This window comes from Pagrus major, chromosome 13 (assembly GCF_040436345.1).
Source record: "Pagrus major chromosome 13, Pma_NU_1.0".
NCBI lineage: Eukaryota > Metazoa > Chordata > Actinopteri > Spariformes > Sparidae > Pagrus > Pagrus major.
In genome coordinates, this window is record NC_133227.1 from 3103034 (window position 1) to 3233810 (window position 130777).

A 130777-nucleotide genomic window follows, 5' to 3' on the forward strand; every position below is an offset into this window, starting at 1 on the left:
GGGCATTCTCACGTGAGGGCCCTGCGTACTCAGTCCCCCCTTTCTCCTCCAGTCCTACACCCTGGTTATGTTAAACTTTGCAGTAATATGATTGTTTATTTCATAACATGTCAATTCCTTGTCTGAAATAACCACATCCCCCGTCACATCGCAGGTGCCACCAGCCCCTTTGCGAGTACCAGGTGTCAAGCAACCAGCTGAGACTCCAGGAAGTCACTGCTCCAGACCAGGAAATAGTCCAGCACATAAGTCCCCTGTAAATCAACATGCTTTTGGAGGCTTTTCCAGGTGCTTCCCCAGCCTTGAAACATGCCGGTCAGTGCTCTTTGAGTTTCACTTAGTCGTACATTGTATGATTGTATGTGATAATTAAAAAAATTCTTCTTAAAGATCCTTTAAGAGACAGGAGAGTGGCACTGATCATCACATCTAACTCGCAGCAAGAAAGCAAATAAGCGTGCTTCCCAAAATGTTGAATTTTCATTTTAAACAACTCTAAGTGCACATGTACTGTACAAAATCACAGGGTGCATCTCATGTTGTTGACTTTCTCCTTAATTAACAGTGAGAGCTCTTCATTTAAAGAGTCCTCCGCTTTCATGGTCACTCCTCTCGGATATGGCACAATTACAACAATTACACAAGCAAAGTGGCACTCCGTCATGAGAAAAAGTGTGTCGTGACCCTCTAGGTGATTACCGTCTCCACTTCACACTGTAGCCATAATGAGAGTGGAGTGCATGACTCGCTGAGGTTATGAACTCCTGCTGGACTTCTGATACACTGGTATTCATTACTCTGTTGATGTTCTCTGATGCGATAATGATCCACTCGTGTCTGCCACAGAAACCCCACTTCTTAATCATCACACAAAATGGGTGTAAATATTGAGGAACGATTTCAAAGCATTGCTCCTTCTGCTTTCCCTGAAATATACACTGGAATTCTAGTGGTAATATCGGAACTCTCATAAGCCTTTGATGCAAAATATCAACATTTGCAGTATCACATGTTAGTTAGTTATTATCTGTGAGGCTAAATTGCAGCTTGCCACTTCAAGTATCCAAGCCAATCACCAAAATAAATGTTGCCGCAGTACGTTCCTGCAGAACACTGATATGTTAAAACGTTACATTTATTTTGGTTTAATTTTATGTTGTGATAACACTTTGCTTTTGGGCAGGTTTGGTTTAGGCACAACAATTCTGGTCTGTTTTGCCCCCCCCTGAGATTTCTTTTGCTGCCCCGTTTCATTCTCGTTGAGGGAAGTTGTGTTTATTCTTCAGCCAAGTTGACTAGTGACCACAAAAGTCACTAGTCAACTTGACTACCTGCATCAGAGTGGCTGAGGCAGAGACACCATTCACCCTATTACAAGACACTGTACCATCATAATGATTATGGAGTTGTTATTTTTAGGTGAAATAGTTACAAAATGTTGCTTTAAATGAGGGTAAAACAAAAATATTACAAATGAGTAACGTATCCTTACTTTTTGTCCTTGTACTGGACACGCTGAGTTTCCAAATACAGCCTTTTGTTTCTTTCCTTGCCTTAGTGATAATCACACCATATACCCTCAGCTTTGGTTAACCATAAATCTTTTCAAAATGTGTTTCACTATCTGGCAACCTCGTGCAAAGAAACTTTTTAGAAAGTGAGACGACAGAACTGATTGAATTTCTCGTTGACCATTTTCAATGCTTGGTGACTTCCAGTCATTATCATTTAAATATGAGAAACAGAGCAGCTTGTGCACTTAAGCAGCGTTCTTCAGAGCAGTTCAGCAGCTTAGTGAGAGAGAGTGTGACAGCTGGCATTGAAACATGGGTCTAAAGGACGTGTGTTTATTTTGAACTGATTATTATAATGTTAAATAACACTTTCAGCCATACTCGTACTCACTTGTATAAAAACACAATTCAAAAGCTTCAGTTTTATCTTGGTAAGTAGAAGAATTAAGATGCTTTTGTCCTTATCTTCCACTGGTTGATTAACGTTCATATGTGCTACTTTGCTCTGTGTGACGGCTGGTCATTAGAGGATAGGTTGCCATTATTGGAGAAGCAAACATCCTCAGGCTTCAGAAATAAGATTGTTTGCTTGTTTAAAAAAAGTGTCCCATCAAGTGTCCTTTCTCTGTCATGTTCCTGCTACAGCTGCAGTCGTCATGATGGATTCCCTGTAACACTGGTGCACTCCCACAAAAGGGATCTGGTTGCCTGAAGGATCCACTGACCCGGTATGAAAGGATATCTAATAACTCTAACACTAATTATCAAGCAAAAGAGAGTCCTCTTCTCCTAATTAGGCTATCTTGGAAAGAGCTGTGACAGCTACTGGAGAGTGGATATCTGGGCTGTAAAACCAAAGGCCAAAAAAGCACTTTGAGTGAGCGATCTTAGAGATGCTTATGTTTTATCATTAGGGAAATACAGTCCATTATCAAAAGCGTAGAACACTGCAATTAACCCTCCAATCATTTATTTAGGCTCTATCTATGTGGGCCTCATACAGTACTTAATCCACATATATGTAGTTAAACCAGGGCATCATTAACTAGACTTGTCAGGAATCTAATCTGGCTCATCTTCTCCTAGCCAGCTATGGTTTATCACCACAAGTTTAATGAATCAACTTTGATTCAAATAGTTATACCAGTGTGATCATGAACCAGCAATCTATCCAAGTCTCCACGAAACCATCCATCTGTTGTCTACACCATCTTCTCCAGTGCTGTACAGTGGGGGGCTGGAGACTAGTCTAGCTCATTGGACAAGAGACATTCATCCAACAACTGTAGAAGTGGAAGATTAAAGAAACAGTTAAACCAACAATGGCACAGAAGTATCATTTTCATGGAATTTGTTGACAATCAGAAACATTTTGAATACCACCAGCCTTTATAGCCAAATATACTCAGTCTTCTGTGCTCTCTCCACTGTGGATGTCAGGCCACCTCCTCTTGCTCCACCAGGGATCACATGGTCCTGTCCTGATGTTGCAGTTGGACATATTTGTGAGCTGTTTTAGCCCCGGACCCTCAAAGTGCCGAAACCTGCTGTTGAACCTCCTGTCACCACTCCAGTCCAGGATGACTTCAACTTGGCTATAACTGATGAGCAGGTAGCACCCAGTGCCGAGGAAAACTCTCCTGTGGTGTTACCTCCACCAATACCCCCTGCTCAAGACCTGTCAGACCAGGGTGGATATCATTGAAGAGCCTGGCCTGGAGGAGTTCCCAGAACTGACCTGAGAATCAGACCCTGGTGCAATTCCAGCTCCACCAACACCCCCTGCTTAACCTCCATCTATTGGGGTTCAGGTCAGGGTTGATGTCATTGAAGAGCCCAGCCTGAAGGAGATCCCAGAATTGACCAGAGAACCAGACTATGGTGTGGTTCGAGCGCTACCGGCGCTCCATTGGGATTCAGGTCAGGTTGGATATAATTGAAAAGCCAACCATGAAATGTCCAGCCTCGAGGTGATCCCATAATCCACCAGAGCACCAGACTCTGGTGCAATTCCAGCTCCACCGACGCCCCCTGCTGTACCGCCATGTATTGGGGTTCAGGCCAGGGTGGATAAAAAGAAAATGCACCGCCTGGATGAAATGCCAAGCCTGGAGGAGGTCCCAGAATCCACCGGAGCACCTGATTCTGGTGCAATTCCAGCTCCATGAACACCCCCTGCTGAACCTCCATCTATTGGGGCTCAGGCCAGGGTTGATCTAAATGATGCACCACTGGATGAAAAGATGACCCTTTTAAAGAAAATGGCTTCAGTAGCTACCATTAAAAACAGTCATTGAAGGTACAATATGTAACAACAATCATTTTAAACAATGACCATTAGCAGCATGTGAAGAGATAACAGTTTTGAGGTTATGTTAAGATGTCTATGTATTTATTTTATTGATTAAAAAATAGCATGCTAACCAGTTAGCCCCGGCCCACCCTGTCTTGTAATACCACTCCAAGCTCCTGGTCTGGACTGCTAGCTGCTCGGCTAACTGCGATAACTAGCTAACAGTAGCAGCAGTTAGTGGTTACAGTGGTGATATGCCGCACCCCTATTTTTTTTTAAGTTACCTTCGACAGGGGGCCAATACTTACATATTGCACTTTTTTTTTTTTTTAAAGGAAGTGAAAGAGAATCAGTAGACAGAAATGGAAGCTGTCAGGCTTCCTGTCTAATAGATACTTACATTAGATCGCTGAATTACAAATGACTTTGGAATTGCATGTGCACAATGTGAAAGCTGGTGTAAAGGATGAATGAGTACAGATCAGGCCGCTATTCAGGCATTATGAAAGTGCCATTAACATGAAAACATTTTGAAGCATGAAGAAGCATCCAGCAGTTGGCAGATGTGACTGAGTAGAGATGAAGAGTTCTGTCATCCTTATTTTCAAAAAAACAGTACAGGAAACACGGTAGATTTGTGAGATATTTATGTATTTTTAATTAAACATTTTTGTTCGATAAAGATTCACATTCCTTACATGGAGTCTTTCTTCAGCTTTTTGCTCATACCTTCAGTTGAAACAGAGTGACTAATTATAGTATAATTTGAAAATGCATTTGCTGGTAAGTGATTAATCAAGACACTTATAAAATAGAGTCCTGTAGTGCCTCCTGGTTAACATATTAAAGAACATATTAAATTTTAATGTTTAATTATAAAAAGATCTCACATTAAATATGTATGACTTTTAATGATTCAGGTAGTGATTTTGATTTTCTTATTTGTAGTGTGTATGCTGCTCCTACAGCATGCTTTGGAAAACAAATATTAGTTGACAATAACAGCTTTATAATGTGAAACTATAACTCTTATCTCTTTTTAATTATTAAGGTCTATCCTACAAATATATTTTTTCCTTTGTTACTGTTACATGAACCTTGCCTCAGATTAACCGCGGATCAGGTGAACAGCAGTGTGTACTGCATGCTAATGAAAAGCACTTGACAAATGAACTTGAACTTCGAACCAACAATGGAGTTATTAATGTTTTAATACCTGCTCAGCTCAGTCAGGGTTAAAGTGATCTGTCCTCTTTGTTCGTTTTTGTTCCTCGTAGCCTGCTGTATCTTGAGGTTTATGCAATAGCATTGTCACAATTAAAGCTTTTATTGGATTAGAAAAAAAATGTTATGACTTTATTTAAATTAGCCACATTTATTCTGGCTATTTGAACCTGAAAGTGGGTTTAAGCACGTTTCTTTGTTTTTGGAGGCTGACAAAAGTGCTTGCTAAAGATAATCACCTTTAGAATCTCGCAGTGGCTCCAAGAATGGCTCCGATGATGAGGAAAATGTCAGTGCAAGAGCTCTGCAAACGCAGTATTGTTTACCCCTCTTTGTATCTCATGCATCCAAATTAAGCCGTGTAAAAACAAACTTTACCTGGCATCCCACAAATTCCATTTCAGTAATGTCTGATAATGATTATGCATCACTGTGCTGAGCTGAAATGCGGGAGGGAGGAGCGAGGGGAGACTGAAATCGATATGAACAGCACATTCCTCCCCTCCATTGCGGAAAGGGGATCTATTATGGAGAAATCATGATTTATGTCAATGGTGGGAGGGATGTCAGCTTGAGCAAGGGATGAAGGTACGAGCCAATAATGATAAATGCCCTCCATTCACGTGCCCACCCAGCCCCCCAGTGCACTCCTCTGTGGCCAGAGGTGAAGCTCTTCAGCACTTCTCTCCATCCCTCCACTGCGTTGTTCCTCTTCAGCGTTTTCACCACCAAACCCTCATCCTGTCTTGTGCTTCCACGCTCTCTCTTTCTATCCACGTCTTCTTTTTTTTTCATAGCAGATATAGTCCCCTCTTCTTCTCTGGTGTCGCTGCCCATCTGTTGTTGTCTATTCCATGTGATCTGTGCTGCTGCTCATGATGGATTCCAATGATCCAGCGCTTTAGGGAACAAGGAGCGAGGCAGTCACCTTTAAGCTGTGGCTGAGCAATCTGTCTCTGTCAGACTTCCCCCATACATGCAACATGGGGCAGACAGTGAACAAGAGGAAGAGGAGGGGACGAGGAAGAGAAATGGGGAAGAGAGCGCACAGGAGAGGATCAAATATATTAGAATGCAATAAAAACACAAAAAATAACAAAAACAAAGAGCGAGGAGGAGAAGCACAAATCCATTCATACCATTATGAAGAAGAAATATATTTTCAATGTATGTGGATCAAATATATGAATTTTGTAGGTGTTTTCATTATTTGTGCCAACAGTTGCAGTCATTACATTTTACACTGACATGAAGAGTTGGCAGGCTTATGTTTTGAAATTAGTATCATCTTCTTCATTTTTGACATTTTTCATATTGTAAAAAATGACAACATTTCTGATAAAATATAATATGTATATATACATGCATATTATATATTGTGCTATCCTGCAAACATAAAGCTTTATTTAAATGTATGCAGTGAATACATGATGATTTTCCATTTTGAGTTTGGTCCTTAGATGAGGACCTATGGATATTTGGAGGCTTTTTTAAATCGGAAACAGACAACAATTCAACTTTCCGCCGCCTTAGCGCTTCCCTGTGGTATAACTGATGGCACTGCCGTCGCCAAGACAGTGTTAGCAGGCTGGTTTTGAACCATCTCGAATAGTTCCCCTGGTAGGGTAAGGGAAAACTCATATCAGAGAGATAACAGACCTCAACACAACACTGGCACTGTCCATTGAGTGAATGCTTGTCTGTTCTTGTTTTACCTCAGTTTCTATCACTATTCACCTTCTTCACCTCCTCCATCAGTGGGGTTCTTCTATTGCAGTGTAGAGTTTCCACAGTTATTCCAGTTATTCAACAGTTACCTGGGGATAGTGACCAAGGAAAACAATGCCACTTCCTGTTTGGGTTGCGCAATGGCAGACTGGCTATCTTTATGCTGTAATGGGACCTTTTATTTTTTTGGGAAAAAATCAAGCCGGGTGGGCAGACTGAATAACATAGTGAAAGCGAGATTTACAGGGAACCACTCAATACACTGATGGTGTCATATTTCGACAGCCATTACACTGTACAATCAGTACTTTAGAATGATAAGTTGAAGCTAAATAGCCAGTTTAAGTAATAGATTTTCAAATACATGTTAGTATATATTACAAATGTGTTATCAAAATGTACATTCATTATATTTTGTAATATATTCTTGAAGCAAAATGACAATATGTTGACATGTACTGTCAAATATATGTGGACTCCTATGTATTAAAATGTATTTTTAAAATACTACACTTTTTTTTTTCAGTATATGTCAACATATGCTTGTTCCATAAGGGTCAGGTTCCAACCTGTTCATTCAATGTCATTGTTTCATCTGAAATACAATCTTTTATTTATCTAAATGGATGCTAGACGGCTGCATATTCAGTATTAATATACTTTAAGCCATCAGGGCATTCTAAGCAGCAGCAATTGAAAACATGACAGTGAGTGGATGGCAGCATTTGGATTGTATAAATCAACTGGCTTGACATTTCAAGAGTTGGTAATGATTTCATTTTAGTTTAATTAGTATTGAGTTCTGCATCAATAAAATCTGATACAAATGACAGCTTCACTCATGACTGAAGTACACTGAATCAATGAGAATTAGCATTAAACTAAGCATGGTGTTACCATTTATTAACACAGAGCATCAATAGTGATGTTACACTGGATGACTGTCTTTTATGAGAGCTGTTGAAAATGATGCTCAGTAGTCACCATGGCCTCTCTGACCTGTGTTTGCATGTTCTTTCAAATTGCATTTCCTCAGTGTGTGTTTCCAACTAAAGTCCAAAGCAGGTCAGGGAGGCCAACAACTGTAGGCCTGACTGTAAGTGTGAGTGAGTGATTGTCTGCCTGTGTTAGCTCCGTGATCGACCACCCACTACCTACTGAGATAGACCCACCTCCCCACCCCTCCACTCCCAGCCCGCTTACCAATAGACATCAATAAGAATAAGCAGGTAAAGTCAATGAGTGAATGAATGGATGCATGAATGAAAGCATTGTTGTATCTCAAAGTCAACTTGTGCTTCACCAGAATTACCCCTCCGTGCACATTCAGCAGGTGTCTGTCTGCTGTGGATGTGTGGGGTAGCTATAGGATCTTTTTCACTGTGTGGTAGCAGGAGGGCAAGAGGCACATAGTGTGTAATTGACAGTGACAGATAGCAGTCAGATGTGATTAGTTCCGGCTAGGTAAGCAGTCCATCGGTGGCCTGGCTGACAGAAGAAAACAGAAGTGCCAAGGCAGCAGTGGAAGAAAACGAGCAGTTTGTACGTGGGGCAAACAGTCAAAACAAATCACATTCAGCGTAGTTCCCTCTTTCCCAGAATTACTCAGACGCTCATATGTTCTTAATTTCTTATCCTATTAAATGAATTACAACATTTCTCCTACAGTAGGTCACCTTTCAAAAGGCTTTAATCCGCACCCAGAAAGAGCTTATTTTGACCTGACATTAACTATGCTTTACTTAACATCTACCTTCCACATATTCTGTGTAAGTAAATACTAACCATAAATGCTTTACATTGACTTTAGGTAGTTTGACCTCCTATATAACACATTCTCAAATATGCAAATAATCAAATTTCTATATTTAGATATGCACGTTTTTACTTTCACACCTATGAATTTAAATATAAAAATGCCCCAGTTGATTGGCAAATAACTGGAACTAAATCTGCTTAACATGCTGAGGCGCATGAGTAAATAAGACAGCCACCGGCCATCCACACCCCCCACCCCCCTTCATATTTGCTATGTGGTAGACAGATACTTCCCTGCTTTTAAGCTGCTAGCAAACAGGATTGTCCACTGCATATTTACATATAGGATGGATAATCTATGATATCCCAATGCACCTGCGTATTGTGTATAAGAGGTTAGTCCATGGGTGAATTCGCTATTGCCTTTCAAACAATAATAAAAAAAACTTCCTTAAAACATCGACTTTATGTATGTCAGTCACACATACAACTGACATCTGATTACGTACGTTCTAAATAATGCATATCATTTAAAGGTGCACTATGTAGTTTTGGGGAAGACATTTAAATCAGAAGAGAGAGATCATTCCTAGATTATTCTCCTCTGAGAACTGCTTGTTTACTCAGTTATGGGAAAAAAATATATATTTCTGAGTTTGTATTATTATCTCATTTATATTGTAATTATAAAAATTCAGAGTTTGAATTTCGTCTCCAAAACTACATAGTGCCCCTTTTTTAATAAGTGCTTAACAACATTTCATACAGAATCAAACTATTTAAATGTATTGGTAGTGCAAGTTGTATACCAGTAGTTCAGTTACTGCTGTTAATGTCCAGCTACAGCTTTTAAAATAAAGCTTAAGAATTCATCTTCTTGGATTGCAGGCGGTAATTCGAGTTAACACGCTGTAAAGATTACAGCTGTAAGTTTCATGCTGTAGGCCGAACAATAGCAGAGGTACTGGTGCACAAATAGCTGACAAATTGTCTCTGCCGAGCGGGAACATGATCTAAATACTAATCAAACATCATTTACAGCTGGCTTTATTCGAGGCTCCTGAGAGACTGTCCCATCCCGCTTCTTCGCCATGGTAACCAGGGATCCATTTCAGAGGTGTCATGCTGCATTATCATCTCACCGGCTCATCCACTCCCCTCCGCCCTCTGGCTCGCTCGCTTTTGTCCCTTCTCTGTTCAGACCCTTCAATCTCAAACCTGCCCAGCATCCTGGAAGGAAAACATCTCCTATCTTGCTCGAGCTCAGATAATACACCAGTGGGATCTCTCTGCCTCACGCACACACAGACACACAGATACTTGCAGGTGCACATGCACACACATACTGCATACAGAGTATACAGTCATTCATTGTGTACAGCTATTTTCACGAGCAGTTAACATAACAAGGTCCATGTCTGGCAGAAAGCTACATTGGAAAGTGAAAATCACAATGTGCAATAGGAGATAGAATTTAAAATCAGGATATAGTGTTCTTGTTTCTTTGTGGGTTCACACTCAGAGGACAATAGTAACATCAACCCAATTGCCAGAATAAATATTGGTTAGGTTTAGGAACAAAGACTTGGTTAAGGCTTAGAGGACATCAAGTTCTGGCCAAAAATACATGTTTTGGTTGCGACAAACATGGCTGGAGATGTCCTGAGGTCTCATCAAAAATATATATTTTTTTTTTCAACAAACACAGCTGGAAATTGTAGCGAGGTCTATAATATCCAGTGGTTTCACGCTTGCGATCACTGGCTTGGCGGCCTTCTAGCCTTTAACTGCACCACCATCTCCTCCATCCACAGATATGAAAGTCAGGTCATAAACGTCATAAAATGTAATGTGAAGATAATTTAACGCAAAGTGTAGAAATGTCAATCTTGTACTGAAGGTATCAGAGTGGCCTTCTGATCACCTCTTTAGTCCTGTTTGTAGAAGAGCATATCGCGCTGCTCTTTTCCATTTTGCATTTTTATATATAATCACTAATTATCAGTAATTAATTATTTGTCTAACAACTTTGAATTATTTTTTTATTCAATTTTGCTCATCTTTATATTGTAAAACTTTTACCAAAACTATGAATTATTTAATTTCTAAACTAGGTTGTGCATCTATAAATAAAGTTCAGGAGAGGAAGCATCATGTGATACTATACCCCTAAGTATCTGTCACATGGACTGCATTTATACTATAGTGCCATCATCCAAAGCACTTTACAATTAGCCTCTCAGTTACCCATTTACAGTGACGCACATCGATGGCAGAAAAACGGCAATTCAGAATGGTAGCCTACCCACAGGCTCAGTGTCTTGCCCAAGAGCACTTTGACATGTGAACAAAAGGAGCCAGGGATCAAACCACTTATAAGATGCCAACCCGCTCTTTTCTCTGAGTCACAGCAGCCTGTGTCAAGCCTACTTATACCTGGCTAACCCGTGCTATGTTGTTTGTCGCAGCTACTCACCCCACCTCCCTTCCACCTCCATCATCATCATTCATCCCTTTACCCAGCCTTCTACGCATCCATTCATCCTCTCAATCCGTCCTATCCTCAGTTTTCAACATACCTCCCCCATATCTCCTCCATGCTTCAGGTATACCATCTGGGGTTACAAAAGGTTGACGCCTGAGAGACAGATTCCCAACATTGAGTCATTTTCTTTCTCAGGTTCCACATGACCAACCTTGTCCAACACCCTCCTGCTTTCCTCATCCTCATGGCCATTCATCCTCCCTCTACATCCATTCATCCTCAACACCTGAATGCTACCTATACATGGTTTGAACTGGAATCATCAAGTGGCAGATGTCTTTGCCAGTAAACAAATCTCAACTTTATATATTGCAAGAAGTGCTTTGCTGCGTCCCACTGGTCAAACAGTCTCTGGATGCATCTGACTGGACGTGTTCAGCATGAGTTCGAGATGAACCAGGATAGGACATGTCAAGCAAGATCTACTCTAAAATGGAAGATCCGTGTGTATATTTCCCGCCCTCAATAACCTGTGGAGAAAGCCTCAAAGAATGATCTTCAACATCCTTTCCCCATGAGTAGAAGTGAGTGAAATGCTCTTAAAGAATTGATAATATGCACACAAAGGTTATTAAAGGCAGTGATAATCTTCTTGACCTATGGCAAGAATTATAAAAATACATTGTACAATTTCACTCTCCATATAAACATATTCTGTGAATCAAAATACCCCCACCAATGTTTTTCTTGCACATTTTTTTTTGTGTCCAGTGGGTTAACTTGGGTTTATTTCAGATAAAATGTAATTCGATGTGCCATTCAAATAAATGCAAGAGATGGAAAATGTATTTCCCTCTCTGTTTGAGATCAACTATGCCTGCAGGGGTCTATAGAGGTTGGAGAAGGAAGCTTATTCAAGCACTTCTTTGTTTACACAAGTCTCTGTGATCTGAGGGCATTAAGGAAGCCCTGACCCCCTACATATGCTGGAGAAGAGTGAGATTTGGCATCTTGCCACATCAAGCAAGACCAGAGGCGTGCAGAGGGTTTACCCTTTGTTTCGTGCAAAATGGCTTCCTGAGGCTGCACTTTGTAATAACAAAGACAGTGAGCCCTGTCTGTGCGATATGACATGGCTGCCTGCCTCATCAGCCATTGGTCCTCGGGGACTGTAACAAATACAGTACGGCAGCAAAGTAGAGTTTGCTTACATAAAAAAAATGTAGCAACTAAGGGATAAAAAGGAAGAAAAAAATGATATGTTATATTGAAAGATTGAAAAGAGAAATCACTTTCCTTCTTGGACACAATATTACTTTAAATGTTGAAACTGTGAAATGTATGGAAGCCCTGAGGGGAAAGTGAAGACATTTTTTTTTTCTTTTTTTGGTGATCCATTTTCCTTTCCATGTTCCTTTTTGTTCTTTTTCATCTGTGAAAACACATGATAGTTTTTATTTTTATTTTTTTGTCTCTCAGTTTCACACCTGGTAAAAAATTCTCCTGAAAAGCCTGGTCTTGTTTCCTCTAAGTTTTGCCAGGATAATCTTTCTAAGTTCTTTCTTTTTTTCCATCTGGGAAAACACATGAAAGAATATTATTTTACTCCTGAAATTTTTTTTTTCACCTGGTTTCACACAGGAAAAAAAATCAGTTGGTCTCACACATGTAAAAAAAAAATTCTCCTGATTTTTTTTTCACTCTTTCACACAGGGAAACAAATTAAGGAAGTTAGAAAGATTATCCCGGCAAAACTTTTTTTTCCCCACTAGTTCTCAAGTCATAAACACAGCAGAGGGAACGCTTTAGATGCCTCTTTGAGCTTCCATATGCGACCCAGTGAAATTGCAACAAAATGAGCAAACACTTTCAAATTGCAAACGATTATTCAGGTTTTGTTATGTTGTAGTTCTACACCTCTACATTAGTCCTCAGTTAGTGTTATTCTATAATAAGACATTGGTGATTATATACATCTTAACTGACTTTTCAAATGTCCGTGATTCCTATAACCATCTGTATTTATGGCTATATTAATTACAAATTTGTAGTGAAAATCATATAAGCTAGTACTAGCTGGCTAATACTTGCAATGAAAATTGTCCAATAAACTCATGTAAAAGCTACTCAAGGTTTGTAGATAAATATATAGCACAGGTACTTTGTTCTTTATTCAGCTCAAGCACTTTATTCTTTATTTCTTCTAACAGTTATGGTGCACGGACAAAAAGACATGTGATGGCCCTAGTCCATATTCAGCACTGCAGGTCTATGTGAACAAAGGCCAGGCTTGTGGGGGTCACAACCTCAGTGGAATAACTAACCCTGGGCTGTGACCTTCATTACTCCCGCACCTGGTGCTACCTTGAAGGAGAGGCAGCTTTAACCTGTCCAGGTTCCATTGCTGCCTCCTGCTACACTGTCTTAAAGGCATATTAATCAGATTAATAGATTCATGCTTTAGGGAGGGAGAGCTCTCTGTCAATCTTGGCTAAAAACACAGAAGTAAAAAAAACAAAATAAGCCCCAGGGTGAGCCATCAAAGCCCTGATAAATCTGATTAAACTTCAAATGTAAGGCAGAAACAGAATATATTATTATATATTTACTGTTTCCTCTAAAACTAAAATGGATAAAAGACGGTCACTTTGACTAATCTGATATATGGCGAGCTTGTAAATCAAACACTTTCATCTGCCAAAAATGTCCAAATAGCAAGTCAAAAGTACCAACACATAACTTGTATTTAATTTTGAAATCTGTTAATTTGAGAATTATTGCTAATATGTATCCTCTTTCTTTAAATATGTTCACCCAGATGTTTTACTGGGCATAAATTCTACTGATTTCTCCTCACCACTACAACTCAGTGCGTACTGTACAATAGAACTCTTTGAATGGGTCATTACATTAAACTATCTCTCATAATATGCATCCCGCAGCCACATGGAAAGCGTACTGTATGCCCTGGGGCTGCCGACACAGAGAGGGAGGTCTAATGGTCTGCTGTATTAGTGGGTTAATTGCCATGTCCTGGTCTCCATTGGATTGTGAGCAGGGCATTTTATTTTAATTGTGAACCATCCTGTCCTGTAACCCCACACACCAAGCAGTTACAGTAGTGCGTAGTGGGAGTATTAAGTGTTTGAGATGGTCTTCATGATGCGGCTTTAGGCAGCTGAGCCCCTTCTGGTAGTAGACTGCCACCTGCTGGTGCCATAACCAAACTAACCCCTCGTTGGATGACAACAAAGCCCACACAAAACAGTCATTCTGGTGACTGATATACAGATTTTAGTAGTAGTATATTGCCTTACATCACCTTTCACCTTGGTTTTGCTGCCACTTATCTTCATCGTCATCCTTCTGGACTTCTGGACAGTGTTACACAGTGAAACTATAGAACTTAACTTAGTTGCATTGGTGTCATGCAAAATGCATAAGGTATGTAGGCAATATGACAACACAGAAAAGGTTATTGGTACCACTTTACAACAAGATACACAAAAACGTGTGTAGTTACGAAGGTGCAAGTTAGGAATTAATCACAACTTGATAGTTAATTAATTCTCAATGAGTTATTCCTGAATAACTGTAATCTGTGGACTATGAGTTACAAGAGAACGGACTGGGATATACTATATTAATGATTCTCTAGTTAACGATTAGTTCATGACTATCTGACTGTCTTCATGAGTTGGCCCTGATTAACTATGAACCAGTCGCTGAGAGGCACAAACTAGTGATGACTAATAAATTACTTATTACTTAATCATTACTTACTCTTTTTGAGCACCTTCAAGTAAAGTGAAACATCATACTCAGTTACAACCAATTGACTCATTAAATACTAATTATTTAATCATTACTTACTCTCTTTATGTACCTTCAAGTAAAGTGAAACATAATACTGAGTAGTTACCAAGTAGACTCATTAATTACCGATTACTTAATCATTAGTTACTTTTTAGTTAATGTTGAACCCATTTAGAATAAAGCAAGTCTTGTGATGTTAATTCAAAAAGCATATATATAGTTTATAATTTGATCACTTTTTGAATCTCAAGCAAAACACATTTAATTGGTTTAAACAACAGCAACTGCAATTTTTCTATACATGCTTTATTATATATATTTTGTGTAACAGCAGACATTGACTCAGTCTGTCTGGGATTAACATTTGAACAAAGAGAGATCGAGCTGACACATGAGTAGACCCTCAGTTGTGGCCCTTTTTCCGTCAACCTAGACTGACTGCACAGGAAATTTACATTTTAATGGCTCAAACTGCTTTTTGCTGGTCTGCATCGGAGTGAAAGCTCAGCTGAAACCTCGGGTGACTGCCCCCAAACGACCAACTGAGACAAACCAGCTCCCATATAAACACAGGCACAAAAACAGAAACCTTATCATGGTCATAAAACCTAAGGCTGCACTTCATGTAATCAATAGTTTTATTAGCTTTAATTAACAATAATGCAAATTAAACCCCAGAGTCTGGTAAAAAATTATATCGAATAATTATCACGGATCAAGTCCCTCCGTGTTATATCCATTGTAACCTGTACCTACTTCTACCATTTATGTAAACAGAAATTAGGTCAAATGTGTATCATAACATTCATGTAACATAACCTAACAATCATATAACTATAATGTCATACATCATTGACATCACAATGTCATTGCTTCCCTTTTAATTTAAATGACACTTAATTTGTTTATTTATGATATAAAAAGAAATCAGACAACCGGAAACCGTATGTACAACAAACCATGTGACATTCGGATGTCTGAAACTGCACTTCCTCTCTAATCAAACTAGTGAACATGCCAAAAGCAATCCGCCCCCATCAGCTATGTGAATCTCAATGGGATAGCTGAAGTCTTAGTTTGTTTAAAGCCCAAAGAGACTTTCCATACGGTTTGTTTCTTTAATAATGAAGGCATGTCTGGCAGTTTAGTTTGATGTATATTGCCAAGACAGTGTAAAGAAGTCTTCATAACCTGTGGAAAATCATTCTTTATTTCATAGCTTACTGTACATTTTAATTGTTTTGTTATTTCTATTAATTTTCTATAATATTCATATCCTCATAGTGCAGAGTTGGTTTCTCTTTGCATGTTTAGGGCAGGTTCTTGCTGCCTGCTCTTGATTGCTCCTGTACTTAACATTCAATAAACCCTGTCAAATTTCAGAATTGACTTGGAAATATGAATTGAATGAGAACTACAGTATGAGCATAGCACAACAAATGCTCAAGAAGAAACACTTTACCTCACGTACACGTCTTACTTGTTACCATGCTGCCATCTAGAGGTAACCAGCTGTATGACTTAATGAAGCGTTCTCTCCCATATTGTTCAAACAATACTTGCTATGTTTATCATTTGAATATGAATATGTATGCTGCAGTGACACAGGGATAATTGGTTCAAGGCAACTCATGGCTATGATTATGCTGCTGCTTCTAGTTCTTGACCAGGTTTAAGTGATTTATATTAAGTACTTTAAAGGTGCAGTATGTAAGAATTAGCCACTTGTTTAATTTATACTCATGACCCAGAAACCAAAGCAGCTACATGCAATTCATTGATCAATAATTGTATCATTTGACCCTGTAATTTCCCATGTAAACGTGTCCTCTATTTAAATGCCTGTCTCTTTAAAGCATCATAAATCCCCTACATCTTAACTGAATGGAAATATCAGATGATTATTTATCAAACACTTAACTGTGGAGGTAATTAATGCGATCTAAGCCATTTGCATTCAGGTATACCTTATTGTCTTGCTTTAATAAGTGTTTAACCATGAACAGCACTCAACACTCATTAATGAGTCCAAGAAAATACTTTAAACAACAATTCATTTTATTATTAACCAGAGTATTATAGATATTTGAAGGTGATTTGGTTTCCTGTGTGTGGTTTCACCAGCTGTGATGCTGAAAGAAAGACTCGTTAGAATATAAAGGAATATGCACAGAGGGCATGAGGTCTATCTACAAATTTAACACAAGCAGATGCACCACGACAATGTGACCGAAGTAAAAACCCATCTGTTACATAAGGATGTATCTGCAGACTGTACAGTTTTAACTGTTGATTCTATGCAGGAATCAATCTGACGTTTGAATGCTGTGGTTACTGTATGTTATCACTGGGTTTTATCTGAGGGTGTGCTAATGCTGCGGTGCAACCATATTTTGGAAGATACACAAATGAACAAATTGCTACTTGACCTTCAAGGCAGACTTTACAGTGTGGCAGAGGAACAGAGCAATGCATAGCTGATGGGAAAACATGTATCTGAGAACCCCTCTGAGGCAATATGCAGTATGAACCACTTATCAGCTGAAAGGAAAATATCCAGCATCAGTTGTTTATGCGTCTTAAAGAAAAACTGTCAGATGGAAAAATACTGAACACAGTGCTAAGAATGTCAGGCCTATAAATACAAAATCATAGTTAAACCGTAAATGTGCAGTTTTACAAACATCTTCACATGTGATTTCTCAGGTTATAGTCAGTCGTGAGGCACTCATATTGGACAGGCAGTTTATTTACAAATAGCAGACCCGTACACACAAAGAAACGAAAGTAATGATGGCAAATTTTCCAAAGAGTGTTGGGTGATGGGGAATTTGTATCCAACAGATCTCAACAATCCAAGCACCATTTCCCTCAATCTCTAATTGCTACTGGGGCATCAAAAAGTACTCAAAAACATACAATCACCAACGGCCATCAGCAGTTTACTTTATAAAAATATCACCATGGTGATCCACAGATTCACAGGTTTAACCGTGGAAAGAAAGACATATTTACAGTAATCCACACAAAGAGAAAAATGGAGAGAAATCATTTAGGAAACAAAAAGGTCGGAGGAAAAGATGAGCAGTGCAGAGAGGGTCCCAAAAGGCAAAGCTTGAGCAATTCTTGCTTTAAGGTCTCTAAATGGACACCTCTTAATCTTTTTCATTTGTCCTGTAAAGACCAGACAAATACATATATCAGTTAACAAAGAGTCATAATGATAGAGGTAATAAAATTTATGATGCACAGTCAAATTAACTTTGAAATATTAAAACAAATGATTTATACATGCAACACAAGCTGTGTGAGAAAAATGTATCTACTCTATCATGGTGGCATAATATAATATAATATAATGAAATGAGAAAACAATACTAACAATTTGGTATAAACATGACAAAAACAGAAATAATTACATAATGAGAATAGATTGGATATGTTATTTTAGGGTGGACAACTATTAATTTCCATTACCATTTATTATTAAAAGTGTCGTCTTTATTCATTCTTTATTTAATTCATGAACAAATATAATGATATGAACTGATATACATGAACAAATGAGTACCGCTGGACAAAAACAGTTTTTTCAGTAAGTATTATCTGTAATGACTAGTATTTTGAAATGGGACCTTATTGATCCGGGTTTATCTCATCCATTAATCTGACATTTCATTTTCCAAATCATTCTCTGTTGGCACCTTCAGTTATTTCGTCAATCTTTTCTCAATCTTTTCTTCTCAAAAAGCAAGCAAATAACAAAATACAGAGTTATAAACCTTAAAGTGCTGCTAATAACAAATAAAGTAGTAGTCTAAAGCTTTTTAGACTAAAAACAAAAACATTAGATACTTAATAATGTAGAGAGTTTAATTCATTTTTAAATATGGTTGAGCACATTCAACTGTTTTATCCATAGTTTAAGATGTCAACAAATATGATTTGTTTTTTCACAAGAGGTCACATGTCTCATGTTGTGTTACATATTCTCACCAACCAGTGGCTCTGTACTGGTCTGAAATGTGGTTTAAGACATCAGAAAGAAAAGGATGATCGGGCCATTTGTAGAAAACAGAAAATGTCTACAAAGCATCTATAGACCATATTCATAGGCAGCCATTTTCCTCTGACATTGAAGTCAGGGTGGGAAGCTCAAATGTCGTAAAGATGTGTTCCAGGTTTCGTATAAATGTAGAAAATCTGGCAAAAAGTTATCATTTCACCGCTCACTGATTGATCAGTGACAGAAATGATGATGGATTTGAAAATCTGGAGTGACAGTGGGCAAAATTTCAACATAAAACAACATATTTACATTACATGTTAGCTTCTGTCAGACAACAGCTAACATTAGCATTCAACCACTTCCTAGCTAACATTACTTTTTCATGGTAAAGGTGTAAATTAATTCTAAAATATCAACACACAGCTTTGTCACATATTTAAGCCTGGAAGTGAAATGCATTGGATGTAATCAAACAGGGATGTTAGGTAGGAAGTGTTTGAATGCTAACGTTTATTACTCACTTTTTTATTTTTTCCTGTTGGGTTTTTAAGTAGCTGGGTGTGGCTGTGTATGTGTGTGTGTGTGTGTGCGTGCGTGTGTGTGTGTGTGTGTGTGTGTGTGGGGGGGGGGGGCTGTTGTTTTAATTGTTGCTGCTGCTGTTTTTAATTTCTGTAAAGCACTTTGAGCTACATTACCATGTATGAAAAGCGCTCTACAAATAAAGTTTGATTGATTGATTGATTGATTGATTGATAGATAACATTAGGTCATGGGTTTACAAATATGTTATTTTACCTTTTTAAATATGGCCCGTTAGCAATTGGCAACCAGTGAATCGGTAACAATTTGTCAGATTCCCTATGTTTATATAACTTGCAACCAGCACAACATAATCCCAGCATTTCGGGCTTCCCATCCTGAGCATGACGTCATGGGGAAAATGGCCTACGTGTTAATATGGTCTATTGAACCTCTGCAGTGAAACCACATCAGAATATGTGGCAGGTTGGAAGAGGCAGTCAAAACTATATTGCAGAATGGTCAGGTGACAGTGAGTGAGATGTGCCCTCATCATCGGAAGAGATCTCACCTCATAGTTCTTCAGCAGTACAGCCGAGCTGGACAGACTGACAGGGTTTAATATCTAGAATGAGACTGCCAGTGCTGAAGGAGCAGGGGGAAAAGATAAGAGGATGCTCCAGTCACAATTTAGACCAGTAAATTAAATAATAACAAACAACAGATGACATAGATCCATAATAATTAATACTGTGTTTCAGCATACAACATGATACACTTATATGACACAGGTAAAGAGATGACATACCACAATGTGAATGATGTACCGCAAGTCTAACATATCACTCCAACTCCTCCAGGTGGATAATGTAGTGAAATGACCTCTGACTACACAATGAGGTGAGAAAAGGCGTCCTTTCTTTACATTCTTATGAGCAACATCATCATCTAAGACCATTCTTACTGATGACTGATGCAGTGATGAAAGATGAGGTGGAGGGTGCCCTCTGCTGGTGAACCATGAGATGATGACAGGCTGACAGCCAGATGGGAAGGGATCAAGACAGCACACTGGTGTTCTGTGAATCCACGTCCTGCATGCTCATGACATCTGTACTTACTCCGCTCTCATACACAGGGTTGTCGAAAGCTGACTCTTCCGTCATGTTGTCATACGGTGGCGAGGATGAAGGCATTCTGATGGACTTCCCCTGGAGTCTGAGCAGAGAGCGGGGACATCATGTAACGGCTCATTTGATTCAGAATAAAACGAATAAAGTTTTCAGTTATTACTTACTTTGCAAAGTAGACATAAATCCCGAGGACAACCACCAAGATGATTGCAGTGGGGATAAAAACCGCAAGGGCGATATTGGTTCCCTCCATGCCGTAATCCATATTTTGGATAACTACAAGGGGAAAAAAACACATAAAACAGTTATTGTGTTTGTGAAAATGCACAAAAAAAAAAGAAATGTCAATATATTGATGCTGCAATGTTCCAAAACATGACTCACCGTCCAGCCTGCGCTCATTCACAAATTGGGTTGAGGATGCTACAAAAGCACAGAGCATATATTACACGTTTTATTATACTACAAATACAAAATAAGTACAAAGTCTTCATTCAAAGTCTGCATTCACCAACAGCAAACAAATCAATACCACATAGAAATAAGGTCTAGGTATTTCCAAAGGTTTTGAGAGTTGTAAAAGCTGAAAATTTCTCAGTGTGCAGTGTGTGAGCATGGTTTACCTCTGCAGGCAGGGGGAGTGCTATTCCACTGTGACGGGTGTCCAGGGATACAGTAGATGGTGGCCGCGCCCTGCAGCTCGTAGCCTGAGTGGCAGGAGAAGCTCAGCGTCTCTCCTGCTTGGTAAAAGGCCTTTTCAGAGCTCTGCACGCTGGTTGAGGCAGCACCAGGGTTCCTGCATGGCTCGTACTTTTCAGCTGAGCAGCAGGACACATACATTTTTTATATCCTTTTTATACAGTAGAAAAACTGACACTCTTTATCACGTAGAATGGCAAGATAGACCTTTTATTTTATACTTTATTGAAGTAAGGTTTAGGTGAAAATCAGAATTGACACCTTCAAAATATGCTTTAGTTGTGCGTTTGCGTCCATGATGTGCGTGTTTCTGACTTACGGACACACTTGGGCAGCCTCTCGCTCCACTTGGGTGCGGCTGAATCTCGGTTGTAGCAGGTGAGGAGGCTGTTGCCAGACAGGACGTAGCCCTTATTACAGACGAACTGCACTGTCGTTCCGACAGTGTAGCGGGTGCCCGTGAGCACCTTATGACTGTGCTCCACATTTCCAGGGTCGGGACATGTCATCACTGGTGCGTCACAGAAAGAAATGAGGATGATTATTTGTTATCATTGCCACTGGTGATGGTAGCAGTAGAGTGAGTAAAGCTGCTTTTTAACATAGGAAAATAATTATTTATATTACTCTTGTTATATTACTTTTCCAGATTTAATAACAGATAATGCACAAATAAATCCATTATACTGTAGGTACTTCAAGGACCTGTATTAATGCCAAACAAGATGATTAAAAAGGTCCAGTGTGCAACCAACTGAATACACCTGGCCTCACCCTCCCCATGGGGGCCACTAAAAATGTGACAGGCCCTTTCCAGCGTTGTGCTTGGTTTGTCTGTAGAAACATTGTGGTGCAATATGGCAGACTCCAAAGAAGGGGAGGGAAGACCTGCTCCCTCTGTAGATATAAAAGGTTGCCCATATAACTCCCTAAATCCTACACACTGGACCTTTTTTTTATGTTTTGTCTTTATGTAAAGCACATTGAGTTGCCTTGGTATGAAATGCGCTATATAAATAAAGATGCCTTGCCTTGCCTTGCCTTTAAGCACTATTTACAGTGTGGAAAAGAGTACCGATTTAGATTTGCACGCCTGTAACACTGTTGACAGTTTTATTAAAAAACGATATAAATCGATGCAGAGGAACCTAAGATATAGTCTTTCTTTCTGCAGACATTCTTCTTCCTTGTCTAAACAAGCACTGGTACCACTGGCACTGGTTTATCTATGAAGGTCTGATTGGAAAATTACTGTCATACATCACATCTATGTTGCATTGGAACTCCAGTGACTGGCTGCCTCTTCAAGCTCCTCGAGCCAGAACTGATCTCAGAAAGACTGCTTTTAGTTTTAGTGTAGCGGTCTCATGGAAGCACTTGCAGAAAGAGTTAAAACTAAAAACTCTTCTACCTCATGGACATTCAGGAACGTTCTTAATAACAGTCCATCACCTGCTTGTAACTGTTTCAACTGATTTTGTTTATCTGTATGATTTCATATGACTATTTTAGCTGAACTGGTTTGCTAATTTGCTCATTTGCTCATTGTTGTATGTAACCATGGCGTAATCTAATTGTAAATAAGGGTCGCATACATGACCCACAACACAAGATGACTATCAACAGTTTGGTTTGAGATTAACATGTGTTGTGCTAGTCACAGCTGCTAGGGTGAGGGCTACAGAGCTCCACAGACAGATTCATTTGATTTACAAATGTGTCATATTCAGACTCAAACAATGCTGACTTCAGTGACATCACTTTAGGCAAATGATCTGATTTTGTATGGCTCCCTCTGGAGCCACAAACAGTTTTTATACAACTCTAATGCATTACAAGTGCTCCACAAGACTTGTAAACACACTTTGGTGTTTAAAATACTGTAGGTCCCACTTTAAGTGTGTAAATCATAGTTGCAACCACTGCTACTAGGCGGGGTCATGAGAAAAATGCCAGTTAGTTGCGTTAGGAAGCGTTAAACATTTGTTCTCTTTTTAATTCTGTTGGTACTGCATACATTCTGCTTTCTGTTGGACTGATCAGGCGTTTCATTATTTCCTCTTGGTAAAAATCAGCCTCATGATAATTTGTTACTATGATTACCATCTATTCTATTAAAAAACCTGTGATTGTGGGCTGTGTTTCCCTTCCTCTAGACGATTTTGCTTGGACTTATTTTACGAATACGAGTGAGGGCTGTGATGACGACTAAGCTATTCTAAAAGCTAGCTACCATCAAAGTCTAGAAGTCTGCATAACATGTGCGGATTAGACTAAAGCAGAATGAGTTTTATTACGTAACCTAATCTGCTCACGACGATACCCAAGGCCAAAGGATTCTGGTGAGGTCACTCTGGCTCGCTCTCTCCTGTGTGGATTAAAAGCAATTGTTTGTTTGTTTGTTTTCTGTGCTTCTTCTCACCTTCCTCACATCTCGGCACGTCACCACTCCAAGTGAGATCCCACTGGCACATGAGGATCTCAGAGCCCACCAGCTCGTATCCAGGGTAGCACTGGTAGGTGATGACTGTGCCGTGGATGAGGTCAGGGTGCGACGTGCTCTTCCAGCCGTTGGTGATCTCGGGCAGCTCGGAACAGGTGTCGTTCCTCGGCACCTCTGTTGCCGTCGGAGCAGTCGGTGGTGCAGAGGAGAGGAGTGACAGAACGGGAAATGGAAAATTTAGAATTACAGATATCCTACCTATTCATATCAACACAATGAGGAAAGACAATGGTACTGGGATGCAGAAATATTTTAACAATGCTACATTCACTTGAGTAATGAGCAGTAAATTTCCATTCTTTATAAGGGATCAAGACCATATGATGAGGTTCCTCGAGAAAAATCCCAGCATTTTTATGCAACAACCCTCTCTGCAGGGAATGAAAACAACTGCGAGGCTGTCTGTTCTGTGTGCACTAAACAGCAGCAGTTTGGGAGAAGAATGTAAATAGAGCCTTGTGATGTTTGCTGGGAGGAACACAGCATGTGGTTTGGCACCAGTCAATCTGCACTTCCCTAACTGCACCATACATGGCCAAGAACACAAAGCATGGGGCCAAACCAGCTGATGTTTAAGTGCACCCTATTATTGTGTTTCTGTGTTTGTTGTTATCAAATCCTGTGCACCTGGGATCAGCCCCAAGACAGACAGAGGCACAGCAAGAGAAAGAGAAATAAATAGACTCTTTTTTTCTAATTGGGAACCTGCTGGGCTCTAGGTAAGAGTAACATTGTGTACTCTTCTTGTCAGGCAATGGGCATTTTACAAAACCCAGCATAGAGGAAGAGAAGGTTTGGATTGTGGTTAACCAGATTAAAGGTTATACTGATATCATTTTTATGTAGACAAATATTTTTTTAATAATAATAACACATCTACAGAGATTGTAAAAGGTATCTCTTTACTTAAAAACATTATTATGATTGTGCTAAGCTACCTAGCTAGAGTTACTGTGTAACTATATGGTGACCTGGTGCACTTTCAAGAAGAATTTTTCCCATAGGCTTACATTGTAAAAGAAGCGGCTGTAAAATGGTAGATACATTTTTTTGAGCGCCACAACCCCCGCAAAATGATCCGGAATCAGAATTTGATCCGTTAAAATTTGGAAAGTCTACAAGAGGCGCAAGATTACATAATTTTATCTCTATTCAAGTTAGCCGGCTCGGTTGGCAGAAAGTCTCTACTGTGCACCCTCTATGGGCCCCACAATTGGGAAGATCCGGGTAATTTTATAGCCGGAAATTTGAGCTTTTTTGGCTTCATGCACCACTGAGCAGCTTTCATAGGAATGAATAGGGCTCTGCCTACAAAGCTGTATTCAGGTTTTAATGTAACATCCTTGGTTAATGATGTTAAGCTTGCACTCACAACATTAACATTTGCAATGTCGACATTTGTGAGCAAGCGATAGCAATGTTAATGTTAGCTAGCTTTAGCAATGTTAATATTAGCTAGCTAGCATTAGCAAAGTTAGGTGGTGCAGCAAACTGGCAACCACTTGAGGGGGCAGATGATTCAAACAACAGCGGTGTTGAGACGTGAATGCAATGGTATAAATCCCCATTTAATCAAAGCTTAACAAAAGTCTTACCAAAGAAGTGGACCACAAAGCCGTTGTTGTAGCCATAGATGTTGGTGGCAGGATCAGACTGAAACTGAATAGTGACATCGGCCATGGAGGTATAGAGCTTGAAGTGTGGCCGTGTGCCGCTGTATTGGCCCAGGATGTTCGCTGTCAGGTCGTCGCCATCATAGAAGGTCAGCAGGTCATTCTTGCCAACATGGAGGCTAGAACACACATACAAAAATGGTTACACTTCTTCTTCATGGTACGAATGAAGGGTTTCCTGTCTGAAGTTATGTGCTATGTTTGTTTGTGTATTGTGCTCAGGGCTCCAACAGTTAAGTGACTGGCATCTTCCTTGGCTGATGAAAGCAGAAGCTGATGACATAAAGCGATGTCAGCAGTACTTGGGAAATATTAATTCTGTTTATATTGGATAGATCTGATGTGAAGTAAACACTAAATAATTCATGATGTATGCCTCTTGGCCCCCCCACATTGCTCTCATGAATATGTACCGAAGTGTATATTTGCAAATATATAGGCATAACATAATATTATCCTTTATGTCACTACATCTACGCAAAAAAGGCTGCTATACATGGCAACCAGGATTATAGAAAATAATTAAGACTGAAGTCAGTTGAGTAAGTAAATAAATATCCAATAACTGATGTGAAAATCTAAATGTTACCCTGAACTGTTCATACACAATTGAATACGAGGCAGCCGAGGCGCTGTTTTACAGAATCTCTGCTGTCATTGACTTACTTAAGAATGCATTAACCTTTTCCATTTGGAGATTCATATGTCCTTGCCCCCTTTATGGAGCATCAGTAAAGCTTGACATTTATTCACACACAGGGGATGGAGGAAAGAAATGAAAAGAAAAGCCACAGAAGTTGTAGTTCCCTGCTGATATAATAAGCAGGGAAAATAGCTGCAGTATGATTATTTTATGTTAATATTTACAACGTCCGCTGAACAGAACTTGACAGTGCTATTCTTCATGCATGTCATAGGTAGAAGCAATGATTTCATACCAGTGACACATCTGTCCCTATCATTAGCTCTCCACTCCCGTTAAAGTGCATGATCAAGAAATCAATCAAGTGCACAAACAATTTTCAGAAAACCAGTGCTTTCCAAAACTTCTCTCAGCTTTTCTTGATACCCTTTGCACAGTTAACATTAATGCAAACTGCATGTTGCAGTGCCTGAAAATCAAGCAGCCCAGCTCCTCTCTCAGCTGTAGTTGTGATCACACCTTGTTCAAATCATCTGTCACTGTCATACCACCTGTGTTTATCCCCCCTTGTCATTGATTTACTCTGACTCTGCAAAAATATCAACGCTGTCATGTCATCTTGTATTGAGCGGTGGTCCACTTGAAGACAAATGTTTGCATGTGCTAGTACTTGCAGATGGCTGCATGATTAGCTGAGGTCAAATTTAATATAGTCAAAAATATATAACAAATAGAACAAATGTGGTGTCTGAGTGGTGTGAGACCGTTTGCTATAGAGCTGCACACTCGCAATGCTGATGCAATCTTTGTATTTCTATTATGTGAATCTAAATCTTTGTGCATGCTCCCTCGTTTGGGAATTTTTTAAACAGTCACACAGAACCTTTCAAATTAGATTCAAGTAAGCGAGGTCACAGGGCTGTCGACATGCATATAGAAACAGACTACATCAAGAGCTCAAACTATGTTAAACTGGCAATAGACAACATTTTTGCTTTAACCTAAAAACTGATTGCACTGTACAATGGCTGTAGAGGCATATTCCCTATATGCCTTGCTTTGTGAGAAAAGGCATTGTTTTCCCCGGTCACTATCCCCAGGTAACGGTAGAATAACTGTGGAAACTTTACATTGCAAAAGAAAAAGAAACCCGCCAATGGAGGAGACAACAAAGGTGAAAAGGGAGAGTGATAGAGGTAAAACAAGAGTGATAAGCAAGTTACTCAGCAAGTAATAAAACCTGCCCGTATATTAATACAACCAGGTGTTTAACTGCTTTTTCATAGCACTGAGATCTGGCTTTCTAGTTCAATATGGGATTTCGATTGGAAGCATCCATGTTGCTAACGCTGTCTTTGCGACAGGTGCCAACAGTAATACCACAGGGAAATGCTAGGGAGAGGGAGAGTTGAAAAGCTGTCTATTTCTGCTTGAAGAAAGTCTCCAAATATCCGGATGTCCTCATTTTAGGGACTGACAAACTCAAAATAGAAAATCATCATGTAGAAAAACATGCTTTCATTTTAAATCAAGCAATACATTTGCGGAAGAACACAAAAATACATCCCAGTAGCACTCAACTGCAACATTTAAAATTTAAGAAAGAAAGAGCTACAAGTTGTTCTAAATCTCCTTGTGTAAGAAATATAAATATTCAGTTCAAAGCAAAAAGAATACATACATATAACACTTGTAACATATGTTTCTTTATATATATATACGTATATACATATATATTTATAACATATGTGTTTTTACCCTGTATTACCCTGTGTTTTCTTGCTGTGAATTGAATAGTTAATGTTAATGAGAATTCTTCTTCTACAACAAAATAAAATGATGCATCCACATAAATCTCACATGCAAATTATTTTAAAGATAAGCTGAAAAAACACAGCAATGTTTGTTACTATAGTGGCACGTGGGTGTGAACCCACGAGGAAACAAATGTCTAATTCTACCTCCTCTACATTTTTATTGTGTGATTTTTATTCGCAGATGTATCTATTTTGTGTTTGCCGGTTCCTAAGATTTGGACAGATGGATGTTGGTGGGCTTTCGTGCCTCATGACTGACCTCTCCAAGAACTCTATTTCTGCGGTCATGATTCACGACTCACTGATTTGAATCACCTGTCCACACACTGTATATACAATTGAGATGTTGCTTTTTTCCTTTTTATTTCCAGAAGACACTTTTTGTTGATGCACTGATGCACAGTTTTGGTAATGCTCACATCGTAGTTGTGATTGAGGCTCTTTTCTCCCTCTTCTTCTGGGATTCTCAGGTTGAACATCAGAGCCTGTAAGTCTATAGACCACTGAACACGAGGTTTAACTCTGCACAAAGACTTTGTAGCTTCGCTGGAACGAACACAGCAGTACAAGTCTCTGAAGGGGCCGTGAGTCTGTGATTGACGGAGTTTTATGGTGATAGAAGGAAGCAAATGACCCGAGTCTGTTTACCTCTCCTCACTCTCTTATTCACAACCTCCCCCACAGAAATTCACTTCGGAGTAGAAACATGCTGCAGTTACAATCAATGAAAAACACCCATTTCGGCTTTATTCATCCAGACTCAGTACAAATCCTACCTGTTCATGTCGACTATTAGCATGAACCAATAATTTACATAATTAGACACACAACATGCATATTCATGGACCACTAGTTGATGCCGCTGAGGGTACAATTTTAAGACAAAAACATGAGTGGATTTCACTGTTTGCTTGTGCAGTGTGCTGGTGCTGAAATTTGGACAAAAAAATTATAAATTGCAGCTTCCCCTGATGGGCACAAATAATAGATGCCAGCTGCATGAATGGGAGTGAAATGAGGTGCTGTGTGGCACCGGGCTCCCTCTGGTTAGTTGGACAGCTATAGGGACAATTTACACCTCCATGTTCTCTAACAATCAGCTGCTGTGCATCGAAGTGACAGGAATGACAATGCCTGTTTCAAAATTGCCATAAGAACACTTCATGCACATACGGAGAATGCCTCTTAAAATGACATTTGTTGAGTGCAAAAAAAAATAAGTGACAGATGCATGATTTGTTATATATTTTAGTAACATCTTATTTAATTTATTCTCATGGATAATATACACCCTGCTCAGACTTAGTGACACACGATTGGGATTTTTAATAGCAGTAGGCGTTTGTAGTGTCACAACAGTTGTCACAATAACACGGGGGTGTCCGTCAGTCTAGTCCACAGAGGAGCGCAGCAGCCGGTGGTGTTTGCATCTTTTTCTATCTCCACATCTCACACTTGACTTCACTTCTATTCGAGCTCCATCCTCCACTTGCTGCTCATGTCAACAAGGCGATGCACCTTATCACTGCACTGTATTTCGCCTTATCTCCTCCCAAAGGTCTCCCTGCATTCAGACTACCCCAGACGGAGGGATGGGGGTACTGTCAGTTGGCAATCTTAATGTGTGATTACCCCCAGTCACTCCGTTTCATCGGACTCAACACAGATATACAGAACCTGCTGCTACCTTTGCTATATACTGTACAGGTGTAGCCATTTCTTACTTTGACTTCTTTTTACTGTAATGCATTCTACAATTGTGTGATCACTGTGACACCCGTATTGCTTGTCTGACTAATCTGGTGGAGCTCAGAAGCTGCAGATCTTCATCCTTTCCTGATAACCAAATATCACAACCATGTGTTTGCACTTGGCTGGTGAAATCTGCTTTGTCTTTCAGAAGTTCAAGCAGCTCAAGATTGAGCCGGTGCTTCTGCTTCTCATCTTCATCACGCAGAGATCATTAGCAGAGCTAAATTATGTCTACCAACTCTCTGCTGAGGACTTGTCCTTGGGCTCCTTTGTCTTTAATACAAAATATTTTGGCTGTGCCATCCCACAAACCTCTGGGACATCGACACTTAATTCTGCTTTTTCTTTCTGATTTGCTGAGAAACATAATGACCTTAAAGTGGAAACAGACAACCTCACTCCACCACCCTAGCATTTCCAAGTGGTATTATTTTTGGCGCCACCGTCGCAAAGACAACAATAATGCTATCTGTTTTTTTTCTTACAGCGGCAACTACCCACAACACAGGACAAAATGTGAGTTTATTTATTCATTTAGTCTATAATGAAGACTTGAAAGCAGATAGAAATGATGCCAGGCTGCCAGTCTGGCTGCATTGCCAGTCAGGGAGATTTTATGCCCTGTAGCAAACAAAATAACATAATAAAGCAAGGTTTATAAGGAACCAATCTAAATGTCAATGGTGTGATTAACATTTACTTCATATAGTGAAGAAAAAAAAACGTTCTGTCTATTTCCAGTTTAAAATCAACGTTACAAGAGTGAACTTCTGTACAAAATTGTACATCTGTAGTGGTTAATTAACAACTAAAAACACTCACTTTGGTCTGATGTCAGACAAAATGCAAGGCAGACATCACAGCTGTATCTGAAAATGTCAAATTTATAGTCAACAGCTTTAGCAAATCGCACGCTTTCACACTTGACATACCCTAACCTTTCCTCCTGCCTGGGCTGCCTAAACAGTCGCCCCTGTCAGTCTTACTCAGCAAGAATGTTGCTGTCAACCTTGATTTTGACTTTCTTTCACTGACCTCATCCACTCCACACTCAGCTTTAAGTTTTTTTGAAATCCCAGCGACAACAGAGAAGAATGCCAAACGCACAGTGCCTCGCGTCCAGACTTACACAGTACTCACTGCAGGACACCAAGCTGCCTTCTCTGTAGTAACCTGGCAGTCGCTTCACCCAAATGTCATCCCACCTGGCTCCTTTAATGGTTTCCTGGCCAGACAGGAAAGCAGCGCCTTTGTTGCAACTGATAAACTAATCCTCTATAAGACATATGTCCATTCTGTCTTCTGTGAGTTTCTTACTTCATCTTTCCTTTCTATTTTGGAGTAACATTAATGTTTATCAGACTAGTGTCAGTGTTTGACTGTTTTATTCGCTGCAATATATTTTTGTACTTACTTGTTTCATTCTAGAAGACATGGAAATTGAAAAACATGGTGTAAGAGTGTGAAATTTGCTGACAATAGACTCTTAAATTTAACGGCTAAACTACTTTGAGTCTGGTCCTGGCCTGTGATTGGACAGAGCCCGGATGACTAACTAAGACTAACGTGGGCGTCAAACTACTAACAGCCTAAGCGATGTCAAAATACGGATGTGTGAGGGTGTGAGACTGGCTTTGACATGATTAATGCTCCCAGGAGGGAAAGCAAAAGCACAAAACCTATTTCAAAAAAACTTTAAAGGCAAAAGTTGTTTCGACTTGTCCTATTTGATTAAATATCTCCTCCTACTGATGTGGCTTGGGTGTTTTGCAAAGGTCTGTTTGAAAAAGGACTTGAAGAATTCCTGTAACTCCTCTGCATACCAATGGCACCCGCTCGATTCTGCAGATGAGGGGGATGACAGCTGTGTTTTTGTATAAGCCTTGAGGCGTTTTGTCACCTTCACTGACCTGTCAAGGAAAGTCTGAGGAAGCCCACAAATCTCCTGTAACTCGAACAGAATGGAAATTGCTTTCAGCGTCGTGCTTTCAAAGGACAACCTTCTACATCTTCTCAGACATACTTATTTGACACCTGAATTGTAGTGTCCAGTGAAAGATGGTGCTCTTTTCAAGCCAAAATAACAATTTAGCTTTCAGGTGTCTGTATAAGCAGCACAAATGCACGTTCACATGACATGTAATGCTCCGAGTCTCCACAAGAGGACTCTATAAACCCAGTATGCCATATCTTTAAGGTCTGATTCTGCTGGGTGAAATGACATAAAATATTATTCAACTGTAAAACAGACTTCTTCACTGTGTAGACATGTGAAATACACTTCTAGAGACAGTACACTCTGAATGCTAAAATCCGCATGAACCATTTACCTTGTTGTGTTCCACAGGTGCGGATATCAGCTGTAACCTCTTGTCTCCTGCTCTTGCTCGAGCCATGCTCCATGCTAATTAGCAACGAGCCAGCCCTCCTGTTTGGCCTAAATTAATTAATCAGTCCTCATTATGCACACTGCTCCTCTGTAATTGCCAGCAGAGGCGCAGTGATGAATGATAATACAGAAAACATTCTCATTAATGTGGAAAAGTGTGTGCCCACCCTTATAATGAGACAGCTCTCATCAACAAGGGCCTTTTGTCACTTCGACATGCACAACGCGCGCACACAAACACACACTTTTGCACAAATTACATGTTGACCGAGCCTTTAGGAATGCCATTCTCATGATGAGCAGGCCAGACATGAGGGTAATGGTAGGGTCTGCGGGGATCAGACAGGCTGTGGGTTTCTGCTGCCATCGAGGCCATGCATGACCAACCTTGAGATAAACTACACGCGGCCACAGCACCATTAATTTACAGCGAGCAGCCTCATGTGGCTCGGATTAAAACAAACTTAAGTCCGGGGCAATTTATTTCAAAGAGATCTCTGAATGAAAATCGGTATACCTCAAATCAAACTTGTTTACTTATTCCTGGGGAGAAAAATCCTCTCTGATCTTTCTTTTTACCCTAGGTGCACTGGGTGACTTACATCAGACATTAATCACTGAGACTTAATCTCCAACTAAAGAACAGGGAGGTGGGCAGGGTCACTCAAACCCTGCGTGCTATTCAGACTTTGTGTATCATTGGTATCCTTTCTGATGCTATTATTCCCTTTTGATCTGTAGATCATATTTGAGTGATGGCTCATATCTAAGTTGCTGTAAGCCTGAGAGATAAAGTTTGGGGCATTATGTGTATTGTAACCATGCAGCTGCATACAAAACTGAGCCAGTACAGAAAGCAGCCAGGCTTACACTGAACCCTCTGTCGACTGTAGACCACAGCTGTGAGGGAATCCCTCAAGCTATTTTAATCAGTATTTCAGATGGAATTCAGCCTCATCTAAAAGATGACTGTTATTTTAATCTGTCCGCTTGTCCTCACAGGAAAAACAGCCGTACATGTCCTCTGAGCAGACGATTTATTTACATCTTATTTTTGTTAAATGTTAGGCCTTGACCCCCAGTGGCTGTAGTAATTATGACAGGAGCAGAGAAGGAAGTGAGGTGTCTCCCTGGTTAGGTTTAGGCAAAAAAATACTTGGTTAGGTTGGGTTACGGTTTGGGTTTGAATCATTACATCACCTCTGTAACCCCCATTACAAATGTACCAACATTACCTAAGTAACTTAGGTAACGTTGTATTTCACTGTGTTACGTAAAGTAAAACAAAAAACTCACCTTTGACTTCTGGTTTCACACTAGACATGAACAGCAGTCTCCTTGACTCCCTCCCTATAAAGAGTCGTTGCTCTTTATATTACATCTCCTCACTTTGTTCTCTACAGCTGTAATAACTACTACAGCCACTAGAGGTCAGCGCCTAACAACAAACGTCAATGCGGGTCGTAATGCACCGCTTATATTTTTTTTTAACCAAACTGTGACCGTTTTACAACGATAACCTTGTTACCAAGAGGGCTGGATGTGATGAAGTTCCAGCACACCTGTCCGACTACTGTCTAACCATCATACATGATAGGCTAGGTCGCTTTGGGAACGGTATTGTTTTGGGAATCCCTGGCAATCGATGTATTTAGTCTTTGAGGTATGAGGATGTGTTGTGCCAGTACAATAAAATGTTACTCCAATGTTGAAATGATCATTTCTATGATTTTCAGTATGATAAATCCTAGTAAATGTACCTGCTTTTTTCTAGGCCACTGACTGCTTGAACCATTTACAACGTTTTTCACATTCATCCATACACACACACATTCATACACTGATGGCAGAGGCTGCCATGCGAGGTGCCAAACAGCTCATCAGGAGTGACACAGCTCTTTCTAACCAAAGCGCCTCACAATATTTCTGTCCACTAATCAGACCTTCTGATGGACTAGTGGACGACCCGCTCTACCTCCTGAGCCAATACGGATCTCAGCCATGTTTTAAGTGAAAAATACTGTCACGTATTTATGATATTCCAGGCTGATACTAATAATACTGCTAATGAGTCAAGAAACACATTTTACCTTGATTGCTAGGGGCAGTGTGCCTTCTTCCCAAATTGTGTCTGGATTCAGGTAAACAAATTTTTAAAACTTTTATGAGTTTTTGTTATTTGCCCATTAGTTTTCATGTATTCATCTTTTTGAAGTGTCTCGTGTAATGCTTTACACACTGCTCTGACTAAGAAATGCACAAAAACAAACTTAACAACTGGCATAAAATGATAATGATGATGAAAATGATTTTTGCTCTTTCTAGGTGGTCTTCTACTGTGGATTGAAATCTGTCTCCATCAGCAAAGCATCCAGAACCATATGTCATAATTACAACTGCTTAGAAATATATATTGATTCTTACAGCAAGAGTGAATGAATTATGAATGTGAACCTTTTTGTGAACATAAAAAGTGAAGGATGCAAATGCCTGCATACATAAATGAGCACCATAACCAATAGCTAATATTAGCCTCTGTTTGAGATTTGTCAGTGACTCTGTTTTTCTCCAACCCCAGGCAGTATTCCCACTGGTTTAATTTGAACCTCTCTGCCCCCTCTTGTGTGCAAGTGCTTCAGGCAATAACGCAAATCACTTATGCTGTAGTTTTTGAGCTATTCACAGGATTCCATGGAAATATTGTGGTAGTCACTCAAACAAGGCAGCAGATAGATCTGCATAAGATAAGCAGACAAAGATGCAGAGTCTCAGGCATACATCGAACTGTTTTGTTTAAAAAAAAAGACATTTAGCGTTAAACAAAGAAAACAAAGCGATGTGATCATTTACACTTCATTTAGGAGCAATAACTTGGATGAGAAAGCAGGGGTGTGTGAGTACCCACTGAGCAGGCAACGTCTGTGGACGTCCAAAACAGGTTGATATCATGTCCGTTGGGCCAGGCCATGATCTGGACGTCCATTGACAGCCAGAATTAGTTGATAAATGATGTTGAGAAAAGACGTCCAGTCAGGCCATAATCTAGACATCCACTGACATCCAGAATTAGTTAAGAATAGACGTTCATACTGGCTATGATCTGGACGTCCACGGACAGCCAGAATTAGTCGACAAACGACATATCAACGTCTATACAACGTCCAGAAAAGACGTATAAAAAACTTTCATTCTGGCTCCCCAGAGGCTGTCTTTTAGACGTCTTGGATGTCCATAAATGACGTCTAAAAGACGTGATCTAGACCACTTTTTGCTCACTGGGTAGTGTTGACAAGTCATGTACAGTAAGAGTGATGGGTGAAGTGTGCCTATATTTGTGTGTGCATCTGTCTATTGTGACATCTGTGTGCATGTGTGTTGAATTACAGTTGGGACGGCTGGATAAGTGGCTCAGAGTAGTTTACTGCCAGAGCATATTCATTTCAAAGCCAACTCTGAGACACACACCAGGGAAGTGGGAGCAGGGAGGCTTACTGGCTAATCTGGTCAGAGAGCGAGCTGGAAGCTACACAGAATTCTTAATGTAGCGGATGAGAAAAAAAAAAACTAATTAGTGACTGCAACCACAGAAACACTTCCCCATGTGCACGTCACAGCGTGTTTATGTGAAAGAGAAAAAGATGAGAAAGAAAGTGAGCGTGTGTGTTCCAGTGTCTCAAGATGGAGTGTTTACCATCTTGAGGTCAATCTGACCTCCTCTGTGTGATTTCTCACTCTTGCACCTGAGTGCAGTCTCTTACACTTGGATGTCAAGCATGATCCTCTTGTCCTCTTCCACATGGATACCCCAGATGCAGTCCTGCCCCTTGTCGTAGGCCTCGGGCCAATTGGGAGACAACACCACACCGGCAGAGTCTGTGATCTCCCCGCTGCACACAGCTGCAAAGCACAAACACCTCAGGTTGAAACTAAGAAACAAATCTATGCATTGCATCAAATTTTAAGACCCAATCCCAATACATCCCTTGCCCCTATCACTTAGTCCTACTGAGTTCAAGCCTAGGAGTAGGGTGTTGTAAGGGAAAACCGCCTTGTTGAAGTTTGAGAGTTGCTAATTCTCTGAAGAATTACAGATTCAGTATGATGAATCAGATCTCTTTAATACATGGTATGGAGAGAGGACCCGATAGTGTTCTCTTCAGAATCTCAGATTGTCTTATTTACTGTCAGGTAACAGTGCAGACGTCATGACAAGGCTGACTCAATCGGTCACACACTCAAATATCGATCATGTCTTTCTCAGAAAATTGTCCTTTAAGGTGACTCTCATCTGACTTCCTCACAATTTCCTGACAGAGAATCATACAGACAACCAAATCTATAAAGTGATTTTTCGTTGCTGTTGTTATTGCTGATTTGTGCATGACAGACCCACATTTTGACATGTTCCAATGTTGCATTCCCCTATTTGATGGCATACGATGCCTGAAATCTAGCTAAAGTCCTGTCCTCTAATATCAGTGTAGACTGGCAGGGTAGGAGCTCGGGTTGCTAATGTGAGCCTATAAAGCACTGCTAATGGCCAGGTAATGAAGCAGTGTTCTTTTTTAATTTAATGACTTAACTGATGGCTTGAGATAGTGAACAAATCGTGAGCATCCATGCTTTTCTCAGATAAATGGTAAATTTGCTTTCTGATAATACCAGGACTGCCACAGTAACGCAGGACAAATCACCACAGCTGGGACTGGGCCCAAGACACAGGAAATATAGATAACAATCACTTTAACAAGCAAAATAAATATCAAATCATGCTAATTGTCATGTGCAAGTAACGAGTAAAAGGAGCTTAAAAATGCACATGAAGTAATATGTGACTTCATATGATGGTACCAATGCTTAATAAAATGCAGCTGAAATCGAGCGTGCAGGCTCCTTGACATGAACCTTGTAAAACTGCATACTAGCACTGAGCCGCTTGGTGACCATGACCCACAGGAGCAGAAATTAAATTTTCTCATATCCAGCTTTACTAGAGAGCTTTTCAATTTCACTGTGTGGCAGAATGACCAAGCGGCCAACAAAGAAGGAGGGGGTGAGGTCAGTGTGTTGTGCATGTGCGTGTGTGTGTATGTGTGTGTGAAGGAAGAGGAGAAGGGAAGAGCTCAGGGGGAGCTATTTAGTATGGTATGAAGTCTGTGCAGTTTGGCAGTGTTCATCTTAGGCCAACTATTGTATGCCTTTTAATCTTTAGCACTTCCAAAAATCTGCCCTGCGAGCGCACATGTCAGAGTAAATCACTGTTACAATTTTAAGGGGAAATTTATCGTTGATCAAAGGAAAGCAGCTTACTGTAGGAAGATATAGTTAACTGCAAGTGCTCCTTTTAATATTTAACTATAAAGACTTCACTAAGTCCTGCAGTGATCAAGAAGACAATGAAGGCCTTGGGTCATTATAGGTCAGTCATTTCTGCTCCAGTGGAAGCAGGAGACCTATTATGCTTTTTCATTTTTTTTTTTCTCTTTTCCTTCAGTGAGTTGTATAGGTTCTTGCACATAAAAAGGTCTTTAAAGTTAAAAAAGCCCAAAGTTTGTGCCAATGGGAGCTCCTCTCCCCCACAGAAAGCACTGCTCCTGAAGTGCACGAAGTGCCTGAAATGCCTCGTCAGTAGTCCCGCCTTTAATTCGGTGACTTCTTGACATTATACTATATTACCATATCACATATTTGCATAATTTACGCCTAGTGCCTGGTTTGACACGTAAGAATTAAGTGCTGGACTGTTAGCACGAGCATTATGTTGAACGTAAGAGCTAAGCACACCTGTTATGTGTACTTTTAATTAGCACCCAGCAGTTAGCTTGCTAACACCATACAAAGACTGTTAATAGGGCTGTCATGATATCAGATTGCCAAAAGAATTCACGATAACGATACTGTTGCATTTCTATATAGAAAATTTGAAGGAAAAAAAATGCTCTTAAATCGATCTTAACTTTGTTTATTGTGTGTTTTGTCATATGAAAAGCATTTGTTATACAAGTGTAGGGAGGAGGAGGGAGAGTCGATATCTCCCGTTTGTTTTTTGATTATCATATGTCTATAATTAACATGATGTTAACATTTTATTGTTCGAATATCACGGTTGTTGGTACAAGTCTGTGAGGCTGAGGCTAATACGGATCATATAATAATCATATAATGTGCGGTGGTGAAGTTTTTGGTTTAGCAATGGTTCTTGTGATGATATTCACTGTAGTTATGCCGCTAAGAGGGGAAGCTAAATTAGGCGTGTGTGAGCTGACCAATCAGAGCAGACTGGTCATTCAGAAGGGGGGCCTTAAAGGGACGGGAGCTAAAAACAGAGCGTCTCAGACAGAGGGGGAATACAGCACTGCAGCACTGGACAGTATGAGAAAACGGATGTGTTTTCTGAGTATTAAATCATGTAAAGTCATTTTTGTAGTATTACTAAACAAAAGTTTGAACCAGAAAATGAGCAGAATATATCTCTAATGTCTCACAATTACCCAAGTGGGTGAACTTAGTTGACTTACCCCTACAAGCCGGCTCGGTCTCATTCCACTGTGGGTTTTGTGCATCCACACACTCAATCACTACAGAGCCTTGCTCCAGTGTGTAGCCAGGGTTGCATGAGAATTCAACCACTGCCCCCATACTGTAGGTGGAGTCACTGCTGCTGAAGTTGCCGTATTTCACGAAGGGCTCATAGCACATACCTTTGGCAAAAGCTGTGGACAGAAGAAATACGTGGCATCAAACATATGTGACAAGGTAAGCAAGGGTACGTGACAAGAAGTGCACGATCAACCTGCCTTCATATCTGATGGCTGCACCAGTGGAGGTCATCGTCCCGTCTGTGGTGAACTCTACAAAAAGGTGACGGCCAGTACTGAGCACACCCTCGTTGGGCAAGTATTCAACCTCATAGGAGTCGTACACAGGGGGAGAGTCTATGTTGTTGCCATTTTTAATCAGCAGCCTAAACACACAGAGAAGGAATAGATTCAAATAGATGTAAGTGGGCCTTGAAAGGTAAGAGAAGCATTGAAAAAGAAGTTACAGGCTATCCGAGAGCTGTTCACTGTTCCAGTTGTGGCTGTAATAACTTTGCGATAACACTTTCCACCACTCTGTAATGAGGTGAATGGCCGTGTGTGACAATAGCCATGTGGATCAGTAGTTACTGAAAAATGTGATGCAATTTGCTGTCTCCTGCCTCTCACTACCCTCTGTAGTCCTCTCAATTCATTCGCTTGATGGAACACTGTTAAAGGATTATAATGATAAAAGGTCCTTTCAAATTCATCTGTCACTCCCTGAAGATTTTGGTTATTTATAGCCTTTGAGGGCTTTAATGATCTGTCCACAGTCAGAGTGCTATTCAGAAAATGAGTTCGAAGCTCTGCCTGCCTGCCTATTAGCCCGGGACACAAATTCTCATTGTCAGCATGTGTTTTCGATATTTAGCAGTGTGCATACACTACCTGTCATCGTCTTCTGCCAGAGCCACCTTCTCAAAGTGAATGTGAAGGCGTTGGCCTTCAGGGGCCTCCAGGACCCAGTGGCATGTCAGATTGTTGCTGTAGTTGCCTGGGAAACCAGGAGAGATGATGCGACCATAGGTGGCATTTTTTATCATTCCCCCACAGGACGCTATGTGAGACAAAAGTCAGTGAGAGAAGAGAGGAAGAAGACAAAGAGTAAGACTGCATGAGAAAAGTAATGATACCAACTGTGGTAGAGGGGGTTTGAAGAAAAGTCCCTGCCTGGGCAAAGATTGCATCAGTAGCTAGTGGAGTGTGGCTGGACTACACCGGGTGGCTCACCTGGGTCTTAGAGTGTGTGACTGTGTGTGATGGACTTGTAAAGAGAACAGCAAAAATGGCAGCAGTAACACTATCAGTTCAGAGCAGCTGCAGGCAGGCACAGAGGAAGGCAAGAACTGGCAGATGAGCCTTTACCAGCAGGAGAAGGATAGTCACGCGGCCCAGTTCTAATTAAGGAAGCCAGGTCCAATGGCCTTGTTTTGCCCCGTCTCCGAAGAATAGCTCGCTGTGCTTCTAATCACATGCAAACACACTCATTTGGCCTGGAGTGTAACCAATCAACTCGGTAGGAGACAACGCAGTGAAAGCTCGCGTTAATCAAAATCACCTGTGTTCTAGGGAAGAGAAAAGTGCCCACAATAATCTCCAATTTTCAGTTTTCACTTTAAATTATTAACTCATTATTTTAATTGTAAAAAATGCCTCCCTCGGTTTCTAATTTAATAAAGGTCCTTGGAAACATTTGGACAAATTTAAATACAAGTACAAGTTTGCTTCGGAAACCAGCCCCAAGTCATTGTTAACTACTAGATGGTAATTGAGTACAAAAAATAAATTGAATCCAAAAAAAATAAAGCTAGCCAATATCCAAATTAACCTGGAGGTATATATACAGTATACAGTGTGTACAGATATAGTTTGTGTAATTACATTTTGAGCTGTTCAGTAAGGTGCTTTCATGTTATTGCCCTGGTTTTAATGAGCTGACATGTATCTGGCAAAGAACCGGCTTGTCTTCTCACCCACACAACGGGGCTCCTTCCCGCTCCAGTAAGGCGTGGTTGCATTGCGACAGGTGAGCATTTTGGGGCCTTGCAACTTGTAGCCGGTGAAACAGCGGAAGAAGGCTTCTCCGCCAGCGTGGAGGTGCGTCACCGAAACTTCTCCACCGGCGGGCTCTTTGGGGAATGAACAGCTCAGGATGAAGGCTGGAGAGGAAAGAAAAGGTAAAGTTAATAATAGAATGAATTACAGTATAAACAAATGCTGAAATTGAAATGCATTATTTTTTGATAAGCAATACATTATTGAATATTCAGTGAATTCCTTTGAAGGAGGACAAGTGTTGCTAATTTAGCTCCGCTAGTTTAACGTCAGTATTAAAATGTGTGATTGTTGCTGTGGTCTGTCCAGTGTGTGACCTGTTACGCCCGAGATGTCACAGAGTAATGATAAAAACACGCTAATGCTCTACTGCAATTCAGTATAACATAGATAATTTATTTGCTTATTACTGGCTTTGTAATGAGATTGCAAATAACTATGTAAGTCCTGATAATGAAACACTTTACCAAGAGACACGTCTTGAAACTTCATTTTTATCCCAATTTGAAATATTCTTTCAGCAAACTGACGCTGACGGGACATAAAAATGACAAAAATGACTAAATCTGTTTTTAGATATGTAATTGCCAAAGACTTGATTTTTCATTCTGAACAAAAGTCCAATTCTTGCCAAAACAAACAGCCAACAATGTTAACTGGCACCACAACATAATCCTCTGTGTTCTCCATTGTGTATATCCCGTGCTGTTGTGTTGCATTGTTGACCATGTTGTCTCTCCTCCAAACCATCACTGAGCGCCCATGGACATTTGGAAAAAAAAAAGAGGGCAAAGAACAAATTGTTTTTTTCCATTGTTTGTGTAAATAAATCAGGTACAATGTTTTAAATCTCTGTCTCTGCCTTCCTGTCTCTCTCCTCTCTCTCTCTCTCTCTCTCTGTCTCTCTCTCTCTCTCTCTCTCACACACACACACACACACACACACAATTAGAGGGGCTTTAACCAACCTTCAACTTTGTTTATAAACACTCATTTCTTAATTAATTGCATTTTACCAGCTCACGCAGTATGCAAATGTTCAGAGACATGTTTGCAGCACTACAGTAATTAACATCACTGTGTGGTGCGGTGTAGAGCCACTGCAAATACTTTGACAAATGGAAATGTTGCTGATCAGTTGAACATCATAGGGGCCTGTAATGTGATAGCTGGAAGAGGAATTGCCTCTGTAGTGGTTGTCAAAGAGTCGTGATTCCAGCAGGGTAAGATCAATGTTCCTGGACTTGCTTTGCGTTGTTGTTCTGTCCCTGCTTTTAAATGAATGGTGTAGGATGGGATGGAGTTCACATGGATAATGGAGTGAGCTAACCAAGTCTGTAATGGAAGCTATTAAACAACCTTCTTTTCCTGTCTAATAACCACACTGTTCTACCTCATTAGTGTAGGCACTTTAATGACCAGACTCAAACTTTTAAACTTCTGGAAATGTGTTAACAACAAAACATGCTACATAATTGGACCCACTATGGCTTGCGCTACAATAACAGTGTGCTTGTGCACGGGAAAAATTGCAGAAACCTTTTAAAGCCGACTTTACCCAAAGTTTGCATGTTTTAGCTTAATGGGGTGTGTGCAAAGCCTAAGTAAGAGCTAATAGAAGGAGAAAACAACACGGGAAAGGGTATACTGGAAGACCTGTCTGGGTTGAAATTGTATTTGCAGTCTTAAAAGCAATTATGATGATAATCAGGCAAGGGCTATGTAGTGTAAACACCTTAATCTACTTATGTTAATATGATTCAGGTTATTTGGTGTTTACAGAATCAAGAAGAGGACTGCAGTGTTTCTCAGCTGCACAGTTAAAGGGCTGTTTGGTGGGGGCATGATTATAGAAATCGACTTAGATGATGGGTAACACTTCATTTTACAGGTCTGGAAATGTAATGGTAAGTAGGTGGTAATTACCAGGGATGTTGCCTCTTCTACCTCTTCCATGTCAATAGAGGTTCATACTGCTGTCACAGAAGATATTGTTTAAGGATAATACTCTAATGGTACTTCCTTACCAAGTAAGATTGGATCATAGTAAATTACCCCAATATTATTTAATATTTCCAACAATCAATTAATAGATAGCTGTTAATTTCTTAAATACATTTCCCGGAAACCTCCAACCAGTTTGTTTCCATTAACATCTCCTTATCATGCCATTTTAAATTCCAGCTAGTTTCTATCTAATTTCCCCTTTTTTCAATTTACTGACCAGCAAAAGTTTGACAGAAACTAGCTGAAAATTAAGCTGCAACAACTCACTTCAATTTAGTGGCCTGCTGAGGGGAGGTTGGACAGAAGTTAGTTCAAAGTTAAGCTGCAATAACTCACTTTAATTGTGTGGCCTGCTGAGGGGAAGTTGGACAGAATTTATTTTGTTGTTAAGCTGCAACAACTCACTTTAATTTAGTGGCCTGCTGAGGGGAAGTTGGACAGAAACTAGTTGATAGTTATGCTGGCATGAACAACAGGTGTTAATCAGAAACTAGTTGGGAATAGAGCTGCAACAACTAACACCAATTTAATGGCCTGCTGAGGGGAGGTTAAGACAGAAACCAGTAAAGACCTGTAAAATGAAGTATTACCTGTTTCTATGTTTTTCTTCGATACAGCTTTTGTGCTTGATTCTGATCAAATGAAACCGAACCTTCTATCACTGCAGTATGAACTTCTATTGCCATGAAAAAGACAGAATTGGCAACATCCTATCAGTATTAAAATGCAATGTTTACTGAGGAAATAGAAAGTCACAACCTGAGGTTTATTTTTGGCGTGGTTTAAAACATGCCTGGCCCAATCTAAACTGTCCTGACAAAGTAAACACCAGCTGTTAAAAAGATTGGGACACAGGTCCAATGATAAATAGCCAAAGGGCCTCTTAACATTGTACGTTTAGAGCTCGAGCAGCGGGCATGACGAAAGCAAAAGCTGACACTTGACAGACAACATGTTGGTCCACACACATGAATAATAAATCTATTTGGATTCTGAGGTCTTTCCGTGCACAGATGCTGAGCAAGTAGAGGTTAAACAGCACAAAAAAGATGGGACACTCTGCAGCAGGTTGGATTTGGAGTGCTTTCAATGCAGCCAGTCATTTGTAGGTGAAAAACAACACTTTACTGGTATTTCTAGCATCACCTTGAAGCTAAATGGGATATTCAAAAAAATGTTGTTCTATCAATCTTTGATCTGAACTCGAGGGAAAACAGCCCTAAATGCATAATGGCCATAAAGGCTTGTGAAACTGCCCCCATCTACGATGGTTTAATAAAGTGGCTGGTTTTTCTTTTACACAAGCCACTGGTTTCCACCATAATGAAACAGGCCTTTCTTTTGCAGTAAATCAGTGAGCCACAGGGACGAGGTACGCTGCCCCTGGGTCATCCATTCCATTCATAGTTTATCACTAGCTCCAATGAACCTAGTTATTGCCATTATCATAGCAGCATTTACATCCCCATTGAGCATGCAGTGGGAGAGCCAGAGGCAGAAATTGTAGAGCCAATTCCTGAAGTATTAAATTACGTGCTGCCTCCATTCCAGTAGATGTGGTGCTGGGCCATAAAGTCTGATTGTTTTGCCATTACAAATAATAGATCCACGGTGCAGACAGCCAGGAAGATTAGCTGATGGTACTGTAGGGCCACAGGAAACAGATGCGGAGCTTATGTCTTTACTTAGTGTTTCCTTGTTGAGCAGAGGAAATGGTCACAATGGAAGTAGACAGGTAAACCTTCAGTTTTACAACATGACTAGTAAGGAATTTAGCATTTCAGATTAATTTTCAGCTTTTGTAGAGAGACAAAATTTGAAAATATGTACAATACACAAATGAAATTGCTTTGCTTGTGTCTGTGTTTATTGCCTTTCTGATGGATCCCTGTGTAAATAAGTGATATGTAGATAGCAATATTTACATTTCAATTTTTTTTTACAGTCAAATAGATAATAAAGCCCATCCTCATCAGACAAATGACTAATAGGTCGACTGTGCAAGCAGCTTATTATGGCATGTATTTACATTTTTTGTCAGGCAGCGACCTCTAGTGGCCATAGTAAATATAATGGCAGCAAAGGAGGCGCTTACTGCTGCTAACTGTAGCTGCCTTTAGCCAGTAAGCTAACTTAACTATCTAGCTAGCAATTGCATTAGCTGACTCTGCCTGGACTGGGAGCTCAGAGCACCGGGGGAGTGTTGGTGTTGTTTGCTACCTCTGAAGGTACAATAAGTCTTGGGGCTATCTGGTTAGCACGCTAACTTCAATGGATATGAGATAAGACTTCTAAGATATCTCATCAACACAATACATAAACAACATAGATGTCAATGTTAGATGAACTAACATGATATAACTATCATGTTAGTTCATCTCTGAATGTCTGAAAATTCTTACACATGGAACTTTTAAGTAACATAAGTAGCATTTACTAAAACTGCAAGCATACGACAAAGGTTCGCCTGACGCTGCTACTCTGCAAAGGTCATTTTGTTTTGGGAAGGCTGATATATGTCGTTTTGAGAGGCACTGGCAGTCAACCTATTCAGTCGCTTAGGTATGAGGATGTGTCGGATAATCGGGTGTCCTAGTTGCGGAACCAAGTGTGGAAATGATGCACACCTCACTTTATTCCCATATGTCATTCAAAATGACACTGTTTAGATGAGAAGGGGCATCACAGGTCAAAACAAGGAGACATTACTGACATTAATGCCATAATGTCAATGTTGAACATAATTTATGTGTGACATGTATTGGTACTTTGTTTGTAAATTGTTTTAAAATAGGTGTCCATGAAAAAGGTGAGGAAAAAATAGATGAAAACCTTTGGGAGAGTTTAAAGTTAAGAAGTAGTTTTTTTTATCTGTAGCTTGCCATTACCAGTACATCATCATAAGGCATCTGAACATGCACTAAATGCTTCTTTCAATTTATTTTTATCATTTCACAGTGGAGCATTTTGAAGAGTTCAAGGCGAACACATCCTGTCTTGCTTTGTTTCTTTTTCTATCTCGTATCGGTGCAGCAGCAATGGATTTGTCCTGCCTTTTTTGAATATAAAGTATTTCTGTTTATCTTACTTCATGCCCTCTCTCACGTATCTGAAATTCAAGTATTTTGCGTCAACAAATATGGAACCATGAATTTGCATATTGGATCCGAGAATGAGTTACGGTTTCTTCAGCCCTGTGTCAAAAGTTGCCAGGGATCAACTTTCGGAGATAATTTAAAGGAGGAAAACATTTCCAGAAAGAGCAATTGCTGCGACTCCTGCATTCACACACACACACACACACACACACACACACACACACACACACACACACACACACACACATGCACACATGCACACACGCACACACACACACACACACACCCATTAATGAGCCTTATTCTGCTGTATGCACATTTTTCATTTGCCGGAGTACTTCAAATTCTGAATGCTGCTCTTCAACCAATAATGGACAAATATTGCAGGCAAAACAGACGAGGTGAAGCAGCCGGTAATACTAAGTTATCCGCCGTATTTGGACAAACAAATAAAATGCATTTCAATTTGGACCTAATAAACTGTTTCTCTGTTGTATCTCAAGTGTTGCCTGAATCCCTTCAGGTGGAGAGCTGGAATGAGATCAAACCTGGAAAAGTGAGGGCAGGAGATAATGGAATAGAGTGACAGAAAACAGAATAGGAATAATGAATGTTGTGTCGTTTGCTATTGTTGTATTTAATGAAAGTATATTTGGAGAATATAATCCACCATGTACCACATCAACATTTAGAGAATAAAATGAGTTTCCGAGGAAAGAAAACCCTGTGTTAATGACTTTTCATTTCTAGTCAGTTGTTGTTTTAGTCCACTAAGATGACAGCAGTCTTACAGTTTGCAGTGTGACAGTGTTACTATCCCTGTATCCAAGCCTTGTGTTCTGGCTGTGCACCAAAGCATTCCCTTTTACAGAAAGATCAATAGCGTTGTCTCTTGGAAAGTGATTAAGTTGTAGAGAGCCAGACCATAGTTCTGCCATGATATGGCCTATTGATATTTATGTGGTTGGGTTAAAAACTCGATTTTAATGGTCATTTACTCAATAAAGGCTATTAAAGAGAAATAACTTTGGACTAGAGGCGGCATCTCATCAATGCTACTGAGAAGTTGTGGCAAATGGTGGATCACTGCCAGTGGCAGAGGTCCTCTGGCTACCTCACTTGTCAACTTGGCTTATTAGTTACAGCCAATCGATATTTCCTGTAAAACATCACTGCCATTGGTGGTGCCATTGATTATGCTGTATATACTTCATAAAATCCTGAAATGACAAGTCAAGTTCACCTAAGAGGTCAGAAATAACAGCAATCATTTAACAGCTAAATAATGAGGAGGGTGCAGTTGAATTCCATCATTAATAAAGTTTAATTTAAAATGAAGAAACTTCCTAACTGGGTAAAATTGACCTTGGGTTGCTCACATTTGTATGTGCAGTGTTACACTAAATTATTGGTATCCACAATTCTCATGCATACAAATGAATTTCCTTTTTAAATAAATAACAGCTCTTATTGATCCCTGTGTTTAAAAAAGTCAAAATATATCTTTAACTAGTTGAATTTTGCATAAGCCATCACTTTGCTTTCAGAAGGTTGGTGGAGATTTGATTTCCTTTTTTTGTATTTAGATTTCTCATCTGGTTGCCAATACTTGGAGTATTGGAGTGTCCTAACCCTGACCCAAGCTTGCATGCATTGTAGCACACTATTAAATGGAAAGTTTGTAGTTAATTAAACTTTGGTTAATAGTTATTTTACTTTTAACAAACAATTAAATGCTTTATAAGCCATTAATGAAGCAATTGTAAAGGCTTCTACACATCCAACCATAGGTGTCATAGGTTTACACTAGGGATGCTGGGGACCACTGTATTTTAAAATGGCCAATGGAAAGGTGCTATATAAAACCAAGATATTATTATTATTATTACTATTTCTAAAGAATGCTGTGAAAAATAGCTAGCACCAAGAAATGTTAACTAATGAAAATGCTTTGCTCTCCATCAGCACCGTCATTTGTAACTGGCTTGTGCTGATTCTGGTGTGAAGTTCTGACAAAATGACAATACAATACAATAAATGAATACAACATACGATGTTCATTAGACATAGCCTACACAGTGGGTTGCTTCTGCCTTTTCTCTTTTGGACATCGCATTGCCTAAAATTGCATATATTGAATACATACTTTAAAAAAAACAACATTTTTCATTTTCAACACAAAATAAACCCTTGCATCAGTTGCAACTTTATAATGGCCATCCAAATAATGTTTATAGATGAACTACTTTGTATGTTTTTATTGTGTGTATTGACAGTGAAAAAACAATTTACTAAAGTTTAATTAGTTTAATTACATTTCAGCCAATCCTTATTATTGAACAATAAGCACATGTTTTTACATACATTGTATGTTAATATCTGGATCAAACCGGGAATATTTGTGTTATTTCATTTTGTTATGCAGCCCTGTGTTGTATATATGATATAACCTTGAACCTTGTCAGTGATGGATATGCTGTTATTATGGTGCAGATTGATTGTGTGCATATTCAGTAGGGATGTTTACACTTAAGATGCATTCATTAGTGTTTTATGTTCATGCTTCGTTAGTTGCATGTAAGCACTATTTTCATATAGCTACAGTGGCTGTCTCTGGACATAACTGTCGAATGAACAATGGATGTTCTATGTAGATGAGGATGTGTGCACTCTATACAGTAAAACACACATATAATCATGTTCAAAGTGTCAGGCTCGCTGCCGATATTATAGAGGCATCCATCAGTCTGCCATCGCAGTCAGAGCCAGCGCCGTAGAAGATATTAATTACCCTGAGCTGAGATCCATCTCTCCACAGTTCTGTCTCCTTCTCCACGCTTGTCCAATCACATTTCTCACAGCCCATTATAAAGGACAAGGTGATACTCTGCTTACCAAGGAGAGGAACACAAATTGAAATATCTTCTGTGTATCCAATATGTCTAGTCTCCGAGAAATCTGCTCTTTGCATTTTTTCTCATTAGTGTAACTAAATTTGTCCCATCATCCTCTAAACCAAAGAGGTTGTTTGGTGGACAAGTAACTCCATACATCTGAGTGTGGGGGTTTTATGTGGGTTTGTATATGCCACTATTGCTGGCAACGTGTACAATACAGAATGTCGTCTATGTGACAGTGTTTCATAAGGGTTTTATACGGTCATAACAATTGATATCATAAAATGGCTGAGAATACTCAGACACAAAAGGATGTAGCAGGAAAATTATTGAGTTGAGCCAAGATGAAACCCTCTTTGTATTAAATAAAGACAGTGAGCAACCCAGGGCCGTTTCTGGCCATTTTGGTGCCCTCGGCCAAACCTCTACCAGAGGATTGATGTTTTCATAGCAGAATAATTCAATGATATTGGAGTTTGAATTCTCTTTTTCCAGCTTACCTCAGTTTCTGCTCTGTGCTGAGCCAATCATCATCATTATCATTATGCACTAAATGACAGTTTCTGTCATTTCTGTACCGAGGTGCAAGTATGACCGGTGTCTGACTTTCACTTACGGATGTCCGGAGCACATTTTACCATTCAAGATTTATTTAAAGTGTGTAGGATTAAAAGACTTTAGGGGCTAAAATGATTATGTTTTCATTAGTGTTAAGAATCGTTGTGTTGTCGTTACCTCAGAATGAACCTTTGATATCTACAGAGTCAGGTCCTATTCTAGTGTCCACCGTGTTGAATCACCATGTTTCTACAGTAGCCAAGAACGGACTTTCATGGTTTTTTTTTGCATTTTTTGCAGCTACCATAAGGCAGAATAAGATGGTGTTCAATGTGGGAGATGCCATTAAATCCTACACACTGGACCTTTCTATTCTACGACAATAGCACTTGTTAGTTTTGACTTTTTCCTTGTTCACAAAAATGTTTTCAGCGTCACTTTGTGTTGAAAAGTAATGGGCACATAAGGGCTCAGAAGAAGAGACCTGATTTGCCCCTTCCTGACAACTGAAGGACAAATATGGGCGGAGGGCTTGATGTCAAGATTATCTGGAAATGTGAGGGGTGTACAAATCCAGTCTTAAGTCTCCCGAACTGCTCCAGACTCATAAGGCGCCGCCCCGATTAATGTCAAACATTTTTGATGTCTAGGATTCAAAATCTGGACGATTGCGGTTGTCATTATGTCAATACTTTCACAACAGCCAATGAGAGAGATATCCTGGAGCAGTGGAAGGTGCAACGGTAAACAACCCTAGCCCTTCAGTCTAACATTAGCTAGCATTCTACTTTTGACTGATAATGAAACTGACAGCTAAAATCTCACCTCCTGTTCTCACTGAAGTATAGACAGCCCGACCATTTTATCATCCAGACTCGATTCTTCTGCTTAAAATAAGGCTACTAGAGATTTGTCTTACATTTCGCACGTGAGGTGCTGCACGGCTCCCTCTGGCACGATAATCTTCATAATACCCTGTAGTGTGTGTGCAGGTTTGAGGTTAGTGAGAAGAACATCGTTGAAGAGTCTCCTTATGTGTGTGATGCAACCGGATTTCACAGTTGGTTATGTTTTCAAAAGTCCTTTAGTGTGAGCCCAGCCTAAGCTACTGTACTACATGAAAATACTCAGCATAACACACTAACCCCTAACCCAACACAATAACGTTGACCAACGAGTGACAGTCATCTATATGGATCACATCCACAACTTCGACACTGTGTCAAACAAACAATGCCAGTACTACATGTACTGTAGAAAACACCAGTACATGTCAGTCAGCTGTTTTCATTCGTCGGTTAACATTTCTTGCTATTTCTAAGAACATTTTTACAAAATCATGCTTTTAAAGGGTAATTGGAGACCAAATACGCCATTTAAAATAAGTGGTTGAGATATATCCCCGGTGTTCCTAGCGTAAATTTCACATATGTCCATTGCCGAGGGTATATTAATCATAACTGCCTGGATTAGTCTCTCTATCATTACAGCTTTTACCCTATAATTTTATCATTACATAGTTTCTTCAACTGATTAACAAGTGTGCAGCTGATGCAGAGGGTGCACCTGCACACATACGCACATGATAATCTGGTTATGAGGCTTGTCCAGGACTTCAGGATATGATGTTTGCATTGAACATGAGGAACTACTTGTTTATTCATGATCTTTACAAAGCAGCGTCAGCGAATGTCATGTGGGTCACAAAAAAAAGCAGCAGCCAGCAGTTTCAATTAATAATCTGATGGGCATCAGCAGCTAGTATAGTGTCGCCACCGAGTCTGCTGTCCCCTCTCTGCATCAGGGGCATAGTGCAGTGGGACCGTTGGGTTTATCTAACAGGGAATGTGCAATGATGGATAGATGGATAGGTCTTGTTTAATGATACAAATTAGTAGAAATAGCACAGAGTGTCCATTTATCAATAAACATTTCACACAAAATTATGCTGATGAGCTGAAATGCACAGAGGAGACGTGAAGGAGAAAAGTACACCCACTGACACGGTAATATATTTCAACCATTTGCCACCATCTGTCCCCATCTATGCATCACCCTGTAAAATCTGCACTGACCCCTCGCTGTCATCATTCAGCCTGACCACACACCGATATTCACACATCCAGCAGCGATGGGCTGATTTATCCCACGTCAGCAGCGCCGTTTTGATGGCTGCTTTCATTTTCGAGCTGATGAAAGTGCTACAGTAATGTGGGGGAATGAATGTTTTGTCCACCGGCTTCCACCATCAACTCAAATCGATGGGGCATGTAATTGGTGGCCACTTTGTGTGATTGCTAAGATAAACAGACATTGTTGCGGACACGGAAGATCAATGTCACGCACAAAACAAGCGAGAGAGAGAGAGAGAGAGAGAGGGAGGGATGAATTTATGGGCCATCATATTCAGCGTCAACATATAGTAACTATCTCTGCTGTCACACGCTCTTGTAGGTGCTATTTGACCAAATTTAACAGTTTATCCTGTGTGGTTTTAACCTCTGCAAAGGCAAATGGAATTCAGCACTCACAAAACTAGTAAATGTGTTCAAATGAATGGGTGGCTTTCTTCCTTTCTGCCACAGACTTGTGACTGACAAGCATGGAAAAAGCTTGTACACATCATGGGGCATGTGATTTGGTTTTCTTGTAACTGTAAATTGCAGACAGCTTAACAGTCAGTTTTTTTAAATGGAGCATTTTATAGAGAACAGACCCTGCTGCTGCATTTTTTGATGTAAATTGAGCACAAGAGTACAAAACTCTCACTCTGTGTTACAAATCTTTTATGTCTTACTGTATTATATGATGAGCATGATACATCCCATCAGTGGAGGTCCTGCCACTCCCTTCTGGTTGTGGGCATAGATACCCCAAGATCGGAAGCAACTGAGCATAAAACTTGTGTATTCCCATGGCAATAACACCAATTAAACAACATGCGGTAGTCATGGAATCTGGGGAAATATGTGGATACGAGGGGGGATGTGCAGTAGACTCACTATCTATTTTTGTTGGTATACAGTTATTGACATGCACTGGACTGTGGTGACATTTATGATGGTTGCTAGAGATGATTTTAGACTATTTGTTTTTCTCTGTATGTGACATAAATTAGCATGGCTGAGTCCTGCAGTGGCAGTTCTTCCCGCCATGTCTTATTTGGTCATTACTGCAACACGATAAGAAGCAAAGAAGAAGAACCTCTTACATGTCTGTAAATTATTGTTGTCTCAACACCCGATGATGCTGCATTTTGTTCCAGAATTCAGTAAGGGCTGATAACAAATACAATGATCAAGGAGAGATGACAGCATAAAGTCTGGTTCTAGTTACTTTTTTCCAAATGAACATACTATTTGAGTCTCACCTTGGTAATGCAGCAGGACGAATCCAGAGTTGTGCTGTTGGTCACTGCGGAATCGGATGGAGATCTGGTTGCTCCAGCTGCGTAGCACGAGGCCCCTCATCAGGACTGACTCGTTGGCGAGGATGAAGGGTTCTCGGCCGCCCGTGTCCTCCACTGTCACCTGCTCTCCCTCCAACACACTCACATTGAGCACCTAAAACAGAAGAGACCATGTCATGTGATTACACACAGGACTTTATTGCTGCATATCTGCGCAGTATTAGAATGAACACATTTATTTGTATCCACTCTTTGAAAATTCATACCTTGAAGATTTTTCACACAAACACTGAACATGATGAATGAACCGTTGACTTATGGGGTCCCAGTTCACAACAGATGGGATCTTAAATAGCACCACTTCTGTGTTTCCATTTAAAGCTAAGTTTAGTCTCATAATGTAGCTGCGAAAAAATGGGTCACCTACTGTGTTACTTTGCTTAGTTTTCTCCCAGCACAGTTGCACAGGGATATGTTTGCTTTAGTCAATTCTTTGTTAACCTGCTCTCGGATTGTAGACATGTTTTTCGAGCAAATGTAGAATCTGCCCGGGTCATTCTGCTCAAGGTGTGTTGCACGATTGACTCATCCTCTTTCTGTGTAGTCCATGTGCCTATAAGCCACTCTGACAGCAGTGCTTTATGTCTTCAACAGGTCTGAACAGCATCTGCAGCTAAATCTGGTGAGGGGAACCTCGGGAGGATTGCATGTAGTTAAACTGTCTGGATAATGGAGTACTGACACATTTTGGAGCAACATCTGATTAATTCCCCACTGAACCATAAAGGAGGGGTGTTAATCCAGCAGCAGGTCATGATTTTATTCTGTATGCTGAAAACAAGAAGCTTTTGACTTTACTTGTGTGTGCAAAGCAGTCTTTGGGGTTTGACAGACTTTTAATAAATGCACTGTATGTTATTTCTGCCACTAGCTGCTGCTCAATCAAGACAAAACAAAAGATGGAAGTAGAGTGGGATCATGGGAATTGTTGTCTTTATTGTTAAACAATCACCATTGTCAATGAGATCTATCTACGTGACTCATTCGTTAGTCTCATTCACTGACTTCGTTCCTCACTCTCAGAAGTATCACCTGATGTTTCCCCGGAAGGTATGGCAATAGGCGACCAAATGAAATGCACCACTACTTTCAAGATCCAAAATGTACGGATTTTAGGTGAAAACGTTAAAGAATTAACAAAAAATTATCAACAGAATGTAAAATAATACAAAAATTGGTGTTATAACATCTGTGTGCTGTGTCACAGAGATATCTAATGAAGTTAGCATGCTAACCAGCTAGCCCTGTTCCAGTGGAACAGCTCCCATGCAAGCTGTATAAACACCAACACTGCGCCGGTACTCCGAGCTCCAGATCTTGAGCGCTAACTGCGCGGCTAACTGAGCTTACTAGCTATAGCAGCTATAGTTAGCAGCAGTTAGCAGTTGCTCTGGTGATATGCTGCCCGCTATTTGTTTAGACTTGACAGGTGGAAAATTCTTACATATTGCACCTTTGATAAAATTACAGGTTTTCTTTGGTCAGAACATTGTTGGAAACGTTTAGGATAATTTCAGCACACAACTCATCAGAAAACTCTAATCGTTATGAGACATTTTAATGCAGAAGTGGCACATATTACACAACGAGTGCAAAAACAGTCAATCAAAGTTTTTTTTTAACTAACTCTGAGTAACATGTAACATGTTAACTCAAAAAACTACATTCAAATAACTTAGATGTAAGGTTAGCAGCTGTAAATGTCTTGTGCATTGACCGGTGCTTATGAAAAAGAGAGAGGAGATAAAAATCTAAATATAACATACCATTGCTCAGAGCTCAATGAATCTAATTATAATAAGCCAACTTGTGGACAGATCCAAAATGGACCCAGCTCCTGTCTTGAAAGCTAAGTGCACCATCAACGCTAATTCGACCACATCTATTTTAAGCTCTCAGTGAAATTCATAATATCTCTTCTGAAAACTAATGCTGTCACAGGTGGCTGGCTCTGGTCTCAGGTATGCCATGAGGCAGAAAAAGGGTCGCCCTCCATAGGCCATCGTCCCTGAGGTAATATGTGTGCAGGAGTGTTAGCGCAACAGCCTGGAAAAGCTGAGACAGTGGACAGGATGAGCACATTGCACAACAGTGGCAGGAAAATGAATTTGGTGAGGCTGACTAACTGTCACTCAGTCGAAGGGGAGCTGACAATGAGCACAGGGAGGCTAATGGACACTCTGAGACTGAGCTTAGAGGTGACTTCCTCCTGAATGATCTGTGAGGTCAGCCAGTTTGATTGATTTGATTTTTATCACAAGCTGAATTTAACCTAACGCCACGCTGGAGGTTTTTCAGACAAACTGAGAACAAAGAGAGCAAACAGGAGCTTAAAATAATCAAAAACAGATATTCCTATGTTTTGTATGTGTCCTACAAAATCACCTTTAATACAAAAACATGCATCTTATTGTAGCTGAGGTAGTGCAGTAGTTGCAAGAGCCTTAAAAAGCAGTGTCACAGTGAGTAATAAAGGGAACGTCACATGATTTTAGAATCCCTCTTTCTCTGTTTCTCAAGGGCAACGGCAATGACAAAGCCTTAGGCACAGTTCTTTTTTTTTCCCGCTTGTGCCTTTTTTCTCTGAGTTAATATGGAGAGCTTGGATGCTTTGCAAATCAGGTTATTTCGCCTACTTTCTCATCTTATAACTTCATAATTCAACCCACAGTGCAGCACAGCAATCCTCCCACAATTTAACATTCATGCTCGTATATTCAAGAAATAAAAACTGAAATGCAGACAACGGGGAATTGCATATTCACTCAACTCTAAATTACATTAATAACTGATTGTATTGTTATTGATTCTAGATTGTCTGCAGTGCAGTGTTGTGTTGTGCCTTTTGAAATTCCAACATTTTCACAAACAGGAAATTTAGAAAGTTTGTGCTTTGTTATTGTACTCGAACACAAAAGGCCAGAGCCTATAACATCCTTCATCTCTCAATTTTATTCTCAAATGATTCTTCCTTTATTGTGTTTCTGTTTCCGCCACCGTTATGAAAAGCTGTTGACTCGATGCAAAGTGGCTGATATTCCACCATGGTTCACACTCAGTATTGTCAACCATCTCTCAAAAACATTTTTACAAAATTAGGCATGAAATTAAAAATTTGATTGTTGCTGAAGGTGGATCTGGTGAAAAGCATCTTATCCTAGCTCCATTCACCCTCCCCCATAGCCAGTGCCACCAAGATGGCCGACAGTTTAAATTCAAAATGTAGAGATACGATTTAGACATTTTTTAATGTGATCCATAATGAGTGACTTGTAGGAAGAACTCCAGCAAAAAAAGAATAAAAACATAACAACACAGCAGATCTGACTTTTACTGTAAATTAGATTTTTCTACTATAACTAAGCATTTATTCTTGATGTAAACTAACTAGTAAAAAATAGCAAATTTCTTCCGTTTTCATTCATCTAAAATGTATTTATGTAACTCATGTTTCATTCATGTTGTTTTTCACTTCAAACAAAAGTAATTTTTCATGTTGTGTCCTGCTGACATAAAGAAGTAAATGTTTTTATTTTCTCCCGCCTGGACTACCGTAATGCAATTTTTGCTGCTTACAGTCAGAGGTTCCTCTACTGGCTCCAATTGGATGCAGAACATTGCTGCTTAAATTACTGGCACCGAAAGATATGAACATTTTACACCTGTACAAGCCAACTTATGTTGGCTCCCTGTTCAGCATCGATTTTAACATTTTACTGCTGACTTCCAAAGCATTAAATGGCTTTACTCCATATATAAATCACTACTTTGCTGACTACTTACATGCCTCGGTGTCAGCTTAGATTGATAGATGGGGCTCCCTGGGTTTCTGCTAGGTCTCTGCTAGTAACCAAGGGTAACCAGACAAAGTCCCCAGACATCAGAACACCACACTACATAATCACCTCTAAAGACATTCTTTCATATATAAGAGACTGAATATTTCATGTTTCTTCTGATGGCGCTTGAGTCCTCTTAATAATGAATATGATTGCTTTTATGATGTCTGTTTCAATTATTTACTTATGTATTTTCATTTTAATTATCTGATTGTGTTTAAAAAATCTCTGTAAAGCTTTGGTCTTTTCTTCAGACTGTTCGTTAGGTAGCGCTTTTTAACTTTATTAAATTAAGTATATATATTTTTTTTTTCTTGACTTTCACTGCAGCATGTTGTGACAAAATTGCATTATTACTGTCAGTGATGGACATTTTCAATCTTATTGTTGTTATTGTTTCATGGTTGTTGTTGTTAATATTCATACTATATATATATAAATATATATAACACAACATATATTCGCTGATGACCCACCTTGACAGTACTATATATATACTATTGTACAGTAGTAAACAACCAATTGTGCAGGTGTTTATAGTATTGTGTTTATTTACACTCTGACATTCAGTGAGGTCAAACAGATTGTGGGTCTGTGACTACTTTGTTAACATATACCAGGGAGACTCATGAAGGACAGGTGAGCAGATAGCGGACAGTGAACATTTGAAAATAGTTCTCCCAGTGTTAGAGATAGTTTGGCCCCACAGGGCCCTATCATCTGTCATCAACCCTGGGACCTGTCAGTGCAGCCAGCAACAGCTGTCCTACCTCAATTATGAATCATTGGCCATGTCAGGAGACATCAGACTACCTTATCTTCACCAGTGCTGCAGCCAATGCCCAGAGGGACTTCTTCCTCACTGTCACACACACACATACATGTACGTGCGTGTGCATGCGTGCACGTATGTACACACACACATGCATGTTCCTCTGGACTGTAATGAGAGCAGGCTTATTGTAACTCCTGGCTGGAATCTCTGCCTCAGCAGACACATTTGTGGGACTGGGGATTTGGCTGACCTAGCACACTCCTGCACAAAGCACAACATTATCAGAGGATGCCATCTAAACATTGTGCTGTTCCATTTAGAGAAATGTGTTAGAAGAAAGAAGAAAGAATGTCTGTTTAGTGTTGTTTTTAGTCGAGCTTCTGAAAAAAGAGCTCTAAAAAATGCAAGAAATGTAAGACTGTCCTTCGGGTAGGTGCTTTTTGACTTAAAGCGTTTCTTTTTCCCGGTGACTGTTCCAATAAAATATTTCCCGAGCTCAATCAAAATGAAGAGACTAGAGGAGAGAGGGTCATCCCTCTCCTCTAGCTACTCTTTTCAATCAAACCACTATAATGAACCAACCATCCTGCAAGGCCATGGTACAATCGACAGGCCCAGAACTGCACTCAGAATACAAAAGATGTGGAGAAATCTCTTGAATAAACCTTTCAAAGGATAACAATATTTGCAGGATTGAGTACCTTGATCTTTGTGTGTTTACTGTGACCTTTGTAGAACTGGGAGCTTCCAGTGTGCTGCAGTGTTAAACTATCTGAGTGAACAGCAAGCAGAGGTGAAGATCCATCTTATCACATCCAAACAGAAAGCAGCCTTGCATGGCTTTTAATCTGTAACTATACAGTCACTGCTGGTATCTAACAGTCAGTCCCACATAAGAGATAAACCTAATAATCTGTATCATGCAATTAGGGAGTTACAATCTACTTTAAAAAAAAAAAAAAGAAGAAGAAATTGGACTTGTGGCATGTAATCTTTATTCACTCATTTATTAATTTGTCCATAAGTACACAGTGTGAGTTAACTGTCCGCAGAGGCTGGCTCTCACTGATAATTTACTGTTGAAAACATCTGGTGGTGCTCCGCAATGAACATTTACACTGACTCACAGGAGCCATTGCTGATGCAGAAATGAGCAGTATGTAATCAAAATGATCCCACTATACATGGAAATTAAATGACCCTGCTGCTGGGGGCAATAAATCAACGGCCATTGGACTCACCAGCTGCAGTGTCATCATTACTATGATAAAACACACAGGCTTATGCAGTGGAGCACACTGGTAGAGCACCCACCTCTTCGGCCTCGTATCAGAAGCTCACATTTGAATAATCTTGGCGCACCACATCCAGTTGGTGTTTTCGTGCATCTCCTGATAAATATGTACAAAGAGACACAGTTCCTCGAGCAGTCATTATATGAAAAACGTTATCTTAATTGAACATTCACCTCTATATAAAACAGCCAAGGCCATTTGCTATTTGCCCTGCTGTCTAAAACAATGGATCCTTATGCCAATCAGCAAAAGCTGAATGTTAATGAGGATGTGCTGGAGCCAGTGGCTGAATACAATACTAACTTGCTCATTGTCACTTGTGTCACATTTAAGATTCATTTTATGCTGCAGAGATCACCAAATGCCTCCACTAGATAGTGGCCATCTTCTCAAATATTAACTTTAATTTCTTTCCAGAAGCTTAAAGCACACATTAAAGGAAACCTATTACTTTTTTTCTTGTTTCCCTTTCCTTCAGATTGTTCTACAGAATCTTGTGCATGTAAAAGGTCAGTTAAAAAGTCCAAAGTATGTGCCAACGGGAGCTCCTCTCTCTAAAAGAAAACGCTTCTCCTGAAACGCCCTCAGTAGTCCCATCTTTAATTCTGTGACTTCTTGACATCACACTACATCACTATGTCATACTTAATAATAATTTATGCCTATATAGAAGGTAGAGGTGAAGCTAACTAGCAGCACAACAGTGCCGACGAGAGACAGGGAGAGCGGTAATGGCTCAGTCATGTGTGAGCTGACCAATCAGAGCAGTCCGTGGGGCCTTAAAGAGACAGGAGCTAAAACAGTCTCAGACAGGGGGGGAATACAGTGCTGCAGCACTGGGCAGTATGAGATAACTGATCTGTTTTATGAGCATTAAAGCATGTAAACCTATTCTAGTAGTCACCCAAAATAAAATGATGAACCTGAAAATGAGCATAATATGTCTCCTTTGAGACCTGCAGTATTTGAAACACGTCCATGAGACGAGATTCTTGCTCTTCTGATAAATCAGCCTTGCTCTCTGAGGTGCCTCTTGGGCCTTGACATCTCCGTTTATTTGCTGCAGCGTGCATCTTTGCATAGATTTAAATTCATGCATTGCTGATTACTCTTCATATTTTCTCGAACGCCTCTTTACTCCCCCATCCTCATCATGACGCTGAAAGAGCTGGAGAGAGCGCAGCCTTCTGCCAGACAGAGTCTTCTCCCTTTATGACAGCTAGCTGGGTGGAGGAGCAATTAGTGTCACCTGAAAGCATTCCTCTCGGGGTGGCTGGGCCCCATGAAAACTCATCTCAGAGAAGCCCTGACACCCTAAAAAGCTAATCAAGATCAAACTGGCCTTCTTTATGTCCTGTCTTTCTCCCCCAAGGCACAACATGATGAAGGCTTCCTTCTGCCTCATCTCAAGTTGATTAAAGGCAGCAAGCCTGCCGTGGCCTCCATTATTCAGTCAGGATCAGTTTCTCTGGGACATAGCTGCTACGTGTTGTGTCATTTATGCTGCTTGGGACCAGAATGGCCAAAACATGTGCATTACTTTGTTAAAACACCCCTTTAAGTATGTCAGAGGTGAGGAGGAAGGATCACAGCAATCATTTTGTAAATATAGGAGTTTTGCTTCTGGTGGCAGTTTCATAATACTTTCTTGTGGCCCTCTTTATTTGATGAGAGCGCTAGCGGTCACTGAACACCAACAAAACAAATTTAATTCCCTCGCTCATCAACTACCCACAGCCATGGTCAATGCCATGTGCAGTTTGCTTCTTTTGTAAGAAATACTGGAATTAAAATGAGAGTGCAAGGATCAATACAGCAATTCACCCAGCACTGAGAGGAGACTGTGTATCAAGTGTTGGTGCTGCTTATTAACATGACTATTGATTGGAGTCAGAGGAGCGCGGTCGCGGAGGCAGCATCAAATACCGATCGTTAACCCTCGCGTCGGGGTTAGCTATAAACATTTGGCATGCTCTGTAACATCTCAATCCTTTAAGGAGCTCTTCGCTGACGATCCACCTTGGCGGAACTTTATCCCCACCTGAAGTGTGAGTTATTAGCACATGCAGCCTTGAGCTCATTAGACGTTTGGTTTTATTTTTGCTTTGTTTGGAATGAAACAATATTTGCTCATTTGAGGATGAGAAACTTGGAAGCTGTAATTTTCTCCACCGAGACTTGCGGCCTTTGTTTCATATTTATGAGGTTTAATTAAGGAAATAAACAAAGAAGAAGTTTTGTGCTCTCTTTCACTTGCTTGACAATTTGAGATTTACAGCTCATCATAATGGCATGAAAAATTAAAGGAAATTTTTACCCAAAAATGAAAATTCTGTCATCATCTTCTCACCCTCATGCCAATAAGTCGGGTGAAGTTTTGTAGTCCACAAAACATTTCTGGAGCTACGCAGCAAAAAACGGTGTTGCAGCATTCTCTTAAACAACTGAAGTAGATGGTGACTTGACTTTAAAAGTCGTTGCTTGTTTTAGGCTTCATACAGCTTGTGTAGCGCAATCCATGTTGCCAGAATCTCTGACATCCCAAATTGACTTAAAAAGGTGTTATCTACACCCTTGACACACGGCCAAGCGCCTGCACCCACTTAAGACGGGGTGCGCGGTAACGCTTTTGGCTTCGTAGCTACAGTTACGATTTTGTTTTTTAAAAAAAGGTCTAAAAAACATTCTTTCAAATCAATTTGGGATCTTGGGCTTCCGCAGACTTGTTATGCTGGACAAGGTGTATGGAGCCATTTTATTTATTCATTTTATTTAGTTTTTGGCTTTTTTTTTATGTTTTAAAACAAGTCTCTGTCTACTTCAATTATTTAAGATAATGCTGCAACGCTGTTTGGCTCTGAAGCTCCAGAAATGTTTCATTGACTACAAAACTTTACCCGACTTTCCATCGGCATGAGGGTGAAAAGATAGTGAATGAACTTTAATTTTTGGGCAAACTGTTCCTTTAACTCAACGGACCACTTTGTCATGATTTAAATTCTACATTGAAAATTGATCAGCTTCCATTATACAAAATTAAAGCTTGTTATGTGCATCTAGAATGCATCCGAGGCACAAAAAGACATTGATGAGAAAATGAGCAAGTCAAGTTGTGTTAATTCACTCCTGTGCTCTGCTGATTTATCCCCTGGGTCACCCAAGGAACTGAAACAGATTGAGCTGAAGGTAGATGAGCTAAACACAAAAACAAAAGAAAAATGAGACTCGAATGGAAATAGAAGTAAAAGGAAAAAGAGGATGAAAAACTTGTGAGAGGGATTGAGAAAAGAAAGAAATGACTTATACAGTATTGACCTCAAATCCTCCCTCGCCATCCTCTTGAATGATGCTGCTTTAAACCTGTCAGAAAAATGGAAGCACTCCCCCAATCAGCCTTTGAGGCAGCGCGAGAAATTGGCCACGTCTGGGCTCCTAACCCCTGAAATGTATCAACCGCTCTCAGTCCTCTCCCTACACAATACATTCTCTTTTCAGCAAGAGTGCATCGATGTGGCCACCATGACACAGAGCTGGGACGACCTGTGCAGAGACTCGGATGGTAACTCCTCGAGACCGAGGCAGGTAGATCCTAAGACGAGGAGACGGGAGAAATCAGAGCGGGACAGATGGCCTGGAAGGAGCTGATAGCTAGCTAACCCAGAGGATTTATTTGATCAAATAAAAAAAAGCTCCAAAACAGATTTTAAGCACTTTAATGCCACAGCCCAGTTCTGGAAAACCTCCATCTGTCCTCTGCTAAAACCTTATTGCTGGAGTGACTGCGGAGAAGAGCAGGAGACGGATAGAGAGGACAGAAATAAGATGTGCTTAAGATATCGGCGATTCACTGGTGAAAAACTTTCATTTCCGTGCGTGTGTATAAATACAGTGGACTTCAACTTCAAGATCTACATCACAGCAATGCTCATTCATGGGTGAATATCTTTGAAGTTATCCAAAATTTAGTGACAAAGTCAAGGTTTTCACATGGTCATGAAATTGCCATTTACTTATAGCTGAATAGATCCATCTTTATTAGTAATAATTCATCACAATGGATCAACTTAAGTGGGTGGTAAGATTGAGATTTAAACCTGCCAACAGGTTTTCAAGGACACGAAAACTGAATGAAATGATCCCTCCATACTAGTCTGGCTTTCAAATCATTAATCATTGCCAAACTTCATATAATAGCATGGTATGTAATGACAAAAACACACAACTCATAACTCATAGTTCGTCCTCTATCTGTAAAACCATGATATTCCACATATTTCCTCAATACACTTAAGTGCAACACTTCCAGCCTTTATTACAGTATTGGTTTATCTCTGTGCTTGAAAGTTGGTGTTACATCAGCCTCCTAATATTTGTGCCATTATCCTGCAAATAAATTGTAACGGGGCCAGAATTGCCAGATGGGGCAATGCGTTATATGCCGTTAGCTGTGGCAGAGAGGTTGAACAGTCAGGCTGAGGGCAGTAAATTCTCCTGATACATTTTTTATCCTCCCTCTCTTGCAAGCTGCCAAACCGCTGAAAGGAGTATTGACTAAACACAGAAAATGTCTGATCTTGCTTATTTATTCCCCACCAATCTCTCTATTTATGAACGCTGCCTGAAATCAGATGGGGTCTGAGTGTTGGAAATGACAGATGCTGTGCCTGTATGGTGTAAATATATTATGTTTTACTAAACCATAGGTACACATCAACATAAACATTTATCATACAGTAACCTCATTTGTCCTTCAGAGTTTCTCTTTCACCTAGCATCCTTCCTTTGCCCTTGCCAGCTGCTGGTGTGTCTGCTATAATGATGACTCCCTTCCATAAAAGAGGCTGGCTGCCAAAACAAGAACATGCACTCTCACGCCATAATGTCCCTCCTACGGCTCCTCTGCTCTGAAGTGTGGAGCGCATTTTCACCATGTTAATGTTCAGCCCAGTAAATGCGTTCAAAACGCAGATCAGAGAGAATACTAATACTCAGAGATTTCTGTGAAAAAAAAAATCTCTGGCCAAGAATCAACAAACTGTCCATAATCCGACCGGAGAAAAATAGCGGGGGAAGGTCTGTGATCCCTCCAGAGATCGCTGTGCGACGATGACAAATAAGCTCATCAGCAAAGTGGAAGCAATCAATTCAGCCGCTACAACAACAGTTCATTTCGACTCTCTATTGTAATTGGATCTATGATTTAGTGTCATCAAAATTACGTTGGTTAAACAAGATGAAAAACAGGACTTTCAAAATGAAAGAAAGGAAAATTAATCTACACTGTTTAATTGAGCTGTTTAGCATGTTTTCTGCTGTTGCAGTAAAGCATCCATTGTCACATTATCTTGACAATTACCACACTGCAGTCATGTGTCTATACACAAATTTTGAAAAAGAAAGGAAAATAAAATACCCATGTTACAATGTGCCTTTTCAATAAATTAATTACCTGCTGTCCAATGTGATGTAAAGCTCCTGGAATGTTCAACAAATCTTCTCTCCATCTCGCCTCCAGAAGACACAAAACATTTGCCGGCTCTAGGGCCGTTGTTCAAACCACAGATTGTATCTCCGCATTTGTTGTATGCCCAACTCCATGGACACATTTTTTCCCTAGGATGAGGACATAATCTTCCAATCATAGCGCCCAGCCCTTTACCCTAACCCTGAGCTTCTTCGGTTTGATGTCTGTCGCCAAATAAAAAAAATGTCTCGAGAGAGAAGAGGCTGACAAAAGTCCGATCAAACTCGAACACTGGGCAATGCTAATCAGTGCTAATATGAATCAAGATTCTGTTACTGCATTGCCTAATTTAACTTAATTTAAGCCACGACAAGCCAAAACCAAGCACTGCCCAACTCACAGCGCATCATCCACCAGCCGGAGTGTTTAGTGGTGCAGTGCGGCCCAGTCAGGGCATAAAATTAGCACCAGTCACCGGCCAAATGCTTGTAAAACATGCAGATTTATTTTGATTTCCTTAAAAAAAACATCACTGGTAATCTGTTGAGTGGCTGGTAAAATCTGAACATTTGTTAGACGTTTGGTTGGTGGACAAGAAAGTCATTTTTGCACCCTGGGCCCAGCATTCTTCTACCTCTTAAGAAAAAGGGAATACCACAACCCTTTTCTGTTTTCTCTAGTCATGGCACGAATTTAAAAAATATTTCTTCTGCATACACAGGCCAGTTTAATGAAAGGACCGTCTTTCCAGCAGTGAAATATGTCTTTCAAATGTTTATCTCTCTGTCTTCCTTGCTGGTGTAGCAAAGGCAAAAATAAAAAGACGGAGGGTTCTAGGTACATGAGATGGTGGCGCCTGGTTGAAATTTTGCTGGGGACTTGTTATTTCCCCTCATTTTCTTTTCATGTTTCTTGTCACTCTCCACTGTGAACAGAGGCAAAATGCCAAAAAATATTATAAAGGGTGGCTGACCAAGACACCGCAGAGTGTGTGAATACAAAAGACGATATTAACCAGCTACCGCTAGCTCTGCAGCTGCTTTGCTCTCAACTTTCAGATTTGAATACGTGGTTTATCTGTGTCTTTCTGTGTGTGTTTGCCTGCATGTGTTGATAAGTCCTTTTTTCAAAACAGTAAATCCCATGAAACGGCTTAATATGTGTCCATCTCCTCCTGCTTACTTCGAGAATTAAGCACAGGTGAGTGAGGAGGTAGTTGAGAACTGAAAATCAACCAACAGTCAAAATGTGAGGTGGAAATGTTCCTGCTTGCGTAACATTTCCTGTGCACACTGCTGCTCCACAAGTCTACTCTGTGATCTCCTTCATTCCTTTAAAACCTCGGGACCTGGAAAGCCTCTAGGCAGAGGAGCTTCACACGCTGCTGATGAGAAGGTATGACACAAACTTGACTTCAATTTCTATCTTTCAATCTTCAGTGGGCTGATGTCTTTGCTGGGAACAGAGACCATGGCTCCTCATTCTATTCAGCCGTGCCAAGCAGTTTTCTGTATAGTTTGCCATCAGATCAATATCAGTTCAGCTGTAAGAGAGAGGGAGACTGTGGCCCCATCTGTTCACATTGTGCTGCTGAAACACATGGCTCCCTCCTGTTTCTTTTTTAGGCCTGGTGTGAGATGATAAAATGTCTATATGTTTTCCACTTATAGCTCCAATGAAATTTTCCACCAAATGCACTGGAGCAGCAGTGGAAGTCAAGAGCTGATATATCAAATGTGGTGAAATGCATATGTGCGCGTGCATGCACACATGCAGGTTAGTGTGCCTGTGCATAATGGTGCTTCAAGATTTACTGAAGTTACCCAGTGGAAGCTTTGGAAGAAAAATACACTCTCAAACATATACTCTGTCAAGACTTATCTTAGCCCTCCAGAGGCAGCAAGACAAAGCTCACACATTTTAAAGTCTCCAGTGGTAAATGAGGCGTTTGAGGAATTGCAAATGCCAGGGAACGCACACACTGACAGTTAATTTTTATAACCTTTTGTGAAAAGACTTACCAAGCAAACATTCAACCTGAGACAGACCCCATCACTTGTGCCCCTCTCCACCCACTCACCTCAGCAATTTGCTGCCTGTCTATCTCCAACAACCCACACAAGACCAGCGAATACTGTAACACGCTAATATGTCCACGCTCCTTACCGGATGAATAAAATCCTTTTCTGTCAACAGTATTTTACTTTCCTGACATGCACAATTCTCATATTCTTCATATTTTTGGATTAACAATGGATCACATGACTTTTTGGAAGGGAACTTTCTTGGGTTTAGAGATGCAATTTTGAACTTTGCTGCTTTATCTTAAGTCGTATATTGGGGTTTAAAAATTGAGCTAATAACATCATATATCAACATAGTAACCTTCAGTACTGACCTGAACCTCAATGCCATATCCCAGGTATACAGTCACAAAGTAGTTACACTCCATTCCAGAGTCTGGTTGCTGCAGGATTTCGATGTTAGCCTCGGGGTCAGTGAAATTCAGACTGCATGGCTCTGTGGAAGAAAGTAAAAAGACAAGTGATTCCGTTTTTCCCAGCCCGCTGATCTTTCAGACAGCCCACCTGTGTCTCCATGGCCCCGTAACCCTCTAACTATCTCTGCAGATTTCCTCTCCGACACTGCTCATCTTGTGCTTTCGGGCCTCTGCGGCCAGTGGAAAGGACAGGCAGGACACATCAGGGGAAAATCAGATTGTTTTTGACACATGAGCAACTCTGCTATCCCTGGTGGAGAGATGAATAGCTGTGTGCAGCATGCAAAATGAACAGCAGTTATTCCGATGACCTGATGTCTAATTTTCCCGTCCTCTGGGATGGATGTGTTAAATATCTGGGGTAAGGTACTGTTAACTTTGAATATCCATCAGGGGGAAAGTTATTTGGATTCTGCTGCTATTTATTTCACAAAGTCATCTGGTTGTTCTGCTCAGTACATCACTGAAAGTCAGAGAAAGGATGAACATGCCTACCTGCTGTTTGCATGGTGGTGATGGTGGTAGTTGTGGTGACGGTTGTGGACGTGGTGGTGGTGGTGCCTCCATCTTGGGATGCTGGATTTGAGTTGGGGAGTGTATAATCTGGGCCGGTTTTATTTTTCACTGCTGTTTCTCTCGCCTCGCCTTTCTCCATTCTCATTGAGGATGGTGCAAGGGTGGCCTCAGCTGGAATAGCACTCCAGCTTTGAGATCGACCTCTCTGCGTGGATGAGGAAGCCACTGGGCTATTTTTGCTGAGTGAACCTCTGTTGTTTGGTGTCACTTGAGTGGTGAGGGAGTCTGTTGTTGGCTCTACCTTATCCTCCCCTCCGGTCTTCTCGTTAGATGACTTCTTTTGAGGGAGAGACATGGGCGGCCTTGGTGTCGTGGGAGAAAATGTGGTCAGTGGGGTGGTGGCAGCCGCTGTGGCCGTAGTGGCAATGTCTGAGAAGGCTGGGGCATCCTCATGGGGCACCAGTTGAGTGACAGGGTCTCCTGTATCGGAGGCCGACACAGAGCCGGGCATGGTGGAGTATGCGGCCAGAGAGCCATCCCTCCTAAAAAAGTGCTGGTCTCCCTGGAAGTCCCTTGTAAGTAGGTGCTCGTGAAGCAGCATGCCTCTGAAGACAGGCTGGTGGTTTGGGATATTTACTGGCGGCACGGTGGTGACAGCGTGGACTTCGCTCTCTGTGTCCATTGTTGATGCGTCCCTGTCTGGGTACAGCGCCCTCCTACTGATGCCAATGCTTTCCTTTGGACCTAAAGAGTGAGAGAACATGGCTGTGTTAAGTTAAATTTTACAGGCCAGTGAGCTACAAAAGCAACTTATAGTACACAAGAGCAGTACGTCTTCTTGACAGTTTCATTATAGAATCATCAAGCCAGCCAGCCTATAATCTACCAAAATTATGCCTAATGAGGTGAGAGGCTGTCCTCAAGTTTAATTCTTCCACACATACTTTGTTGCTATTTAAATCACTTCATTATGTGCGTGCGTGCATGCGTGCGCGCGTGTGTGTGTGTGTGGTGACTTTGGGAGGCGGGGTGCAGTATAGTAAGTATAATCCTTTACATCTATTATAGAAGCTTTAATAATAGCAAAACAGTCCAATGGGTTGACATATGTAGGTCACTATGAGTAGCATACAGTACGCATGATGTGCTTATAACATCCAGTTTTTCTCAAGTGCATCTTCAGCATTGAAATCAGATATTTTCTTTCAGTAGATAACATTCTATACTGCACGTTTTTACTGAACTACATTCAACAAGAAAAACTGTGCATTGACTGCAAGGATATTCTTTAAAGGCTCCTATGACTTATTAATACTGACAGTGGTGAGTAGCAGCTTGCAGAAAGCCCATTTATTATCAAAGACAAATTCAACAATCACAACCTGCAGGCAGTTAAATCTCAGAGCGGAGAAGCACCGAGCAGAAATAGTCTAGTTACTTGTAGGATAAAAAGGTTTAAAAACACATATTGTTCTAAGGCGTTGTTCTGTAGGCTAGTATTCTTATTCTTTTTTTTGATCCAGCGGCACACACACAAACACACACCGCTCAAACACAGTGCCGGCATTGTTAAGAGGTGCACAGGAAAAGCACTCAAATCAGCGAATAGCTATATTAAATTTCCCATAATTCAGTACAGTACACTAAATTATGCAAACCACAAAAAAAATCTAAATGAGTGGATGAAACAGAGGGTGTCAAGTGGGTGACGTGCAATATTTGCAAGTTCTGAATGGCTTGGCTTTTCCAGCCATATGAGTGGTGAAAAATCAGGAAAGCCACAACATGAACATGAAAATTTAACATAAAGAAACTTAAAGTTACAGCGTATCTGTAGATACTGTCTATCGGGTTGGTGTTCCTTAAAGAATACATCGAAATAGAAAGTATATTTACATGCCCTGAAATGTGTTTGAATTGTAATAGTAAAGAGGAATGGATACTACACTCTTACTAATCATCATGGTCCACACAGGTTGACATCACACGTGATACACTGCAAGTCACAGAAGACACTTGCCGCAGTTTAAACATGGAACTTTTAAATTACATTTTACAGTGTAAAAGCCAAAACAAAAGATGTCCTCTGCAGTGACTTTGCTATTTTGGCAATGACACTGCTAATCCGTTTAAAAGACGGACTGAGCTCCACTTTTAATAAAACAGACACATAAACACAGTAAAAGTTTAGTACCTGCAGGTGCACTGATTTAATAAGTGATTGCAATAACGCCCCAAAAATAATAAAGTGATACCAGCAGAAGGAAGTAAAACACACAAACCTGATTATTAAATTAAAGAGTGGAAAGATTAAAGCTGTGCATGATGGCAACACCTGTCTTTGTAACACCTGTCTTATCAGCCTTTATCAGTCGGGGAAATCGCTGAAAGATCTACACATTTACCCTTGAACGATTCAGTGATGACTTTGCTTCAGGCATAATTCTGGTTTTAGCTACAGTACAGAGCGTTCTTCAACTATAGAAAGTGACAAACTAATCTACAGCCCGGCATACTGTATAGCTCATTATAGACTTGCTTCTATGCCAGTTTAAACATCAGCATATCTTTTAACAGCTCAAGAAGGACAGATCGGCCAATCGGTTAATGCACTGTAAGTGTTTTTTTCTCGCCAAATGATTGTACTGCGGGTCCCAAAGTGTCATAATTACCCCATTGTCTCCTACATTTTCTCCAAAGTTGTTTATGAAAATGTGATGAATAGATGTTTCCAACCACAGCAAATCCTCCAGACAGTGTAAACATTAGCAAAGATGAACTCCTTTGAATGTCCTCAATGGCTTTGACAGGACAGTTATCCTGAAATGATCAAACGTTCTCCAGCTGGCTGCTAGTTAGACATACTCAGATGACAACAAAGATGTTTGCCTCATTTATGAACCTTTATGTGGAAAGAGTTTTTCTTTAGGTTTTTTTTTTTTTTTTAATTCTTGTGCTAAGGTGTGTGTTGGTAGGATGTCTTTTCTGTCTAAAGATAGAGGTAGAAATACAGTGTATTTCTTTGGGTACTGCTGGACGTAAAAAATAAAACATCTATGGCAATCATCATCCTTTCGGGATGGTGAGAGGAGCTGACTAAAAATACCTCAGCTGACTGTGAATTCTGGCTTTCATTTTGGCATCAATGCAATCTCCATCTTTCTTTTTGTTTTTTCTCCATCTAATTTTCTCTCCTTCACTGTTACACTTTCTTGCAACATTTCACTACAGATCTTTACTCCATGCAGCTGTATATAGCCAATTTGCAAATATAGACAGATGCTAAACATAAATGTTTACCTAAAGCCGACAATGCAAGCAATTCTATATGTTTTTTGTTTTGCATAAATAAGTAGCAAAGACAAATATGAAAACAGTGGGGGAGTCCGTATAATCCTCTTATTTGTCTGCGTACATGTGTCTACATGAAACAATGGCGTCTGCTTTGACACCTTAATTAGCTTGCATTCGGGATGACAGTTTGCCTTAATGAGGAAGAAAAGCTGCCAGCACACTTTTCATGCTCATAGATGAGAGGATGTTGTTGACACAGGCAGCAAATGAGTCAGATTTCGTCATGGTGAGCGTTGCAACAGCACTCCGACGGGATGAAGGAGCCTCGGCTGGGAGTCAGAACAGATGTAAGATTCACTTTAAAATGGCTCGTAGAGGTCACCACCGGCAACACGATGTTTCTGTCCATGTTAACAAATATGGGAACGTGTCATGGTTGGTAACAATATACCAATATATTCTCAAATGCTTTTCGGAGTGAGTTTGATTGACATTTCCTTATAATTGTTTGTGCCTTGAAATTGCCACATCAATCATATCGTATATCTTCTGGTTGTACGGTAGCCCTGAAGTGCAAATCACAACGCCAAATATGAATACACAATGGCAAATTACTAAACTATTTGCAGTTGTATTTTGTGATTTGCTGTTGTGTTTTTTTATTGGCTGTTGTGATTTGCACTTCAGGGCCACTGTATCGTTTAGTCTTCACGAGTTTCACAGCCAGTCTTTACGTCTATACCTGTTAAATCCCCATGTGATCACTTCTTAACATATTCTCCGATTGACTGGCACATTCTGGGTGTATTGATTATTAATGCCAGTTGCTGTTCCTTCCTACCTGAATTAGATGTTTACCTGCTTGCCAAGATTCTCCCTGAAAAACTGACTTTGTCTTTATCGATTCTGTTAGGAATTCCCATAACAGGAAACATACATTTAGGCTTGAAATGAGAAATGGTGTCTGAATAAATGTGAAAATGAACTGTGCCACGGGAGAAGCGCTGCTCTGCTCATAAAACTTTGAAAGTAGTTGTAAGCCATTGTAACATTTTGCTGATGCAGAGTAGTTTTACCGCCATCCAGCTAATAAAAGTTTGATCAGGCCATTCAAGAGGAAGAGTAAACAGTTTTGTTACAAAGCCTCTCCCCGGCTGACAGAAATGACACATGGTTTTACATTTTACTGGCAGACGCAACACCACATTTATCTTTCTTAGCGACAGAAGCAATTCAAAGACCTTTTGATGTTCTAAGATGGAGGAGAAACATTTCCTTGTAGCCTTATTCTGTCACAACAAGAGCAGCGAAAGCTGCACTATAAAGGCGAACTAAGCATATTTGACACAACCAGCGAGAATAAAGAGTGTAAAGGGGAGGTCTTCATGAATGATTGAAGCATAGAAGGCTGCCCCCTCCTTATAATTGCTAAGTATAGAGGGATCTTAAAACACACACACAGACACACACACATAATATATAGTATAGTAAAGCTGGGGAATTGTATTTTTTTTTCAGAAGTGTTGTTTTTGCTGCGTTGTACTAGTGGCTGAACTCTGCCTCTTATTTTTGTGTCTTTGTCTCCCTCTCTGTCTGTGTATTGGTCAGCTTTTGACCATCTAGCTTCTGCCTGTCAGAATATCGAGTGAAAGTGGGGAGTGAGAATGGAGAACTGGGTTAGACCAGAGTTTCTCATACACAGATCAATACAGGATCAATGTGTCCAGGTTGGAGACCTCACAGAGGTGATTACAGAGGAGCAAGTAGTGCTACCACACCGTTCTCCTCTCTGAGCCTTAATTGGGTGTTTGAGAGTACAGTGCTGAAAACTGAATTTTAAATGTAATTTGTTGAATATAAGTGTAATATAAATCAATGAATGCAAAACTGGAAATAACCAATTACAGTGTTATATTCATAGGTTGTAAATGTCGAATGCTTTTGTCTCTGCTTCTGAAATTCCCTGACATATCAAAGATGAAATATAGATGTTATTGTGAAATTGCATATTTATGCTCACATAAGTACAATCTTAAAGTGGCAACTAGCCTGGGAAATGCATACTTCTAATTAAGCAAACTATGCAGTTGTAAAGCTAAATTAGATCATTGCCCCTACCAGACTGTGATCATAAAAAAGATTATAATGTTGTAATAAAACAAATAAAACAGAAAAATCTGATTAATAAAACAATGATATGGATAAAAGACAATACCATAGAATAAAATAGAAAGAGTAAAACATTTTAAAACAGGCAGACAATTTATCTTGTCATTGTCAATTTATGGAGCACATTTAGCCGTAGGAAACATAATATGCACATTTTCAGGTTCATACATTTATTTTGGGTTAGATGTCAAGAGGTCACAAAATTAAAGGCTATGGGAGAGACTTGGGGCTTTTTAACTTTCAAGACCTTTGACATGCACAAAAGCCGATAGCACACTGAAGGAAAGCATAATAGGTCTCCTTTTAATACTTGACAATGTAAAGCCAAACAAGTAAATACACAGGCTGTTTATTGATGGACAAAATCAATGTATGTATTCACTAAGAATGTGTATGTTTTCAAATTGTCCCAGTGTGTCGAGTTCGGTTTGCTTTACGATACAGTAAATGTGTACATTACACAAGTACTTGATCCCACATAAACTCTGCGACCAATTAAGTCCTTGCTGTCATTTATAACAAACTAAACGACCCACAGTACATTGATTTTGTATGGTGCTAATTCTAACGTGTTGAAATAAAAGAATCAAATCCAGCCTCTGTCAAGTGTTTAATAGCCAACAATTCTCATACATTTCACTGGGTGGGAACAAACATAGGTACAAACAGAAGCAGAACAAAAGATCCTTTTGTATAACAGCAATTTTCATGTTAATATCAGAGATTAAATCAAATATGCATTCAGAATGAGCTGTAATGAAATGCAAATATTCTGTTCATTTGATTGGTATCCAACCTGGTATGTCTTATTGTCAAGTTGACAAAAATGACAACCTTTGCCAGACTTTGATTCTCTATATAGAAACACAGACAGGCGCTGTTCTCACCTGTTTCCATCCACAGTTAGAAAATCACACCCTACTGCCAGCCAATTTAAATTTATTGTGCTTGAAGGACTCCAATCAAGTATAGATGTACTGTAATATGCTGGCATAACCAGTCTACTGTCAGAACAAAGCGATCGTGATGTGCTCTGGCGGGTTCACAGAGCGGGTGTCATGCTATCACATTTAACCCTTCACACGCCGGCAAGTCACAGACAATGAATACAAATCACAAAGAGATGATAGATGTGAACATTTGTAGAGGTTGTGTGGTGCCACTAGTGGTCCAGAATGTTTTGCTATGAGCTGACGAGTGACAGCAGACAGAGCAGACATACAGTAGGAGCTGGTGGGAAATTTAATATAGCGTGTTAACTCTGCACCTCAGTTAAACTTAATTCACTCCAGCGGATCCAACAGCTAAAAGTGGATACCATGCTGCACACTTAAGAGGTTATGCGTGTAACTGCATTACATCACAGCACACTGAAGCTGGTTAATTAGAGCTACAGTAATTCATAAATTAGAGGTGGTAATTACCATGACAGAATGAGATAACTGTTATCTTATTCTGAGCAATGGCACCAATACAATAAAATACCATTTATTTTCCTTGGAGTAATGTGTTTAGTGAAATGTTTCTTCCTCTGTGTGCACATTTAATAGAGCACATTAAAGGTCTCAGTGGAAACCAGAGGTCTTAAGAGTGTGGAAAAACTTTCACCTGTACACAATAAGAGATTATTGTGTCCTCATGCCCCCTCACATTTAGCTATGTAACATCACGCCATCCCTGTTGGTAACATTTAAAACAGTTTTAAGGGCAGACACTGTGAAGTGAAGACACCATTTTTCAATGCATCCGTTAATTTTGAGATTTGGGGCTATTTTGCTTCATCAACATGCCAAGACGAGTGGAAAGAAATTGTTTAAATACACACATAGATGTTTATTTTAGTTCAGATTTCTGTTCTGGAAACGTATGCAAAAGGAAGAAGTACAATATAGTGAAACTGATAGTCTGCATTTAACCCATCCCGAGGGAGCAGTGGGCAGCGTGTACACGCCCAGATCTTAGCCAGTGCCTTTGGCGAAGGGCACTGACTGAAGAATGAATCTAATGTAAATGTTTTTTGGTTGGAAAACCAGGCTACCCAGAGGAAAGCCATGCAAGCACAGGGAGAACATGCAAACTCCACAGAGAAAGCTATGAGGCAGCAGTGCTAACCACTGTGCTACCATGCTGCCAATGAGCACAACTTAATTACATAGCCCGAGTAATTAAGTAATGAACTGGGGAAATGTCATAGTGATATATTAGTTAAACATGTTCACCTCAATTTTTTGTCTGAAAATGTATGGAATTTTACAATGCATATCTTCATAGGCTGTTTTCTCAGAGTCTGTTTTCTCCACTTCAGACTTTTCAGTTTTACTCCTACTTATATTCTGAAGGTTTTTACAGAGAGGTTTGTTCATATATCATTCATAGCCTGTTTAATACAATAATATAATTCCTAAAAATGTGCCGAAATATATTTTTTTGTGGCAGTATTTTCTGATTTATGGAGTAACACAAACACAAATCCAAAATTCCCTCCATTAGAACCACCTTTGACTCTACTGTGTCAACAAATTAAAGCAATACATTTGAACCTGGATTTATCCAATATTCAGATTTCTGTTCTGGAAATGTAACCAAATGAGTGAATTTTTAAATAGAGAATGCCTAATGTTCATTTTTAAACTTGAATTACAAAGAAATGTCTTAATGTAAGTAATTAGGACATTTCATGGTGTTAAATTTTTTTAACCTTATTCGCATTATAACTGAAGGTAAACACACAGCCATTTTTTGATGCAGAAAAATGTGACTTAGTATAAAAATATCTAAACAAACCTGGGTGTTTGCTCAAAACTAGTCTATGTGTCCTGAGGTAGAATGCATCATTTTACTGCGGCACCATTAACACATGTTTAAAAAGATGTAGCCCTCTAAATCTTTAAAGGATATCTTTCTGGATGAAGTATGAGCATGAACAGGTCCATTTTTTTACAAGAAGTGCTCTTACATTATAAATTGCCTCGATTCCTCACGCAGCTTATCATTTTATTGTTTCTCATCGTCATTCTTCATATTGCTGTTTTCTTTGCTTTTTTTATGCTCCCTTTATTTTATTCTGAATTCAGGGCATAGAACCAGCACTTTTATTGTCTTCAATTGTCGTATTCCTGTTTTTATGCTGCCTTGCTGCAAGAAGAATTCTCTCTTGAGGCACAATAAAGATCTGAACTGAGCGCCTCAGCTCGGCTGCTCATTTGTTTTTCTCTACATAATGAAAACATTAAAGAGGCAAAATAAGGTTTGCAGAAGACTTCCAAGGCATGCTTGCAGTCCTAAGGCTCAAAGTGTGGCCGACCGTCAGATTCTGTGTGTCGTTTAGAGTGGAGGTGCAAACTCATGCTTTCAATGGATCCATGACAATCTCTCAGTCAACACGGACTAAGATGACAGAGTGAGCAATCATCGGGGGAATCCTCCTCAAGATGGCAACAGACAGCCTCCTCTCTTCAGTTGCATATCAATGGAGTCATCAGTGAACACTCAGTGCATGGAGAGCGCGCTAATAAGATGGGACAAGCTGCACTTGAGGCAGGCCCCTGATTGACATCAATCTCCTTATATCCAGGGGCTTTATTTCCTTATTATTACGGAGAGCCACTAGACAAGCAAATCAATAAGCAGCTTCCGCTGGGCTCAGATACGAGGCCTTCAGATCACTCTACATGACTCCTTTCAAGGTCCTCAGTGGAGGTTTGAGCTCATGTATTCAGTCTAATACCTCAGTGAACATTTCCTAGAGCGATATTTGCTGCAAATCCACACTATGTGCAGATTCTACACTTGTTTATATAAAGCGATGAGGAAAGACTCCAGGAAATAATGGGGTGAAACTGATAAATGATTCCATTAGTAAACTTAATGAGTTGATCATTTAATTTGGTTTGAGGGTGTGACAGGTGGATGGAAGTGAAAAAAAAAGGTATATAAGAAAAGAGAGAAAATTAAATTAAGTGAGCGCTGGCTGGAAGAATAAGCCTTTAACAAAACAAACAAGAAAAGGTCACAGTTTCATTTCTCACACTGTAATTTCCAGTCTAAAGCAAGAAAAGTGCATCCATGACTGTGCAGACATTCCAATTTCCGAGCATCAAATTTTCCTTTTACTGTCTGTCCGGTTTTTGAGTCGTGAGGATAACGGCATATTGAGATAAGACACTCTTATCCTCCATCTGCCCTTTGACTTCATTGAGCGGAACCATAACTTTTCCCTTTCATTTATTACGGCCTGTCTGTGTTCCGGTTCATTGAGCATTGTCCTTCAGACAGGCTTTAAACAAACTGTGCCTTAATGGTGCTAGGAAGCTCATAAGACCTGACCTTTAAGCTGGTGCAGAACAAAAACAGAGCTACCCAGCATCACTATTTGCATGAAATCTACTGTAAAGCACTAAAGCTGCAGGGGGGTAAACGAGCCAACCTTAAACAAATCTGAACTCCATGCTGACTGGTTGAATGCTGTTCAATTGGCAATAATTTTCTCTAATGTATCTTTTTGTTTGCTGAATCAATTTGCATTTTCCAATGCCGCAGCTGTCCCTGATTTCTCTCCTTCCTCGCCTTCCTCGCTTTTCACCTTTTATGTTCCTCTTTTTTTCTACCCGAGAACTAAAGAATGAATGAGTGCATGTCTTGTTGCGCAAATGCCTGGTATTAAAATTACATCACTTTCTGTAATCATGGCAGAAGCTGTCTCATATAGGAGTCGGATCCTTGTTGCATTTCAATTTACCAATGTGCTGCATCCTCGAAAATACTGCGAGGAATGTCTCTTTTCACACTTCATTTCCTCCCATTAGAGTAATTTATCTTTTCATTTTCTTCTCATTTACTCCATGGTGGAGTCAATTAAGAACAGAGCTGTGGGTGAAACAAAACCTGCAACTTTTCAATCTTTAGTGGATTATGTACTATTGTAAATTTGTCAAATGGGTTTTAAGAGTAGTTGTAAAACTTTTGGATTAACAAAGTCATATTTGAAAACTACTATGTGCTGTATTACTTAGCACTGCAATAATATATCAATGAATAAAGGAAAGAACGTGTAATATACACCTTAGTGCAGGCATGCTATACTTTCCTTGAGGGTACAGATGGTATGTCTTGCTCTCCTCCTGACAGCACAGACATTAGAGGTGAATTTAAAAGCTACCTGATTGATGTCACACTTTCCACATCTCTTCAAATGATTTCTCAGCTCCATAACAATTCCACCAGCTCAAGAAAAATACCACTAAAAGTCCACACTGGTGATTTTAAACCTTATCTGTGTACTTGTCACAGATTGACATGCCCATATATGCCATTACACTTGTCAATACTTTGTATCTCCTGTTATAGGACTGAATCAGTCACAGGCCATACGCTGAGGCAAGTGCTGTAGGACTCATTTCATCTCAAGAACTCTCTTGTTTTCTTTATCAGGCAGCAAAGACCATCTGGAAACTAGGAAAACTGAAGTGTCAGCAAGATCAACCCAATCGCCAGAATAAATGTTGGCAATGTGCAAACCACAGATAAGTACTTTACATTTCTTTATGTTGCTTTCCTTGGTTACTTTATGTTCAATTTTCAGATTTATGTTGTAACAACACTGTGCATGTGCTCTGGTTAGGTTTAGCCACTTGGTTGCTGTGAGGAAAGTATTAAGTTTTGCCTTAAAATACCTATTTTAGTTGCTACAAACATGTCTGGCAAAGTCCCAAGGTCTTTTTAAAAAGAACCAGTTTTCCTGGCAACAAACACGACTTGAGATTGTCCAAAGGTCTCCTTAAAAATATCCTGGTATCACGCTTACAAATGTTGAAACAGGCAGCCTTCCATCCTTCAACTCCACCACCATCCCCACATGTCATTCTGATAATGGGCTGAACAACCTACATCAAGGACCACTGTCTTTGTTTTTTTCTGTGTTCATGTTAATAAAGCTAATTTGAAAGGAAGTGAGTACTGTTGCAAGGTGCCAGGTGTGGCACTCTGTTATCATAGTCGGCTTTTATTGCAGCAGAAAGGAAGAAAAAGACAAAGTATGAAAGAAGAAGCAATAAAAAGAGAGATCTATAATATTTTTGTTGAATAAATCCATCAAATCAGGCCATAAAATTGTTAAACCCGCCGAACGCTCCTGCAAACTAGAAATCCGTTGCCTCAGTCTTACACTCAGTGTGAGTCTTCCCCTGCAGAGTCACCTTCCTTTGAAATAAGCCTCCTGGCATGCACAGTGAAACAGAAAATTCTCTCGGTGTCTCTTTAATGCAGACTTAAGATTCAGTACAGTTTACCTTGTGCCTTAACCCACACCTGACCAGCTTTTGCATTTGTCATCCATTATGTTGTGATGTACAGTACCAGTCCTGTGCTGCCTGGTGCACCCACGCACGTACAGTACAGTACATACAGATAGTACACAGACACACAAATGCTTTAAGCTCACGACCACACTCACATTAGCCAAATGTATCTCATTCTCAAAAGCATATTCTTTTGTCTGTGACAAGTGGTGGACAAAGCAAGCCATTAAAAAAGTCATGCTGAGTCATGTTTCAGGATGATATTAAGGACTGTGCTTTGCTTTTCTTTGAAATTCAGGCTGAACATTCGGTGTGATATCTCAAATTGTAGTCTGATCTCTTGCTTCAGGCCAGGTCTACTCATTTCCACACACTGCTATGAAGAGCTTGTTAGATAATTAAGACATGAATATTATATTTAGTCAGTGGTCTCTGACATGGCTATCAGACACAGGGCAAATCTATGGCTTGCAAGGAATTGGCTGTCGGAATGTGGCTTCCGTGTACTGCAACATGGATGTAAATGGATTAGACCGAAGAGGTGAGTTTATCGTAACAGCGCTGGAAAAGAAGAGCAGGAGCGAGCTTATTCAAATGTGAACCCTGAACCTTACTGTACGCATTTACAGGATCAGTTTGAAAGAAGTGGCGAGCAGGCTTTCAGACAAAAATCACTCTGGCGCTCACATCTGCCAGAATCAGGGCGGTGTGAGCAGCACATTTTGTGTGCACTCTGCTGCAGTAAAGCGAGGAAAATAAAGCATAATTGGTCAAAGGGATTAGAAAAGAGGAGAAAGGGCAGGGAGACGATGCGTTTGAAATTGTATGTTTCTGACACTTGATGTTTGAATCTCTTTTGAGGAAAGTCAACCAGGCATGTGGATACAAAGACACACCATTTGGTTCCTAGTCTTTGAGGGAGATGTTATTTTCTTCCCTCTTAACATGACATACACAAACTGGGAAAAAAATCATCTAAATGGAGTGAGGATATTCACCCAAACATGAAAAAGTGAAAATCTAAGAGGAACAGAGGTTTATTTTCTCACACTAGAGCTTTCAGAAATGTTGTTCATGGCTATGAATCGTAGTTTTTTTTTTAGTTGTTAGCAGTTGGAAACCGGTAGAAAACAGAGGTTTGTTTATGGCACCTGATCCATGCAGAGTGTCAAGCAGAGTTAAAAGAGTGCAGTGGACTCTCCTGACAGCTTTCTTTGACCAGCAGGTTTTCTACAAGGCCAGGTCTATATTTGCAGCCTAAACCACCCCCTTCACATGGAGTTTAAAATTCTTCCCTCAGGCCGTAGATCTAGAGCACCTTGTGCAATATGAGCAAAAAACGTATTTGTTCCCTCTCCAAAACCCCTGATTAAACACATACACATGATATTTAGCATTGTAGAGATTGTTTTGCTGCATTGATGTATTCTGCATGCTGTATGCAAAGGGAAAACAATATGTACTTCTGTTTTTGAACTTGTGTTGTTTATCTTGTGCCCCTGACTGCAAGGCAAGTTCACCATCTGGGAAAATAAAATAACTATCAATCTGCTTTTAACAACGAAAAACCTTCGCAAGCATTTCAAAATGTAATTGATTACAGCACAGCTCTTGTATTCTTCTAACTGCACCAAACCTCAGCAGTTTTTCAAATGAAATCCTGAAACAAGAAATGAAATATAAGTCAAAAAAAATAATAAGCAAAATCCTGGAGGGAGTGAGCAGAGAGAGAGAGAGAGAGAGAGCGACGAGAACGAGAGAGAAAGATGTTTTGGAGCCGAGGCATTTTAATATGCTGGCTGCATGTAATGTTGAAATTAGTTTTATGCGTTTTGGCAGGGGAGTGCCAGAGAGCAAAGCCAGGTGAGGGCCTGTGAGTATACAAGTCTGAAAACATAAATGCTGTAAACCAAAACACAAGCTGCCTATTGGGAGGTGAGGGGAAACAATATTAACACTGACAGTGATGGATGATGCTGCTTCCTGTAGAGGTCTGATAGATACAGGGCCCCTTAGAGCCGAGGAGCACCGTGTTCGAGACTAAAAGGTGTATTCCATGTGTGCTTCGCACAACCTTCATTTGTAAGAGAAAAGTGTAGCTGCAGAGCCAGCGTGCTTTTTTGCATAAAGATAGACAGTTTCACTTTTTTTCTTGTTCAATTATATTTGCCAGCCAGACTGTTACAGTAAATGCCAGATAAACCTAAACACACATTCATACGCTACAGCACTTGCATTGCCTCTGAAGAGTTATGTGTACGTTTGTGGATGTCCAGTGTCACAAATTTATGAATCACTGACGTCATTAGCCTTGACGTCATTAGCCTTATTGCAAATAAGCAATCAGCTCTGGTATATATCAGCTGTTGTCTCCCAACACCTCCTCCTTCTAAATTAATAATATGATCCCATGTTATGCACATTTTGAGGTTCATAACTTTATATTATGTGTATACTAGAAAATATTTACATGCTTCAAAGGTGCGAAATGTAAAGATTTTATTCATAAATTAAAGGTGCATTATGTAATTTGAGGTAGAAGAGAAAGTTCTTCATTGAGTTTTTTTTTATGCTTAAACAACTAAATAAACAAACTCTCTTTGTTTTCATGACTGAATAAACAGAGTAAACTAACCTTAAAGGACAACACAACTTCATAATGTTTTACTTTGTTTATATTTGGCAGACCCTGCCACCTTTCTAGCTTCAAGCAGTGTTCTGGGGACCTAATTTTCCTCTGAGAGCTTGTTTAGTTATGGAAAATATATATATATATATATATATATATATATATATATATATATATATATATATATATATATATATATATATATATATATATTTCTTAGTTTGTGTTATTACCTCATTATTATTGTAAATTTTAATTTCTTCTCCAAAACTACATAGTGCCCCTTTAACTAAATTGTCAACAGAATGTGAAGAAATATCAGTTTCGACGTGATGTCATAGACGTCAGGGCCTATGTATTGTGTTGCAAAGAGTTAGCATGCTAACCAGCTTTGTACCTGTAATTCTTCACAAAACACATTATTTTCTCATATTATGCATTGCTGCATTGATCGATTGGTCAACTCTGACAGGCCTGAGCAGGCACCTCAACATGTTTCATCATCACCTCGACCGGTGTTTTTGCAACTACAGCCATGCTGGGGACGTGGCTGAGGGCGGAGACTGTATAGTTGTGACATCACCACCTTACAAGAGTCCTGATGGCTCCCACAGTTTCTGAATACAAGCTGTGTGCATTTCTCTGTGGATTGAGTGTTTTGATATTTTCACAGTAATTACATTGCACCAAGACCTGCTTTATAATAAAAAAAGACATGGACATCTCAATTTCTATAATGCGGGACCTTTAAAACCAAAAGCTTGAAATAGCAACCATGCTACAAATTATGCTTTGTTTACAGCCGGAAAAAAATAACAGTTAGAAGTGCTAATGGCACTTGATGATTTGTTGCAGTAACTAGTGTGTTTATGTGTGTGTCAGGATGGTGCTTACTTGTATTAGCTTTTCGTGACTATCAATAACATCACCGTGAGCATCTAGAGTACCAACAGACACACAAATGAAGTCCCGATCAGTTTATTGGCCTCTCCGAAGAAGAAGAGCCGCTCCAAGGGGAGATCAACAGCCCTCCACTTCAAAAACAACATATTATATTGTCTTCTGCTGCTACAGTCTGCAGCTCAAATTGATGTTGCTCTTCACCACAATACTTCTATTCAATATATCAGCCAGCCACTTGGTGGTATTTTAGCTTTCAAGCAATTCTCTTCAGATTCTCCCTCACATATAGATTCAACTGTATGTTTACAGCATGGTAAAAGGTTAAAGGGAGATAAGGTCCTGGAGGATAAAATAAAACATGAAATGTCATTGATGATCAGACGAGATACGATGACTCTGCTAAGCTGTGAGGCAGATTGAAAAAAACTTACAGAAGCAGAGGTCAGGCTGTAATAAGTTCGCATTTTAATTTGATCATTTTTGTCATGTTTTTGTCCCTAAATGAATTAGGCAGTTTCACACATGTTTCTGAAGTAATTGTCGCACATAATTTGTAAAATATGTGATCAATATTCCCATGCTGTTGCTGTACTGCAGGGGAGAAATTCTGTATCCTATGTGGTACATTTAATATTATATAGAGGATGTGCAAACGCATAAATAAAACTATCCGTGGAGTGGAAATAGCTTCATATATGAAGCCATTTGAAGACTAAATACCCATCAAAAGAAGCCTGCAGTCAACAGGTAACATGTCACTGTGGAATGACCTCGGTTAGAAAAAGAAAATAAAAGATTTAATGACCATATTGACTTGTCATACTCTGCTTATTCCTGTTTTATTAAACCAATCATCCACTTTACAGGACAAGGGTGTTTTACCTCAGAATAGCTCTTCCAGTAGCTGCTTCACATAACCGCGAATCACTGCCTCTTGTAATGTATTGCTTTAATAAACTGCGGCTGAGAGCAGTGTACTCACGTATGATTGAGAGAGTGCAAATATTCCGCTCTGATATTATTTAAACTTCGCACAGAAACAGAGGGCCCTGCCTGGTGGCGTAGGAGCAGGTTATTATGAAGTGCTATACATTACCATAGCAGGTAATTGGAGAACGTCAGCAGAACCAATAAAGTTGGAGCGCTGGCAGATGGTAAAAACAAAACTCAGATGATGAACTAGTCTCCTGGCAAGCAGCTGTTATTCTTTGGACACAAACTTAACATTAGAAATGTGGATTTCATGTGTGCACTCCACAAAACACCGATCACTGCACTGAAGTTCGAAAGTTGTTTTCCATCGGCTTTTCTGTAATAAAAAGAATCATCACAGTTTATAAACTTTTTTATTTTATTTTTTTCTCTCTGTGGTTTATAGCTTCACCAAAATTGGATTTCAAGCCTGGCTACCCTAAGAGGATCTACAAACACATGTGGTGCAAGAGCAAATCTGTGTGGAAGAGCACCGAGGAAAAAAAATAAAAGAGTGAAAATTAAAGTGGTTTAGACTGAGTGGATTTAAGGGTCCGGAAAAGAAATTTTAGTAGTGGCCAGTCATTCATCCCTCTCATATCACTGTGCATATACGTACATTTTTAATGGTTTGTCTCTTCCCGCTCAGTGGAAATCTTGAGGCACTCATCAGTGGGTGTTTCACTTTCACCCTGTTTCATGCTGCTAAACTGTTGTGTGGGAGGCACTGGTTCTATTAATTATAGATCCCTGCAAGCTAAAACACTGTACGGCTAATGAATGACTTATTTAATCCAAAACAATACTGTATCAAGAGACAACACACAAGCGATAATTTAGTTCTGTTGAACATGAGATGTCGGTATGTTCAAAGAGCATCTGAAACATGGATGATGAGGATGCACCCTTCACACATAATTCATCATTTCTCACCTCTCTCTGTGATGGCAGGTTTTCTGTCATGCCTTCATTTAGCCATTTGGAGCAAGAAAACACTTTTATTAAAGGTGCTGTATGTAAGAATTGGTTGCCTGCCAAATTCATACTTACATCGAACAACAAACACAAGCTCGCAGCACCAGAGTGCTGGTGTTATTTACGATATGTTGTAACTTTACATTTCTTTATGCTGCAAGTTTGCATTTCTTCGGTTTCCATTTTCTATTTTATGTTGTGAAATCAGTGTGCTTAAGGTCTGGTTAGGCACAAAACACACATGTTAGGGTTAGGAATAGATCATGTTTTGGCTTAAATTACCTTGCAACAAACACAGCTGAAAATGTCCAGATTTGTCATCATAAATGTCATTTCTTTGTCGCAATAAACACCGTTTGAAATTATCCAGAGGTCACCGAAAAAACATCCTGTCGTTCCACACTTACAGCTGTTGAAACGCAGTCTTGAACTGCGGTCACTGGCTTGGCAGCCGCCTCGCCTAACTCCACCAGCATCCCTTCCACCTCTGAATATGAAAGTCAGGTCACGCACTTTTAATGTGAACGTGTTGTAGAAATGTCAATTGCAGGAACTTTAACTGCCAACGTTTTATCCTGATGGCTTGGCTGAAAACACCTGCAATTCACGAGCAGCATCACTGACAGCATCACTTCATCGAGCCCCACAGAAAATAAGTGGTTTCTAAACCGGCATATATTTGTCTCATTTGTCACTTCACCATAATTGTTCCTCTCTCTTGGGTGTACCACACTGAAGCTTAAAAGAACAGCTGCAGCGCTGAAGGACTATATACTGTAGATTTATGCAGAAACTCATACTAATAGTTGTATATGTCTTTTTATGTAAATCTGCTGTATCTTATTTCCATGTGAGGCATTCTGATTGAACAGATGCCTCCTGGACTGAGCTGAACTGAAAGAACTCTTGGATGAGCATTAATTGGTGGGTGAGCAGCAACCCATACTTAGTTGACACTGCTCCAACAATGAGGGGGGAACTCATTCTTTCATTTGGCACTTTCATATCTCTTTTGTATGCTCCACTTTGAACCCTGTTGAGAAGCTAGCATAGCTCCTCAAGGTCTTTAAAGACAGCAGGTGGTCACAACACCCACGCCAGCACTAACCCTTGTGCCGTTGCACATGTACGAGCGATACATCAAAGCCGATACTCCACATCTGCAGCTGTTTGTTTATTCCGCAGCTACGCAGCGAGATAGGGGATGAGCGGCTCTTGATTTTTAACATGCTGGAAACATTAATTCTCTTCAGCATAAACACACACAAGTCCTGCTTTCAAGTGGCTGCACCGTGATCATCCGTGTTGTGTTATTGTTAGACTGAGGAATCAAACGTGTCAGCTACAAAACCGCAATGTGGTGCATTACAAGAAAGGCTGATTTGCCAAAAACAAAAAAAAATTGTTGTTGCCATGTCATCTCTTTGTCTGCTGGGTAGCCTCAATTTCATACACTCCAGAAAACAGATATCAGGTTTGTTGTGGTTTCTTTCGACATGCATCCATCCACAAGGAGCATCTTTCTGTAAAAACATTGCTGTTGATGATGATCTAATATCTGACCTGCTTTGGTACTGCTTGCTTGCTCGCTTCAGTGTAGTGAATTATACTCAATAATAAAAATCTGTGAATAGATTTGGCTGGAAAACAGAAAATAAAAAGCCTTTCAAACCGTCACACTGGTGTTCACCTCTGAGGTTTAACAGAAAAGTTCAGACAGTAAGCAAGAACTTAAAAATCCTGATATGGCGTCATGTCCATACATAAAAATGAAAAACCTTATCAGCCCTGATGAGTATCCTCTGGCAGGTTTCACAAACATGACCCAAAAACTTCTCTCTTATCCGTTTTCAAAGTGATGTGGACTGACAGCGGCAGTATCAAGCGTGAAGCAGGGTGAATAATTCAATGTAGTTTTTAAAAAGGACAAAAGACGAGGGGAGAGTGACAACTTGTCAGCGGGAGATAAACTGGGAGAATGAATAAGAGATGAAGAAAAAAGAGTGTGCCAGCAGACGCAGGTAACCCTGTGCCATCCACTATTTCTGCAACTTCCTTTTATATGTGTTTATCAGTTTACCCTTCCTCTTTTTTTATTCCTTTTGTTGTCTTGTGCTTTTAAAAAGAAACCCGCTGATTTCTTCCTGTATGTTTGCCACTTGCCGTATGTGAGGCTGGAGCCGAGGCAGGGAACTGTAGTTAAAAAGGGGTCATGGGGAGAGAGGTGAAAGATGTTTAATGGTGACTAACGTTGGCTGTTAATGCCTTTGGCCACTATGTGACTCACTTTAGCTCCCGTCAAAGTGAACTCTCGCCACTGTGTCCAACACGGCAGCCATGTTCAGGGCTGAGGGGGACTTAACATGAACAAGACAGGAGGGAAAGGGTGCAGAGCGTAACCAGGAGGCAGGTTCTGTTATGATGTGACAGTTTATGGTCAGTGCATTTATCACAAATGTCATCCTTCATCATTGCTGAGTTGCACCACATAACCCTTATATATGAGATATACAGTAAAGGTCTGGATAAGGCATCAGTGAAATGGAAAGTGTTGTTCATGTGTATGCTGTGTGGTGATTTGTTTAAGAATGCTTAAAAAAAAGTTACAGGAAGTGTGGTTTAATTGACCTTGAAGAAAAGTTTTTCAGAGGCACATATTGTACTGTAAGAAATGTCCCTGTTAAATAACAGTAAAATACTGGTGGCAACAGTTGGCAGCATGAAACTATTATTCTACAGTTTATATACTGTGATCTCCAAAAACAGCGTACCGTAAAAGTACTGTATAATGTGATCTTTACAGTGTAACACTGCTAGAAGCTAATGATTTAAAAGTAGCATGTGTGACTCAAAGACAAAGTATTATACTGTATTTACAGACAACAGTATATTACTGTACAAAATATCCTGTATTTTTATAGCAATATATTTTATATGAAAATATATTTTATTTTCAATATTCATATTGTTATAAAACTGTTATTTTTACCAGCCACAGTTTCTAACCCTTACCCGAAACTTCTTTCTTTGAACAAGAATAGTATAAGAAATGTAAACAAAGCCAGAGCTAGCACAGCATGGTGCTGTATGTGATTCTCTGCTGCTGTGTACAAACGCCTTTTTTTCAGTCCTCACTACACCGATTGTTTCCTCCCAGTCATCTTCACTTCCAGCGTAGTGATCTTTATCAGGGCATGCACTGACTGCTAATCTCCAACCATATGTTACTCCCCTGACCTTAGGATTTAAAGGGCGAAAACATACCATGATTTCCCCGTATTGGACTTTATTAATCCAGAAACAGATTAGGTTAGGTATTTGTGAAATCAGATACTATGTGTCTAACATCCACAGCCTTGCTTACAAATTGAAGTTTAACTGGGTTCAAAGCGCTGCTGCCAGTACTCAGTAGTGGCCTCCACATCCACAGTGCACTGGAGCCCAGTAGGAAACAATACAGTACATGTTATTAGCATCTTAATGTCAAGGTGAGAAAATGAAACTTTTGATTCAAAAAGCACCTGCTGTTACAAAATTATATCAGGCATGACACAAAGCACATTAGTACATGAGGTACTAAAGGTGTAAGGAGCCATCTCAACAGCCTGGATTATGAAAGAGTCATTATCTCGAGGATCAAATCATCTCCATATTTGAATTCCTGATTGAATTCCACGAAGGCGGCACTTTTCATAATAACGTTTTGGAACAAAACCCTTCAATTAGCAGGGATAGGCCTACCACTCAGAATGACTCAGAAAATTTGCTCCTGAACTCAATTTTTCATGCTGCTTCTAACTTGATCATATGTACTCTAAGGTCTATTCTGCACTCCTTCTCTCTACCATACTTTATGTCTGAGAAATACAAATTCAGGGACTGTATTGTATGTTTGTGATATAGTAATTTAATGGCCTTAAAATCCATGATACCAAACCGTGTCATGGAAATATTATACATTTTCCAGTAGATATTCACTAGTACTGTACATACATTTATCAGAGAGTGGGTCAGGAAATGCTTACTGTCCCAGAGCAAATCTGGTAAATGTGTACATTTCCTGGTTAATCTGAGTGAAAAAACGGTCGTCGCAGTAGTGCAAGGTTAAGCGGTCTGTAGCTCCATGGAAAATACAACCATGGTCTAATCCTTTAAATCTTGGCAGATCTACCAGCACGGGTGGGGGGGGGGGGGGGAAACATTCCAGGCAGCAATACTGGAAACAGATGCTATGTGATACGCATTGTCTCATTGTTAAATGTTTGATTAGCTCAGCCTCCTGTGAAAAGCCTCCTTTCCCATTTGGTCACCTGATATTTGTCCCATGTTTGGCAGGAATAAATTAAACAGACCGATAATTGCAACCACCATTCAAATCATCCTAATGTTCCTTTTCAGTTAGCTGTTCTGGAGGTAGGGAAACGTCTTAAGTGTATATAATTGAATCTTTCAATTAATTTAATATGGTTGCAGAATGGAAAACTCAAGCCCATCTTTAAACAGCCTGAGGTCTTATAGTGACAACACCAGCCTGTGACTTAAATACTTAAATAAGAGAGAGTCACTGCTTAAGGATTGTTATAGCATCCAGTTGGTGGCACTACCAGCTTGTTGCTAGTTACTGAGAAATAGTAATTAGTTCCAGTTACAAGTTACCTCATTAAAACATTAACTAAATTACATTACTGATTTCTTCCACTCAAAAGTAATGTATTATAAGTAACTTGCCAGTTACTTTTTAAATGTCTACTTTGAAATGCTGCCATTTGTAATGTGCCTTTAGCTTTCACTTCAGCTTTTGTTATGGACAGACCAAATGTCTGCAGTGGTGGAGATGAACTCGAGCCCCTCAGAGGTTTTTTCTTCAGCTCATTCTCCTTTTTTGCATATTCACTGCAGGTAGTTCGCAAAAAAAGTTTTTCTGGCCAGTTTCCAGCTGCCTGCACAGGGTATCCTGCTAACCAGCTGCCTGAAAGCAGGCGACTCAACAGCAGAGAGAGGTTGCATATTTTTAGTATTTGGAGTACATGGATCTTTTTGGTTTCTTTTAAAATTCACTCCATCCCAGCAGCCGCAATTGCTTGGATGGGGTGACTTGGATTAAATAAGATATGTCTGAGTCTTTAGATACTAGCCTTATGCATGCATGTATCTTGTCCAGGTTCCTCGAAAGGTTAGAATGACACAAGTTACATTTTACGAAGATGTTCTTGACTTTTTGCTCAAAAAAAGAGAAATAGTGAGAATATCTGCATGTGGAAAAAAGTCCACACATTTCATGGTAAGTAGGTGGATTTTTTTACATCCATTACCATAAAAAATTCCCCAGAATAATGTACTAATAATCTGCAGTTTTCCAAAAGCAATTGGTAAATACCTGGTAATTTCTTTAATATATTTCCATGTCAGTTTAGTGGCCTGCTGAGGGGAAGTTTGACAGAAACTAGCAGAAACAGCAGATTTTAGGCAGAAACCAGTTGGAAGTTTCCCAGAAATGTATTAAAGGAATTACAGGCTATTTATCAACTGCTTGTTGGAAAATAACAGATAATTATTAATAAATAATATTGGCGATGTTGTTTGGAAATCATCACCTACTTAGCATGAAATTTGTGGACCTGTAAAATTAAGTGTGAGCAAAAGTTGTGTCCAAACATCTCCTCGTGCGAGATAAGATACATTTTAAACATAAACAGGAAGTGTAATCTGTGCATCATGCATAATGAGCCTTTTGTTAACGGTCATGTAGTCACTTAATTAAAAATTTGCATTGGAGTACTATGTTGATGAAGGTTCTCAGTCATCCAGGTCATGGTAAGTCTAGGTGCTGTATCATAGGCAACTAGCAGGTCTTGTTTCAGTTTCTTGAGGACGTTTCACCTCTCATCCAAGAGGCTTTCATTGGAGTACTAGTCGACAGACTTATTGTGATTTGTTAGTCACAATACTGGTCATTACAAAGTCAGCCAGCACCTGCACACAGCTCCGGATACCTGTCTGCTTTGTCCTGTGGGGAGGTGAGTAAGCAAGTGGTCCAACACATCAGTGTGTCAGAGCTGCGAGCGGTGCCAACCACAAGGTTAAAAGGACGGCAACCTTTATGTGTGGCCATTCACAGGGGGTTTATGCTAATTCTGATCTTAACTGAGTCTGAAAGAGTTGTTGTTTTTCATTTTGTAGAAACATATCATCACAGTTTCACCGCTTCTCCTGGGAAAAAAATAAATCATAGATTTGGACTGGCGTAGAGCCTGAGAGCATCAGACCTTGTGACCCTTATTTTAATATTCTGGACCCAAAATGCAAACACATACGCACTCCTCCTCGCCCCTAAGGCAATATTTGAGGTAGATGTTTTTAAAAAGAGAAAATTAAAAAAATGAGGATGCAAATGTGCCGCACTGACTGGAGGGATGATGAATCTAAATCTAATATAAATAAGCAAAGGTTTTTACGTGTTTGAAGAAAGAATGTAAGATTTATTAAGCCTAACGTTGCTAGGTTCCCATCATTATTAATTCAATCTGTAGGTCTCAACATGAAAAATGAAATAAAGATTGATATACCTGCTCCTATTAATCTAAGATGTTTGCTCTCATGAAAATCTTTCTTGTCAAAAGTTGTTTATGTCCCACTGGAGTTAATTAGACTGGTTTTGCAGTACTTGCCTCGCAATATTAAGATTTTCTGTGGCACTTTCCCTAAGCCACACAACCAGCCGCTCACTACACTTCACTGTAGTTTCTTCAGTCGATGCTGTCTGCAATGCCGTATCCATCAAGCTTAGTCAATAGTGCTGATGGCCGACTCCCTGGATCGAGGTCTTTGGGTGCTTTGGATGAGGGACGTGTCGCACAGTGCCAGAGTGGTAATAAACTGGGTTCATCCAGGGAGCAGGAGCTCTGTAAAACAGTATGAAATTGTGTTGTCCTTCAAGGTCAGTTTGTTTATTCTGTTTATTCAGTCATGAAAACGTAGAGTTTGTTTAGGCATTAAAAAATCAAAACACTACATAGTGCACCTTTAATTTAAGGTCAATTTAATGACAACAGGTAACCCATTGCTCTGCACCATAAACGTGTTCAAATTTTATAACTACAGTAAAAAAATTAAAAAAATAGACTTTCATGAAGTAGTAGTTGTTAAGTGGACTCACAGCAGTTAATTTACAGGCAAATACTATATTATTGTTCATTATTAAACTGAGCAGCCAGCCTCATCTCTGCTGTTTTACATGCTGCACAGTAGATACCACAGCAGCTACAACGACCTGCCAACTTGCCTGTAAAGTGGTCCTCTTATCAGCTGGGAATTTATGTCAGCATGTTGTAGTGCAATAGCTACATTCACAGATAAAACCATCTATCTCTCTCTGGCTGATGGCTGAGGACAGAGAGTTTAGGTCATCTTGCTGTTGTAGTAAAGAGATAACTGATGAAGCGATGACCCTCCGACGTCACAGAGATTGGCACAGACAGAGCTTTATGGCCCAGAAAAGGTCACTGAAGCCATAAACAAAATCAGGCGGTGACTGAGCGGGCAAGGTTGTTGATTAAAACTCCAGAATTTTGCTCATAACTCTGCAGAGAACTTATAAATGGGACACAGACGTATCGACCAATCGCACCATCAGTGTAACTCATAGACAAAGGCGGGCTCAATAAGGTGAGAAAGCAGATAAGCAGCTGACATCTGAGGCAACAAGTGGTGAAAATATAGCGAGAAAAAATAAAGCAGACAGGAATAATGCCGCCATTTCATACCGTCTGAATAGCAGTCTGTGCACAGCTTGCGAGACAGGGTAGATTACTGTCATCAAAGATGTTTCAAAGTGCAGACTGCTGAGCTTTACTGAGTTGGCAACATTCCGTCTGACAGATTTAGATAAGAAACTGTTAGCTTTACACTATTTTTATGTCTGTTATGTCTTTGACTGTTGTCATTCTGGAGACATGTAGAAAAAAAACAGTTGGGACGCCATCTACAACAAATATCTTCACTTTAGATACGAGTGTGCAGCTAATGGGAATGAAACAAGAAGAGAGAGCTCATTTTCCCCATGCAGAGGTGTAGGGAAGCATATGGAGAGGTGAGAATCAGCAGAGGAAATACTTTTATCTTATGTCCCCCATGAATAACATTGTGTTCACAGAGAAAGACACTGCTGTATTGTGTTGTGTGTGTAAGAATAGAAATAACGGAGGCAATAAACAAATGAACGTGGGACTGCATAAAGACACGTCATGTTACGCATTTTAAGCTTTTACATGTGAGAAAACATAATATGTAACACTTATGCATTCAAATGTCTGAAAACCAACTGTATCTTTTTATCTTGCATAAAAATATATTTATATTGTGTTGAGTGTTTTCCAACAATATTAAAAAACAGAGACAGCCCCTATTTTATTTGGCCCATTGCTATTATTTCCAGGTGAGATTCAGTGATAGTGGGATAGGAAGCGAACAGCGAACTTGACTTAAGATAATGTGAATGAAACTTTAAAGGTGCTATTTGTAAGAAGTTGATTTTTGAGTCTCATTCCAAACTCGTCAAGTAATGACGCTCAGGGTTTCCTACGCTTTTGGGAAATGTTATGTAAGTCAACTTACTGAGGTTAAGTAAAATAAGTTAACTTTGACTTTTGGTTTCACATGGGACATAAACAGTCTCCTGGGTGAAAGTCCCTTAATGGCTCAAGTCATTGGCATGTCATTCATATACAAAAATGTCAAGGTCTCACTCCAATTCTTAACCAGGTGAAGACACACCTTTCCCTGGAATGACAATAATGATGATAGCTTGACGGAGACCGTCCATAGATCATGCGATTGTCTCTATTACTCCTGTGCAGTAAGTTTGGTTGTGAATACTATAAATTATTAAGCTGTTTGCCAGAGACTGGCAACAGAATTTGCACCGACTTTGCATACTGCTGATGCTGCAAAGAGGATGCACAATGGCATCCCATTCCATTTGTGATTGAGTGCAATTGTCAGGCTGTGAGCTGTAGTGTCATAAAGTATGTGTTTATTGTGCGAGACAGCCAGACTCAGACAGGCGTAGTTTGTCTAGACGGCATCAGCAGAGGGCCAAATGACTCAATCAAAAGAGATATTTTTAACAAATTCAACAAAACTAATTAGATAAGAAATTATTGATTGATTAAACATCATTGATTGATAAATCCACATGTTACTTTTTATCTTTCACAACAACTAAAAAACAATACAAACCTGGCAGAAGCAGATTTGGGCTTCTGTGGTCGAATTAGGAATTCTAATGACAAATCAGGTCAGGCTTTCTGTGTCAGTGAGAATTCAATACGTCTTATCATCTGTCACCTTTCTTTCACCTTTTTTTGCTTTGAATAGCCACAAAATACAATAATTTCTTTTATTTTTCCCATTTTCAGATAATACTGTACACGGGCGTAACCATGATCCCTAAGATAAGATTTAAAGCCACAGAAGTAGATGACTGTCATCGGCAATCTGTAGTTTTATTCTCTCAAAGAGACTCTCTGTTCTCCCGGCTTATCATCCACTTAAGTGCGAAGGCATACTGTTATCAGGCCCTGAAATGTATTGTAATTGATGAAAAAACTATTGAGAGGGACAAAAGGACAAAGAGAGCTAGTGAGACAGACAACGAGTGATGTTTGGGGGAGATGATGGCAGGAGAAACCCTGGCCATCCAGCAGAATTTTAATTACTGCAGGCAGCAGCACTTCTCGCAGACTAATCTCCTCCACAGTAGGATTTATAGGCATTACTGATGCCGACAAAGTGATTGCTCAGGGAGAGATAAAACATTATAAAATAAAGCATGAAAATGGATATGAATAACACTTCCTCCTCAAGGCAAGGTTGTTTTAATGTTTGTTTCACTAAATGTAATTGCTTATTAACAAACCACTGAGGATTATTAAATTTGGTAAGAATACGTGTGTGACTGTGCACGAGCGTGTGGCTAAAGAGACTTAATGAAAAAATTTTAATAAAAAAGAAATGCATTACACTGATCTGTAATTATGCAGCAGTTTTGTTCTAAGCTTGAATAAAAGTCTAAGCATCAGAGTCGCGACTGTCCTCTGCAGCGGCAAAGGTTAATACTACTTTAAAGCCGATGTGTGGGGGGAGTAGTAATGATGATTTCTAACGCTCGCAGTTAGGACGTCCCCCTCACCCCTCCCCATCCCTCCTCTTTCCCCTTCCTGACATTTCTATTATTGAGAAACAGCAAGTCGAGGATAGCATGCTACTGCTGCCACACTATATCCGCTCCAAGTTAATCCTCCTGGCATTTCACTAGCCTGCTCTCCTTCCTCGCACACGCCAAACTATTTAATATTTAATCCACTTTAGATGGGATTACCACGCTACGGGTTAGTTGAAAATTTTGGCAGGGGACAGCCTTATCAATGGTTATGATGCGTGGTAATTTTTTTTCTTATTTCCCCTTTGGAATGGACTGTCGGTTGATTGTGCTTGTTGAGTGTGAACAGGGATTGATGAGAGGTCTGAGTCTGCAGAGAGAGTTCCTAATGAACAAATAAATCAAATATCTCTCCGAGATTGAGCCGGTGTCCTGCAGCCCGGATCGCAAAGTCTCACCACATCGGACTTGCTGAAGAAGATGATCAAGGGCACTAATTGAATTGCAGTATAAACACGTACAGTGCAGCGTGCCCCACCCCCGAACAACCGGAGCTATCACCTCAGTGGGCTTTGCCTTTAATTTCACAGCCTGAAGTCAATTTCACAGCCTGCAATCTCCATATGTTTATCTACAGAAATTTAATTTCTGTTATTAGTGACAGTCTCTCGGCCACATGCTCAAGTGCTCACACACGCCATGAACAAGACATTCACAGACTTAGACATACTCTGCACGAACACACATACACCCACAATGTTAAAGTGTGAGAGTAAACATCTTATAAACTCGGTGCAAAATGTATTGTTCCGGAGTGAATTCACACAGCTTATGAAGGAAATTGCTGGCTGATATTCAAATGAACAGTCTGAGAGAATAAAGTTATTTCTCAAAGAGGATACTGATGACTTTGGACTGACTTTCAGTTTTCAAAAGGGTCCTTTGAGCAAAAGGATATTGTGACTTTGTGTTGCTCAATTACGTGGGTTGGTAAACTGCAGAATCGCACAGAATTTTCGGTTTAAAGGGGAGCTGATGGACTGAAGCAGAACGCTCAAGGTATGATTAATGCTTTAAGTAAAGCTTTCTACATAGTTGAGATGTTCGCTTTAATTTCCAACGCTGAGACGAGCTGTTTGTCTAGAGGGCCTTGCTGCCAGTCTCGCAGATGGGGAGGATGGGGATCATTACTGGAGAAATCACCACATATTCTATTCTTGTGATCAAGATAAAAGCAGGGACCTCTCTGGAGGCCTCTCTGTCTGGGAATAGAAACAAAAACATCAAATCTTGTGAACTAAATGAATGATAGAAACCCAATAGAACTGTTTTCAAAGCACTTCATAGTTTACCATCTTACTATATCTTATTTCTCACAGCAGACCTGAACTTTCCAGTAACACAGATAAAGGCCATGTAATAGTATGCAACCACATCTTAAAATGAAGAGTTTTAGTTAAGGCAGAAAAACATACACTGCTTAAAGGACCTATTATGCTTTTCACTTCACTATATATATATATATTTATATATATGTTCTTGTGCATGTAAAAGGTCTTGAAAGTTACAAAGGTCAACGTTTGCATTGAACAGAAGCTCCTCTTTCCCACAGGAAACTCCGTTCCCGAAACGCCTCGTCAGTAGTTTAAATCTGTGACTTTGCGACATCACACTATGTCACAAAGTCGTACATTTGCAAAATTAACGTCTAGCAGCCAGTTTGGCAGGCAAGCTTTTGGCAGACAGCTGCTCTGTTGTTGTTAGCGATGCTGGCTCAGGCGCATGTGAGCTGACCAATCAGAGCGATGGGGGGCCTTAAAGAGACAGGAGCTAAAACAGAGCATTTCAGACAGAGGGGGAATACAGTATGGGAATACAGTATGGGAATTCAGTATGAGAAAACTGATATGTTTTTTGAGCACTAAAGCATGTAAAGCTACTCTCATAGAAACACAAAAAAAAACTATGAATGTGAAAATGAGCATAATATGTCTCCTGTAATTCACAGCACTGGTGACTAGATGTGGAATCAATCCTCACCTTATATGATTTATTTTCCAGTTTACTGTTCCAATATATTTCCAGAGGTGATGCAGGTATAATCATATTTATGCAGGGACTGCTGGGCACAAGAGGTTTTACTTCGCCTCACACTCCCCCACAATTCTGAGGTTATCGAGTAGGATATAAATTGAAGAATTTGTGCAGAGTAAGCTGATGCTTTTCACCCTACATGCTTAAAGATATTTTTCCAAGGTACCAAACTTGACTCATTCTTCAGAATCTTCCATTTTACAGCATTAGTTTCCCTGGTAGAAGCTCACCTGTGGTTGCAGTAATGTGCAACATGGACAGACTGATCTCAGGCACAGAAAAAAACCATTAGGTATTATTGCTGTCTGGCTACACCTATCAGCATACAGTACTCTTGGGGTTGTTTACCGCTTACACTTCTTGTATCTGGTTCAGAAAACATCACAACAAGTCGCATGTGGAATTGGGAACCTGTAGGAGAGGGATTTAGATGTGTCGCCAACCAGCCTGTGCGATTATTGAGAAACTGCGTGAGAGCTCAGCACACCAGCATGAAGAATGAGATTTGTAATGTAGAGATGTGAACGCAATATGACAACACAAAATGTGGGAATGCCCACTGGCCTCCTTCCCCTGAGCTTACATATGATAAGCTGCAACTATCGTGTCTTGAGCCGCCAAGTTGATGTGTAACACAGCCTCATCTGGCCAGGGCAGTGGGCTATGACATTTCACCCCCCTGCCAAGAGGATTCTTCTTCTATCTTCTCTCTCTAAAGCCCCTGTGGCCTCTCAGAGCACCGTCAGCATGCAGCAGTCAGCTGAGGCTGATTGAATTAACTGACACAAAATGGATTCTACTTACTCAACCTGCTGGACAGATGAATGCATCACTGGCAGACTTTGAGTTGAGGCGATGCGAGAGTGTGTCTAATACAGGCTTCTGTGAGGATACAGCGATGCAGTGGCCCAGACAGCCATTAGAATAAACACATTCTCAGTGCTGCATCAAATACAACTGGGACGATATCAACCCTCAACCCCGGCACGAAGTTCTTTTTCACGGCTCTGCGAGAGGTTTCTTGTTTCTGCACTGCACCAAAGGCACAATTGGTTGTTTGATGTACATGTATTTGTTTCCTAGCAATAAGGCAGTGGTAGCCTAAGGTTAGAGAAACAGGCTTGTTACTAGAGGTTCCTTAGGAAGTTCAGGTTGTGGAGATTAATTAGAAGCACTTTCCCGTGGTTGCAGCAGGCAAGCCCTCAAGCATGAATGAACGCAATTGCATATAATCCTCCTTTCCCTACAACTGTAGCCCCAAGGATGTAAAATGTGCGTGAGCTATGACTCAACATACCTGGTAAAATAAAATGTACTCTTTCTGTAAAATCTAGGACATCAACCATTAGTGCCATATTTATGATCAAAAGATTCAAGAGCACTAATGCATACTTAGACCAGTGTTGTTCCATGTATTGCACTCAAAGGCCCCAGAGCAGAGCATGCAGGGCTGCTTAAAGCAGGGATTCCTGAACGTTTCCAGTTTCCTGGTTGTACTGCAAATAAAACTTCTATTTAATCAAAGGAAAATATTTTGGGATCTCTGCATGAGAGGCTTCTTATTAAAAAACAAATTAAGAAATCTACTGAATGGAGGAATTCATCTTCCAGGAACCTACAGCCTTCCCTGTACGAGAGTCATCGGCCTGGAAGCCTCAGCTGTATGTTGCTGTACACACTAATCACTTTTTCTTTTCCTAATTTGCTGTCACTGTCTCCACAAGGAGAAATTTAGAGAGAAAACCTACATTTGGAACACTCCTGGAGGATGGGCGTGAGATCTGCCCCAGGGATCGACTCATTGATTCCCTTCAGCCCTCGAGGCTGGCTTTGAGAGCCACTAGGCAGGTTTCAAGGGTTCTCATTACAGACACGTACATGTAAAGCTGTTCACTGCTGCCTGAAGCTGTCTGCAGAAGAACTCTAAATTGAGCGCCGCAGTGAGGATGATGGATAGCCTTGCCGGGGATACAGATGGCTCCTGCAGGGGGTTCGGCTCCCCTTTGGGACAAGTCAGCTGGGCTGAGGACCACATGTTGACAGCCAGAACCTCTTTGCAGTGTAACATAAGGCACCACAGAGCCAGCTATGACTGCTCGGAGACCAGTCTGAGATGTTGAGCTAGTTCCACACGATCAATAAAGCAGCAGAGTGTAACACTAACAGCTCCAACATGCATGTTATCCATTACTGACTGTGCATAGTCATGTCTGAAGAGAGACTCCCCTCTGGAAACTATAATCCCAAACAAAGCCTTCTTCACTATGCCGGAATTAAACCACTGTTACATAATTATGAAATAGATTTTAGTAAAAATCTTTTTATAGCAATTTACAATGGTGAATTTAAAGAAACGGATTATTTGATTTTCAAAAATGAATCACAAATAATTAGCAGTATAATTAAGTAACAAATCATTTAGATTAATTTGTACATTATTAATAACCATTTTAAACTACCAAATAATTTAACAGCAATGAAATGAATGTGTTCAAAATGAGCATGTGATGCTTTTATCATTGTATACATTATTGTGACTTGTGGTAACACAATATAATAACCATTATTAAAGGGGCAATATGTAAGAATTTTAGTTATAAACATTTAAAAAATCAACAGAATGTGAGGAGGCAGTCCTCAGTGCTGACGTGTGCTGACGTCTATGTACTGTTGCAGAGATATCAATTGAAGTTAGCATGCTAACCAGCTTGCCCCATCCACTTTGTACCTCAAGAGGCGACAGTCCGCTAGTGAACAACACTGCAGAGTCAGTTGTAAGTGGTAAACTGAACTTCCTGGCTAACGGCAGGTAAGCAGTTACTCTGTACATTTACAGTTAATTAGACTTTAGTAAATAGTTATTTAACTGCTTACGATCAATGAAATGCTTTACCCTTTATTGAGCAATTGTTTATAAAAAACAATTATTTAATGAATGGTTTATAAAGCATTTAATTGTTTGTTATAAGTGAAATAACTATTAACTAAAGTTTAATTTACTATAAATTGCCCCTTTATGAACAGTGATGACCTATTTTGCTGTTTTATTGTGTAATTTATAAACCATCAGAAGTCAAATTTAATAGTACACATAATGTACTGTGCATGTCTGTGCTAACAAATCATTTCAGAGGCTTTGGAAGGTTATATTTGGATGCATCAGGTCAAGCTACTGCCACAGCAAAGGAAGAAAGAAACAGTGAGTGTGTGTGCTTCCTCAGAACTGATGTACCGTGGCCAACCCTGGGAGTTCTACTGAATGTGCTGCAGCGACTAGCAGCCATATATATTAGAGTGAGCAGGTCCAGGTTATAGGGGGGCTATAGAATAGGGAGATCTGCGCAGTATGACACTTTGACAGAGAGAACAGCTGGGTAGTGGCTGATGGAGTGCACTTGTGAGAGTGAGGGCTCCAGGGTCACATGTCTTTGTGTCCTGGCCTTTGAATAGGCCTTGCCCTTCTGGTCCTGCTGGCCCTGGCTCTCCTGTTGGTACAGGTACAGCTAATCAGAGACTGTGGCACTGGGTCCATGCAGCCGTCCCTGAATAAAACATGGAGCGAGAAATTTAATCAAGAGAGGGCATCTGCGGCTGTCTCAGGCTGCTGGTACCAACACTCCAGCTATTCGCCACATGTGTCCTCATACTAATGACAAGCCTAAAAGGAGGCATAGGGCAAGCTCTTTTCATAATCAAAGTGTTTTTATTCATGACATGTCTATTAATTAGTTTGGAATAGACGGCACCATGTGCTCAGAAGAATTTAAATTGGCTGAAGAGGATTTGCCCTTTCTCTGTTGAGCCAATGATTTCTTGGCAAGTCTTTATAACCAGGGAGGAGAAAAGAGGGGGGAGGAAGAGACAAGGAGATAGTAAGTGTGTGTGCGTGTGTGTGTGACTATCTGTCTGTCCCCCTCTCGCTCTCTCTCTCTCTCGTTCGCGCTCCCTCTCTCTGTGAGTGACTCATAGAGTCTATAAATCACTTGGGGCAGCAGAATTGAAACTGTCAGCTGTGTTTGTCCTGTTACATTGTATCTTAGCCAGGTGTGTATATTAGTGAGAAGGCACAAACACACTAAAAAATAATATCTCTGCCCAAGAAATGCCTGGGAATGTAACTTAAATTCTCTAAGATTTCCTCAAGTGGATATAGGAGAAAGAAATGTTCAATAAAAGGTTTTACATTTGTATATAATTAAACTAGATGAGTGCACTCAGTAGAGATCTACGCCAGGGTCACAGGCAAGATGGCAGCGAAAATGAAAGGCTGATTCATTCATCTCGTCCTTTGCCTGACTTTAATGTTAAATAACGTATCCGGCATTGAATTCGTCTGCAGATTTCTATGATAACGTTTCTATGAAGGTTAGATTTTAACTACGACAAAATGTGGCAGAAACAGACTACATGTAGGTGCTTTTTTTTTTTTTTGGCTCGGGTCAAAGATATATTTGCTTTGACAACGTGATGGCCGCCTCATGTGTCTTGTGTCCGTTCAGTGTGTCGGTTGTCCACATCCCTTAGAAATGAAAGCTACTTGCTGCAAAATGCAATTCGCACTTGAATGGTAGGGGCAGTGTAGGGGACATCAATGGGTCAACAAGCTAAAAAGCAAGTATATCTGTAGCAACTGATTGCCGGAAAATACATTTTGCTATGTCGTAACACAAATTGTCAAATGGTGAATACATCTGGAAAAACAAAAGTCAAAGTTTTATAATAGGCTCATAAATAATCTTTTTCTGCATGTATTTAATCTCCCAACACAACATGCTCTCAAGGTACCGAAGTTTGGCTCCAATTGATCTCACGTGAGGTACTCGGTCGAATAAATTCTGTCGGTCCCCTTAGAAGTACCAAGCGGCTCTGGCAGAAATAAGAGTCCAAACTGAAGCAGTTGTTGATAACATGCAGCCCCTAATTAAGAGGAGTGAGGCAGTGAGTAGCAGAATAAAACAGAGCAGTCAATAAAATTTGCTTTTTAAAAAACTGAATAAGCACGACCATGAGAGGTCCATGACACTAGAGTCCACAAAAAAATAATAGGGTGATGGGTCCAGTAGTATGTGAGATTAGCTGCAGACAGATATATAAAACACACACACACACAAACAAATGCATGATCCCCTATAGGCTAACATGGCTGGCGGAGATGATAATACATAAATGCATAATAAGACTGTTTTATAGGTAACAACACCTAAGTTAACTAACTAAGAGACCTTATTGAACATATTCACATGGCGGCCATTTTCCTCTGACGTCACGCTAAGAGTGGGGAGTTTGAAAGCTCGGCTAATGTACTAACGTGTTTCAGGGAATCTGACAAATTGTCATGATTTCACCACTTCTCGGTTGGTCAGCAACTGAAAAGAAGACGGATAGTGAACATCTGGAGGGATATCAGGCCGTACTTCAAGGTAAAACAACAACGTTAGCATTTAAGCACTTCCTAGCTGACGTTTGTACTTGATTACATCCACTGCGCTTCACTTCTAGGCCTAAATAAATGTGTCCAAGATGTTTGTTCATGTTTTAGAACTAATTTACACCTTTCCTATTGTATTGTGTAACGCTATCAAAAAGTAGCGTTAGCTTGCAAGTGGTTAGATGCTAACATTAGTTTATGTAGAGATACCAAATATGTTGTTTTACCTTGAAATATGGCCCGATGATCCTCCGGATTTTCACCGTCCATTGTGTTTTCAGTTGCTAATCAATCAGAAAGCGGTGAAATGATAACAATTTGTCATATTCCTTATAATGTCTGCTGTGTGGATGTGGTCTGTTGTTAAGATATCCATTTTAACCCAGCACCAGCGGCTCCCATGAATTACTTCTCTGTAAGTAACTTCAATAATTAAAAGTCTTCTCTCATGGCCTAATCTCTATCCTCTGTGTGTCACCTCTGCAGATGAGGAGCTATTACCGTCTGTTTATGTCTTGTGTCACTGAGGCTGCGCTTCAACTTTGTTTCAAACTTCTGTGACAATACAATCTGACACAATAGCATTTGTTTCCGCCTTCATTCAGACCGTGAATCAATACCCCTCCACAATTCAAAACCACAATAATAGAACCTCACACGCAACCTGTCTCTGGTACAGTTAACAAGCAGGCGTGCAGTATTGACACTTGTCAAGACATAATCAGCAGTGATGTTTTAGTCATGGTGAAGGATGGAACAGGAGGCAAATTGTTTGCTAATTCTCATTTCACACTCCCAATGTGAAATCAACCAGGCACACAGAGCACCGGTTCCTCTACATGCACAATGGTCTGGCTCGCTGCGTAACACCAAATTATCTTTCCCTTGGCTTAATTATTCATTAGGCAAACATAATTAATTTAAGAAGCTTCTCTCACAGGAAGTGTTTCAAATAAAGGCCAGAAGGACAGCTTTCTGCTTAATCATTAACTGAACACAGAACACAGCCAAGAACCTGCAAGGGTCGGATGCTTTATTGAATATAATCTAAATCTGTGCCAGTAGATTTTTTTCTTTTTGAGCGCTGAAAAGTTGGGGCCTTCTGCAAAATGTTTTTATCGGATCAGCTGAGCTAGGAATACTTTCAAATTTAAGCTTATAACCGTATTTAAATGTCAGTGTGTGTGAGTTAACTTCCGCAATAAGATGAGCGAGGAACAAAACTGCAAACTCTGCCGAGTTCTGATAACACCATTTTCCAGCCCAACCTCCCACACATCATTTAGCAGGTCCTGTTTTGTCTCGCCGTATGTGACGGGGCTGCAATGCCTGTGTGACTGAGGGGATGTGAGACCCAGACAGAAGGATTTTCTTCTGAGCCAATCCATCTCCCATCCTGCACATTTACCAGAAAACCACCTAATTGCATACACTGAGTACACAGGCACACACGAACAAACTTTGCCCTCTCTTCTCCTCCTTTATGCTCCCTTCCTTTCGCTCAATGTTCCAGATTCTAACGGAAGCATCTCAGAGGGATGGCAGACAGAGGCTTTGATCTATCTTCTCCGTGATTCTGAGCTTTCAGATCAAGGGGCGGTTTGTCTTCAAGCTCACCAAATCCTCAGACGGCCCGAGACAAAGAGCAAACATACTGAAGTGCCTATCCAGATCCATTTGCGTAATGGCAGAGCTGTCTGTTAGTGTGTGTGTGTGTGTTCGCGGACTGACCTTTTTCTGTTGTAACCCCCATGTGCCACAGAGGAGTGAGTCTTCACAGGCCTCACGATTCAATTCGATTACGATTCAGCTCCTAATGATTCGAATGCAAAACCATTCTCGATGCATCGTAGTGTATGGCATCCCCAATGATCTTTATTCCTGCGCATGGCCACGTCTTCGTCATTTAAATTCCCCTTTTATTCAGAAAGTCCTTCCAATAATCGGACTATAGCAGTCTACAAAATAAAAGCTGCATCTTTTCAATACATAAACAAAACATTTATCCATCTGCAGTGCCTTACGCGTTTGTTGTAGTTAAGATAAGGTATTTATTGACTCTGCTGCACACACCTCTCTCAGAGTTGGACGGCAAGGTTGACAGCACCTCATCCTCCTTCTTATTTATGGTGGCAGACATTAGCTTCAGGTGAAAATGGCTAACGTGATTGGGAATTGGTGTGAGGCAGAAGTCACACTCAGCGTGGGTCTCGTCCAGTTTGTGCTTCCCAGCAAGTTAATAAAATCCAACATGTGCCCTGAAAAAAAAATGGTTGTTTTTTTCATCACTCGCAGATGATCTCTGCCTGCCTCCGACATACCTCCTACATAAGTAACGTTAGCCTAATGTCCGCACACAGTTCAAAGCATGGGAGCAACGTAACTTTATTGTCCAATCAACAATCAACATAAGCTGCAGGCTCTCAATTATGCTCCGTCTCTGCATCGATGCAGAATCTTCCACGTCCACATCGTGTCTTAAAATCGAGAAATTTCCACACCTCTAATGTGCCACTCCAATTCCAACAATCAATACAGCCTTCTTTTCTGTGGTAGTTATTATTATTATTATTACTGTTCCACTCTGTTATTCAGCCGTGATGAGATGTCTAAATGGAAGTACCGTGGCTTGCCCATACAATTTTTGCCATCATTTGTGTTCACCTTCTTTTCAAGTAAAGTTTCTTCAAGAGATAACTCTGCAAGCGAACAAACCTCACTCACATTACCATGGAAACAACAAGATTTTTTTTCCCTGAGGATCTATTAAAACACTTCTATTCTGAGGATCTATTCATGAGTCAGGGAAAGGCACAATATGACACCTCTGTGCTTTTCTGTCGATTTGTCTCTTGGTCAGTCTAGAGAAATTCTAACCCTAACCCTGGTCAGAAAAGGTGGGTTTTTAAATTGGACAGTGAGAGACTAATGTTTTTGGTAGCTAGAGTGAAGTTACCTTTTCTATGTTCAAGTGGTAAATCCAGCTAAAGATGATTTGTCCTAGTCTCAGATAAGGCTATAATATTTTACTATGAATTGAAGAGATAACAGCTATATAAAGATAGATAGATAGATAGATAGATAGATAGATAGATAGATAGAGAGATAGAGAGATAGATAGATAGATAGATAGATAGATAGATAGATAGATAGCATTCTAACCAGCTAGCCCGACCTGTTTCAGAGAAACCTACCTCTGCTTGTGTTGTAAAGAGCAACACTTCCCTAGTGGTCCCACCTCCCATTCTGGACCACTAAATGCACTGCTAACCAGGCTAACTTGCTAACAGCAGCTACAATCAGCAGTTACTCTCGTGATATCCTGCCTCAATTTGTTTTGATTGTGAATTTGACAGCTGGACAATTCTTATATATTGCACCTTTAAAACAAAGTTCTGAAGTGTTTCTCTGTTTTATCATCATAGTCACTGTGATAACTAAATCAACACAGTACATCAACTTAACATCAAGGACACCTCCCAATCAGTTCAGGAGTTACAGCTCTTTCAGAAAATGAACCATCGTTCAACTTGATAAATGAACTTTGAATAAGTCTGAACTAGCAACAAGATACAAAATCAGTCTGTACGTGTCTTTCATCAGGCAAGATGAAACAATGAAGACAAAGTCATGGAAAAAATATTAACAAATCTTAAGACCATGACAACAAGTAGCTTCACAGTTTCAAATAAACAATTCACAGCAATATGAAGCAACATTTTGTAACTTTTTTACCTTTTTCAAGATGTTTTCAAGACATAACTTTGTTATGACGTAATGAGTTTTGTTTGTAGTTAGCACCTGACAAATTGTTACACACCTGGGATTGGTTCTTACGACAGTGGTGTTGCACTCAGATACTGTGGGGGGTCAATCACACAAAATGCCAATTTCTACATAATGTTGCGTTAATAAAATAATGTTAATTACCCACATAAGACAGTAAATTCTGTATTCTTTGTTCAGTTTATTTTGCTAGTTGCCCTATTATTTGTTAGAATTTTTAAATGTCTCTAAAAAAAAAACGTTTGCAAGCCTTTAGAATCTGTCTTGTGCTGTGAAATAAAATGTGAGCTTGCAATCCATCCCACTGGATTAAGTGGTGACAAATCCTGTTGGCCTGAAACCTTTCTCTTATTTCTACTTTCATTTACAGTTGAGTGCAGTAAATATGAGAAATTCGGCCGTTCACTCTTTTTTTTTGGCGGTGGGGATGGGTGTTCAGAGCACCCTCAGCAATGGCATCGGATATAGAGACAGAGAGTGTGTGTACAGACAATAAAAGGAAAGGCTGCAGAATAAAATGACTCCAAAATCACAGCAGACGTTTAATCCAGTTTGCTTGGCAGCGGGAGCTGTGTAAAGATCACGTAGTGGTTTGTCCCCTATAAACGCTATAGGGATGACTATATGTCATCCAAATAGGCAATCCCAAAACACCAGGATTGATCAACAATCTAACAAGAGAAAAATAGATTTAAAGAGAATCTTTTTCACCCAAAGGACAGAGGCAGAAATCAACACGCCCGAGGAAAAACAAGCTTGACTGTGAGGAATGAAGCGGTCTGCTTTAGTTTTTAAGTTAACTTTCTCTTTCTTTCTTTTTTTTCTCATGTTTGTGCTGTATTTTGTAGAATGAAACCCCTCAATATCTTGTCTGACATTATAAGTCCGCATGATATAAAATATCACAGACATGGACCTTTAAATCATGATAAACATCTGATAAAGCGCCCTGGAAGTCAAACCATGCCTTATCTCGTTTTTGTATTCTCTCCATGCTACTAAATACACTATAAGCTGCCTTTCACACCTTAAATTATGTTACTGGGAGCTTCCTCCTCCCTTCTGTCTCCGCGTTACCTTTCATCACTACCTCAAATGTGCATCCACACGCAGAGCCGGGGCTGCTGGAGGGGGGCCAGGGAGCGTCCCTATAGCCTCTCAGCAGAAACAGCTTTGTCAAACTCAGTTAGCCGCCTCCGAGGGGAAACACCTCTTTCCACAGTAATACTCCAACTATTCACATCATGCCCCTGCCTCTGCCTCAGCCACCTCATCAATCCACACAGCAACAAAGGTAAACAGCCCCGCGCCTACCAAGCGGAGACCCGTGCTGCTTTGTTGACACAGTGTATGTGCAAAGCGCCTGCACAGAAGGTGAGCGATTCACAGGACAGACTGAGCTTCATTTACAGAAGGTAATTGCACTGGAGCCAAGTGGTGCACTTTTGTGATGAGATTTTTTCCAGCTTTGCTAAAACCTTGTCAAGATTTGTTTGCTCTCCAGATGGAACTACTTTGACAGGGAAACACAATAAGTTCAGATAAACACAAACATGTCAGCCTGAAGCAGGAGCGGCCGCTGACATTGACAGGCTATTTACCGACTGTCCTCCTTTTTGTAACACACCTAGGCATGAAAAAACATTAAACTTGTCTGGCCGGGATACCTTAAGGTGCTCCAAAATGGAAACACTGATGAATATTAACATTTTGTTGAGGCACTTTCGATAAAAGCATAAACCAAGCAGTGTAACTAATGTTTTCCCTAATACAAAAAGAAGGGGAGAAAATTCCCTGCTACTTTGTTTTCATTTTTCTCCCCTTCTCTGCAACTCTGCTCTCACATTTGCACCCTCCTTGTCAAATTGTTTATAACCTGCTACCTTAGTCGAGCCGAGGCTCAATTGTTGGCGTGAAAACACAGGATATACCCTCACAGCTGTGATCTCATTGAAGATGTTTGACTCCCCTCAATGTGATATCTGCGACTTTTATGTTACACTCGTGCCGGGAAAAATCAGAAACACGTTTCTGAAAACAGCCAACGCCAAAGAAATCAGCATCACCCAGTGTGCAAGGATAATAAGAGGCAGACACTGTGCACTGGAGAGTCTAACCCTGTCATTATTTCTGCAGCTGTCCTTGCGCGTTGCAAATTCAGTTCTACCCATTTTTATCCTGATGAAAAATACCAGATGTAGCGGAACATTTCATGCACAATGTGGCAATAGAAATGGTGAAAACTCAAGAAGCGTAAGAGCGATTGATAGCAGCATGGACACTTGCTCGAAAAATGCCCCCCAGATGATCTCTCTCAGAATATTTTCTCTCCTTTTCCTGTTGCTGGCTGCTGATAAACATCTGTTTTTGTTTTGTTTTTTTTTGTTTTTTTGTTTCTTCACTAAAAAAAGCCAGAAGACGTATTTATGATGCTGCTCATGTTCATAGTGAAAAAAAAACACACACAGGAGGCCGGCTTAGAGCTCATCTGCTAAAAAGGAAAAATCAGCTGCATTTTCTTTGATTCTATTGACACTGCCTGTTTAAAACGGTAATGATTGCAATATACACCACAGGATGAAAACAAGGACAGAGAAAAAATCATCAGTCCTTTGAAACCGGCGCACCTACGGCAGCACAGCATGGCACACTGGTTAGCATTGGTGCCTCACAGCAAGCAGGATCTGGGCTTGTTTCTCTTTGTAGATTCTGCCCTTGAGTCCAAAAACATTGGGAAAGATTGAGATATTGTTTAGTGATTGGTCTGCTCCAGCTCATTGTGCACTTGCCCTGCTGCAGTGAAGCGCTCGACCCAAGACTGACCCCAGAAGGACAGCCAGTCCACTTCAGTTGAGCCAAAGTAAGGTCAGTTTATTTTCTTCTAAAAATAAATGCTGAATTGGGTTACATAATTTAACATGGTTTCAGATGAAGCATTAATTATCATCAGTTTACCTCATTATTATTATAAATCAGTGATGTGATTAGTCATTATCCATTAACTTGGACAGAAATATCACCATTAAGTTTGTCAATGCATGTTTAGATTTATTAGCAGCGAGGGAATAATTGGTGTTTCCGGTTCAGTTAGCAGACATATCTCCTTCCTCTGCTTCTGTCTCTTCCTCTGTGTGTTCTTGTATTCATAATGCTGTTTGAGGGGGGGAAAAATCAGGTTTTTGTTTATTTTTTTGGAAAATATGCCCTCCGTTAAATATGAACCCTTAGCTTCACTTATTTTAAGTAGCTTAACTTATGCTAAGCTAAGCGTTATCCTACTTAAACATCACAACTTGCTTTTTTTTTACATTACTGCTTGTGTACAGATTTAACAAACAAGATACAAAATGTCAACTGGGAGCTTTAGAGGGGCCATTTTCCAGTATTTATGCTAGCGTAAGCTAACTAGCCCCAGGCTGTGGCTTCAAATTTAGCTTATAGCTAAGAATGAGAGGAGTATCAATCTTCTCATCTCAACTCAAGCAAGAACTTAAATTTATGTATTGCTTGATTAAGATTAAGATAAAGTTATGGTAAGGGATGGCTTTAGTTTCCAGGGAATTAATGAAGGCAATAGTCTTCACAATATAAAGTCAATACAGGCTCAGTATTTGAACTGGTATGAAGCATTTTAAAAAATCTCTGGATATGATCCAGATTCTTTTTTTCATTCAATTCATCTCAATTTAAAAAAAACATACCTTCGGATTCTTAGGGTTTTGGTTTAGTGCTAATGTAATGTAGCTAAAATTAAATTGAGCCTTAATTAAAGCTATAATTAACACCTGTACAGTCAAAAAGGCCCACTCCTCACCTGTGCACCAGGTGTCGTTCCCTTGCCCTACACAACTGTGGCTCATACCCTCATCAGCCTTTGTGACCTGCCGCCTGCCTCACCAGCTGCACCTCATTACAACATGTTTTTGTCAGATCGCCTTAGCTCTCCCAGCCTTTGTATGTTTTTGCCTGTGTGGCTGTCTGCCTGTTTGTTTCCTGGCGTTACCTTTTGACTACCCGTGAGTCGCTGTGTTTTCGTCTCTCCTGTGAGTTTACAGTAAAGTTTCTGTCGCATCAACTTCTCTACCTACTGCTTGGTGTCTGCAAAATTGGGTTCAAACGTGTGACAACTGCTTTTAACTTTTGGGGAGGTTTTTTTATTTTATTTTTTTTCTCGGCCATAAATGTGGATGATGCAAGATGAAGCTGGGATTTCACAAAGCGGCCGGGGGATTTCACCCTCCAGGCCCGATCCTACATATGCTTACATCATTTACACTGAATCATGTATGAAGAGGAATGTAATAACGCAACATAAATTTGGTTCAATATGGTCACGTGTGCAACCACATCTTCTATCTACAATCTTCAGGGAAAGTAAATGGACAGAATAATCTGAATGTTGCAATGATGTTACTGATAGATTAAGGTGTTTACTGTTTGCTAAAATTCACTTAAAATATCCTACCGCAGTAATGTTAACCCTTTTTACTAGGAGCATAATCACATTAACATGAGTTTTATTTAATTTACCATCGACTGCTATACGGAATGATCTTGATTGATCAATGATTGGCATAGTGGAAATAATATAAATCATTCCAATCCATTCTCTTCCTGAATACTTCCCTATACCGTATACATACTGTTTAAAAGGCTTTGTCCAGTCTTTGGCAGGGATCATCCCCTACTGTCAGAATTCCTTTTCTCTGTTTGCCCCGGTAATTCAGATTTAATCCTTCAAAGCACACGCACACCCGGGCTGCATGGACTGAATACATGCTGCAACCTCAAGCTGCTGGGCAATGTCTAAGAACCGATTTCTGGGTTAAATGAGAAGTCAAATAAGGATTTTTTTTAAAATATGTTTTAGATTCAGAGACATTTTAATCAATTACAAGTAGATAGAAGGATTGAGAATTGAGCAGTGGTCACAATTGTGGTGATCAGTGTTGTGTAATGCTTGAATAATCTGTTTAGATAATCTAATATGAACGCCCTTTGAATGGTTGTCGGCTTCAGCAAATCAGCCAAATACAACCAGAAGGCAACCAGGAAGTGCGGGTAAAGAACAGACAATAAATGCACGCATACAAGCCCCTGAGTGCACACTGCAGACATCTGTTTCCATCGTGCTGGCCTGGACGACATGATAGATAAAAACCACAATCATAAGCAGTGAAACAGAAGAGACTCACAATAATAATTCCTACAATATAAATGCTATAAGGATGGTAACTAACCACACAAATTCCAGTTTGTTCACAGTGACACACGAATCGTAGAAGAAACAGAAAAGAATAGCTTGGACTATCAGTTATCAGTCAGGTATTTGCTCAGAAACCAAAGTATTGGAGAAATTAGCAAAGGCAATGGTGGTGATCCATCCAAGAGTTGTCAACACATTTCACTCAAAACCACTAGAGAACACAATAATCAGCAGATTGAATCCTTTGGGGAACAGGAATGTCTGCACTAAATTTCATGGCAATCCATCTACCAGCTGCTGAGATATTTCACACGTCAGCTTGTCGACAGTTTACAGGCTGAAATATAAAAAAAGAAAGAACACAAAGAAATATCAAGCAATGTGTTCCATTATGTTCCTGTCAAAGGTATTGTTTGATTTTCAAAGCTTTCCCTCTTTTAATAGAAAGCTACTTAAAATTACTTCACCATCATCTTAGAGAAATGTCAGGACCTGCTTTTACCTCTAAAAGCTACAGTCCAGCAATCAATGACGTGGTCTAACAGAGCTCCAGCTGTTCCCTGCTTAGTAATCCATTCTTAAGGGCGACAATTCTTTTTTAAAGGCTGCTCGATGCTTTGACAGATGAGAACGGCCACAATGAGCTGGCTCTCTATCACCAGGAGAGAAGTGGAGGCAGAGGATTGCATTATGACTGACAGACAATTGCCTGACCACCCGCCGGTTGCTTGGACTGACAACGTTCGATAGTCTGAAGATGGCGGTCGATGTTAGAACCTTTAAATTATACACAAGGTCCCCTGGGACACCGCTGCAATACATCTCACTACAGAGAACGGTCACAACGCGGCCCTGTCCTGCTCTGTGTCTGTATTGTCTGGACTGGAGACGCCAGCTGCACAAAATGCTTGGAAATGGATGCTTTGCTTTATCCTAGCGAGTGTTTCAAACTCAATATGCAAGCGCTCAATGTTTGAGGGGATCTTTGTGAACAGTTTTTCTCATGCAGCACTTTTACTTTGAATGAAATCACACAGACACAAGCTGCAACTATACAGTAAATGCAACGACTTGCCAGCGTCCTGCGCACTTTCTGTCTGTAGTTGTGTTTGTCTTTGACTATTTTCAATTACTCATCGAGCTACTATCCACTTCCTTGATCTATCCACAACATTGTTATCTTTCTCTGCTACTTATAATATGTTTACTCATCCTGATGAATTCAATTACATCTTTTCAGAGAAAATTACTGTGGGGGTGGCTCAGCCTGCCAGAGGTCAGCACTAACTGTGAATACTAATACTACTCCTCCAAACACATTACACAGCCTATTACCTGCTGCTTTTCACACAGCACTCTCCAACCCCACATAAGCCTTTCCACTGCCACAGATGAAATGCTTTCTAGATGGGATGTGGCGTGGAGAAGAGGGGAAGAGAGCTGGAGCTGTCCCCAGGCCTAATCGTTTCAGAGAGCCAGCCCCACTGCAGCCGCAAAACACGCCAGCCCTGATTAGGGAGTTGTGTACATGGCCAGGTAGAGCGTGAAAGGTGTGGAAAGGAGGCTTGGCCTGGGGGAAGCTAACCATGCCGGCTCTTTTTTTTATTTCAGTGGATCGATAAGGCACAAGGCCAAAGGCAAGGCAGGTTGAAGTAAACCAGCGACGTACTGCCTTGACAAAGTGGAAGACATCGCTTCATTTAGGGTTTTGCTAGAGGGGTACTCCTCCATTGGAATAAATTAAACGTGTATAGCCCCACCCGATTTTGCGAGGCACGTTGTCTGAGTCCATTGCCTTCCCTGCTGGAAGTCCTGCCCCAGTTCTCTGCTTTGAGAGGGAGATTTCATAAGCGGAGTGGCTATGGGTGCCTGCTTCCCATCCAGAGGAAATTTCTGTCCTTTGCTGAGGATACATGTTGACAATTTCATTGTAAACCTGTTACTTTAAATCTCTGTGGAAATGATTGTGTTGAGACAAAACACAGGCTGTTGGAGAAACCGCTCATATAATTATCTAAACGCAATAACCCATTTCATGGCTCTCCAAACTGTCAGAGTGATTAAACAAAGGAGGATGGGAAAAGCTATCAGGGAAAGGGACAGTTTAGGTTTTTTCTCTCTGCAGTGTTATTTTTTTTAAATGCTTTACTGGGCAGAACTATGTATTCTTATTTTTCATTTTTGTGCCCCCCAAGTAATGTTAAGCACCATCATACACACAAATACAGTTTTAAGTGAGGAACTCCTTTTTATTTCCTCAAAAACAAATCACAGGATTCTCTTTTTTTAAGCCATCATATTCAGGGCACATGTCATATGCTATACAGATAGACTAGATACTAAGCTAACCAGTAAGCATATGATGGTATATTATAATACATATATTTCTTAATTATGATTTGTTTAGAAACATTTAATGAAGCCTTCTCTGTCCTTGATCTCACCAACTTCAGCCAGCTCTGGAAGGAGAGAGTCACCTTCTGGAGGAATAAACACCCAAAGTCACACCAGATTTTGCTCTGATCTGGAGCCATTTACCAACAGGAGGAGAGATCAGGGATTACTTTAAAAATTTTAGGATAAAAAGTGGATTTATCTTCACTCCCATTTATCATGACTGACTGCAGCAGCAATGGGCGGAGGTGGCCTCTATTAGTGGGTGTTTATGTACTGTAATATTGAATGCCGACTGAAGCTGGAGGGGAAATTCACTCTATTTCATGAATGTGACGTTAAAAAAAGTGAGATGAGTGCTGAGTTTAGTGAGAGGTTGATCTGAATAGAAAAACACAGGCACACACACACCCTCGGTGCATGTCATTACTCTCTAGCATAAGCTAATGTACAGTAAAGTAATCTGGCTGTTTGGGGAGAATAAATACTCGTGTGAGTAATGCAGATAAACATAACTGATCTTGCTGTCAAAGTTGCACAAGCAATGTGAGGACACACTATTAACCACCATTTCTGATGAAATACTGTTTAAGGATGAGGTAACGTTTAAAGTTTTATTCACTAACTTCCTTCTTCACTCTTTGACTCTCTCCCTGAAGTTATAGCAACATGAAAAGGAATGTTACCTTGAGTACACTTGTGTTCTCTGTGGTTGAACATTGTTGGAAACAGTTGGGATAATAAGTACAACTTAGTTCAACAAACATTCATGCAAAATCCCTATGGGGTGCACACTCAAATCACTCAACATTTTGTACTAATCCACCATTATATCTTGCATCTCTCTCTTGCCGGGGTGGCAACTGAAGCCATCAGCCACTGAGGAACTGCAAGCAGCTAGAGTTTGAAAACAACTATGGAGGCTCTTAAAGAGGTTAGCGTAGATGCTGCTATTGCAACACTTATATAAGAACCGGAGCACATTTCATTGAAAGAAGAACAAAAAACGGCATTGAGGGCTTTTCTTGATTGATTGTTGTTGGAAAAATGTTTTCTCTTTCCTCTTGACTGGCTAGATTGATGGTTCGTCCAATCACCTGCCAAGTACTGTTCACTGCCGGCCCTTTTCATTTTCTAGCTGTGTCTGCATCTGTATCTGGCATGTCAGGTTAGTTTCAGTAGATCAAGTGGAGATTTGTGATTGATAGTTATATAGTTAGTTCATAGTAGTCCAGGTAAATAGGCCTACTTATTTTGCCTGGATACTGTAGGTTGACACAGAGTTGATTACTACTGCAAACCATTGCTTTTTTTTTCTTGCACAGCGAACATGACACTCAAAACCTTAAGCCAGTAGGACATCTAATTTCAAATATAAAACCAAACTCCTGAAGCAAAGAATTTGTTTCTCATTTATTTATGGTTAATTCTGACATAAAGTGTAACTTAAACTCTTGTTGCTCGGGGGTATCAGGTGCAAATTCAGATCCTTTGATCACTGATTTAGGATGAAGGTTAACTGAACGTTAACTGTTAACTGAATCTCTGAATCCAATATGTGTGGACAGTATATCCAATATATGGCCAATCCTATGCTGCAAGCAGTTTGAGTTCAGGCAAACAATTCTAACACTAACCTACTACACATGCAGCTCTGGCAATGTGGCATGATGCTAAATGTCAGTCATCTCCAGTCACATGTTCATCTATGCTGCAACTAAAGTGAGCAGAGATGTGCTGCAGTGCTGAATTGAACCATTGTTTCCTCGAGCCTTGAGGAACAGTACAGTTCCAGTTGTTAAAGAAAGTGCCTTTTTTTCTGGACTGTACTGACTGCACTGTTGAGCCTCAATAATCATTACACTTTGTGAAAGCAGTTTGTGTTTGGACTGAATTCCCCAGCAGAAACTCCTGAGGTAGTGAGGGACTACTCACTATCTCTTACTAACTCGTGATTACCTTTAGCGCTTGATTCAGGATCAATAACGATTCATTAATTATCAAATTATTTGTTTTTTCCTCACTTGTTTAAGGCTACCATATTGTACACTGGTTTTGTTGTTTGCTTTGTTTTGTTTTTTTATTATATGTTTGGGAGACCACACTCAAATTTACCTGGGATTAGGGTGTATAATTCTCAACAAACAAAAGGTACAAAATGCCAGTGTCATTTCGTAAGTTGTTATTTCCTAGGACAGGAATTAAAAAGAATATGTTGGCGTTATGTTATTTACAGGTTGAAAAATATGCCGTACATAAAAATGAATCAAAGGTCACTAAAACGTTCAATTGCTCTGGGCAAATGAATGCCAACCACACTCATCTCTGAGTCTGCCTTAAGATAAACTGAAATTCAAGATGCTAAAAAAAACAGCAGCTAAGAAGAAAGAAACTGATATTAAAAACACTTTTTTTGTATTTCACGCAACATGGCTGGTTGCCCTATTTTTTTAAAGCTGATGCTGCATTTTGACCACACAGTACGGGTATGTAGAAAAAAATTAAACCACGTGTACAACCACTTTGTGTTCTCCACATCTGAATTCGAAACGTAGAATTGCAGATTAAGCTGAAGTACAGCTTTGATTTACGCCAGGCTTTATTTTCTGTAGGGTAAAGCCAGCTGTTGGGAGCACCATGCCAAGCAAAACAGTCATGAACTCCAAAAAAAAAGATCCTCGCAAAAAAATACTCTATTCTTTTGACAAATAAAGCCTCACACTTTTGAGGAAGAAAATATATGAGGCAATGACTCAAATTAGGATGCATAGAACATTCTCACGGAGCGAGAGAGGCATTTGCACATGAAGAGTTGAAAATGAGTCGCATTCAGCCAAGCTGTGAGCTCCACCTAGGAGGCAGTGAAAGAGACCGAGACAGGCACAGAGAGCGGCTGAGGCAGGCAGGCGCCAAGCCTTGAAGAGGGGCATTCTGGCATAATGACTCTCATTTACCATTGACAGGCCTTGGGAAAGTTAAACTAATTATGACAGCACACAGATGCTGAATAGCCCTTGATGAAGTTAATCACTGGCAATCCAACAAACAGGTGTTGAATGATTTCTGTTACCTCCCATGGAATTATAGGATGTTCAGATTTTTTCCAGCGCACCTCTCAAAGCAACAATCCACCCTAAGTATGTGGTTTTATTCCCACAATCCTGGCAATTTTCATGAACACTGTCAACACCTCTGGTGCCGGAAAACAGCAAACTAGTACTGTAACCTGTAATGTTCGTGAGACAAACAAGGAAACTTACAATTGAGTTGAATGAATACACATTAAAATGCTTTTTTGAAACAGGAAATGATCTTCATTCCACTGTTGTAACAGGTGTCAATACAAAAGCAGGCCCACAGAAATCACCTTTCAGTATCTCAATCACTATTAGTGATGCAGCTTTAATATGCACCTCTTCCAATACTAACCACAAATCGAGACCAAAATAGCATGATAGTCAAGTGTTTACCTTCTGTTTCTCTCTCCTTCCTGTCTTCTCTCTACCGGCATCGTTATCTGCTTCTTATCTGCCCCTTGTCCACGAGTTAATCGATCAAGGATGGTGTCATTCTCTTGGATGGATTTAAAAGTAGAGGTAGAAAATGCTAAATTGGGTCCCCAAATATACTTGGGAGGCCGTTAATATACCCGGGCAGCCTGCCCAAGTAAAATATATGTGTAGGAAACACTGATTTATTTTTTTACCAGGTAAGCAAACAGTTTATCTCCATGTGGACCGGGTGCTAAATTGTTGTGTCACACAATCTAACTGGAAAATGTCATAATAATTAGGGATGCACATAAATATCAGCACATCATCTGTCAGTCGATAAAGCCTTAAAAATGAAATACCAGCCCGAAATGAACATCTCTGTCGATATGACAGGCCAACAACACATTGACTATGTAGTTTTGTTGTTTTGCCCTGTGATTGTGTACATTTTGTAAAGCATTGTATGTCTGCATCTGCCAGCAGGCCATCACAATAAGAGCAGGCATAATAATATATTAATTCCATTGCAGGAGAGACGTCCTCCCTGCAATTAGATGGGAGAAAATATGTGCAAATATCGGCATCAGCATCGGCAGTCAGCCCAGACGAATTGGAAAACATAACAGATATAGGCAAAAATCCAATATCATGCATCCCTAAGAATAATAAATAACATTTGCTCAGATATTATCAATCTACTGGTCCAAAACAAGAATCTTGGGTAATAATCTCGTGTCCTGTGTGCAGCAAATAATTCACAATGTGTGAATCTGACATCTCGAAAACCAGCAGTGGCATGTCAGTGAGAGCTCTGTCAACCAGGAGGAGATCATAACTCATTTAATGAGCTTTTGGATACATAAAACGTTCCTTTCTCCGACTCCCAGATCACTACAGATCGTTGTTAACAGTCTGAGATAATGTGTAAGCATAAAGATAATAGGCTCAGCTGAATGTCATTAAATTGTGTAAAATTTCAAGTGCCGCACCAGGGCCAACAAAACCCCGCCACACTGAATGGATGCATGATTAGCTATTAAATATATGTCAGGAATTTGTTAGATGTAATAATTTGGATCCAGCATTCAGTCATTATGAGCTGCTTTGTAAAGAATGAATCAGAAACAAGCCTAAAAATCACTGCAGAGTTTTTTATTATTTCTTGCAGGAACTTTGGTAGATAGGAAAGAATTTTATAGTGTGTAACATTTTTAATGTAGTGTCTAACTTAACCTGGTGCTGTTAAAGTAATGAGTTACATCGGATAGCACGCTTTATATTAGAGTGTAAAATTGATTGATACCTCTTTAGACAAGTTCAAGCTGCAGCCTTCAGGTTGTCTACCCAAGTTAATGTTCGTGACAAGTTCTTTCACTTTGTCCCTTGGAGATTTGAGATAATTAAAGGCCTGTGGCGTCGGACTTGTTACAATTTGGTAATCACACCGTCAAACATTGTTGCTGGTTGCTCCAGCTCCATTTATCACTCCACACCTTCACCGTGGCTTCTTTTCAATTCTCATGAGTTCAGAGCTAATGTTATTTTGATTAGATTTTACGCTAATGAACGTAATTATTTTGTTTACCCATTACCTATGATGTGAAGCAGACTCTTTAATATGTGATTTCTATGGGGCTAACACAAACACATCAGCTATAAACTACGAAGAATTTCAGAGTCACAAACCACTTGACTTGCATGTCTTTCAGGTGTCAAAACTCCTCACAGAACCACTGAGTCACTGAGCCATTTCCAAAACATAAGCGAAAGGCTGGAGGACAAACTAAATGAAAGTGCCTCATGAAAAGTAAGGGACGGATTTAAGGGCTGTCCATTTTATTTTTCTTCTTGTTTTTGCAGTTAAAGGTGGACATAAAGAAGTGGGAGCATCTGAGCAGAATGTTAATGATCATCCTCCAAATACGGGTTCTCTCTCTGTCCCTCCGAATGAGGTCTTTTAATTAATGTGAAACATTAAAGGGACAGAAGATGACCAGTTAATTAACAAAGCAACCGTGGCCCTTTTTCAACTTAATGAGAGGATGATTGTGTCTTGCATGCTTACTTTTCCTTTTGTCATTTGAATGGTTTGTCGTCTATTTGATGCTTACCACATAAAATAAATATCCAAAGCTTAAAATGTAGTCCGCCACAAAACAATAAAGAAAATTTCCTCTGGATATCTAATATTCTTCTTGACTGAAATTTTAAATGCATGGTTTGGAACAATCCTGGCTCCCGAATACTTCATGACAATTACACTGCACATAGAATAGAAAAATAAATAACCAACCATTAGAAGTTTGTGTGAGTCACTCTTTACAAAAGCAGCCCGAGTTTACACCACAAATGGAAATTTTTAAGGAGAAATACAACTTTGACGGAAAAGAAAAATAACCCAGCGGTTAAGGAACAATCAGTGGCTTGTAATTTTGAACAATTGAAGAGTTCTTTTGCAAAACACGTTCTTAAAATGAATGAACCGTAACCGGTTTGATTGATCTTCCCTGCAATAAACACGGCTTAGAAAAAAAATGAATAAAAATGTTTTTTTCTGCAATTATTCAGCTCCATTTATTACACACTTGATTAAGTGAAAATGACGGGATAAGTGTGCAAAATGCAGACGTGAAAATAATGTCAGAGTTCCCTCAATTTATAAAGGTCTCTCCTTGTGTTGTTCCCTTCACTCATGACAGTGAAATGGATGGATGGCTGTTTGTATTCCCTGCTAGGTAACAGACTGGAGCAGGTTCACAACAACAGGCTGTGCCACAAATAAGAGATTAGGACCCCTGCGAAACAAAAAAACCCTGTCTTCCCCGTGACATCTACGCGTTCAGAACTTCCTCACAGTCATGAGAATTAAAAATTGAAACACAGCTCACCTTGGAGCATTTATTTAAAAGACGTGAACGTTTGCTTGGCGAGGCAGCGGCAGAGATTTCACTAATGGAAAGCTGTTAAATTTTATTTTGCTCTAAAAATAGTGCGCTGTGCTTTTTTTTTCCCCCCCTCTCTCCCTTGAGTTTTGAGCTGTGAGCGAACGGTGCAGGTGTGTTCTGGGGGATATGTGGCATTGTGACTCTGAAAACACTCATAAATGCAGACATCTACCACTAGGCACTTCTGTACAGCGTTCCAAAGCTGAGTGGGTGTTTAATTTTAATAACATTTAAATATTAAATGTCTTCTGATAGGACCACAAATCACTGGATTTGCACTTAGTTGCGGGTTCTGAAACTCAGTAATTGAAGCGACGCAGCACCTTTTCTCCACTAGATATTCAATCAGCAGATGCTTTGTTGATGGTATAAAATATTGTTTCAGGCAGCGGTCCAGGATTGCACCTTTTTTTTTTTAATGGACTGAGATATGATGAGTGAAACAGCCCAGGCAATGTGAATTCATTTTCACAATTGTTACATTGTTTAGTCATCACTCGTCCCTCAAAAATGAGAGCTGTTATCAAAATAGAGCGAAAAAAAGAATTTCACCTCATGCTATAGGACTATTTACCATAATTCATCCATTCATTCACTCTTGTGTTAACTGATGGTGTGATTTGCACTGTAATTTCAACACTGAATCCTGCACCTGCATGATATTTAGGTCACCTTATTCACAAGTCACTCATACTGGACTCATGTTGACTGTACGACTTGACATAGAAGAGACATAAACCCCTCAGAGGAAGGGGGATGTGACACCAGACAACTTGAACCACAGATAGAGCACAATAGGAATAATTAGGACGAGGCCACTGTGCATGAATCCTTCCACAAGCACTCAACTGTGTCAAACAGCTTGGTCAATAATCTTCAGCGATTCCTGAGGATTAGAGTCTTATTACCGAGCACCGTCTGTCACACAGACCTCGGTGCCCAAAGACGAGTCACTTCCTGACTGTTTACCAACATCTGACTGGAACATTCATCTGATTAGGTTGAATATGGTGGAGGTTATTATTAAGTTTTATTTGGCGCTTGGGTTGTCTTCATGCTTAACCCCCGTGTGTGTGTGTGTGTGTGTGTGTGTGTGTGTGTGTGTGTGTGTGTGTGTGTGTGTGTGTGTGTGTGTGTGTGTGTAAGTTGTGATTGACAGTAAACGGTTATGTAACCTGACTGTTAAACATATTTTACCCTGTGGCAGTATGTGAGAATCCATAACTTCTAATTAGCCAGACTATTGCTGCTTGTGCTTTTAATTTAATATTTATCTGTGTAGTTGAAGGAAAAAGTGGTAGTTTAGAAGAGGTGCATTTGATTCATGGGGGTGGGGGGGGGGGGGGGGGGGGTATCTTTGTAGTCAACTTTGAAAGCAGCAATGCTGTGAACAAATTGTCAACTTGTGTTAAAATAAATCATCCTGTGTGGGCTCGTGACTCCACGTACACACACTTGTGGATCTGACACAGCCTGGTGTCACAGCCCGGCACTCGTCTCTCCCCCTTCGCCTCGCGTAGTTTGACAAAAGGAAGCGCACGGAACAATCCCCACAAAGTACAGCATCAACAACACCCAAGTTCTTACCTTGTCCGCGGATCGGGGCCACGGCGGCTGCCACGACCAAGACCGCCAAGAGGCTCTTCAATTGACGGTCTTGTCTCACGCACATGTCTACTAAAGTCGAGGTGGCTCTCCGCGTAGCTGCAGAAACACGTCCCCGTGCTGAGAAAAGAAATACTTCCACGGCTTAAATAAAAAAAAGAAGAAGAAAAAAGAAAAACACCAACAACAAAGAGGGAAAAAGCGAGATTTCTCGGACGTCTGCGGAGCACAAAGCGAGCCGCGCGGCTTGCCGTTGCACTTCCTTCCTGCTTGGCGGGGTGAAGACAGTGGAGGATGATCAAGTGAAACGCGGAGGTCCCTTTTTAATTTGGACGCTCAGTAAGCGGATTCCTGTCTGTGTGAGCAGCGGGCACATGGAGAGAGGAGGCAGCCGAGGATTCAGCACCGAGGACAGCTCCTAGCGTCAGCTGCTGGAACAGCCTCCAACAAGTTAGTATGGAGGGTGAGGGCGGGGGGGGGGACACTGGAAGACTCTCTCTGCCTTTCATTTACATCTTTTGAGTCGACACAGACATCTTTTAAATGTTTATTTTTCTGTTAGATGTTTTTAATCAACATAACAGTCAAAATCAGGTTGAAATGCGCAGAAGTGTGTTTGTTTTTTTCGTTTTTTGGTCATCATTTATAAAAGGCATCAGTTAAATTTGTCCTCTCCTCTCCTTTATTCTCACTGAGATCAGATTTTTATTTTTTTTTATTTTTTTTCAAGAAAGACTTGTGTACAGTGATTCAGGTAACACTTTAAAATATAATAACCATCATTTATAAATGGTACATTTATAGTGATTTGAACAAACAATGAAATGCTTTATAAGCCATTTATTAAGCAGCTGTTTATTGTGAAGTTGCAACTGATGTTTATATCACTATGTGAACGGGTAATAAATACTGTGGTTCATGTTAAAAACATTATAAAGATGGCCATTATAAAGATGGTCAATTATAAAACCTTTACAGTTGCTTAGTAAATTGTTTATAAAGCATTTTATCGTTTGTTAACAGTAAAATAACCGTTTACTAAAGTTTAGCTAACTATAATGTCATTTATTAATGATGGTTGTTAGAAAGTGTTACCCTGTTCTTTTGTGTTCAAGCTGATTAGCCAGTGTTAGCATGCCACCCTTCTGTACACAGATGGTGAATATTGTAATATATTCTCGCTAAACATCCAAAAGTGTTTGCTTAATTCTCAAGAAACAGACATTTTTACATACACGCATCAGTGGTTCTACAACTACAGGCAGCCATAAAGGGCTTGAGTGTTGCGATATCTTCAAATCCTCAAAAGAAATGAGAGATTTTAAGTCTGAAACGTTCGTTCCATTAGTGAGGAGCGTAATGTGTAAAACCAGTTTTGAGTTCTGTGCGGACATGTTAGGAATGAAGTCAAAGTATCCCAACATTATCGTAAATGCACTTAGATGTGATCAAAGAGCAGAGATAGTTTGGCAGGTTTTGTAGTAGAGTGTTAAAGGTTTGAAAAAAAAAATTGCACCTTTTAATATTTGACATCATTTTCCATTTGGGATAAAGCTGTGCTCTGTGATCAAGAGGCTTCAGGGTGTAGAGAGAGGCATGTATGTACATAATATCACTATAAAAGACAGAACGTTTCTGTTCCTGTACAGAAATTTCATTTAAGGCTACCCCCACCAATTTTACAAATCAAAATTTGCCTCTTGTGCCGTTTGTGGCTCCAGAAATAGCTACATGTAATCTGATAAATTGCCTCTAGTGATGTCAGTCAGTGGCTAAATTGCATTGTGGGTAATATAGGTACCAGATTTTCAAAATCAGTCCACTGTTGGACTCATTATGGACAGTTTAGAAACAAATGATCTAAATCAGTACAGTGGAAACAGAGATGTAGTCTTTGTTTTATTTCATACGTTCTGCTTCCAGGCGCCTACATTACCCACAGTGCAACTTAGCCACTTGGTGTTTTCACTGGAGGCAATTTATCATACTACAGCAGCTTCCTCTGGAGCCCCAAAAAGCTTTATACCACTTTTTCACATATGCAGTAGTGCTCCATAAGACTTGTCACACTTTAATGTGTAAAATTAGTGGAGTAACCCTTTAAGGTGTATCTTAAATGTGAGTCTCTTTTCTAGCAAAATACCTAAATATTTCTAATATTTTTATGCCATTGCTCAAACCACCATTAGGTTGCACTGCTTCTGATTTCTGACCCTAAATTTAGCTCCATTCTGACCAGCTTTTTGGCTGCAGCTGAGTGCATTGTTCCCAGTAAAGCCCGGATCCTGCTGTGCATGACGAGCCCTGAGGTAAGATGTTCCTCAGGTGCTGGAAATAATGATGCCATGCTCTTAGTCTCTCGGGTCACTTTTTTTTTTTTGTCACTTTTCCAGGTTTCGTTTATGTCTCAGGGCCGTATCTATTTGCCACTGATGTATGTCTGCCCGGTGCTCGCAGGAGAACACCATTTTAATGAATAAAGTGAGGTTCTTAAATTGGATACTGCGGCTAAAGCATCACCAGTAAATACAGTATTTGGACACTGTAGCAACGAGAGCCAAAACTGTGACAAGGATGTAACGAACACTGAAACGAATCCATCGGGGAAGGCTTCGGTTTAGTCTCCTGTGTTGGGGGAAAGTTTGACGTAATGAGCACGAAGTCCAACGGGCTCTAAGGGCGGCTGTTGTGTGGCTGGGGTTGACCTCTGACCTCCCTGTGGAGCCAGAGCAAGATCAATAAAGTGTTACATCATTGTTCTTGTGACAGCAGTTAATCTAAGGAGGTTTAACCATCAAATAGTTACTACAAATTAAAGTGAAAAGTGATTATTGAGAAATAACTACGCTCTCCTCTTATCTACTCTGCTTATCAGTACCCCCTTTAGTTATCTAGGTCATATTAGCCTGTTATATCAAAAGAGGCTTAATATAGGCTGGAAAATAATTGCTAAGTGCCCGCATTCCGTTCATTCAGTCGGTAACTTCGACATGACTGATGCATGAACAATAATGGGTAAAATTCAGACATGGTTCACAGTCTAATAAGCGACAAAACAAACTAGTTTTCAGGACGGTTTTCTGTGCTGTCGTGTCGCACTCTGTCACCTAAATAGAAGAAGATACAGCAGGTTGATGTGCATTCACAAGCGGCGTGTTGTTCGGGAGACAGAGCAAAATAAAGGTAATTAGAAGACGAGAATAGAGACGGGAAGAGGAGTGGGGGAATAAAGGCGTTTGGAAGAAGAGAACCAGACTACATTGAAGACGCTAAAATAGTATGCGTAAGCAGATGCTATTTCAAAACAAGACCACTCAATCTAAAAATAAAAGGTGTACAGTGGAGGAGAAGAATGCAGCCGTTCTTTGAGTCCTGCAGTATCCCACCATGAGATAAGTGTGATGATGGAGCCCCTACTTGTCTCTCACACCCCGGCCCTTAAGCGTCAACTGCCTTGGATTAAAAGAAGTGTGATTTCGGAAATGTCATTTCATCCTCCCTTTTTTTCTCTCTGAAGTTGACTTTACGCTCAGGTTCTATTTGACTTTGTCTCACTTTGCCTCCGTCCGTTGCCCTCTGTCCCTGCACCGCCTCTCTTTTTCTTCTAAATTTATCTCTCCGTTTCCCTCCACATCCCCGAGCATGGGACACTCCTTGCATCACTCCCGCGTTCTCCCTCCGGGCAAACTCAGAAAAAAGGCTCTAATAGCGCAACTTTCCCTTTAGTGAAGCTCGGTGGAGCCATAAAGCAGCCCCGAGGTCTAGTTGGCAGCCAGATGGTCGCAGCCGAGCTTTCATTCTGCTAATGGGTAGGGGGGCAGAGCAGTTAATGAAAATCAGACCCTTGAAATGAAATGACCAATGTACCAAGGTAATGAGGCACACATCGGCAGCAAGCCTTTACAAGCATTAAGGTAATCTAAGATGGCAGGATTATGTAAAAAATATCTTATGATGACTGTTCATTGGATGGCTAAGGACTGATTATTACACAGCATGTTCAGTTAACAAGCACACTCCTACTTACTCAGAGTGCTGTCTGTGATATTTAGATTAACTGGCCCAGCTAAGTGCTTCATCCAAGCAAGGCTGTGTGCCAAATGCTATCAATGAGTCTCTTCCCACGTACTGTAGCATTACAACCTACAAATTACAGCCCGTATTACAGTCACAGACAGCGACAATATCACAGTCACAGGACTCACAAATGCATGCGGGTCTAATCATCGTGCATTATATTCACAGCGCCGAAGCGTGACCCCTTTCAGCTAACAATCGCAATTAGAGCACTATGTCGAAATCCGTTCACTGTTATTTAATGCTATTTGTCTTGCATTAGGCGACGCCAATCAAACATCAGCTGTCAGAGGGGAGGAGAATGTCAGAGATTCAGGGGTTGAAACTGAGGCATAATGACAGAGGTTGCTGTAGTAAATAATATGGCTTAGTCAGTACAGTTAGTACAGTGAGTTACAGCTCATTTCCTTGCCTGATACAACTCAGTAAAGTCCCTCAGAAATCACACCTAAAATAACATTACAAAAATAAACAAGGAATAACTCCTCAAACATAAGGCGCATATGCATATTTCTGGTCTCATTTGGAAGGTAAGATGTCAAGGAATATGAATCTATTATTTCTATTACCATTCCAGGGTAAACAAAGAAGGAAAAAAATAAGATTACCTACTATGAAATTTACATTTCAAAGGCAATATCACCATTATAACCAAGATTTAATGAATAACTGCATGGTAAATTTGATGAAAACACACTGAAATACAACATTTGTGGTACAGTTCAAAAAGATATGCTCACAGTCTCCATGTTTTGACCATGTTTACTGTTTACATGTTGACTAACTTGACTTACGTGGAGTTTTACTTCAAAACCCTCCTTATTATTATCATTTATAAAGAAGTCTGATCAAAGAAAGCAGAGCAGCTGGAGTTACTGTGCATTTTGGCTGCCCAAGATTGTCAGGGATGTGTATCGATTCCTCCAAGAGTTTCTTTTTTATGATTGCTGGAACTTGTATTTTTGGATTTTTCAAAGCAATCTTCTTCTTCACCAAAAAGACACAAATTACACCTTCTGCACAACAGTACAACATATTATTTCATATATTTTATATATCGGCTCTGATATTGAGTTTTGTCTCTAAATGTTTATGTTATTTAAATGCAAAAGGTTGATGTCAGTGTCATTACTAGTTTTGTTTTTTTGTTTAACCAAAAACACACGGCTTCATCTCACAGAATAACGGAGGCAAACCTGTCAAATTCAAGTCATAATACAAGACCAAAAAAGGTTTGACGCATTTTGTTCACTCTCATACCTCCACTGGAACTGACGTTTTAAAATGAAAGCAATTTTATTGGTGACAGGACAACACTGGAAAAACATCAGTGAAGCTCCATTAAGAAAAGCAACCAACATTCAAAAACTCAGAACCCTAAGATTCTGTTTCTTAAATATCAAAGTATAATTGGCAATTACTGTGTGTGTCCAGTTTCAACACATAGTCAGGACCAGAGATCATCAGGACCAAAAGAGTCAATGGCCAGCTTCTAAATGAAATCTGCATTAAAAAATACAATGCAAATAAATATAAACAAATAAATCATAACCAAAGAAATACAAAGAATCAAAGCATTATTGCAAGTGAAAAACAATGTCATTTATAAGTATTAACATGTCCATTATCGGTTTTTCAAATAGGATTAGTGTATGAATCTGCACTGTTAAAGGTGCATTATGTAAGAATTTTGGTGAAAACATTTTTAAAAATTAATTAAATTTATCAACGAAATGTGAAGAAATAGGAGTTTTGACATTCTGATAGAGATATCTACTGAAGTTAGCATGCCAACAAGCTAGCCTGTGCTAAGCTCCTGTGCTAGCAGTGTAAACACCAATACTCCTGGGGTGCCTAGAGCTCTCATTCTGGACCGCTAACTGCAAGGCTAATGCTCCCTAATCGGTGAAATCCATAATGTGCTAGGAAATAATAGACAAACCCATGTTTACTGACGTGAATCTAGCTGTCACAGTGAAAAGGTTTGGTTTTTGAAATCTTATTCTTATAATCTTATCCACTCTATGTCCTGGTCCTCGCTGCTTTAACAGTAAATTCCCTGTGAATATCTTTTTTTTCCCGTATCTTACTCTTACTGCCTGTGTAGCATAAATCGTTCAGTGTAGTTTGCAGCATTGTACTGTCTTCCTTCTTCTTCCCCCTCCCCCTTTGTTGTGCACTTCCTCCTGGTAGAGCCCAGCTAATTGCACATTCCTCATTACCATGTATTGGAAAAGAGCTCCCTCTGAGCAAGTCAACTGCGCTGTAGACAGTTTTTCAAAGCTTTCAGAAAATCCTTTTCTGCCAGAGAAGAAAAGGAGGAGGAGGTGCAAGCTCCAGCTGACCTTTGACCTCCAGCTATGATTTCCACAAACGGCTTCACAGATTTGTAACTGTCGGGTATGAGAGCGTTGGGAGACAGTGTGTATGGAGGAAACGGTTCTCTTAGCTGCCCGTTTTCGTTTTTCCAGAGCAAGCTGAGGACGGTTGTTGTGCTCAGTCATGAGTCCCAGCGGTGGGAATAGAGTGGATGTGACCCCGAAGACTGAGCAGCATGTGTTAACCCCCTGATCATTGCTTCTATCTTGACGGCTGGGCTGGAGCAGCGTCTGCCCAGTCATGCGGGACCCTGCCAATAGATTCAGCAGACTATGGTAATGAGCCCGAAAGGATTCCCAAGCTCAGCGCTGTCACTTTGACGACTCCAAAATTAACACCGCACTCGAAATTCTCAACACCTGCATAACATTTAAAGATAGAAGGAATATGTGAGTAATGCAGGTACAAGAAAATGAATGTAACCCCTCTTGTCAAATGTAATTAGAAGCATAGTGGCACAGATATGGAGTGATGAATGTTTTGAAAGAAATGACTGGTGCAGTGAGGAACTCTATTTCGCCCTGATAACAGTGTCCTGTGTGCCTTTGCAGATGGAGCTTTCTGTCTGTGGGTATAATAGAGTTCTCAGCTAGAAGGGTTTGTATACTACAAAACACTTCCTTTCACACGCTACCACCATGCGAGGTGTTATGTCAGGAACAAGCAAGAGAATTTGCATTTTTCTCTCACACAAACAAACCTTTCATGGAGTCTGTGACATGTTGTCCCATACTTTTACATCCACATCTCTCTTCACTGTTTCTCCTCTCCAGCTCGCTGTGCGCCCCTCCCTCTCCTTGACCTTCTCTTTTCATTAGTCAGAGTGCGTCTCATGCCCCTGAGCATGCTGATAGTGCACTGCTCCAAGGCTGCATTTATCAAGATGATAAAGCACTCCCAGACAACAGCCAAGTATCTCAAGGCTAGTGGCCGCGCTACCTGACAAGTGACAACAAGTCACACAAACAGCCCCACCTCCAATCCTCCCGATCCCCCCTTCCCACCACCACCACCTCCTCCTCCTGCTCTCGCTGGGAATATATCATGCCAAGCTGGTCACAGGTTGTTGCCTTATGTCACACGAGGCCCTAATGAGAAGTTAAGCGCTGGCGAAGGCAGGGTGACGGCACAAGACAACAGATCTGCTCCCGCATGCACACCCACTTGCCCTGCACACACAGCAAACAGACATCCATTGCACTGTGTGCCTGGATTCAGAAACATCCTGTTAAACCATGCAGCCTCTGAGTCACAGAAATGCAAGTCTTGCCACTTTAGCTTCGGCTTTCATCTTCGCCGGCCGCTCACCTTACTCCCCAATTCGATGGCTGTTTTTCCACTCGAAGTCATAAAGGCAGCTCTCTGCCTTGAGAGAGCAGGGGCTCTGCTCGGCAATCACTGTTCAACTGACAGATGACAGGGAAGTTATGTTGTTCTCTTCAAAAGGTATTAGCAATTGTTCTAATGGGAAGCAGTGGGCAATTTTGACTGCTGTTTTTTTTCTCTCTCTCTTTCTCTCTCGCTATTCTTTTCAAGTCACCATTAAATTTCATTTGGACGTAATTTTTATATTAAAACACATGTTCAATTAGAACTTAAAAGTATATTGTTCACAGATTGTCATTTTTAATGAAAAGGCTTAAAAGGCAATTTTACTTTATTGCCTTAGAATTTGATTTCTTTTGTTCCTTCCGGCTAAAATGTGCTTCTTGCTTTGCCTTTCTCTTGCTTGCTCTCTCTCTCACACACACACACACACACATACACAAACACACACACACATTTTTTAAAGTAGAATATGAGTAAAGTGAGTTAACCCTGTCGGTACACTTTGGACATTGATGTTTTTTGCCTCCTGTGCTTTTATCACATTTATCATCCTTTTCACATCTGTGACATTCTTACTAAAAGGAATATTTATATTTAGTTTTAGTGTGAAATTCACAGACTGAAACACAATTTAAGACTCAGCAGGGCATTTGGGTTTTATTGCAAAAAAAAAAAAAGAAACAATCTGTTGTAAGTGCATATACGGAGCATAGTTTCCATTGAAATTTTGGAAAGAAAGAGCACACGTGTTGCTCTGAAGAACCATTCTGAAACGCTGTAATGACACCAATCCACAGTACAATCCAGTCTCCTAGAAATTATGTTTGTATATTGCCAAATTGTTGTCATAATTACGTTGTGCTGAACAACATAATTGCTGTCTGGATTACATTCAGACACAACATTTTCTTGAGTGAATCAAAAGTAACATGCTGGTACACCAGAATCCAAGGTTAACGTCCACACCAGTCTGTGGCTTTGTTTAGGCAACAGAAGCACTTCGGATTTGTTAGCAAAATATCATCATTTTATTTACATGTCTCCAGTCACTGCTGACTTTTTCTGTATTCAAACAGATCACAATCTTTCCCTAACCTTTGCCAAGTGCTGCCAGTGCCTGAACATAACCATAAAAAAAGTTGAATGATGCTGGGGTCATTGCGAGTGGATTGTGTTATGCACATGGCCAGTGCCAGGATTTTTTTCTCTGTCGGTGCTAAGGGGGATCTTGAATGATGTGTAGGGTTACAAAGAAAAGTGTTGTTTTCATGACTTCAGACTAACTATATCAGGAAGTATTTGATTTAAAAAAAAGAGAGGAAGAAAAGGCAGATACACAGCACACACACATTCAATACACAGTAAATGTAGCCTATGCACAAGGCAATGATAAAAACGTCTTTCCAATGCTAAGGTGAATGCCAGGGTGGCCACAATTAAAAGCAACAAAATGATTTTAAAATCCAACAATAAAAAGCGCATTCGTTCCATATACATAATCAGACATCGTGTGACCGTGCATTTGTGATAATGTTTCAGATAAAATGGCTACAACAACGTCAGAAACAAAATTAATAATAGTGCAGTCACAATGACAAGTGCAATGCAGTTGGCCTATGGCTGGTAACTGTGCA

At 40.1% G+C, this 130777-nt stretch overlaps 1 protein-coding gene across 1 annotated transcript; it reads right to left on the bottom strand.

The window, feature by feature from the left end:
- Positions 1-20404: 20404 nt before the first annotated feature.
- LOC141007427 (seizure protein 6 homolog) lies at positions 20405-121425 on the bottom strand. The gene is made up of 16 exons (XM_073479791.1): positions 121341-121425; positions 66989-67753; positions 66392-66513; positions 52522-52714; positions 40510-40695; positions 39425-39593; positions 38753-38919; positions 38474-38668; positions 35714-35852; positions 25277-25473; positions 23601-23795; positions 21498-21689; positions 21103-21297; positions 20864-20902; positions 20644-20755; positions 20405-20564 (listed from the first exon to the last, which is right to left on the bottom strand). Exons 1-16 carry the CDS (start codon positions 121423-121425, stop codon positions 20405-20407), a joined length of 3111 nt encoding a protein of 1036 aa, XP_073335892.1.
- Between the last annotated feature and the right edge of the window lie 9352 nt (positions 121426-130777).

What these genes read in the sequence shown, in the direction of transcription:
- LOC141007427 (XM_073479791.1), bottom strand. Translation starts at nt 121,425, where the DNA reads ATGTGCGTGAGACAAGACCGTCAATTGAAGAGCCTCTTGGCGGTCTTG. An exon ending in GAAGGAGCCCCGTTGTGTGG is followed by an intron (nt 39,594 to 40,509) that starts GTGAGAAGACAA and finishes TGTCTCACATAG; the next exon opens with CGTCCTGTGGGGGAATGATA. An exon ending in CTTTGTGGTCCACTTCTTTG is followed by an intron (nt 23,796 to 25,276) that starts GTAAGACTTTTG and finishes CGACGGCAACAG; the next exon opens with AGGTGCCGAGGAACGACACC.